The sequence below is a fragment of the Manacus vitellinus genome, unplaced genomic scaffold (genome assembly GCF_001715985.3).
Source record: "Manacus vitellinus isolate BGI_N305 unplaced genomic scaffold, ASM171598v3 scaffold_5_pilon, whole genome shotgun sequence".
Taxonomy (NCBI): Eukaryota; Metazoa; Chordata; class Aves; order Passeriformes; family Pipridae; genus Manacus; species Manacus vitellinus.
In genome coordinates, this window is record NW_021940682.1 from 32,321,122 (window position 1) to 32,452,588 (window position 131,467).

Sequence of the window (131,467 nt, forward strand, 5' to 3'; positions counted from 1 at the left end):
AACAAAATGTTTTTCTAGCAGCTGCTCATGAGCTCTTTCTTACCCCCCTCCCACAGGCACTCAGTTCAGGTGTGTCTACTCTTGAGCATGTTAACTACAGCTGCTTCAAAACCATCTGGAGCTAGAACAATCCCACATCAGAAGACAGCAGCCCTTCTGCCTTTGTTTAGTTGCCGTACTTATTCCTTCATCCACCTGGGAGACGCTGGTAGTCTGCCCAAATCTGATTCCTATTTAGTAGCAGCTCAGTCAGCCACAAGCACAATTAAACAAAACAATAGCCTTCTGAAGGGAGGCCAACTAGCAAGAACATAAACCAATTATTTTGAATTTCTGCTTATTATCTAAAACAGAATGAAGTTTAGGTGTTTTTCCCCTCCTCTAGTTTTCTGTTTAGTCCTCACTTTTAAAGAAGCTTATGGAATGATTCTGAAGAACTGAAAGGGAAAATTCTCAGGAAAATACTTCTAACTCTCAAACAGGTTTTGTCAGGCATATCACTGAATGAAAAAGCATGCTTTTCTTGTTAGGCAGGGGTGAAATATGTCATTAGATTGTGACCATCTCCTGCTTTACTAAACTGTAGCTGTGAAAGTTAAATAATCCAGTGATATCTCCTTCCCTAGTACTTGATTGCATGTAACTAGATCAGAGAAAGACTCAGTATAACCATGCTCATCTGCCTTATTTAGCCAGACTACGATGATGCCAGTTCAGTTTAGAATTGTTCTTTTAATCCAGTGCTCATTTGTCATACAAATGTGCCGTTCAGTCCAGCACAAAACACATTTCTGTTTAAGGGAGTGGCCCAGAAGGGTGTGTGGGGTGTGCACAGGCTAACAGGACTCATGTGAAAGACTGAGGTATCTTTCAGTCTAAAACTGAAATGTATTCAGGGACAACCTAAATCTAGGAGAAGCTGAGAGCAAACATAGCATGCAGTTCAAATCCAGTCTGTTTGGGGTGCCATGTATGGACAGAACTGCAGCTGATGATGAGGTCAGGCCTGAGGAACTATTCAAGTCAGGCTGCAGTCTGGGTTAAAGCAAGGGAAGACAAAAAATTATTTTAACTGTCTGGCTGTTACTTGAACTGTTTGTTTCTAACAACAAAACCCAGAAGGGCATTTTATTGCACAAACAGCTTCTTAATTCAGTCCCATTCTGTGTACCTGATCATGTATCTCCCAGAATTGTCCCACCCTTGCTAGCCCATTTGCCCACATCTCCCCCACGTTTCCATAGTTGCTTTCTAGCTGCCTGTTATACAAGGAATATATGCTTTAGTTTGGATCACGAAGTCTCTACAACATCCTCCTTTGCACACCTTCTTGTTGCCTGCTCCACAATGTAAAGTTTGGTTGATGCAGCCTTAGTGACTGGTGTATGATTTTACTTGACACAGAATGAACCATCCATTCCTCAGAAAAGCCTCAGCACTCTCCTTTTGCTAATACAATTGATTTTACTGACTAATTATAAGTCACCTTTCTGCTGGCTCTTTTCTGTTTGAGAGCATAGCTTTGTCAGTAAAACTTTTAGCATACAACTTTAGCAGAACATGCAGTTAGACAACAATGCTAGTAGCTAGACAAATAGTTTGGAACATTTACATTACTAGTGTCTGGGGTGGCCTGGACTTGAAACCATCAAGGTTGATTTGAGTAGTTTCCCTCCAAGAGTTCACTGCCATCACAAACAGGGCTAAGTTATCAAACTTGGGTGTATATTCTGAAGCCCACTTGGGAAGTGGGTTTGCTGAGAAGGGTCTCCTTGAGATTAAATCTCTCCCTAAAATCAGGCATGGATCCATATACTTCCTGAAATAAACTGATATACCTTGCTAAGTCATCCTGCTGAAGACCCTCACTGTCTTTTTTCCTTTATCCATATACCCTCCCTTGATTCAGATGGACCTTGATCATATGTCACCTCAGCACCCAACGGCTGACATGCAACTACTTGTTGCCAAGCAAGAGAAGTTTCTTACAGTGCCCAGTTGCCTGCCTGTAAATTAGTGCTTGTTTAAACACAAACATGAAACGTCATGTAAGTAAGGAACACATTAGAGACACTAAAACAGAAACAGTTCTCTCTGTGGAGTGAGCGAATATTAACATCAGCACAATGTACAAGAGGGATGTTGGCGTAGAACTGGGTATTCTTGGGAGGAGTTTTGTGACCCACAGAGATACAGCATGCAGTTCTGCTGCAACAGAAGTGATGGTTAGTCTGCTTGTGCCAAGCTGGGTGCTAAGACCCTGGAACATGACAGGCACAGAAACCAAGGGAAAACGTCATGTTTTCCCCCGAGTCAAGGAAAAAGCTCTCACACGTTTTCCGTTCTCACACCTGCAATAAGAAACACTAAGAAAGTGGAATTTTAGCATCCTGCAGTTCAGGTGCCAGACACTGGTTGGGATGACCAGCATTGTCTTGAGCTTCTTTTTTATATTCACCTCTGAATTTCTCCCCTTTGCTCCCTACAATGTTTTTTTCGCAGTACTTGCATATTCCTTGTTTTCTTCTCTCTTCCATGTCATTTCTGCTTTTCAGATGTTAATATTTCCACAGTATATTTTAATATATGTATATATATATATATACACACTCTCTAGACATAAAAAAGTAGTTTTATACAAAGAGCCTGCAAACTATTCTGAAAATACTCTTCTGTGTCCTGATTTTTGGTAATTACATGTGAAAATGTTTGTAGAATTAGATCAATAAAGAAGTATATAGCACTTTTTTAAAGTGTTCTAATATTCATAAATTTCCCACTTTGCTTTTCTTTTTTAATTGTAGAGTTTTAGTTCTTCATAGTTTTCACCTGAAAGCGAGCTGTTAGTGTTTCTCCAGTATGTGGCATGTTTTAGCCTGAGGACTCTGATGGAGCCAGCTGAATTGGAGAGACTTGAACAAGTAACAGGTAGTTGTTGTCCAAGTCCACGGCTTGGTTTTGTTACCAGAATAACTTTTTTTTTTTTTTAACTAAATATGAAACGGGAACATTAAGGGAAATCCCCCACCCCAGCTGCTCTACAAATTGAAACCTCTTTCTAAGTACTGGCAGGCAATACAGATCAGGACAACATTCACAGTCTTTATCAGGAAGGCAATATTTGAAAAGAGGGAGAGGAAGTATTAAGCCAAATGCTCTAGGAATTTTTGAAGGCTGTCTGTGCCACTAAGCTTGTTTTTCTGCCACCTGCCCTGATTCCATTAGCTGATCTGACAGACATCACTGCAGTTTCCGAGCCTTGGGACTCAGACCCTGCTGGCCTCGGCAGGAGGTTTGTCAGGGGAGGTTCGCTGGTGGTTGCGCCATCTGGTGCAGAAAAGGGGGGTTTACATCTACAACACACAAAGAAAGGCGTTTGGAATTAATGCATAAAACTTGCACAAACCCATCGATGACACTGGAAAAGCAAGACACAAACTAAGCTCTGACTGCCGATGACAAACCCATGCAAAATACTGTTCTGTGCTTTGTTTGGTTCCATTGCGGTATTAATAGCTCAATCATCTCTTGCCTCCAGAAAAAGCATGTACCTGGACTTTTTGGTATTCCTTGATTCAGCTGGGTTTGCAGGATCCATCTTAGCATCTTAGCTTAGATCACCCCGGTTGTTTCAAAAGAATTTTTTAGCTGTGGTAGCTTTGAGTCTGTGCATTTCTCTTGGAAATTTCTTCTGCATTTGTTTGTGTACCTGGAGAGATATGCAGGCACTGGGCTTTGACTTCTGACCCACCTTATTTATCTTAACAACATGTTGTTCAGGTATGAGCCAAGGCCAGAGGGAACACAGCATGGTAGAACACCTTGAGAGAAACACACCATGCAGTGCTACTCACAAGGGAAAAATCCCAAATCCACTGTTGTGGGACTGTAAGATATTGCTGCATTATGACTTGGCTGTCAGGAGACAGGCTGCAGTTTCCTCACATAAGCAAAATAAGCCTCACACAAACATACCCAGATATGCACTGCAGTGAGACATTTGAGAGTACAGATCTTCTGTCTTTACATGCCAAAATACAGTTTCAAGAAGATTCTCAAAACCACTTGTTTTCCCCCATATTTACTGAAGAGGGTCTGGTAGAATACAGACCATCGTTTTTGGCAGACAATTGCCAATCCTGATCTTTAACTCGTTCAATGCAGGGGATCCACTGCATTGAATGAGTTAATTTCCTCTTTCTTACCAGATGGGATATAGGTAGAGTTGGGATATAGGTAGGACTTGGGCCTGTCTTACCCTCTCCCTGATCCTTAATCAGCCACATTACCTGCACTGCTCTAAGAAGCCTACCAGCTGTGGGGCTTACACAGCTGTACAGCCCCACTAAAATGGTTGTGTTTAATGGCAAGATAATGAAGACTCAGCATGCATTTCTTTGGTTGTTGGCATGTTACTTCAGAGAGATCCCATCCACCTCTTCAATCCTCTTGCTGCCTGTTCTGATACACTGGCACAGACAATTGTGCATCTATGGTAAAAAGTGGATAAAGTGATCTGGCACACCTGAGAAATAAGGCATTTTTTTTTTGCAGATCAGTTCCCTGAGGTAGTCTTGAGTAGCTACATAGCAGCTGGCCCAGGACATCACCAGAATGGCAGCAGACAGGTAGGCAGGGGAAATGTGTGGGATCTGCTTCAGCATTACTGAAGGTGAAGCTTGTATTTGGTTGATTTCAGAGCACATCACTGCAAGAGAGGTATTCAATTCTCCTCCTTGTCTCCTCACTGATGGCTGCAAGCTGATGGTGAGATAGACCTTTTTTGGAAGAACTGTGGTGCTGGATTGCCTCAGCCACCTTGCATGGTTTGGTGATGCAGCTGAGCTCATCAAATATCTCATGTAAAGAATGTACTGAGCCCATCTAATGCCCTATTCAAACAATGGCCTTGACAGGAGCTGTGCATTCCCAACCAAGTATTTCTTTGAACTGGCTTTGGCTCCTTTGACCACAGATTTAGCTGATTCAAGAGCAGGATATTTACTTGTATTTGCTGCTAGTATGTCACCTTGCTTTATCATGAACATGTGAGATGTAACAAAAAAGCAGCAGGAACACACAGCTGGAAGCAGAGAATTGGAGATGGCAATGGGGAAATAACTCCTGAAGGCAGAGAGCCATTCAGTGATCTTTTCCTTATCATCTAACCACACCTTGAATGTTACCTCTGGTATCAGTCACCTGGGTTGATAAGCCCCTGCAGTATCTCCTGTGATAAAACTGGGTCCAAATTCCCAGAAGTATCCCTCAGGTGTTACTTAGGGAGAAGTAAAGAGTGCATGTTAGCACTGATAATTAGTTTAGCTGGCCCAACCCAGCTTTTCCTGTGTTGCAAAGGAGCTGAAAGGTTTGCCAGAGGAGTTGTGTTGATTGTACCTATGAAGACACTCCTCATGGTAATTTGCAGGCCGCTGTGTTTTTATTGCACTGTACTTCAAGCTGAACACATTCTCTTCTGTGAAAGCTGATTTGGAAATGTACGTCTTGAAATCTGTAGAAAGCATGTGTCATCTGTGTATTGTGCATTCCACTTGTGCAGATATCAAGCACCTCTATCTAGCAAGCTGCTCCAGCTCAAAACATCACTCCCTTCTGCTGTTGATAGGACTTTCTTAGCAAAAGTTACTGCCTTTGCAACACAAGTTGGAGGGATCACAAAAAAAAAAAATCAACCCACATCTCAGTTCTCAGTCTGTCATGTTAAACTGTTACTCCAAGGATTGTATCCAAGGGACACCACAGCATGGGCGTGCAATCCTCTGTGGTGACACAGACAGGAAAGGACAACTGTCTCTGGAAAAGCAGAAGCCTCAAATAGCTGGGGAGCAGTACTGTCATACATACTGGAAACGTGCACACAGACCAAGAGTCTTTCAGGTCCATGCAGCCATACAATTATTTTATGCAAGACCAAAATGATGACTGCAGTGAACTAAGGAAACTTTATAGTTTTATCTGTGTTTTATGTATGCATATCAATTTTCCATTTTTACTAGGTTTTGGTTCCAGTTTTCAATGCTAGCAATGCATCTCTAGAGCTCCGTGTCTCAGGCTTCTACTAAAATCCCATCCTGCCAAGCCATTTTTGCAGCAAAGCCTTTGCAGAGGTTTGATTCATTTCAATCATTCCTAGCCTGCAAATGTGAAATCCCATTAGACAATAAGGACATCACATCACAAAATAATTTCCTTAGACATCTTTGCATGCACTGATTTACATCCATTTTTAAAAGGAAACTGCAAACACGGGGGACTTGCATATCTTACTTTTACACTCAATAAAAACACTGAGAATACTCAACTACAAGATATTTAAATCCTGGCTTGCTTAGGAACAACTAAGTGATTAGAAAATTAACCAGCCTTTAAAAATAATATCCCAATGATATGACACCCAGTGAATTACTATAGGCTATCAAACGAGTAAAGCTTCTTCATAGAAGCAAAACCACCTGATGTAGCACAGACTGGTTCAGCTAAATACAGCACACTGAAAAATAGGACAAACACACAATATACTTTCCAAAGATCTTCCCTTAATACAGGGGACAAGGGAAATAGAGTTGCTAGTCCACAGGAGGCTGCAGAGGCAGGAAACAAGCTGCTGCAGCTCAGAGCAAGCCAGTCTCCCAGAGAATTCAAGACCACTTATAGGCACATAAATATGTTGTGGAGTGCTTGAGAAACTCCTTGAAGGCTTATGTCTGAGATGCTTTCTCACCATTTCGTTTGTGTGAAACCTTCTTCTTCAAAACCTGCCTTCTGACGCTGGGTGTGTGGACGTCACATGGGGACTATTGAAAGAGGCGCCTCCCGCCCTGCTCTGCTTCCCTCAGTCCCGTTCCGTGCGGTGTCACTATTCTCCGTTGTCCCAGCACGAAAACTTGCCTGTTTTCGTCAACAGGAAGGCATCGACTTGCTCTATAGCCAGTTGTGGCTATTCTGTCCAGCAGAGGGTCATATGACTCTCACAGTTCAGACAGATCAGAGGCAGGAATGTGACATTCCACTGACACTGTCATCTCATATAATATGTGCTAAGAGCATGTCTTTCACTAAATCTGCTAGTTTCCCAAAGTTTCTGAATTTTAATTTCTGTCTTTGGCATCCAAGATGAGGTTTGAATGACACCCAAGTACAGCTGGTTCTGTAACATTGCATGTAGTTCTAGAAAACCAGCTTGGTGGGGGTGCTCAGTAATCCCAGCTCAGTGCCAGCCTCCCATGTGTCCATTCCCACTGCTGTCAGCTGGACCTCATGAGATTGTAGGTTTAGGGGTACAGAATAAAGGTTTACATGTGTCGTCCCCCCCCCGATAGAGACATAGCTATCCATGAATTCAAACAGCCTTTTTGGGAAACCTTTGCTTGGGCTTTGTTTGGGAAACAAACCTACTACATCTCTATCCCTCTGTTTTTTCTACCTATACAACAAAGTCTGATGCAAACTGCACTGGTTATTGTCAGTCCTGATCAGAAGAACCACTTCACCACTCAGAAAAGTGAGATCATGTGTTTTCAGAAAGGTATCATAATTGCCTGAAGGGTGTATGACCACCACTATCAGTTTCTTCTCTCAACTGGATTAACAAGTAGGAATACAGTTTCTGACTAACCAGCACAAGAAATGCACTTAATAAGTAAACCATTTTTGATCCCAGAAGACCCTAACATTGCTTTCAACTCCTTGGAGAAAAGCACTCAATTTCACAACAGTTAATATAATAGGAGCTGGAGAGGCTTTTTCCACTCAGCTCGAAGACAGAAACCTGAATGGAATCAACATGCACACATGTAGATAAATTACATGATCTTAATCAAAGTATTTAATATGCAACTTTGGTGTATTGTAAAACAAAACCCCTTCAGTCACTCATTAGTTCTGTAACAGAAAATAAAAGCGTGCAAATGTTTTCTTTTCCCCCAGAAAGTAAGGAGAATCAAAAACATTCTGGGCAGAGTAAGGAAGCAGAACAAGGACTGTTTCTTTGTTGAATAGCATACCAAATTTAGTTGAAGAAAAAAAAAAAGTCAAACTTGTCAACTATGCAGCTTCATTTCTGGAAATGCTGAGCCAATGCCATTCTCTATTAAGTACTAATGAAAGGGAAGAAGTTCACACTGACAAATCTGGCCCTGCTATATTCAGCTGCCTTATCGTGCAGTTAAGCATCTAAACTTATACATCTAGGGAAGTTTTAAAATATAAGGTCTGTGTGCTGTATACTCTTCTCAGTTGTTTCTTAACTCATTGTCTCACTTTTTTCTTTAATCACAACCACCTCTATTCTATGGTCCCAATATCCATGATTACTCCATGTGCTTCACCCAATCACAACACATCTCCTTTAAACAAGTTTGCTTTTCAGCCTCTGCTTTGTAAGAAAGTAAAAAAATGCAACAGTTTTCTGTGCCAAGGTCATTAAAAATTACATTCTTATGCTGTGTTTCAACCAGAGATCTCCTCCCTGCACTTCCTGGATGAGACACAGCCGCCTGTGGTTCTAAAAATAATCCTGCTCTTTTCTGACACACTACTAGCCTGCATATGCATCCTGTATGTGCTAGTTACCCACACAGCCGTGCTAGACTTCTTGGAGCTCCTTAAATATAATCATGTGTCTTCAAATGTATGGTTTGTATTAATGTTCCAGTGAAGCCACAAACAGATTAGAAAATTATCTTTGCAATGTCAATCCTTAAGCAACCTTTGGATCGTTCCCAGTACTTGCTTCTAAATACATAATTTACTTCCATTATATTATGTTTAATCTACCCATGTCTGTTCCTGCCTTTCCATTATAAAGGCAGCATATTGTGCCTGCTAGGTACTGAGCTAGTGCAGCTGCGAAGGCAAATGCAACTCCTGATCTGGCAAATTACCTCTTAATCCACGTTAACCTGATTCCTGTATTTTAAGCAATTAATTTTTTCTGGAGTGGAAGGTAGGCAAGGCTCCCTAGGTAAAAACCAGCAACACTGGTTAGGTCAACATATTTATATAAGCACTAATACAATTTCTGTCTCAATTCTAGAATTCCCTAATTATAAAGGGCAGACTGAAACAGGAAAGGGAGATTTCTTATGCACTAACTAAAGGAAATGACAAAAACTAAAATGGGAAAGTATTAGAAACTGCCTTGCAACTAAAACAAAAAAAAGGGATCACATTTCCCCTTTCTTTAGTCCTTGTTGTGCTGCAGGTTGTAACTATGCCCCTTTGGGCTGGACTGGATCCCTCACACCAGGGCTGACTGCTACATGAGGCGATGGAGTACATTGTACTCCCCAGGGTCATAGAATAGAATCATTAGGTCCATTGGAACTCTCAGGTCTTCTTGCTCAAGGAAGACAGGAGAACGATCTAAGTCAGTCAGATGAAAGCAGGAACATTAACTTTAGCCAGACAAGCTCCATAGGGAGAGATGATATGTTTTCATTGGACCAACTGATACAGCTGAAGAAAAGCAAACCAGCTTTCAGAAACACAAGCCCTCCTTTACTAAGCCCAGCATCACTGGGCCAGGGGAGGTGGAACAATAGCTCCCTTCTCTCAGGAAGGTTAACCATAGCTGTGGGACAAGCCTGGCAAAGACTGTCTGAATCCAACTTTTTTTTTTTTGCATGGCATTTATATTTTCAATTTTTATATTATTAAAATCTATTTTATACTAAATGTGTCAACTACTACAGCACAACAAGAATTCAAACAACTCAGCTTTGCATTCTTTTGCAATACCTGCCTGGACACAAACACACACCCGTCCCCAGTGCTTAACACAGATTTATTTGGTTTATCTTGTTTATCCAAGATTATATCAGCTCCTGCTGATAGATTTTTTTCCTTCATGTTCTTAACCCTATGCAGCTGACATCCCAATCACCTTTGCAGCAACTGCGCTGTCAAATGGAAATCCGAGACTGCGATCAGAGAGAGAGCACACACAGAAATAGAGGGAATTTGTATGGAGCAGAAAGATGGTGCTTCTTTGCATCTGCCTGATTGTAATAGTAGAAAAACAAAGAGCTGCATCTTTAAAGTTAGAAGAATGAAATTCTTTTGCAAAACAAAACATATCTTCACTCTATATAGTTGCCTTTAATTTATTAAAAATTATTTTTTTTCTTATTAAATGGGGAAGTTGGGTTTTGAAGGCTAAAATAAAATTTTAAGAGGAAAAAACCGCAATAACACAAGCAAACACCTACAAGTCTTTAATCCAAACTCTTCTTCTTTTAAAAACTAGTTAAGACACAACTGGGAGCAAAACAGACATCTTGGGAGAAAAATCTTAATATGAAAGGTGAATTGAGGGACACTAAGATCTGCTCTCCAAATTCCCTTAACCTGCAGTCTGTTATTAAAAGCAGGAACATAAAATCCAGGAAGACAGAAAGCTCTCTCACCTATCAGAGTGAGCCTTCTTATTACTTTCTGAAGTAGGTTGGTGAATTTCAGGTCAGCTTTTAAGTCACTGCTAAATACCTTAGCAGTGTGCCAGTGTTCAGTAGCACAATATTGCTCAAGAGCAGGCCCTCCTAAGCAGCCCAACTATATAAATATATACAGCCAATTACAAAAGCCATCATGATCTTTTGACAGATTTTGCAGAAGATGTGACAAACTAGACATGGGTTAGCTGTACTCCAAAATGTTATAGAACACTCTTCGGAAACTCTTATATAATAAAACATTATAAAAAGGAGACTTTTACCTTACTATTTGACCAGCATTCACTACGACTAACATTTTAAAAAGAGTTTAATAAAAAACTCTGCATAGTCCAAACAAGGCTTTAATGTTGCTTTAGCCCTAGGCCATCGCTGGGCATTCATTTCATGAAATGAGACAGAGAGAGGATACAGTCCTGCTGAATTGCAGTTCTGTCTCGAAGGTAGACTTCCTGCAAGACAAACCTTTTCATACGTGTAACAGCAGCAAACCACTTTACTTCAGACTCAAGCCTGAGAGAGTGACTGTTCACGCATCGACAGGAAAACTTCCCTGGCACAGTGCCCTGCACGGACACAGAACCTGCAAGAACTTAGCAAGTCATACAGAAACAGATGAAAAATCTGTCAAACACGTGCTGAGTTACCAAAGTTAAAGGTAACACAAAGCTTTGAACTGAGTATCTTTTAAGTGAAGGCATACTTCCTATTCCTTTGAGAAAAATGGGAAAACCTTGTGTATGTTGTTTTAAAGAGTTTTTGGGGACAAGGCTAGCAAAGATAACTTACCACCAGCTGCTCAGATTTTAAACAGAATCATCTACATACGCTCTCAGTTTTAAATGCCACCTTGGTATCTACACCAGCATTTCCACTGGAACATCATCAGTGGTAGCTTTTTAAAATAAAGAATGATAATATAAACAACAAAGCACTGGATGGCAAAGGAGCAAGGCCCATCCTGCTACCACAGTTTAGTGACATAGAGTATGAAAAATGAAAATCAGAAAGCAAACAAGAGGGTTTGTATGGTATGGCTCCAATTATAACAGCATACACAGGGTGATGACTACATATTGCTAAAGATTACAAGCCTCTGATTTCTCTTTCAGGAAAGTCAAAACTGATTGAAATACATATAATTAACAGGAAAACACATTCAATTGATGTAGTAAAAACTAGAAAAAGCAAGTTTCCCACCGTGTAAGTATCAGTGATTTTTATAAGATTCCAGTTTTTACCTCAGGATTTAAAATTTCCCTCATTTGTGCCACGAACTTCATGAAATATTCACACAGATGGAAATCCATGTGGCACCATTTTGTCTTAGACACCTAGACCTCCAAAGTGTATGCAATTTGAAGATGAAAAAAGACAAGAACAACTTCTTTCTCCTGCAATAAGCAGGTATCAGTAAACTGATCAAAATTTATTCCCACCCCACATATATCCAAAGAAACAATACATACAAAGATCCATTTATCTCACAATTACACAAGCCTCCTGGATTTAATATTTCGAACCATATGACAAAGTTCAAGATACTTTATTTATTAGATACAACAGGGAAATCTCAAAGGAGAGATCTTGAAGGTATGAAAAAAATCACGTCACTTAAGCCCCACCCCCCCCACATTCCAACATCAGATTCTATTTATAATGTACTTTTTTAATGATACTGTTAATTTTCTCTTGCAGATCTGCTCCTCTTCTTAAGGAGTCTTTTGTATTTCCAGGCATGGCTGTTTTGTTCATTCTACCATTTTACATCAGTCTGATCTCAAATATTTGTCAAACAGGCATCTAATTCAGTTGTTTTCTAACTGTGTTTTGGCAGTCTATCTACATCTCAGAAGAACTTGTGCACAGCACAAATTAATGCAAATAGCTTTCTCAGTGTACATACTGAAGGATATGCATCCAGAGCTTGACTGCCTGAATGCATCTTTCAGTAGTCCAGGCTGTATTTTTAAACTAATTATACAAATTTATAAAAATGTATAAAAAAATTATCCTTGGACCAGTACAATGTCCAAGAAACAGTTGGTAAAGATGTAAAATTATTCAGGTATTTCTAACTCTGAAATGATATAGAGTATTATGGTGTAAACTTAGGTTATACAGAGAAATAGCTTTTTCTTAAATCAAGAACAGAATAAATAATTTACAAGCTTGAGAAAAGCTGAATTATTTCCTACATAAAGACTTCTGATCTCTATTGTATAAAACTTAGAGGAACTAAATATTATTTCTGCTGGTGGCTGCAAAACTTAAATACTTGGTTTTGTTCACATAATTCCCCTCTTTAAATCTCCTAGAGGTAGATGAAGATAAAACAAACTCCAACAAGTAAGGATTAAGATACTGCAATTACATTCTAACCCTGCAAATCTAGCAAACATATGTTCTCACCAGATTTACTGAAAGCAGTTATTTTTTCTTTCCTTTTTTTAACTAGAACAGCGCTCCGGTTCTTCCGTCCACATTGTCAAAATCAGTGCCTGATACTGTCAGAAAATAATTTTCAAAGCATTTCTGAATTAGAGAAGTAGGTCCCACCTCGCGCTCTTCAGTCACTGTGATAGGTTTCCCAGGACTGTCTGTTGAGGAAACGCTGCCTTAACCAGCTCTGCCCAGACAGCCCTCCTGTGCCTCTCCCCTAAAACAGTGGCAGCAGACAAACCTGCAGATCCTACCCAAGGTAACTCTTGGGGAAAGATGTGGGAGTGAAGGAGGTGGGGCTGAAGGCAGGACAGAGAAATGGGCAATCTTCACGCCCATTAAAGACAATGACCTTTCTGAAGATTTCTCCAAAGTATTTTTTAGCATGGGTGTCTGTGTGCAAGGGCTGCAAAATAATTGGTTATTACCACAAAACCAGAGATTTTATTAGGATCACAATTATTTACAAGATCTCATGTAAAGTCTTGGTTTTGGCACAGAGAAAATTATAATGCAGTAACAAAATTTTCCAAAACATTAATTACTTCATGAATGTCCTGATAGACTAAAAGAAAAAATTAAGATGAACTGTTTAGATCTGATTTCCTATTTTTCTATAGCTTGGCCTATGGCTTCAAGTTTTCCACTCTCACCTCTAGTCTCCTTCCACCTGTAATTTTATCTACTTTTTTCAGCCAAAAAATCTATCCCTGTGTTGAAGCCAAACATAGATAAGAAAGCACACAAGAAATAGGAATGACTCTGGTGGCCTTTTTTAAAACAACTGGACAAAGTATGTTTTCCTCCTCATTGTTTACCAGACAAAAAGGAGAAAGCATTACTACATACCAGAACATCTGCATAAAAGTGCCTCCAAGTTTTTCTTCATGACAGCAATAATGGCATGATCACAGAGACAGGATTCCTTTTCTTTCTCTCTTTCTGTATTATAACAGTAGCCATCATGATCTCATTTGGTATGCAAAAAATATAATTACTTCAGAACAATTTCCACAGCAATTTGAAGTATGCCTTTTTCTCTTTTAAGTTACTGTTTTAATTTAATGAAAATGATAGGATGGACTGAGATGGCAAACCCCCAGCATTCTACATAATTCAGTTCTTTTGGTTTAGTTACAGAATAACAATCCTGGTAATTAAACTAAAACCATAGATCTAAATAATTGAGGCAATTTCGTGCATTCTAGAATCAATGCATATTTAAATCCTTGTTTTCCTTCACAACAGTATTCAGAAACTCTTGCTTTATGGACGCTGGACCAATTTACTCTTACTGCTTTCCTGCTCACTAAGCTTGAAATGTGTGTAGGCTAAAATGCCGAACAATGTGCACAGAATCCCAAGGCCTTGGTTAACAGATAGTGGATCCTTAAATAAGAGGCACCCTCCCAGAAGGGTGATGCAGAACTTGAAGTGTCCAAACATGTTATACCTAGACATCCATTAAGGATAACAGCAAATACCAGTATTATTTTTTGTAAAAAGAAACACTTGGAAATTTCATTAGTTACACCCAAAGCACACAATGGTATGGCCACGCTGACTCCAACTCATGCAATTTTCTTGCATCTCTGCAGCCTGTGAGTATTAACCTCCACCTAAAGCCTTTCACCCATCGTACACTTCAAACTGATTTGCATGCCAACACTTCCTCAAAGTAGCCAAAGTGTGGATTAATATTCTTTGCAGGTATGAAGGTCAGCAAGAGAACCACCATTACCTATACAAATCCCGAACAAAGAAACAAAATACACTAAAACATGAGCATGCTTTTCCAGCTTCATCATTTAAGATAAAGCAGGCAGGTTACAAACAATTTTGCCACAATAAATCAGCCCAAATGAATTCCAACACAATTCATCTGGAAACAGGAGAAATGACTAATGTTACAAAGGATACGTGACTGGTGACGTATTTCCAATGATCCAGTAAATGGACAAGTTTACCATAAAGGCTATTATTCCAGACAGCAGTACCATTATCTGTGGATTAATGGACACAGTCAGTAATCTGACCCGCTTTTGTAGATATATCCCAGGTTATTTATTTAGTTTCATTTACTTTCAAATGCAAAGTATCAGGCAAGAAAAACATACGAAGAACAAAAATAGAAACGGCTTCAAATCAGTACATACACTGGTGATCTGTATAAGCAGCTCAGGGTATGATCTCCATAAATATACACTGAGAGACCTACAAGTCCTTTTCTCCTTTACCCTTGGTGAACATTTAAGAGTGATTTGGAAAATCTAGCTGCTCATGCACACTGAGGCTGCGTTCTTTACCTTTGAGACAAAGTCTTATTTATGGTGACAATGAAAACTATTTAAGGAAAATGTCTGGTTTTATTATTGTGAATACTTGCTAACCCATTCATAAGCTGCAATGCTACAAGAAATGACCCACCACTGAGAAGCATGATCAGCATTGGTAAGAATATGCCACTGCCTCTTTTTTGGACAGGATACAGAGAGAAATTATAGTCTTCTTGGTGAAAATAAACTATTAATTCTAGCGAACAACCAATATTGACATCCTTCCGCAGAAGAAGAGTTGAGAATGTCAAAAGCGAGCACGCTTATCTCTTTCTCTGAGTGGACAGTAAGAGCTGGAACTAGAGCACTTACATTATTTTTAATTTAATACATTAGGGGAAGCTTGTGGATTTTCACAGATTTTCCTGTTGTTCAGATGCCCTCTAAACAGAAACAAGAATTAAGGACATAAATAAATTGACAGACTCGCTCCTCTCAGAGGAAGTGGGGCAGACTCAACAAAGGGCTTTTCTCCTGCACATGCCCCTCTCATCTCACCATAGCCAATGGCTGTACAAAAATCTGTTTCACACAGAAATATATCTTACTATCAAGTTTTACTACATCAGTGATAATTATTTAAATGAAGTCAATAAAAGCCTTACCACAGCAGAAAGCGTCCAGGGCCCAAATATTCCCCCTTCTCCGAAGACTGGTTCAAAGAAGGGTATGATGAACAACAACATAGCTGAGGACATTGGTGCCTGATAGTACAGCAACTGCATAGAGTTTACCTGCAACTCGTGCTGCTTAGCACCTACCCACTAAAACCAAAAGAGAAAACTGTTAAACATGAGAAAAAAACCCCACAAACTGAAAACCTGAGCAAAAGGAAACTGGCTACTAACACAGAGGGAATCTCACGTGGACAATATTACATAAACAGATTGTTGAGCACTACCTTCACCTAACTGGGGGCCCTGTGTGTTTGTCTCTTGCAAGCACAAAAGAGGAGAAAATAGTATGCAGGGACAGTGAAAAAGTCCTGAGTGCCTAAACCTCCCTTTTCCCATTGCCTGGGGGTAAAGTATTGCACCTGAGGAAGAACAAAAAAGTAGCAGAACTAGAAAGAAAATGCCAGCTCCCTTTTATGTTCAACACAAATTCCAGATCCTGTCTGTGATGGAGCTGAGTACCTTTGCCAAGGCAGAGATCTGCTTGTGCATCTTTCTGCTTATTTTCTTCCACATACAAGCTAACAAAATCAGTAAACATTCGTCTTTCTTTTGCCAGTTTATTCCAAATTTAATGGATTTCATTTCAATATTGATTATAATTGACTCTAACTTGTAACTTCAATTTTCAAGGTAGCATGCTTTAAGAAGTATTATTTATCTATGGCTATGAAGATAGATGTTACAGCCAAAAAGATGCGACTTTATATCATGCTTAAGAATGATGTTTAATACTTCATAAATCACATTAACTGGTAACATGAATTCCAGCATATGAATTTGCTAAGGTTTTTTTTTTAACATTACAGAATAATTTCACCCAAGTACTATCATTTCTCCAGTACACACACCATCACTTAAAATTATTATATAGCATGTCTCTCCTCCTCCTGCCCCAAAACAGGACAAGAGACCAGACCATTATTTATCATCTTACACACTACAGATCAAAGAGCCTCGCTTCTTTAGGAGGTACAGTATACCTGTTGCAAAGAAATTCACACTTAAATGGATGACTATCACATCAACGTAACAGAGGATGCTCATTTGGGAGACTTTTACAGTCGTGGCCAGTAATGAGCTGGTTGAGATATTAGTAAATGTTAAAGCAGAAAGGGCTAAGACAGTCCTTGGACATATCTATTTTTTCAACCATAATCATCCAGAAAGGTTGTATTGTGTGTATATCGTGCATATGTATTAATTCACCCTCTACAAAAACACCTGAGATTATGTATAGTCGAAATTGAAAAAGGATGCTGACAAAATGTAAATAGCTCAAGTAAACCACGGGATTAACTGAAGGACTGGAAAACGTCCTTTCTAGGGAAAGGCTCAAATGCAAGACACTTACTTCAGCAAGAACATCAGTTCTCTAGAAAAAAAGGAGTTTTACCGCTTTTCACCCCTTGAAAATACACTCACGTTAAAGATGACCCCAATTTTTAGCAGCAAGGATGATCAATTCGTCAATTTATCAGGGGTTATGATGGACTATCAAAATTTGGTGGGTTTTTTAAAAACAAAACACGGAGCACGGAGGGTTTCTTGGAAGGCTGGATGCTACTGAATGGCGATCAAAACAAGGGGCCGTGTCGTGAAGACCAACCACCACAACGCTCCCCACCCCCGCCAATACCCACCACTTGGTAGAGGGAGGTCACCAGGACGCCCAAGGTGGCGAATGCTATCCCCAGGACATTGAACTTCACGTCGTAGTAGGAGTTGAGGAAGACGCCCAGCGTGATGGGGACCTGCGGAGGTGGAGAGGGGGGCTTTAGGCGGGGTTGTTGCCCTCGGCGTCGCCCCTCCCCGCTCCCCTCAGCCCCGCTGCCTCCTCACCAGGGTCAGCTTGATCCGCAGGGGGAAGGTCTTGCCGTAAGCCACGCTCTGGATGACCACGATGACCGGCGTGGTCATGGCCTTGGCCAGCTGGTAGGTGCCGATGGTGTTGCTCTGCAGGGAGAGGTTGGTGAAGACGACGAAGCCGCAGAAGCTGAGGGCCAGCGGCATCACCTGCGCGGGCTGGAGGCTCTTGGGGAGAAGGCGCCGAGCGCCTGGCACAGGTAGAGGCCGAGCCAGGTAATGGCGAAGTGGACCAGGGTGAGGCTGAGGTTGGGGAAGCCCAGCCGCACGTACAGCCACTTGTTCAGGAAGACGATGCAGATGGAGGCGGCAGGTTCACCAGCAGCCCCGCGCCAGCCGCCCTGCGCCGGCAGCCAACCCCATGGCTGAGGGTGCCCGGCGGCCGCCAGCGGAACCGGCCGGGCCGCCGCCCCCGCCCGCGGACACGTGGGCTCGCCCTTCCGGTGGCCCGCCCTCCCGCGCGGCTCCGCCGCCCTGCGCGGGGCCAGCGCCGGCACCGCGCCCCCGGAACGCAGCGGGGACGGTGTGGGTGTGGTGGGTGGTGTCCGTCCGTCTGTGCGGCTGTGTCCGTCTGTTCGGCTGTGGGTACGGCCACTCCCTCCCCCAGTACACCACCCAGCTCTGCCCAGCAGCCCAGCGATGGGCAGAAACGCTCCGCCCCTCCAAGGTACCTCTCCACAACCGGACTGGGTATTTCCGGCAATACACACACGAAAATGCAGGTAGACAGGTACAGCACAAACGAAGTTCTTTGTCAGGTGTCAGAAGACACCGACTGGGTGAAGGAGCCAGAGCCCTTGCCTAACTCCACTACAGTCGTGTCCTCTGCACTCTCGCGTTAAGGGAAAGGCAGCTATATCATATGAGTTTCAACATATGATCATCCTTGCTTTGGTTCAGCAGCATTTTAGCAATTCCACGATGTACGGTAGAACAGCACAAGCTCTGAAGCAAGGCTGCCTTCTCTTCTGAAGGGCTGGATGTAGCCCCTCACTTTTGCTTTTTGGTGTTCCCTTCCTCCAGCCCCAGGTGTTTGCTTTCTTCTCCCCTACTTTCCATGTACATGTTCCTGCAGTCTCACTTTTCTCCTCACTGTACCCATGCACATTCTTTTCCTGCCGAGTAATGTTTCCGGTCTATGGGCGGCTCTTTTTGGCACATAGCAAAGAGGTTCATACAATCACCATATTTATATAATGACATTTTAGATTAGAACAAACAAACATTTTCTCTTTTTGAAGCACTTTTATTAGGAAAAAAAATTATGAAAAAGGTTGTTTAACAAATAACATCTCTGAAGTTGGTCAGAATTTTTCAAGTTTACATTGAAATCTGAGAGCTGGAGGTTCCCCCCCCAAAAATCAGAACAATTTGTCCAAGTAATGGTTTTGTTGGTTTGTTTTTTTAATGTAACCAGAATGTCCATGCTCAGAAGTTTTTGTAGGTATCTACACGAAAACCTATGACTGAATTTCATATCCCAAAGGATCAAGATCCTGGTCCAGAAGTATCAGAGAAGATTCCCTCAGCTTCTGCAGAAGCTTTCTGAGTTCTTCTTTTGAAAATACCTAAGAATAAATAATAAAACCCCAAACATAATACAGTTATATTTATTTGCCATGAATATAACTGATATTAAAGCAATGGTGGTTAATTAAGTTACTATTTTTTTCCCTTTTATTTCTTTCTATTCAAGATAGTGTGAGCATCAGGCACTTCCGAATGACCTTTAGTAAGGCACAGGAAGCTAGTAGCAGCGTCCAAAACCTGAAGGTAGGCTCAAGATAGCTCTGTCTCATTTTGAGGTTTTTTCCAGGCTTTAGGAGGGAAAGAAGGTTAGGGGCAAACAAGTGCAAACCTGCTTATACATTTCTGAAATGAAATGTAATTGCAAAATCAATTACAATTCCGCAGCTCAACTCAGAATCATAGATTTGTTTAGGTTGGTAAAGACCTTTAAGATCACGGAGTCCAACCTTTAAACTCCCATCCAAAAATTAGTAACTGCAGTATTCAGAAGAACTGCTTGTCAAAACACTGGCCATCATCCTCAGTGTTCCTTAAGTCAGAATACAAGGAAACCCTTTACTACTTGCCGTTGATAGGAAGCAATAAAGAAACTTATGATGTTAAGGAACATATGGCATCTTCCTCTCTATATAGAAGCTTCTTACACAGCCAACCCACGGAGCCTTTAAATGAAAGCTGAGCTGCCTGCCGCCCTCACTAACTCACCGTGTAAAGCTTGTGCCGCTCAGAAGCGACCATGTCCGCCAGGCGCAGGCACTCCTGGTACTGCCCTGTGCTGTGCAGCACTGTGTGCAGTAAGAAGCACATCATCGGCAGGCACAGCTTACGCAGCAAAATCATCTGCTGAGTTCGTTCGGGGTCGTCCTCGGCATCCTTACCAGAGTAATACAGCATATTAGTATTATGAAAACCTACTTTTAAAAGGCAACTCAGCATAACCACATAATCAGTAGTATCAGAGGCAGAAAACTGGACTAACCAGCCTAGACTGGACTGTCAGATATGATTTGTATGGTAACTGAAGGGGAAGCAAGCTGTAACTGGTCACAGCAGGGCCAGAGCAAATTAAACAGGAACACATCAAACTAAAGGTGACAAGGGTACAACTGGGTACAATCTGTGCTTTGTGGTCTGTGTTGTGATATAAAAATTTATTTTACCTCTCTAACATCAACCATCCATCCTCCATCAACAAACAGCAACACATTATACATTTTCTCCTTAACATCAGCTGTAAGAGCATCCAAGAGGCCTTTCCAAATGCCATAATCCATCTGGCAAAGAAACAAAAAATAAACTGCTGCAGAACAGGATGATTTCCAAGGCTATTTTAAAACAGACTCTTCACCAGCATGCAACAGTCAGCGCAGCTCCAATTCAAATTAGAATCTTCAGCCAGTGGCTAAAACTTAAAACCTGCTGCTAACAGCTATTTCCATCCTTGTTTAGTTCCCTGTCCAGAGAGTCAGACAAGTTGTTCAGAAGTAAAGCCTCTCGAGGCACATAATTTTAAACAACTTATTCTGCCATGCTTATAAAACAAACATTTGTATTAACTGAAAACAGTACATTCATACTGGTCAGGCATGCAAAAGAACTTTTGGCAAAACAAAACTGCTGCATCTTTTAGAAAACAAAAGGTGATAAATACAAGAATAAAGAGTTAATAGCAAAATCAAGTGCTCAGATTTATTAATAACACTGACAAACAACAGATTATAATGAATATTTACTACTACATTACAGTATCTTATGTAAAGCTAAGTCATATTAAAAAAGCAGAATTTATTGTGCAGTGCCATTATTATTCTATTGTCTTATACTACTCCCTTCAACCTAAAAATAGAATCATTTATAATAGAGTTCTTAAGCAATATGACATAGCAGTCTTCTACTCTGTTTCACTGAACTAAGACTAAACCATAAAAGTTTGCAGTAAATAACTTGGACTTCTACTTACCTCATACTTCTTTTCTTTATGTTCATGGGCCACTTTTTCAGTGAAACTTGCTTGTGGTAACAAAGATGGCTTCTGTGGAGCTGAGTTCATGTGTTTAAACCATTCGTTAAAGGTTTCATGGGCTTCCTGGATTGCATTGGAAACAGTGTTTGGACATTTTTGTCTCATATAATAACCAGAATGTCATTACATGCACAGCTATAATGCATCCAAAAATCAGAAGTTAAGTTAAATGGACAAAGCTAGTCTTTAACCACCAAGGTAAACCCACAGTTATTTCTAAGTAATAACTTGGAATACTGTATATTTGAAACTCACCAAATAGGCACGAATACATAAATGTTCCCGTATAGCATTGTCATCTTCAGCTGGAAGTGGAGTATCCATTCCCTGTTCTTCCCATTGGTTATATATTTCTGCTATAGAATCTTGGGGAATCTTCACAAACACATCTTTTGCAGCTTCATGTTTCTTGGATGCTATGAGAATGTGAACTGGGTATCAACAGCTTTGCAATTTCCATGCCTTATTTTCAGAAGCTGGCAAAGCCATGCTTTTAATAGACTACATTCAAAATTACGTCAAATGTAGTGCCAAGAGCCAAAGAGAACAAAACCAACATTTAAAAAGTCTACAATATTTGTGAAGCTTAGTACCCAAGAACTTCCTCATGATTGCATTGCTTTGCTTAAGTGCTTCTGCCCTCTGTGCAGGATCAAATACGAGCCAGTCAATCACATCTATTTTCAGCTGATCTGCCTGTAAAAACCAACATAGAGATTCACTACCATCTCAAAAATACAGCTGATGTTACACACATTAAATCTGGTCAATGAAATACACAAGTTTGGAAAGCATTACAACATGGTAAGAAGGATCGCTCTATTCAAAAGCTTAGAAAACAATATCTGCAATATGGAATAATAAAAAAATTAATTTCTAAGTGTTCCCAAGATACTGAGCATCATCTCTCAAATTTTTTTATGGATTACAATGCATTTTCATCAAACTTTAATATGAATACACTGTACAAATATGGTTTATGGAGCCCTTGCTATAATCTTCAGAGGTGCCATCAGCTTGCACCTCCTGTGTTAGATAAACTACCTTTTTGTCTTAGACAGCTTAAACTTTGTACTGAACAGCAAAAAAATTGCCAAAAATTTGCAAACAATCCGTGGCTTTCTAAGCAGCACTTTGAATACAGGCTATTAACAGTACCTCCCTGTCCCTAAAGTACTGAGTTGGATCCAGCCAACGCTCAATAGCGGTGAAAGGAAACTGTCAGTAAAGGCAGCATCTGCTGTATCTAGAAATATCACTTGAGCATGTTAAAAGGTACATCTGAGATCCACAGTATTAATCCTTGTAATTCATAGAAGCTACAGGAGCATCCTACTCTCAGCTATGAGGTAGTTTGCTGCAGTCATTTCATGGGCTTTATCTTCACTTGATGTCTGCATACAGACACGGCTGCTGACCGACACACACACAAGGATCAAGGAGAAGCAGAAACAGAAGTTACGGATTTGTGCAATATCCTCACTCGGTCACATGGAAAGTACATTTCCCCAACAGGCTTTTTCAAGGCAGTTTTCACCATTGTTGAAAGACAGATATGGATCATACATCGTCGAAGACTCCACAGTTGATTGCAAACTGGAATATCTGCTCTGCGAAGTGTACTCACCTCTGTTGTGCCTGTATCTAGCATTTGGTCATGGTGGCTGAATTCACCAGCATCCTTCTTGCGGATGTTTTCAACAACAGTTTTTGTTATGGTTGCAACATCCAGACCTGGGTTAAGAAAGAACTGTGTAAGAACTACCATGAACTCAAACTTGACAAAAAATGAATTTCAGACTCCAACTGCTGATCTTATTCCTTACTACTGGTAATTCTTATCAGTCTGTTCACACACATATTGTCAGAAAAAATTTTAAGCCTTTCAGCTGTGTAATTTATTGCAGATATTTTACAAGAATGATATTTGATATGAGAGAATATAAAATATGAGAAAAATAACAAGACAACTAACAAGTTTTTCAGTCTGTGCTGAGGACCAGCATATAGATATATTTGCTAAGACCACTGATTCCTACAGTTCTGAAGCAAGACCGTGATTTGACAGGAATGTACCAGAAAAAGCTCAGAATAGCTCTTTTACAGATGCTTAAGCAGGATGTTTTATTTTTGTAAGCCTTAGCCCAGTTTAAAGGAAAATGACTGAAAAATGATTGAAGAGATGTTACGACACTGAAATCTCCAGTAAATCTATTTCTTTGTGAATTTTGAGTGGCACAGAGGAATTGTCAAGCAATGGACAGTATGCTGCTTTGTTGTAGTCCCTTTTGGTTTGATGTATAGGCCTGGTAGGAAGATCACCATTAATGCAAGCAACCCACCACGGCTAAGAAAATGCACTATAAATAGAACAGAAGAATTAAGATACTCATAACCTTCCTAAATCCACAAACAGGTATATATTTTTAAAAATAGTTCTCTGAAATAATATGATCACATCAACCTTCAGGACCTGTATTTGAAACAGGCAGCTGGCATTTAATTCTTGCTGTGTTTGGACATAATCCAGCAGCCATTGATATTTAGCTTAATTCAGAAAATAACTTCAATTCCAACTTAGTTAAAACACATTATATACCTACTTGAAGAAGTGATCAGTAAATTAATTTTATTTAATTGAAAAACAGAGAGACACAGAAAGGAAAAAGTATCATTATTCGTAGCTAGGTCTTAGAGCAAAAACACAAAAGAACCTAGGATATAAAATGATAATAGGAATTTCAGGATCTTTCACCTGCATCTTTTGCCAACTCAAGGCAGTGGTGGCGTTGATCGCTTTCAGTAACATCTTCAAGGAATAAAGCATACTGAGCAACGGCGAGCTCTGGGGGCAGGTGGCTCACATAAAATGCTATTAAGTCTGTGTGCTTCTCAGATACCATCCGCTGCAGAATAAAAAGCAAATATACAGAACAAGAAGCAAATATACATGAAGCAAATATATAGAAGATATCCATTACTATATAAATGTATATATAATATATAAACATACTATATTCCTCTGTGTAAATGCGTGTGTTTACACTCAAGTAAAAACATGTATTAGGTAAAAACGTAAGTGTATAACAAACTTCTGATTATTTTATCCTGATATAGGAAAATTCCACTCAGCTTCTAAACAAGGATCAATAAAACGGTCTCTTATCTAAGAACTGCTGACAGAAACTCTGTGAATTAGGCAAGCTTCCATGTATCTCTCCAGAAGAGAGCATTAGCTGCATCATATCTCTTTTCATCCTGTAACCTTAAGTTTCCTTTTCTTCCTCGTTTATGTCTAAATTACATTAGAGAAAGCAAACTGTATTTCTGAAAGCTTACCTCAATGTAGGTCTTTAGGACTTCAACAGAAACTTCCTCCTTATTGCAAACAAATATAAATTCAATTTTAAATCAGATAATGTGGAAAATAAAGTAAAAGATACTTTACAGGCTAACACTATTAAAACAGACACAAGGTTATTTCCTTATTCCTGCTTCAGTCATCTATACAAACAGGTTCAACTGGAAGAACTATTTCTCTTGGAGTGTAATTAAAAAGAAATAGATCTTCTAATTCAAAGATTTAGTCAAGGATTTTCTTTTTCAGCAACTGGATAATACAGTCTTTAGTCTAATTGGGACGTTACTTTTTAAATATTTTTTATTTCTTTCCATTTTACTGTATTTTTAAAATTAATAAGCAAAATGTCAGGCATACAGATTACTATTGCAGTGTACTACAGGCACTGTTTTATTATAGAAAATTATAATGTAATAGGGTATAAATATCACCTTGCTCATCTGTAATAGCCTATACTAAACAACCAAAGTATAGTCTGAGCACCTGGAACAGCTTTAGCCAAGACTCAAGTGTTTGCTGCTGTCAAGAATTATCATTTTATTTTTATATATGTAAATTAAAGACCTTCATCTAAACATATACTGATATGAATTGTATACAAACAACAAATAATGAACACTGTAAAAGTCTGCACATCTGCCTCTTCTCCCTGAAGTCTACTGAGGGTTGATCGAGTTGTCCAGTAAATTCACCTACTCAAAATTCTGGAGGCAGAATCAACAGTTATTCACAATCTCACAAGGAAATTGCCCCTTTTTTGTCCCCTCTGTTAAACACATGCTAATGGCTAGTTGTACTACACTTTAGCCTAAAGACCTGCTCTATCAAATTTTAAGTCTGGCTAAAAAATTAGTACGTATACATACATACATACATGCACATTCCTCTTATTTAGCTAAATGTTAACTGATTTCAAAATAAATTTCAACATGGGAATAAAACAATGATTGGAGGCATGAATAAACATAATAACTCAGAGCTGTGTTTAAATTGTCTAATGAAAAGACACATTTGCCATTTGTCAAAAGACGTTACATTCAGAAACTTATTTGTTACATAAGGGCTTCTAAATTTTAAAATAGTAGAAAAGGAGAGCTTGTAATTACTTGTGATTTCCTCAGAAAAGAGTAATTACAGATATGTGATCCATCTGCATATTTAGCATAAATAGGCTAGGTAGCTAGTAAGCTATACTTAGTTCATATTTTGAGATAATATGAAAGTTTCAGCTAGTACTAACTACCTCAAACAAAAACATATATAAGCTTACAGCAGCAATACATACAGTTCCAACAACTGTCTACAAGAACAGGCTATATTCAAAACATCTTGGCTGCTATGAATAAGCCTAACATTGAAGTCTGAGTCAGGACCTTCTCAATAAAGGGCTTATGAGTAAAATCCACCATCCTCAAAAAACAATTTTTAAGCTGAACTGGAGGAGAGGAGGATGCTCTTTTCTCATTTTGGCTGTTGTATTTGGGAGCCAAGATCAACAAATACACTATTTAAGCATATAGCTCCTCATCAGCCTGGAAGTAATTTACCATCCCTCTATGTTGTTTTGTCATTTGCACACAAGCACTTCTACTTCAAAGACTAGCTATTGCTATGACAAAAATCAAATACAAGAGAACTGACCTTAGTCTGCATACCCAGAGTGCGGAAAAACAGAATAAGATGCGTCATGAAACGAAGGAGGTGTCCTGGGAGCACACTTCTGTCTTTGGAAAGCCACCTGCTGAATTCTTCCATCAAACCTATAGACACCAAGGAAATGTCTGTATTAGCCCTATCATGGGGAAAAAAACCAACCTTTAAAAATATTTCAAAATTACGCATTTATTCAATGCAATTTAGCCTCAAATGCAATTTAGCCTCAAAATTGCAATTTAGCAAAATGCAATTTAGCCTCAAAAGTCCAACAAAACAGAACAGCAGTAATTTTGGAAAGACCTGGCTTAAATATCTACTGTATGTATTTTATCATTTCTCAGGAAAAGGCTTGCTATATCCTAACACATTTACATGGTTTCACAACTTCTTTGAAAACTACCTTATATGTCAAACTGCAGAAAGTCAAACTACACAAAGTCCCTACTGTTTTAGAGCTCAGCTTTAAGGCAGAGTTTGCCTACTGCATGCTTCTAATCCATTCACATTAAAGTTTCTGGAAAGGTCACTCAAAATAATGTAGTCAGTTGACAATTAAAAATCACTTAGAGAAAAGCTCACCATCCACATCTCCCAATATAATGAATTTCTGAATCACATGATAGTGTTCTTGATTCTCCTCTATAACCCTCTGGAGATAGAAAAAGAAATTTCAAACTTTGAATAAAATCTTATAGCCTAATGTATGAAGAAAACAAACTTATAAATAAAGCAAAAGTTCCTTGGGGGAAAAAAAAGCTATCCTATTTCAAAGGGTATTCTTCATAAAGACCAAGAGAAAAGGCACTTGCTATCTCCATGTCAAATTACAAGAATATCGACAAACTGAAAGAAAGAACCTGAATATAGATCTGTACAGTTAATACTTTCATGGAAGACATCCAAGACTAAGGGCTTTTTGCTCTGAAGAGGAGAATAAACAATGACATTACAGATAATAGATTCTACAAAGTCACATAAGAAGCAACAATGTGAATAAATCCCTAAGGAAAGGCCTGTGAAAGCTACTTGAGGAAGAAGATATTTTTTTCCCCCGCTATAGAGGAATTAATGCAAGAAATGAGATCCAAACACACCTGTAAATTTGCTATATGGTGAGGACTGCACTGTGTTGCAATGGCAAATGCGGCTGGGTGTATCTGTAGCTGACTGCATGTCTTTGTCTTAGCAATATGTGTCCATGCCATCAAATAAAAGTAAGTGTAGTTTCAATTTAATCATTGCAAAAGCAAACATGCTTTTGAATTTTGAGAGGTCTGTTCTGAAATATGCACACAAACCTCCTATAAAGAAAACGCAATGTAATCAATCTTCGAACATTCTGTCAGAGTTAAATAGTTGATTTACTCTTGTCTGCTTTGTATGTCCAAAACCACTTGACAGTCAGCTGTTTCTTTAGCACAAGCAGCTGGTTTGGCAGATACAGGGCAAGACAAAATCTGTATAATTTTCATCATTAAAAGGTGGCAATATACTTGAATTGAGAAATAACACATTATAGAGGTAGAAAATATAAAACGACTCATTGTGCATATTTGAGCATTTCATCAAATAGTACAGTAAAAACAGAACCCCGTGATTAGTTAAAAATGGTAAACAGGGAGGAGAAACACTACAATTATTACATACCTTTTTGTCTGTTGCCTGAAGTTCTTCAAAAACCTTTTCAGAAGTCCAGCTTCAAAGTAGGAGAGAAAAGACAAAAAACATTACCTTGAATATTCCAAACAGATCATACAGGATGCTTTGTTGAGTGTAGGAGCATAATTTTACTTGAAACTTACTTTGTTTCTAAATAGTCTCTAGGGAGTTCTTCCATCTCCTCTGCAGTTACCACGGAGGTTCGTATTTCCTGTTCAACTAGGGTGTCCACCATGACCCTGAAATATGCCCAAACAGTATCTTCCCAGGTATCACAAACTGGAAGAAGCTACAGATTAAAAAAACAGAGCAAAAATTATCAAGAGAGGGAGAACTATCTCCCAAACATAGCAACTATAATTTAGGATCAGATTTTTGGGCACCAAAGCAGACTAGTAACCATCACGAACAGCAGCCTTTCCTTCATCAAAGCAGGATGACTGAAAAGTCGGCAGGAATAATACTAAGAAAAGACTATCATATATTTAGTTAAGACACAGTCCTGCAAGGAGCAGCACTGTTCGCCATTGTCCTGTTTACTACATCTTTAAAAGTACAATAACCAGTAATTGCAATATTTCTGATGAAATCTGATGATATCACTGTCATATATGAAAAAGAAAATGCACAAGTACCAAACAATCTAGGAGGCTTGACATACCTGTTTGAGGTTTCCACTCAGGGCTGCATAGATTGCTCTTTCATACCTATTAAACTGCTCCTGAAATAAACAGTAAAAATACCCAAACTTTTAATTACAAAGCATTTAAGTTTTCTAGTCATTTTACATTAGATTAATCCATTGGAAAATGTTCCATTTAACAGATAGAAAACCACAGGGGACACAAGGAGCCAAAACAAGAATAGCAAGTGACTTTCCCTTCACTAGCATCCCCTTGTAACTTATCTGAAAAATTTATATTGACCTGGAAAGAAAGTAATGTTTTTCCTTTCCCATTTAATTAAGTGTGGTGGTTGACCTTGGCCCCCCTTGCTGCTGCTAGGGAACTCATTTCCTGAAAAACTGCTGCTGATTATGTAGATTTCTCACTACAGTACAAAAATATGTTATTTCAGAAGTCCTCTTAGAAGCGTTAATTGTAAATCCTATAAGCAGCAAACACAGGGGGGGCAGGTTTACTTAAAATCATGTTTCAGAGTTCAGGAAAGTTCAAATGTATGTGTTAATATTAAGCAAATCAGCATTATCTTACCTCTTCAGCCATACGCCAACAACAAATTTTCCAAATGCACCTGTATGGATTGCCTTGAACAGGCTCCAGCTCTTTTCCTACATGCAAAGAATAATTAAAAAAAAAAGGGAGAGGGTGCGAAGAACAAAAGAAAAAAATGCTATTAAAAAAAGAGAACCCAGTAACAGGTAAAGCCTATTTTCTGTTATTAACCCAATTTCAATCGCTTTGAAACTCTTCCCAAAGCATTTTGATGCTTTTGACTGGGCCACAAGGTGGCCGTTCTGGGAAGTTTGGTAAATTTGTATCTATAAGTTACAGTATTTTTAAAGCTTAGCTGCTATCTAGCTTTGAAGAAAATTATTGTTTTGGCTATAGTGTATCTACAATGTCAACATTTGGAAAAACAACAAAGTTAAGGAAAAAAAAGGAATTTTTATATCTTAAGGAATCAAAACTTTTAAAAAATGTCACTGTTTCAGTGCTGCTATTTTGCATGCACCTGCATGAGGGCATTCAAACCCATATAACAGCAAGTTAGGTAGGTAGATTCAAAACAAGCCCAGGACACTGGTGTAGTATGCAGATAACAGTGACAGGCTATTGGAATTTGAAAAGTAGGAAAGCATTATGCCTTCCACTCCCACCTATAACCAACACTTAGACTTGTTCTTAAATTCCTTGCTAAATCCTGCAATGTCCTGAGCATAGAGAGAAGCAAGGCACTGTGTTATAAATGGGACCGTGTGCAAGGAACCTTAGTACCAAGGGAAAAGGTAGTTTAATAATTTTCAAGTATTTTAAAAGCCTCTCTATTTCCTGCACTTGCATTTGCTGAACTCTAGCCCTACTACACCTTTCTGAAGATATAGAGTCCAATTTGAGTTTGTAAGCAAAAAATGTGTACTAGATAGCACAAGTCAGATGTTAAGAAAATACAGACTGAAGTATTATATGGAGGTGGAGAAGATCTGTCTGGAACTCTGAGACGTCTGTTTCCTAGTGATTATGCCTGATTTTAAAAAAGAAAGTGACTTTAACATATTTAGATGAATTCAGTGAACTCATACTTTCAACTAAAGTGATTTCATATTAGTTTTTACACGTTAACAGACATGGGAAAATATTTTAGATACAAAAAGGCTCTCAAGAAACAGCTATTTCTCTTTGCCATCTGTCTCAAATGCACTTTGGAGCAGATACCTCCATTTATGTTTGGATCATGATACAATTTCCAGCCTTCCAAAGTTGCAGCTCTCCAGGCCTGACCACATCGTTTGCATAAGCGCTGTGCCTGAAAAATAATGGATTTTCTCAGCAACACACTTTAAGGTAGGAAAATCTCTAGCTTCTTTAAAAATGTGAACATTATTAAAATAGTTAATTTGTGTAGACTCTACTATGTGAGAAATAAGCACAGAGGATCTTAAACTCAAAACAACGGAAAGATTTCAAAGTAAATGTCATTCTTTTTTTTTTTACCAAACTTTTTAGTTTTTCAGTCAGTATTTATAGCAATGCGAGAAATGTGCTACAGCTTCATCTTTGTTAGCTTAAACAGCTACTACACATCCTTCTGATAAGTTTAAAGTGTTGTCCTCTTGCTTATATGTATAATCCATCTCTTCAGGCAGTCATCTACTTTTCCATTTGACTTAGAACCCCAAGTGAAGCTGTGAATTTATATTCATGTTCGTAATGCCCTGCAGCAATATGCTCACATTCCCATAACATCAGACAATGAATAGATGTGCGCCGTATTGGAACAGAATATGAGCAAATAACCATATTCCTAAGACTAAGGTCTTTGCAACAAGATTCTCAAGTCCTCTTTCTCTCCCTTTACTCAACTGCCATTATATACACATGCATGGTAATCCGCTGATGATTATAAACACAGTTAGGAAGTTCTTTGAAACATTCTATGTGTTTTCTGGCAGTATTTAGTATCAAGCCACAAGAGTGAAAAAATATTGTCAAACAACCAAAAAACCCCAAAGTACATTTTTTCCGTAACATCTACTCTATTCCCAAAATTACTTAACTAAAAGCAAGATTTCATTAAAATGCTAATTTAGCACTCAATATTGACAACAAATTGAAAATCATCACAAGCCAAACTTAAACAGACATTTTAGTATACAGCTTTTCATTGGCTTTAACAGTAAGATATTTTAAATCTTACTTAATTAAAAGTTATGCTACCTCATCTGTCATTCCTGCTCTGATGAGAGTGAAGAGATACTTCAATAACCTTGCATCATCTTCTCGGTCCAAATCATCAAGTGGCAGTTTCTGTCGTATAGGAGCATCTGGATCCTGGGAGAAAAGAAGTCACCACTCATCCACACAATGTCTATATGTCTCTTCCATTAAATTCCTGCCCTGTTTTATAATTTGGAGTCATTTTTTCATGTTAGCACAACAATCTGTACAATGCATGTAATATCGAGCATGATATTTTTCAGTTTTTCCCCTCTCATTTCTTTTATTCCTCTTCTGTCACTGTTCCTATTGAAAGAAGCCAATGCAATTTATCTATTCCACTGCTTTTTTATTTGCCCTATACTTCTCATCTTCCAGGTCTCTTCTCACCTTCAAACATCCCCTTCCGTCTATCCATCTACCACTGTTTCTCCTCCTCCACCTTCTATCTGAGAAGGCTTTTTACAACAGCGGCACTCGATTCTATTGAATCCAAACAGATTTTCTTAAGCCACTCAATACCTCAGATCACTCCCCAATTTAATCAATCTTCTACGACTGCTTTGCTGTCACTGGGGCAGTTCATTACCTTGTTCTGCTGGACAGTACTTTCTTTTCTTGCCTTCTCTCCTATTAGCTCTTACTATAGTAGCTCTCAAAGAATTGCTTCAGGACTTGGTTTCATTGTACTAGTCACTACATAAAGACAGAATTCCCTTATTTGTAATGGCTCCAATGGCTCCCAAACATTTTTCTAAGCTTTTCTGGTTAGGAACATGAGTATCTTTCAGACATAAAAAGTCATAATAAAGCCCTTTACTTCACCAAATAGGCCACAAGTACTTGTGATGGGGGGTGGGGATATGGAAGTGACTCCTGAAAGAAAACAGAAAACCACAGTGATCCCAAAAAGAGCTTTTGAGGTGCCCTGCCTCACAATTTCTGTACTGATTTTTAGATAGCACAACTATCTAAGAATTGATGGAAAGCTGTGAAAATAGCTCTAACATATTTTGAAATCAAGCCTTATTTTTATCTAATACTTACCAACTCTGTCACCAGAGCTCGAGAACTTCCAATGTATGTACTTGACTGTCGCTGCTTCAGGGTATGCAGTGTGTTATCCCTGAAAGCAGTGGAATGTTTTACAGAATAATGTTTTTTTAGCAAGCATCTTTTAATAAGACACAAATATTGAAAGATATTTTTTCTTACATGGAATATGTTTACAGAACAGACACTTGGTTTGGTTGACTTACTATGGACTGTGCTACTGTTGTGAAAATGCAACATTTCACAAGAGGTACAACATTGGAATCAATACACATTTCTCTGATTCCTTTCAAAAGCATTGGAATCAATACACATATCTCTACTTCCTTTCAAAAGCATCCATTATTTCAATCATTCATGTATTTAACTATTAATTGATTTCTGCATAAGAAAAATTTCCCATTAGCATTCACTATAAATTCAGTCAAGGACAGAAATTCAGCTCAGGATAAACATGATTCCAAAAGCCTACATTCACTGGCCATTAAAAGCAGGTTTATAAAGGAAGTCTTTGGTCTTTTCCGCCAAATCCATCAGTGATAATAAAGATGACAATAATGGCTTCTAGTGAAGGGTCATAAAGGGACAACAAGTACTTAAACAAGCAAAAATTAAAGCCAGACAAAGAAGTGACCACCTGAGAAAGACATAAAAGTAATCCTCATCTATGTTAAGATTAATTTAAATTGGTTTGATGGTTTTTCCTTCCATCCTTGCCTCCCAAAATGCAGTAACTGACTTCTGAGAAGATATACTTCAGCAGACAGGTAAGAAATCTCAATTTTTACATCTCTGACTTTGAAGAAAAGAAGTGAATGCAATGAACAACTTAAAAAATCCACTTCTTTCCAAGAGTAATTCTGTGAATGTGAATCTTACACTTGATGGGAGCATGTATATAATTAAAGAAAGTCTGAACTCACCAATATACTGTTTTTGCATAAAACTCAATATTATCGGAGAAGTCCCCAATTTCATCCTTAGCAATGCTCTCTAGCCAATCTACCACCAGCTGGAATAAAATTAAATTGCATTTTTAAAGCAAATATGTAACAAATAATACTTTTATTGTCTTCCTCTCATTTCCGTATCTATTTGTTATCTACTCGGCAATCAAAAGGCATACAAATCCAGAAGACTATTTCACTTGCATTTTAAGTATCCCGTATGAAGTTTGTTGGCACTTAATCTCTATTTCTCATTGGATGCTGCAGTTTACTACAGTGCTATTGAACCGTTTATTAATCACAATCAACAGTAACAGATGCTGCAACTGGGAACAGCTCTCAGCCTTTCATTGTCCCCAAGCCAGACTGAAAAAACATCCTGACCATTAGAAACTAGAGAGCATTATTTTCATGCATACAAGGAATACTACACTTGAGTGAATATGAAAAAAAAGTATTAGAAACAACTTCAAAAAGTGCATAGAACATTAGTGTTATAAACATTTAATCTATTTTCATTCTCATATTAAAAACTTTCCATCATACCTGACTTTGTCGAACAAGTGAATCTTTCTGAAACAAGTTGTCTACGTTTGTTTTTTCACTAGCAGTTAAAACCTGTTTAAGAAAAAGCTGATTATTACTTCATGGAAAAGAAAACTACTGCGAAAAAGGAATATCAAACTGAACACATAGTAATTCATAAACTTTCTACAAGTTCAGTATGCTATCTCTCCCCTCCCCCTTTTTAAAAAATGGATGACACTATCACTTGTTTTATTTGGATGATTTTTTACATCCAGTTACACTAAAAACTGTAATAATGAGATTCAGCATATAATTCACAAATTTATGACCACAGAAAGATTCTACACAGTAGATCCATGGATTCCACTGGCTGCACTCATATCATCCTGAATCCCATTTGTTACTATACATTAAAAGATGAGATTTTCCAAGATCATGTGCACATTTAACATAAACAAGTGTGAAAAAAACAAAAAAATAAAACCAGAGCCCTGATCCTTCTATCTGATCTCCTGCACTAATTTAGCTTCCATTAGACTTGCAATAAAAAGAGAATAGGAGATGCATTTTTCTAAATTACACAGATAAGAGGAGACTGGGTTTTTTTGGCACATCAGTGTTTAACAGTGACAACTTAGCACTGGGAATTCTAGAGTAAGCTATTTTATTTTCAAGAAGAAAGCAACTGTGATCACAAATTTTACAAAGGCAGAGTCTTTTTACTTATTGTTTTGTCTTCCTAAGCAATTCTGGCAGCAAAGACTGGAAGCACTGTATTGACATAGACAAGACGACTACAGCTGAAACAAGAATGCTAAAAAACCTGAATTTCTCTTGAAATAAATTGTAGTCAGAATTGCAAAGGCTAGACAGTTTGAGACCATATGTCCTTCTTTTAACCAAAGCAAAATTATCTCTGACCTATGGGAACATTACAGCTACTGATGCAGCTTTTAAAAATAAATAAATAGTTATTTCTAGTGAATTTAGGTTTGTCTTGTGCAGAGCCAGGGGTTGGATTCAATGATCCTCGTGGGTCCCTTCCAACTCATGATATTTTATGATTTTCCAAGTGTATGTGGAATATTTAGGGAAATAAAACAAACAATAGTTTAGAATATTTTTTTCACTAGCATTCTCTCTTTAGAGCTGAATATTTAGATTTACTCTTCACAATATACGAAATAATTTAATATTTGTCTTGAAAAAAAATCAGTCTCATTTTTCACCTTTGAATTTTGAGATTCTAAAAGTACAATAAAAGCATTTAGCCTGTATTTTGTTTACTTAGCTTCTTATGACACTTAAAAAAAAAAACAAAAAAAGTCCACACTCACTGTGATATCAAATGCAGTTTCATCTTCCAGTGCAGACTGTATTCTGTCTCTAGAAATAAAAGTGCAAAACGTTAATGATTAAAATAAAGCTGAGAAAATTTAACAGAATGCATGAGTAAAAATACTTAAAAAAATTTACAAAAATGTTTAAAAAAATACTAGAAGTTGCAAAGGTAATAAGAACAGTCCTCTTTAAAACTTTCATTTCTGAAAATAGATAATCAATAGACACATATATCAGAACCTAGTTCCATAAACAGCTTGCTAATAGGCACTTAATTGCTTCACTCCCTATGTATAAACTCATACAAAACATATCCAAGAAAGTCATCTCTGTACAAAAACATAACACGCTTTTCAAAGGAATTACCTATAAAGTGAGGACAAGAGTCTCCAAGTTACCATCTCCTGCTTAAGAAGCCACAAGACACTGGCAGTTTTGGAAAACTTTTGCTGTCCAGGAGTTGCCCGATAAACTATTTTCCCCAGTATATTCACCTGAGGTAGATAAATTTATACAGAGTTAACATTGCCCATCAGTGTATTTTTTTTCTAAATGCTTACAACAACTGAGTTTCATTACCATCTCTTCAAAATAGGTAGACAATACATTGTAAATTCTCTTAATTAGTAATAAAAAAACCCCATTAACACAGACTAGAGGATATAAACCAAGAGAGTGGTTGCAGCCACCAAAATCCCCAGCTTTTTTCCCATATACGTCAATATCAAACATTAAGTTAGCCCTAATGGTATTTGTGAGAACATTTATGCATTTATCCATGCCTGAAAGACACTTTTTCCTTTCTAGCTCTGCTAAATGAGGGAACCCAATCTGCTGGTTACCACATAATTTATAGTATCACCACAAAAAAATTCTACTATTTTTTCCTTTATTTACTATGAAGAAAACTACACAATGAAGTCTTTTCCATTGGTAGCTAGTTCCAGAGCTCCTACTACTTCCAAGAAGAGTCCCAGTCTCTTATATTTTAAGGGTATCCAATTCCTTGGGCATCAATATAGTCATTGGTTTTCAAGTGGGAGGTGAACAACAGATTTGGAGAAAAGGAATATGTGTACCAGTAAGATGCAAGAGGGGAGCACAGTCTTCTGTTCTCTTATTACCACCCTCCCTGAAAATATGAAGAGCTTATGGCTGCTGGGAACCACTGGGCTAATCTGAGGGTACAGCTGAGAAGCAGCACGATAGCTTAGGGCTGTCCCTCCACTCCCATGCCAAGCCCCACCAGCAACATCCAAGCTACACCTTAGAGCAGCATCTTTCACTGTACCCTTGTACATCCTTGGCAACATACAGTCAACTCCCCTCAGTTCCACATGGCTTAAAACACCCACTCTATTATTCCCTGACCTTGTAGATGTTATCCATATTCTCCAACAGGAGTTCCACTATCTCACAAAATAATCAAGTTCACATTTATTTTCCTCTTGTCTGCTTCCTACCTGAGCACCTGTACAATTGTGGTACATGCCTCATTAAAGACCTCAGCATTCTCTATCTCAGCCCCAGTAATAAATTTGCACAAAAGATGGCTAGCAACCCTCCATTAAGAACAAATTTTCTTAACACAGACATAGGTATGAAGTCTCCTAAAAAAGCTTAATCTGCACACCTCTCTTGTGATCAACACTTACTGACAGAAGCATCATAATTTCTTCCTTTCAGATTGTCAATCCCTGCTGATTCTGAACTGACAATCAAAGGACCAGTCAAATGAAGAACTGTGTCTAAAATCAGAGACACCTTAGAGCCAGTGCTGAGTCCTCTATGGCCAGCTTGTTAGTAACGTAGTAGAAAACTTAAAGCATCATAATACAATGATTTTATTTATTTATACCTGAGAAAAATAAGTACATTTTAATCCATCTTATTGACATTAAGAAAAACATCTATACATCTGCTACCGTGAGTTGCCACTTGACACTTGCAGTGGAGTGGCAGCCAGATGACATTTTTTAGTATTCAGCAAGCTACACCACGGGTATTTCTGTGCCAAAGTAGTGTATGAAGAAAGAGTGATGTTCATCATTGAGTGATACTCAATGCTAGCATGACTCGTAACACTGCAACCAGCTGGAAGATTTAAAGTATGTTAAGCACTGTGACTTCTCAGCAAAACTGCTTTGAGAAGGGCAAGTAAACTACTTACCTGACTGTTACAAATATTTTCATACTCATCCACAAGATCAAAAATGGTAGTTGATGTATGCTTCAGGAAGGAATGCAGAAAATCTGAGTACATGCTCATAGTAGCTAGGACAGATTTAATAAGAAAGCCATATTAGTCAGATGCAACTTCATAAAAAAACCCCAACAGACTACAGAAAAATCCTTCTGATGACAAGGCATCTCATCTTTCACAAATTTAAATGAGAACAATGATGATATCAACTATTTAGATCCGATAAAGTCATAAGAACTTATCAGCTAAGACAGCAAGACAGACAGAAGCTATGAACTAAGTAAAATAATTATAAAACTTTTGTTGTGGATATGTCATCTGCAAAAGTTTTAAAAGCAAACTCATTTGAGTATCTTCCCAGTCCACTAATCCAGTTGTGTCTGACAATACCAGAGCATCCCATTTTTTCCATCAGGTTCCCCAGAAGACACAAATTCGCAAAACTCCAATAAACTGGAACAGTTTAATTTTCTGAACTTTTTCAACTAGACTGTTTTTGACTAAGAAATAGCAGCAAAATAATAGAGAAAAAACCCCAAACATATAAATTTATATCCCACAAATAAGATTATTATGAAAACTCCAGATTGTCTCACCAGCTTCCCCAGGATCATCCTCACGCAACAGTACAGCACTCATAGTGACATCTTCTGTCATATTGGACAGGTCTGGATTTACAAACATTCCTGTCTGCTGAGGCGAGAGTGCCATTGTCCAGCTACTTTCATCCAACTGAAACCACAAGAACACAAAGAAAATAAATCCCAATCTCAGATATTACAAGCCTAGCTCCACGTTTTTTCTTCTATATGAACGGTATATAAACAGAGAATCCTAAAAAACTAATGTGAAATAACTGCATTTAGATAAGGTGCAACTATGCCTTTAACAAACAGCTCTGAAAAGATAAATTTTAATCTGGAAAAAGAAAAATCCCTTTTTTCCCCTGAAAATAACTAAAATGGAAAAGTTAATCTAGTAAACCTACCTACTTTAGAACATCAGGTATCACTTTTCATCATAAAACAAATAAATCACTCTAAACTTTCATATTCTATTATGCTAAATGCTTAGCTAGTCTTTCAAAGTAAAAAGAACACAATATTGATCAGGTTCTAAAGCAGCTGTGAAAAGTTAAGCAAAATAGCTAAAATTTGAATCAATCATTAACCTGTCTTTCAACCTTCTTGGTGAATTGCTCAAAACCATTTGATCAATCGCAGCAATATGTTTAAAATAATAGCAAGTATCAGAATATTAAAGGAGGAAATAAAGACATACCTATACTTTGTGGGGAGTATTTCAGGTGAGGTATTTCATAACATATCTGACACCAGAGCAGCAAAATGACCAAAACAGAAGACTGACTGTACATACACTGCACTGACAGGACAGCTTCCTAGAGGTGTTTCCATGCCAGCAATTGCCTTCTCAGCAGCAATTAATACTATACAAAGACTTAGAGATGTGCTGCTGGCTGATTCTTTTTCTGGACTCTTATTTCTACCCACAGTATTCCTCTTGCCTGATCTCTCTCTGCCATTAATCCCCTCTAGCCAACCAGAACAGAATGCTATAGTCCTCCCTCCACAGAGTAAAAATAACAAACACAGTTCCAGCAAGATCATATCAGGTCTCTGTGGGAAATACAAAAAGGGCTGATGAGTGTTCTTATCTACCAGCAAGTAAATTTCCACAAGTAAAAGTCCTTTTTCCTGTCACCCTCCTCTGAAATTTCCCCTACTAATCTAAACTAGATTCAAGTCAGAGCACTAAATATTAACCTAAAAACGCATTCCACTCACCAAACATTAGCTAAAAGAGGCTCTGAATCAGAGGAAAAGTACCAGTACTAAGAGCTGTATACATGTTGATCAACTAGGCCCTAGAAGGTGACAACTTATAAAGAAACAACTAAAAGGGAGAATTAATTAAAATGCATATACAGAAAGACATCTAAACTTCTTTTAAGTTAATTTAAAAATAAACAGATAAAATACTTCAGACATCCCTACTGATAACTTTTCCAATCAATGTTTTTCCAAAAACATTGAAGTAGAAGATAATCAATGTCCTCTAAAAAGTCATCAGAAGAGCTTGTTCTTTGAAGTCCAAACTTTAACACCTAAATGAAGCCTAATACTGGAGAGTGCTAAAATAAGAAAAATTCTCAAGTTTTAACTTGCTGACACAGAACAATTATCTTTGAAGAATTTGTAAACAAGCAATATCGGGATTTTTGTAGTCACAAGCTGATGTTATAAGGACCAGTTTAACACACATGGTGCGTTGGGAAAGTCCTTAAAACCTCCTATTATTCCTCACTGCATCTTCTCAAAGAACAATGCAGTAATAAATAACACCAGCAGCAAGCAGCAACAGTAGTACTAGGAAGCTTATACCACCCACAGTTTGTCCTTGGTGCAAACAACACAAACGCTGTAAACTTGTAGTTTCTCATGTTTCACAGGAACGAACGAGAAAAAGATGCTCTAACCATCTTACCATGGACAGATTGCCGAAAAGCCCAGAAGTTGGTAGAATCAGAGGAGATTTCCCTCCTGTTCCCAGGATGGCAGACATATCTGATGGCTTCATGGAGCTCCGATGTAGTGCAGTACCTGAAAGAGAGAGGCTTATATGTGACACACCTTCAGTTACTAGAGTTCATTGGTAAACACATATGAACACAAAGAGTAGTGCATCTCCAGTCACTCTTTCTTGGAAATTAGTTTCCAAATCCTTAAAGCAAAAGGCAACCACAAATCTGCTCTACCAAGCATTACATCTGCTCCAGATACTTCTGCACATCAATCCAGTGCCTAGTGTTCCCAGGAATATCTAACTCATGTAAACACTGCTTTGCAAGATAATAAATACCACATCCTATGACAACAGGGATATCCAACACAACAGACCCTTCTACAAACCAAACATCACAGAATTTCCATCAAGACAACAGCTACTTTGGTCCCCTTATCAATCACAAACAGCTTCGAAAGCCATCTAAAAATACTGATTGCATCAAGACAGTGACAGACAGGAGCTGTGTCAATAGTGGCAGAGGGAATGACATTTTGGTAGCCAATTTGGGGAGAGGAGTGCTTGTACAACTTTCAGCAGCAGTTCCTGGTAATAAGACAGCTTCAGTCAGCATTGAGATCACTAATATTTCCTTTTGGCCTCCTGAAATCCAAGGCATCGAAAAATGCCCACAACAGCACATACAACCCCAAAATAAAGGGCATGTCCTGGGTCTCCATCAGACTCCATCCAGTTTAGATGCAAAAGATCAAATGTCTATGGCACTTTTCTTGGTTTTTTCCTCCAGTGCCTAAGGTAAACAGAACAGCAGAAGGTGCAGCCATCCTCTTGGAGCTTGATGGAAAACATACTGGCTAGATGATGACAAAAAAGAGGAATTCCCAATATGAATGCCTGAATGATAACAAAATAAAGAGACTGTGACAGGGAAAGGGGAGGTAAGCCCTGGTGATGACATGGAAATGTAAGGAAGGGGCATGTTTCTTTATTTCAGCCACAACTAGTGAGGGAGGCTCTAAGAAGATTACAGACCTTTTCACAGTATGTTTAGCATCAAGTCAACACTAAGAACAACAATGCTGACACATAAGTAGCTTCTGCTCAAGAAGAAGGCTGATGCTAACAGCATTTATCTTTGCTGCTGGCTGCCAAAATAGAAGCCAATCGATGTTACAGTAAACAAGAACAAGCAGGGGCTACACAGAACTTTGCAGGAACCTTGTGAAATGAAGAATCAGTCTCTCTGGAGCTTCATATCTTTGCACAAGTGCCAGTTACGGAAGAATCCCCAAACATGCTCTTAATATGGGTCCACTGATGCAGGACTTGGGATGAGACTGGGAGGTTTCAGGGCAACCTGACCCTAGCCACCATGTGTGGTTCCACAGCCTTTCTGTAAGGTGTGCTAATTTCTTCTTTTGCTAGTGGAGAGGGAATAATTAACTGATCCAACCAATAAATAAATATGCAGAAAGTCAGCAACAAAATTAACCTGTCAGAAAAAGAACGATGGAAAAATATCTGAAGACACACTACAAAACAGACAATCTCGAAGAATCAGAAGCTACTGCAAAATCAAAAGAAGGTTGCAAAAAGAAGGAAACAACAAACTGCTCACTAAAGCAGACACTGAAATGATACCAGACACATTCTTGTGCCAAACAATGAAAATGAAGCTCAAACCCACTCTAAAAACTAAAGGGCAAAAATTCATTGTTAATCAGGAATAGCATAAGCGAATAACTTATGAACATAAATGCTGCCTGCTACTAGGTGTTTTTGTCCAATTTCAGAAATTTTGTCCATTTTTGTCCATTTGCAGTTTTGTTTAACTGTAAAATCACAGAATCCCCTTGTAGCTGAGTGTATTAGGTTTGCAAAGCTAGGTTTTGGTAGTGAGGGTGACTTCTGTCAGAAGCTGCCAGAAGCTTCCCCCATGTCCAGCAGAGCCAATGCCAGCCAGCCCCAAGATGGACCCGCCGCTGGCTAAGGCTGAGCACCTCAGCAGTAGTGGTAGCACCTCTGGGATAACAGATTTAAGAGGGGAAAAAACTGCTGAGGGAACAGCAGCAGCAGAAGGAGGAGTGAGAAAATGTGAGAGCAACAACTCTGTAGAAACCAGGTGAGCGCAGAAGGAGGGACAAGAGGTGCTTCAGGTGCTGGAGCAGAGATTCCCCTGCAGCCCGTGGTGCAGCCCATGGTGAAACAGCTGCTGTCCCCCTGCAGCCTGTGGAGGTCAGCAGTGGAGGAGAGATTCACCTGCAGCCCGTGGAGGAAGGACTCCACACCAAAGCAGGTGGATGCCCAAAGGAGGCTGTGACCCCGTGGAAAACCTATGCTGAAACAGGGTCCTGTCAGGACCTGTAGCCCTGGGGAGAAAGGAGCCCATGCGGGACCAGGTTTGCTGGCAGGACTTGTGACCCTGCAGGGGACCCATGCTGGAGTGGAAGGGACCCACACTGCAGTACTTTGTAAAGAACTACAGCCCATGAGAAGGACTCACATTGGAGAAGTTCATGGAGGACTGTCTCCCGTGGGAGAAATCCCACAATGGAGCAGGAGAAGAGTGTGAGGAGTCCTCCTCCAGAGGAAGAAGGAGCAGCAGAGAGGATTTGTGATGAACCGATCACAACTCCCTTTCCCCAATCCTCCGCACCACGGGCAGGGGAGGAGGTATAAAACATGTGAGTAAAATTAGGCCTCAGAAGAGGGAAGGTGTTTTTAAGTTTGGGGTTTATTTCTCATTATTCTACTCTGATATGTTTGTTAATCAACTAATTTCCCCAAGTGGAGTCTGTTTTGCCTGTGACAGTAATGGGTGAATGATCTCTCCCTGTCCTTATCTCTACCTGTGACTCTTTAATTACATTTTCTCCCCACCTTGTCCTGCCTGACATGGGGAATCATAGAGCAGTTTGGTGAGCAGCTGGCATCCAGCCAGGATCGACCCACTACACTGAGTTTGGAAGGGACCTCTGGAGATCATCTGCTCCAAGTCCCCTGTCCAAGGGTGTGTCAACTAGAAAAGGTTGCTCAGGACCTTGTCCAGTCAGCTTGGGTTATCTCCAAGGACAGAGACTCCACAGACCATCTGGGTAACCAGTTCTAGCATTCAACACCCATTACAGAAAAAAGGTTTTCTTATGTTTAAACAGAATTCCCTGTATATGCTCTTGTACCTATTGCCTCTTGTTTTTTCACTGGGCACAACCAAGAAGAGCCTGGCTCTCTTTTTACTCCCTGCCATCATTTATATACATTGACAAGATCCCCCAATCTCTTTCCCATAAACAATCCCAGCTCTTCTCAGTCTCTCCTGATATGTCAGATACTTCAATCCACTAATCAACTTTGTGGGCCTTCACTGGACCCATTACAGCATGTCCATGTCCTTCTTCTTATGAATTGCTATTAATTATGAAGTACGAGTGCGTAAGTACTTCAACTAAACAGTAAGAGAGCAAGCAGTCTTACCTGGCTGGTGAAGCAATGAATTAGGAGTTCGGGAAAGAAACTGGCTTCTGGGTGTCATGTTTCCAATAGTGTCATCCAGGGATGTGAGAACTGATTAACAAACAAGTTAAGAAACACTCTCCTAAACATGCTTTTGGCTCTATTCTAAATGATTGTGACTACTTGGAAAGGAAAAATGTTACGGAAATTACACCTCTTTCGGAGTAAATCAGAAAGTCCCATTCATAAACCTGAGCTAGGTCACAAAATGTTTCACCAGAACCTTAAGGCTGGAGGGCTAAAAGGGACACCACAAAGCAAAGTTCAGAAATATGAACAGAACAGGTCTGAGACTCCTCATAGCTGCTCAGAATAAAGAGAATCCTTATGCCCCATAAAGAGCTGCCTTATGCTACATCAACCACAACACGAAAATCTGAGTTTAAATGAATTGTTTAAAAAAGTTCTCTCTTAGGTCAGGGTGCTCTGTTGCACTACTTTTCTTCTTCCTGTCAGCAACTAGGTTCAGTGCTCTAGGTATGATTTACTAAGAAGTAGTTGTACAAATGTTTCAGCAGCCTACATTATTAGTGTCCAGGAACATCTGGATTCCTAGGCACAATGTAATCAGGGCGAATATCTCACTAGCTTTATTTTACATGCAAAAACTAGAAAAAGCAGCAAATGTACTAGATTCTTTTGCTATTATAACCATAAAAATACCCTTATCTTAGTTGTCCAATTACAGGGGGGGGGTTTCCTTATTGTAAAAAAGTATGGGGGAAAATTCTGTGGAAATTTAAATCTGTCTGTGCACTACTCTTGCTACAATGGATGGAAAGTTAAGATACGCTGAATCATCACTGGTAACACAATATCTGCAAAAGAGCATAGAGCCATAAAATTAAGCTATAAGGAAGAAAACTCCTTTTTCTTTTCCAAAAGCTCAGACATGGAATCAGCTATGGCTCACATAGTTCTCTGGGTGGACATCAACCTGAGTTCATATGCCCAAGAAAAACTATAAAACACCACACTATATAAACATTATGGCACAAGTTTAGCAGACAGGCAATGCAATATCCGTGCAATCACATTTAACCACGATCAAAATAATCCGTCTACATATAGGCAAGAACAATCTCTTACTTTCCCCAAAATCTTTTGAATAATCTGTTCTGAGCCATCACTACAACAGTTTTGACATGGTTTGAGACTACAATGTAAGAAAGAGAAGAGAGAGAGAAAATTCCATTCAGAGGAAATACTTTTGAGAAAAGGCAAAGAATTACATCTTTTGGCTTACTTCTAAGTTCTTCTGTAAAGGACAAGTAATGTACTATGTTGCTGAAAATGCAGTACTTTTCTAAATGAAACTCATCTAGATTTCCTAAGTCACAGTCATTAACATCCCTCCCTGCTAGTTTTTACATAATTGCAATTACAGTTTTGTTTTTTAACTTTTCTCCTTCTTAATGCATGAAAATACCACACAGAAAACTGACTAGAGTAGGGGAAAATATGAGATAGCTCAATAGCAGAATTTTGGCTGCAGAATACCTCAAAAGTCAGGTAACAATTTCACATTACATTCTTCATTTTAAAGAGTTTACAGTAAGAGTTACTTACTGTATATTCGAAAACTATTTTCAACATGCTTAAAATCATAGCAGTAGTAAAAATATATACATCTGGTGAACACAACAAGCAGCAGTTAAAGAGAAGACAAAAATTCTTTACAGAAAAAGGATACTAGAAACTCTTTTCTGAGAGCCTTGCTTACGTCCTGGTCTGACCATCTCCACCTCGAGTGGTGATAACATGTCTTCAAAACCATTTCTAGAAAACAGCAACATAGACAGAAAGCAAGCAAGTGAATTCAAGCAGAAAATACAAGACGTTTTTGTTGCATCAAATTAACTCCACAACTAGGAAACTTAAAGTGTTAAGTTATCTCCAACTCTACTACTGATGTCCAGTTTCGTCTGCAGAACATCTAGCACTGCTTATCAGGTCAGGGAAACTACCTTTCCTGAAAACCCACACTTTGTTCCTTCTACACGACAACAAACCTTTTTTATCACTATTAAAAAGGAAAAAAAAGAAGAAAAAGGCTAGTAAGAGATACAAGGTATGAAATTCAATTTGGAACTGAAAAATTAATTTGAAAGAACAGCATGATTTCACTGTTTGATTTTTTCTTCGGATACACGCAATCACTACAGATTGGAAATATTCACGTGTCTTGCAGAAGAGAAGGAATCCGCTCCCAGTTACTCAGACGCGGAGGAGCCACTCCCGGTGCGCTGTGAAGGCACCGCGGTGATGCCTCAGCAGGCCTGGCAAAGGCCTGGCCCTCCGATCCCCGAGCAATTCACGGCTCCTGGTTAATCCGTAGATATACTCAAGAAGCAGCAACCACGCTCCAAGCTCCCGGGTGACACAAAAGCCCCCCGTCCCCTCAGCAGCTGCTCCCACCCCGCTGCGTCTCGCAGCCCGCGCTGTGCGCTCCCGCTCCGCTGGGCCCGTGTCACACACGGCACAGCCCCGGGACGGGGCACCGCCCGCCCCGCGCCCCTCACCCCTCACCTCTCCATGGAGCGGCAGCGGCCCCGGCCCCGGCTGAGCCCCGGCCCGGCTCAGCCCCGGCCGGCTCCAGCCCGGCCCGGCTCAGCCGCCGCTCCAGCCTCCGGGGCTCCAGACTTCCCGCCTTCCGCCAGCGCGGCCCGCGCCCCGGAAGGACACGGCGCCTTTCCGCCGCGCTGCCCGCGAGATCCGCCGGCGTTCGGGTGACCGGGCACTGCCGACACCAGCACCGCCGGCCCGGAGCCAGACAGGCCGTGGCGGGGGTGAGCAGTAGCGGCGAGACCTGCCCGCCCACCACTGCCCGGCCTAAGGCTGCTCTCCTCTGTCAGTCCCCGGCATCCCGTGTTAAGGGACAGAGCGTAAGAAAAACCCCGTATTTTAAGTGTCTGGTGCTATTTGCACCAGGGAAGGGCTCATCAGACGGGCAGAGTGTTTCATACATACGGCTAAAGCAGTCTGCGTCCCAGCCTTTGCAAAGACGAGTTTGTTTTCACCTACTTACAAACCCGTGTCCGTTTCTCTGCCGTTTCTCCCAGTGTAACTCAGACTGCTGGCACCAACTTTAAGGGGTGAAGTAACTACCACGCAGGACCACTCACACCCCACCTGCACGGACAAACTTACGAAACAAAGTTATGAAACTACCTCTCCCCTTCCTTCCCAAAATGAAGTTTGCCTACTTTTTAACTAGAGAAAAGCACTTGTTACTACTCTATCTGTACAAACGACCGTGCTACTGACTGCAGTTCAGGAAAACCATCCAAACACACTTGGAAGTGCTTGGGTAAATTTAGGGCTACAGCTACAGTGGGGTACTTTAAGCAAATTATATGTTAACATTCCTCAGAAGGATACATCTGACAATGGCTGCAAAAGACAGCAGAACTGCAAGACGTGAAGTCCCACATCTTGCTTAAGATGCTGATAAAATGCCGTGGCACCCAAGCCTGGGGTCTCACTGAAGCTGGCAGAGAGCCTAACTTCAGGCAGTTTCACAAGAAGAAAGCTGATGAAGATATGCAGAAACACAAGCAAGCAGAAAACCTATAGAGTGGATTAGTCACTCAGGAAATGTGATTTTGGATTTAAAGAAAATAAATATATGAAGATGCCCTTCTATCTTGTAGACTACCATGAGAGCACAACCGAAGGCAACAACCTTCATTATAACAGAAAACTAAGAGCATTAAAAGAACTATTCTAGCCTAATTCAGTACTACATATTTAATAGAATTTATCTCTCAACACATCCTCCTGAAACAGTGTAGCCTTATTGTCTCTGTAGTGCAGTGGCTAATTCAGAGTAATGCACAAATTACTATCTGGTTCAATTGTTTGCCAACAACTCACACTCTCAGGGTAGCCCTGCCTCAGGGCAGAGAAGCATAAACAAATGAGAAATGTAACCATGAAAGAGAAGATGCTTCCTTTGTGTGCTCTCTCAGGCTTACCCAAAGCAATGAGAGAATAAAGCAAAATATATATGGGTGAAGGGAAATTAAGAGGGCAGCATGCATGCTTTTAAAAAAACCCAAACCAAACAAACCTGTTAAAAGTATATAAAAGATTGGGGGCCTTGAGAGAACTTCTCTTAGTATGTACAGCCTCTCTAAGTACAGAATAGGGAAGCATCTTAGAGGCTCCAGTAAGGGGGCAATGGGGGGGGGAACACACCTGAAGGTGTGTTTTCAGGCAGTACTTTTTGACTGCCATCCTACTTCATATTTATCTACTGAAAGGGAAAGGAAAAAGGAGAAAAAAAAATAACTGACAGTTTCATGTAAGCATCTTATGCTTCCAAGAAGCAGAAGGGAATGCAAAATTTTCGGTCAGTGATATAAAGGACTCTGAATTCAAATTTATAATTAAAAATTACATCTCCATCTTAAGTTTCACATATTTGCATCAACGCTGATCTTAACTGCAGTTTTGTTACCAGAATATCAGGGGAGGTAGCAATGTTCCCTGCTTAGAGGCAGGACAACCAAAGCAAGCCCAGCAGCTAGCATCACTAACACAGGCACCTCGCACGTGTATCGTCAATCCCTAAGGTTCCTCTGCTCTCTACCAGTTTTCTATGAAGTTAACAGAGTCTACAGGATGTACTAGGTTAATTTTGACATAATATATCCTGAACTTTAAACAAGTAAAGTCAAAACTCCAGTTAACTTTCAACAAGATATGTTTTAAGACAGCTCATGAATCAAATAAATTGCTCCAATATATATGACATCTGCATGTATAAAATTGTAATCTTAACTCAGAACTACCAAAAGCAAGAGCTCAAAGTTCATGTGCAATGTGGGACAGCAGCACAACTGCATTCAGTACAAAGAAAACTATGGAACCTATGCAATACCCTGCCTTTTTGTAAGAGAAGGAAAAGAGTTCATGGTTTAGCCCATCTTTCCTTAGTTGAAACATGTTCCTGGAAGTGTGTAATTCTTCACTGTTTTTATTTAAAAGCAAGGAAGCCTTTTTTAAAACCAATCTCAAGCATTTAACTAAAGTGTTCATGTAATTGCTTAGTATTTAAATACCTGTGTTGAGACTCAAAATGTTCTCTCAGGGTCTTACCTAAACAAATTGATTCCCATGCCTGCTTCTATTGAGGCAGTTCAGCCAAACCCCCTTTTTATTGAAAAGGAAAGAGACAAATTTTTAACTTTCATTTTATTTGTGCCTGAAAATCATGACAGTACTGCCAAGGGTCTTTGTTGCTACTGGGTGTGTTACAAGCAGTAAACCCAGTTTATGAGAGCTGGGACTTCACATGTAGATTTTGTACTTCGTATGGGAGTGAAGCTACTGACTTCACCCTGCTAGATTTGGAAGTACTAGGTAAAAATGCCACATAGTATAAAAAGGTAAAGTATACTGATGAAAGAAGGAACTAACTTCCACTATAGTTTCACTCACTAACCAAGACTGCAGAAATGTCCCATCGCTTCCAGTTTATGGTAGTCAAAAGACATTTTGTGAATTAATTAGAAATGACAGTGTCTTTCAAAAGAAGTAGTTCACCCCAGCCACAACCTCAAAGAAAAAAAGCCCTGGTAGTAGTGACCTTTCTTAAAACAATGAAGCTGTTGAGCTTGTTGTACAGCAGAATTAGTATCTCTTGAGACTGAAGTGAGGCCAGTGCAATTACAAAGACATTCTCCATTTGAAAATCTCTCCCTAAAGAGCAAATCTCTCCCTAAAGAACAACTCCTTGAAAACAGGAAGCCACGCTCTCCTTGATGATTCAAACTTCTGAAAATAAAAGGCTTTGGAAGGTATTTAAAAAAAAGCAAACAAACAACCCCCCAAAAAACACAAACACATAAAAAAAGCAGCAAAATCCACATTCATCTGTTGTTTGAAGCCCAGATATTGCAACACTGAGAACAAAATCAAGACTACAAAACAACTTTGTTTACGGTTCCACACTAAGAATGTAAAGTTTTCCACAAATATAAGCATCTTTCCAGAGTTTACTTCATAGAACAGAGAATGTAAATTAGGTTTTAGGAATCCTCAACTTGTTCATAAACTTTTCAAAGAAAAGCATAAGGTGCTTGAGATTCAAAGAAAGAACCTAATTTGATTAAGAGCTCTGCTACTCTAATGCTACCTTAGCAAACAGCTTACAACTGCATTTTGTTACATATTTGATCAACTTGTTATTTGCTTTCATTCTCCTTCCCATACACAGGCAAAATAAAAGCTATAAATTGAAGTATAGCCTGATGCCATTGGGACAGCAGCTTCAAATCGAACAAAAAGCTTTCTGTCTACACTGATGCTTGGCTGCATCATCAGATTACAATTCAAAAAGTGCTGCAGATGGCGGTACATTGACTATTTTTGACCATTCACATTTCTATTGTTTATATGTCTAAACTGAAGTCTACCTAGAACTAGTACAGTACTGTGGCCAAATCTCTCCCCCTTTAAGTTATTTCCAAAACTGGCAAAGATAAGAAAACTTAGGAAAAAACCCAAGCAGTTTGATTCCAAACTCCTCCCATCTCTCATTTCTGGCATCACAGTATCAGTACATCTTATGAACAAATGTAATATTTAACTCTACAATACTTCCCCAGAAGTTAAGTTCTCTTATGCAGGAGAGCAGTAGTAGTTTGAGCTTACAGGTAGTTCATTTGGACATGTGAAAGCATCTTCCAATGTCTCAAAATAGTCTTCTATTAGGCAAGTAACATTCACTTCACAGAATAATTTGAGAATGAAAAAGGGCACTAGGAACAAGGTGAGGTATAAGAGGAAATTTATACTGCAAGGAAAGAGTCCTAACATGAAGAGTGCAATTCCATTAATTCTTTTGTATTTCAAGACGTAAACATTACTTTTTCCATAAAAGGGTCAGACTTTAAATATTGACATATACCAGTTTCAGATTAGGGAGGAAATAAAGCAGTCACAACCTTTGTGTGCACTGTAAGTATAAGCTAACTTTACAAGCAGTAACACGTGTATTAACACCGAATTTTTTAAAAAATTACTGCGTTAGTTCTCTAAATGTGAATTATGCATATTTTCATCCAAAGCTTTATGAGAAGTGTTCTGTTTCTGTACAGGTAGTTCAAGCGTGAGCTTCTTAAGCATTGGTACACAAAACAATTAGCTTGAAGACATGTTAAAGTTCATTCAAGAATTTCAGCAGACAGGATTCTTTTCTAGAATTGGTAACTGCTTACATAGTTCCAATTCCTGTGGGGAACTGGATGTTCACTTCCTCAGTGGGAACAGCTTCTTATGCCGCACTTATTTAGATATGAAGAGAATTTCCATGTTTTACTTTACGCTTCATGTCCATCATTTCCTTAGCATCATTCTGTCATGCATCTTCCCTTTAACAACCAGGACACTGCTCCCTTGAAGCTTGCCTATGTTTTCAAGGAGAAAAATACTGGGGTTTAGGTATTACCTGTGTTATGATGTCCCAGCTTTCTAAATCTGACCTAAGTTCTAAATACAGGGGTTGTGAAGTAAGGGGGGGGAACACATTTCACTTTTTTGAGCACAATCTTTAGATGTTAAAGCCCAGAGATTCTGAAAATTTTACTTCCTCAGGATTTGATCCAACTGAATACCTCTAATGCTGAGGAACAGAACAGCCAAGAATGTTTTGGTAAGAGCCTTTCAGGACAAAGCCTGATGTTCCCTGTAAATGGTGCTCTTTGGTCAGACACTTGAGACCAGACCAGGGCTCCCTCTCGGATATTCTCAAAGAATTTTCTCTCACTCCCGCTCAGTGCCATCTGTACAGCTTACTGGAAAAGAAACACATTAAAAAGACTGATAAAAAGACAACTGAGACATAAAAATGTTACAAGACACGAATAAACAGAGGATGAAAATGAAGGGAGGAGAAACATTGATTAGCTCATCAAGGAAGAAGGTAGGTACCTAGTGAAAAAAGAACTAGAGCATCCAGTGCTCCGGTCTCATCTACTCTGGGGACCATGCAGGATGCCGAGTGCAACAGCGATATTTATGGGGATCATCACATCTTCTGGTTTCTAATGATAAGTGAAAAGGAATTTCAGTCTTAACTCTGGTTCTGCACAGGTGGAAGTGTGTTACCTCCATTAAACAATGGTGATAGACTGATGAAACTACTAGCCAAAAGGATCAGCTGGGCTCCTTAATTCACTTTAGGCAACGTAAACTATCTCAAAGCTTATTGGTATTAGCTAACCTAATCTGATTGAATTTGCAGGAATGGATTAGAACAAGCTCTGATAATTCTGTGCCAGAGTAACAGGAGGCACCAAGTATTTGGGTGTGACATAAATTTTCAGCAGCACAGTCAAAAATCAGGAAATCATCTACAGTCCCCACATTCCAGTTCTCAGTCCAACAATGTCAACAGATATTTCCAGTCTGCAAAATTCTACACTCAATACTGCAAGAACGCTCTTCTGCAGATTTCCTTGAAACCAAACAAATATGGTTTAATCATGCAGAAAAATCATATTGTCTCCCAAGATAATTTTTTTTTTGAGCTACACTAAGTAAGTTTTAACAATTCTGACAATTCTTCCTGGAAAGGAGAAAAATAGCAGGCAACATATTTTTAAGTTTCCAAAATAGCCACTGGTAGTCTAACCTCTAAAGACACGTATTTTTCTTTGTTACACCTTGGAATATTCCAAGTCAAGAACTAAGTAGGATTTAATTCAGTCAGAAATTCATCCACCCTGACATATGGGATACAAGAAATATCTATGGCAAGTATTTGTCAGAAGACAAAGTCATAAGGGTTCCTTTTCATTCTAAGATGTATGACTCTGCACTGTGTAAGAGATTTAAAAATCAGTATTTACTAGTTCTACTAAACCACAAAACATTCAAGTAGTATAACTGTAATGCAAGCCCTTGCATGGCAATCCAAATTTATTGAACTACTGATGCTAAGTCATACAAAATTGCACCACTTTTAATTAAGGCTTTTAGTTTACATTTGGCCACCTCAAAGCAGTTGTAACATTAGGTTGGTCAATTTAAATACTGTGGCTCCCTGTTGGATATACACACAATCTTTACACCCAAACGTTAATGCATACAAAGCAACAAGGCATTGTTAAATAAATCAGCAAAAGTTAATTACTGCAACTTAGGCCCTGTGACCAATTACACATGATTAAAATTACTTCCCACATTCACATCCACAGTACTCTTCCACCATTTAACATCTCAACCAAAACGTTACACATGTAAAACAATCACTAACAGGCAAAAGTACTAAACCTGTATATTTGGTATTGCAAATACACTTATGCATGAGCAAGCAAGGGAATCACAGTGAGAATCTACAGCTGCAGAAGCCCAAAAATGATTTACAAAAAATTGTTAAATCATTAAAAAATTGTTTTAAAATATACACTTCTTGTTGTAGACCCCCACTGTACACACAACTATAAACATTGTTCCCTATGTAAACAAGGAAAAGGAAACATACAATAAAAGGTTGAAAAGTCTGGACATTTCCTTCCCAACAGATATTAAAGGCCATGTCTTTAGTCAGACGCTATACTGAAAGGACTCTTAAAGACTAGGTCACTGTCTCCACAGGTTTTTCCTAAAATTAAAAAACTATATAGCTGTTGTGTTAATCAAAGCGCTTTTGTACAATACGATGATGATGATGATCCTGTATTTCTTTAAAAAAGTTACAATAAGCTACAAATACCGATGAAGCAAAGTTATCTGGAGTAGTCTATATAGGAGCTCTTTGGACTTTCTTTTATTATGCTAAAATAGTGGTGCTTTTAGGATTTACATTATTGTACTCTCCAATAGAAAGTGGGGATTGTTGAAGTATACAGTACACAGTTTTCATACATGTACAACATTGGTGGATGAACAATGTCTCTTATCAGTAATACTGGATGTAGGCTCTGGTTTTACCAGTTGCATACATAGAATATTTAGAAGTAAAAATCTCTCATGACACTGGAAAGTGATTAGAATGTGCAAACTGATGTAGCTTTCATCCATTTCTTAAAGGGTACCACCACAGGAAAGTCCATTTAAGATGTTGGTAGGTTTAATAAAGTTGGAATGCTGGCACTGTTGAATTGGGCAACAGTTCTTCAGACCTGTAACAACAAAACAAGGGGTTAGTATTAAGAACAACTATCCATCCTTGCTCCTTACAACCACAGCAGGAACTAGCAAAGTTCATAGCAAACACAGAAAACAACCTTATCACTTCTCCTCAACTAATGTAATTTCTACTGTACATATACAAATAACATACTATCTCAATTATTATCCTAACTGGATTAGGATACATGTAGTAATCCAAGCTGAATTGTGGAAGTAATATTTGACTGGGGACCCTAGTGTTGCTTCCTGTATGACAGTTCCCGTGGCTTTATAAACAGAAACACAACTGAAGGATCAAAGCCCCTGAATCAAAAGTCCTGTTACGTAAATGAAGCAACCATTTCTGCCACTCTCAGCTAATGTTTGGAACCCTCTCAGTTTTACATTGATCAAAGCTGTTCAAATTAAGGAATTTTTAATTTATCAAAAGGAATTAAACACAGCACTACCTGATAAGTAATAAAAGCCTGCAATTTCTGGCAGTCAGATGTCCTACCAGGGTCCTCCAGTATCTCAAATAGTTCTATCAGATAACAAAATAATAGATCATAGTACTGAAGCAACTGAACCACCACATGTTCAATAAAACTGAAGGGAAGGGAGATAACAGGCAACTTGTACAATGTCAGGTCAATCAAGACAGACCATCAATCTGCCCATACTAAGGCTTGGAGATGAAAAGAGGAAAACAACCTGCCCAAGAACAAGTTGCAGAAAAAAATTCATGCCTGTTGACTAACTTCTGAAAAGGCTTGCTTAAAGAACAGGCTGGAGCTTCCTTGATCCTTCAGCAGCCTTCTTTGAGTACAGATTAAGTCATGTAGAACTTTAGCTAACTGAAAATGAGTACAAAGTTGATCTAGTAACCAATAGCTCCAGGTCAAATATTTGGAGTGTTACAATGCTCACTTCACCTCTCTCTTCCAAATGTACTAATTACAATGCACCCTCCAAAATACCCATACAGTCTCAAGAAAGGAAGCTAAATTCCTATGACACCACAGAAGCATATGCATGCAGGACTTAAAAGCAGGAAGTGACACTTAAGCGTGCAAACTGCAATACTGAACCATGTGCATTCCTGATAATTGAGCTCTTGCAGCATATTCTACCAGGTTTCAAAAAATAAAACTGTTTCCAAAAGCTAAAACTTGAAAGTATCAAAACACTGTTAATTTGAGCTCTCCCAACACCTTAAAGTTTGAAAAAAATCTTGATACTAATGTGAACAGTGTATCTTGCACATATTTGTAGTTCTGACTTTGAAATGGCAAAATAAAGACCATAAACATTTCTATGATAATGTAAATCAATAATTTTCAATGCTGTTCTGCATCAGCAGCTACCACAGCTGTTTAGGGTTTTTTGTTTGTTGCTTTGTTTTTAATAGCCAACAGAAAATTTAAAATGTTTACCTGGCTCAGAGCTACAGTACAGTTATGTATTAAAGTAGCTGACATGATGACTTTTTGCGTGCTTTTCCAGGCACTGGAGTTTTTCTGTTAATTTGTCGCACAAGGTCATAAAAGATCTGAAAAGATAAAAATCAGTTTGGTTATTAAAATTAAAGAGGTTTCTCTTACAACCTTAAGCCTTGAATCTTCACACATAATGTACTCACATGCTCAAGAACCCCTCTAAATATTTAGTTATCACAAAGCTAGAAAGTTAAATTGTATACTTAATTAATAACTCTTTGGGGTTTTTTCTTGTTTAAGATAATTGTCTGCCAAGGGTTTTCCACTTTCAGTGAAGCAAATTGGAAAGGCATCTATAATCTGCAGCCATTTAATCTCTGGGTCACATTAATCTGAATTCACATGAAAAATGCCACAGTGATCAACTACTATATGGCATTATTTTGCAGTTCAGCACTAAGGTCAAGAAACAGATCACAGCTCTCTCCTAACTCAAATCACTCTAAGGATATTATTCCAGATACTTTAAAATACTGGTATCTAAGGAATCAATTCAGCATCCCTAGAACTACAGCATGACATAAAGCATAACATTTCTCAGAAAAGTAACTCATGTATGGGACTCTCACACTTGGAGTTTCCTAGAATTCTAATGAGAACATCATTTTTTTGAAACATTATTTTAAGAAAAGTCAACATACTACAATTCAACAGCATCTGTTTCATCCATACTTGACGTTGTTCCAATTATTTCCATATTTCCTAAACTAAGAAAGTCCTTTTACTAATGCCATCCTAGTAGTTTCTTAAGCACTGCTGTAAAGCAGCAAAACGTTCCAACAAGGGCTTATAGTATTTGATGGAAGTTCTAGTTTATTAAACATATGACTTTTATACGGTTAGGGTGATTAATTTATATTTAAGAAAAAGTGAATAGTTTCCAGAAGTTCCCAACTAATTAAACACACATTACTTATTTTAAAAATGAGCTGCACTGAAAACCGCCATACTCTTTTGATTACTTGCAAGTCTTGCACAGAGGCCCTTTCAACTCGACTGATGCTGCCAACGTTTTCCACACGACCTAATGAACTGTGGGGTGTATCATAAAATTCAAGCTATTCCAGAAATGTAAATACTAACACAGAAGTTTTAGAAAAAGAAGCTGTATCCCATTCTTTATGCTGGCACTTCCCCCAGATAAAAAGGCATGCGTTATGGCAAGTCCCCAAAATGCATGCATTTGATCAATCATCTAGCTCCTCTTAACAAGTAGGTACATTGTAGAGAGGCTTTTGCCTCCCTTTTTCTATACAGAGCAGCTAATTTTAACAAAACCTTTAAGAGTTTTTGTTCTTGCCATCTCAAATAATTTAACACCAAATAACTTAAATCAAACTACTTTTAATGACTTAACTGTCTTAAAGGTCTTTAAAAAAATAGTTTAGCAATACAGTCTCAGTTGATAAAAATTATATCAACTAGGGAATAGATCATGAAAAAATTATTTATTCTAAATTCATATGAATATAATTTAAGAACTAATTATACCCAAATTAATATATTTGAAAAAATCCCAAGTCAAATCGTAACATAAATATATCCCTTAACATAAACATCTCACAATAGCAGGGTACAGTTTTTCCATTATAGTGGATGTTATTCATGGTTTTTTTACTTTTTCCTTGACAATGTAAATGTTTGGTTACCACAGTGTCCCATCCTTGCCTCCCTGCTACCCCTGTCTGACATAGGTAATGTGCCTTACCTCATTAACATTTATCTTTGATTTTGCAGAAGACTCTAAGAACGCACAGTTATTCCATTGCCTTGCTAGGTTCTGACCTTGTTCCTTTCCCACAACTCTTTCATCTTCCAAGTCACACTTATTGCCAACCAGAATCATAGGCACCTAAAAAACAATTTAATGCCAGCAAAGAAATAATTAAAATTTTAGGAAGGCATCATGTAAATGCACACCTAAACCCCTATCTCAATCCGTAGAGGATCCTGACTTTCAGAATAATCAAGCTCTGGTCTAACTGCAACTTAAGTTTACAGTTGTGTGACACTTTAATCCTCAAATGACTGTACTTTTTGCCTGCTTTTGACAGGGCAGTGGAGGGGAATGATTTGAGGATTCAGAACACAGCCAACTGAGCAAATTTCACGTTTTCTAGATGACTTATTGAGATTTCATTTCTAGATGTTTAAGGCATCAAGAAGTCTACTGAAGAATTTGCTACAAAATTCTTACACGTTTAGAAATTCTGGAAACAGTGTACTGGAAAAGCGCTACTGTACTGGCAGCATGATGATGGATGCTAAAGCTCCTTTCACCATTCCTCTACTTTCAGCATATCAGCACACCTTTCGGAGCAGTTTGTACACACAGTTCTTATTAGCAAGGTAATGCATACAGAGAAGAAAAAACATGCTACCTTATCAAAATCACCAACTACAGAAAACACTGATTTGACCTTTGTGGCAAGAAAAGGCAATCATCCAAATTTTTTTTTCTTTTACTATTTTAAGGACATAGCTAAGTTCCTCACAGATTCAAGTGTCAAAAAAAGGTTTATAAAATTACAACTATTTTTTTTTAATTTTCCCCCACCAAGAAAGCAAGTCATGCCTAAGCTTTGGCACCCCAAAAAACTTTTTCTGTGAATTTTGATGAAAACTGAAGTTGCAACTTGAAGCTCATTATCCTTCTGCTTATACTAAGGAATGCCTTTTGAGACTGAGGGAGTGTTCTGAAATGAAATACAATTCCAAGGAAATACTACCAAAATACTACCAAAGAAAGCTATTATGCTAATCAGCATAAATATACTACGTAAAGTAAGATTTTAAATACAATCCCATTTATCTTGATTTTAGTGTACAAAACTAATTTCATGCTAAACAAGGCTATAACTTGGTAGGCTGTGGATGGGAAAGGCACATGCAACTTAAATACTAGCCTTTTGAGATACATTTGTGATAATGGGTAATAAGTGACTTCTAGAAGAAATCTGCTGAACATAGACAAGACCTGCAAACACTTATTGTCAAGAAAGTGCAGGGTTGTTTGTATTGCAGAAGTCATAATTCACTTCCCTGAAGCTGAAATGTTTAATACATTCTGTGTCTGCTGTCAGCAGACACATATGCAGATACATGCAGTAAGGAAAGCATCAAAGTTTGCATAAACAGTTTAAATGAGATGAGCACACTTAAAAACTGTTCATTGCTTAAATTCTTCTTCAAGAAGGAAGTTATTCTGCCTGAAAGCTATTAGCTACAAGGTGTTTCTGTTACGAATGCATTCTTACTGCTGTTTCACATTTGAAATACCTCTTTATTAGGGGACTGAGTATTCACTTCCTTCAACTGTTGTAAGGGATTTTTAATAATTTATAAAATGTAAGGTTTTAGCCTCACTTTATAGCTTTAATAATGCTAAGAGATGCATATAGAAATTGCATGGAAATAGGATGACCAAACAACTGCAAGCAGACAAAACATAAAAGCTGCATAACCTGTAAATTTAAAGCTTACAATACTGTCTTCTGTGAGAACTTAAAATTTTGTGCTTTTAGAATACCATAAACAGTAGGGATATTGAAGAGAAAAACTCTAGGTGTTTTTAAACCTTCATTGATAGGAATTAAGAGAACAATAGAGTTGCTTTAGAAATGCTTGCTGCAGTACTGGTGAATAAGGTTATATACAGTTTCAAATAAAGTATTTTAAAGGATGAGATGAAGCAATTCTCTATATAACACATAACACATGATGAATTACAGTTTCTCTGGTTTACCTTACAAGTTGCATTTCTGCACTACACATCTATGGGTTGATCTTAATTTAAAGCTTGGAAGCCATCTGACCACAGTGTGTATACACTGCAACATCTATAATGAAAACTCTAAGTATTAAGAATTTTTAGAGATGCTTACATCATCAGTGTCTTTGACTCGAAGAATCTGTTCTCTTAGATCCTGTAAATCATTAAATGTGGACTGTGCTGTGATGGAATATACTAATGCAAAACCTTGTCCATTTTTCATGTATAGATCTCTCATTGCTGTAAACTGTTCCTGTAATTAAAAAAGATACAGATGTTGCATTCAATTTGTACTTTCCTTGCACAGACTGCTACAAACTTAATGTCACAAATGGATCACAAGTACAATGCATTTGTGCCCCTTCCCTTCCCTGTTAAACTGATCAATGTTTCACTGTTTGACTATAAAGCACTATAGTAAACAGAACTGCTTTTAAAGAAATCTGAAGTTTGGAACACTATCTGGGGTGGCTGAGCAACATCTGTATATTGCCAACAACCATAACCTGGGAAGAAAAATCACAGAAACTAGAGTAATTTCATGGGAGAAAAGTACAGTAGAAGGTACAGTGTAATCTGTAGATTACAGATGTTACATTCCTCCCAAATATCTCCTTACATACCAAATTTTTCTCCATCTCCCAATAGTTCCTTAAAATGGATCTTAAAGTATATGCATCCCTTTTCAGTCTCCATTTTTTAGTCTAGGCACTTTTCTATTTTAAATTGCACTGTAATTTCCAAGGAGATGGACTAGAGGATGGAGACACTCAACAGAATTGTCACATTTTCTTAACTTCAGTGACAACTATGATTTTGCATATAAAGACTCACTGGTGCACTGCAGAGGAGCACCAGGACTTCTCCCTGTTTGAAAACTCTTACCAGTATGACTGTGGAATAGCATTTGCCTTTCTTGCTTTTGTGACTTGGCTATCTGGTGCCTGATCAGTCACTCTCTGTCCCTCCCTGTATGTCAGATAAAAAGTGTGATTTATTTCTAGAAAACAGCCACTCCATCCATCTGTATTTTTGCAGAGTATTCATCTAATATGGAATTTAAATAAGCCATTATTCAACCAGATTACTATTACAGTTCAGAGAACATATGTTAAACTCCAAGGGTTTTGAGCTTAAGCTCACTGGAATCAATGAAGGAAACAACTGGTTTCAAAAGTTCTGGAACTAGTCAGAGAAAAACCTGAGCAGTATGCAAAGGGTCAGCATAAACCTGGTGCTTTGAGCTCCTATAAGCTGACTAAAGCAATACTATTTTTATCTCAATGTCACAGTACATCTCACACACAAAACAAAAAGGAGATGAGAAAGACTGTATTCTCTACAGCAACAGAAATCAAACCTGAGTAGCCAGTGGGCCTAAATTTTCTCTGGGCAATATAAACTTAAAACAGGAGCAAAATCTCTTTCAAAATACTCAATCTCATGTTTCCCCTATTACAGAACATAAGTTCAAAGGAAATGCAATTTATTTTCTGCTACAATACTCAAGTATTTTTAAAATACTAATATGTTAAAGGACACCTTCTAATCCAGTGAATGCACTGACCACAGTTACTCTTTAGAAAATGGGGAAAGAAACTCATCACCATTTATATCCCTATAGTTTTTGATAGTTTTAACGCTGTACGTCAGTATTTAGGAAAGTTCCTTTTTACATACCGTTCCTGCAGTATCTAAGATTTCAAGCATACACTGTTGTGCATCTACTTCAACTTGCTGTTGAGAGAAAAAGATCAGTTGGTTAGAATTTTTCCTCTTGCAACTCTCCTCTCCAAAGACATCAGAAATTGCGTGATTTTTATAAGCAAATTCATAATGCATAAAGCAACATAATGGCTTAAGAAGTTTGAAAACAGCAGGAAGAAGCCTTTCAAAGAACCCCAGTGACATTTTCAAATGCAGCATCAGCAGCCAAGTGCCACTTTGCAAAGTGATTAGGGATTTTTGATTATTTAAAAGGAGGCTGCTAAATTTGTAATGATGGTTATCAGCAACCAGCACAACTAATTTCCACTTGTTTCTGCGATCATCACAGATTGAAAGAGAAGTACAACTGAAAGCTAGAAAGTTGAATTGTCATCTAATGCTCCAATAGTAATTTACATCAACAAGAGTACAAGTAGTTCATGGCAAACAGTTAAACAAGAACCACTAAGAGTGGTGTCACCAAAACAAGCCTTCAGGAACACTAATTAGAAAATTGACCCATCTTAGAAAAGTTTGCAATAAATAGGTTTAAGAAGGTGGATCAGTTTCTATACCAATTCCAGAGTTTCTTTATCTAGCTTTTACATCAAAGAAATGGCTGTGAGGCTAGCAAGGGACATGAAAGTGTCCTCAAGCTGTTTCAAGCAGGCTACCCACTTTTTTTTCTTCAAGCTGTTGGTACACTTTCCTTGTTTCCATTTACATGTCAAATTCCCGGTTGACAGATCAGCACTCAAAAGAACTTTGTGTCACCTATTCTCCATATATGCATTGTAACTTTTCTTCTGTAAATAGATTTGAGTTTAGGGGGTGGAAAAAAGGAGTATTTCCACTCCTCTTACACCTCCCAAATGTCCCCTATGGATGGCGATTCCTTAAAAATAACCACGATTTTAACATGTATTGCTGACACAGTTATCCAGCTAATTAAGAAGCATTTATTCACTTTATGAAGAAATATTTGGGGAGTAAACCAAAGCATCAAGTTTCAAGACTTCATGCTCAATTATTTAGTTCCAGACAAACAAGTCACATCCTCTCAACTTCAAATACTATAAAATTAGATTTAACATTAATAGCATAGAATTGCAGCTGCCGAATCAACACATTCAATTTTGAATTTACTCAAGTGAGAAGCAAGTTAGAATTGTAACTAACAGTGAGGGGGTAAAAATGACTGCATAAAGTGTTGTCCAGACTTCAACAATCTGGTTGACTTGAAATGAGCACCCAGAGGTATTACTAGTCATTTTAGGAACAAACCTGAAAAGAACATAATAAGATATTTACTAGCAACAGCAACAAAAAATGTAGTTAGCAAAAGGCAAAATTTCTTAAGATGGTTTTATTTTCCTAGGCTCTGTGGAAATAGTCTTTGGAAAAATTAACCCAGCAAACATCATGAATCTAGTAGGACCTGAAGGATGTAAATATATAAAAAAGGAAATATTTTGCTTTAGATCAGCCTGTGAATATTTTTTGAGTCATTTACTAGGCCTGACCCAGCAAAGGCCTGCACCAACCATTGGGATAGGATCCAAAATTCCTGCTTCTCTAATACAGAAAAACTGTCTGTATAGAATTTGGTTTTGCTGTTATCTCTTTAATAAGAGTTCTAGCTTTGGCTGGAAGCCCACATACTTAAGATAGACTAGGATTTTTCCAACATACAGTTTACATGAAGCCAAAGAAAAGAGGTGTGAATTCATCATTTTGCTCTCACTAGTTCCTCTTCTGTTCAGAAGAGATTCTGGTGACTATATGCTGCAACAGTTGTTAATACATCGTTTTTATTTCAATATAAATGTAGTCCAGTGCTGAAAGAGGAGGTCTTGCAATTTTTGCCCATTCCTATCTAGGGTTTGTGGATCTTGCCTCCCTTGTATAGACACTGGCATTTTTGTGGCCACATGATGAGCTACATCAGAATATCAATGCAACTGAAAAGTAACTCAGCTAGGAAAAAAACCAGACAGATAGATTAACCAACACAGCCAAAAACTTATCTACCAAATGGTTAATGGTAGCAGTTCAGATACAAACTATCTTAGTCTGGAATCTTAATCATGGTCTCAGGTGATACTGAACAGTGAGCAATATGGAGATTCAAGATGATGCAAGCAGAATCAAACCTTTCAGCCTGTCATGCTTGAAGATGGGAAGACAGAAACTAACAGGTCACTTGCTGTAAATGCTTGTTCATTTATGATAGGTTTGTGTTAACTTATTAATAAAACAACAACCCATCTAATGGAAGCATATTTATCTACCATTTAAATCATTATGAATACAGTATGATAGATGCCTCCAGTGTTCTAAAGGTTAGTGTGAAGTTGCTTGTAGCAATTTTCTTAATAACAAAGCAGCTTAGCACCTCCGAGTCCAAATCTACCTGCAGATACCAACACACAAACAAACTAATAATAAATATGATAAAACCAGGAAATGGGAGTGTATTTTGCTTTTTTTTAACTGATGTTCCCAATTCTGACAATGAAATTACCATTTCTTATTGACTATCAGCAAGATATTATACTTAAACATCAAAAAGCCAGTCTTGAATTATTCCTCTTAAACAGACTTTAAGAGCACCTTTATATTTCAAACTTGCTAAGTTACCTGGTATTACCAGGCATACCCTTTTTCAAGCAATGACTCATATTTGACAATAGGTACTGCAGCTTTAAGTTTCTGTAACACTAGAGAGATCTTTTGCATATACCTTTCTGTAGGAGTCTTCTATCGTAGGATCGTATTTTTCAACAAATATTCCTTGAACAAATTGTACAGTCTGCAACACAAAAGTTCTTGTAAGATTCTCTTGCATAGTGACATTTTGTAAACATCGTACACAAATTACTGTTCTAGGTGTATATTCAGTTATCCATTAAATTTTTAAGGCAAATTAAGTGATTGACATAACTATAAAATTATAAGAAACAACAGAAAGTTAGATGTGTATGCCTATTTAACTATTTAACTGTTAGATGAAGCAAGCTATGTTTTCTGTTTTCTTTATCCATCGTCACTTGGAGTGTAAGAATTAAAGCATGCATTTATTTAATGTTTGCCTAACTCTTAGAATCAGCACTAGTTTCTAGTTGACCAGGATACTATACAGCTGCATAGCTTTTACATTTGCATTGAGAACTACTGCATCTTCTGTCACTTATTGGTCAGCACAGGAATTAGTCAAAAAAGAACTGACAGCTTTTACTAGTCTTAACTAGACTCAGTAGGTTGTTCCTGTGTACCTAGCATGAAGGACGTTTTTAGCACAAGTCAGATGGAACTTTAAGACTCAATGGTCAAGTCAGAGCAGACAGATTCAAATTCAGAAATGCTGCAGTAAGATAAAGAACTCAGAGGTGAAGGAAGATGTTCTTTCACAATCTAGCATGATTTGTCATATAAGTTTTTCTTTAGGAACTGCTTTGTAAGAGAATATTTCTTACCCAAGAGTGGACCTCTGGACCTTATATTATGATAAGGTGCCCAATTAAACTGAAAGATTTTAAGTTTTTAGGTGGACTGCGAACATCATATTTTGTGAACTTTTTCAGTTCTAGTCTAGGTCAGACTAAACTGTTCTGTAATCATGTAATTAAAATGCACGAGCTCTTGGATTTACAATCTGCCACAGCTATACACCTACTTGCATGGAAAGATGTAGAAAACATGCTAAACTTCCTACAAATATGCAAATATGTATTTCTATTTGCATTAAAAAATATTAGTGCTTTAGAGACAGCTATCAAACATTAAGCACCCTGATGACCTGTCCAGAGACAGGACTCACAAAGGCCAGACACAGGCAAGATATTTCATTGTGTGAGATTCACAAAGCACCTTGATCTCCCACAGACTGGTGGCTGGGCTACCTACTGAAGCCAGAGAATCTCACAATGCTGTGGCTCTGCACCTCACTGTCTCAGACTGATCAACCACCATCAACCAACCACATATAAAAACAGAAGCATGTGAGAATGCACCAATGGATGGAGATGCACTAAAGGATCTACCTATTCTAGCCATGAAGCCTCAGCAGTCATTACTAACATTTATATTTATTTGTCCACAATTAGAGAAATACACTTTAGTAGAGAGTATATTAGAGAAAAACTAGAATAAGTTTTTCTCGAAAAAAACCCCATACTTAAACTGCCTCATAGAGTACTTACCAGAGCAGACTTTCCAACACCTCCAGAACCAAGAACCACTAGCTTGTATTCACGCATGATGCAAGAGATAAATCACCCTCAATACCTAAAACACAAAAAGCCACCAGTCTGATTAAAGTTTGATCTATAACAGAGTACAAACATGACACCACAATCCAGTTCATTAAGCAGGGTTCAATAAAAACTCCTTTTAACTTTTTTTTAATACAACAGATGTTTTCAAACTAACAACTCAATGCAGCTACAATAAAATGCTGCAAACCATCAGATATAGTATTTCCTCTACCTCATTACTGTTCTCCCATAAAGAATGTCAAATAAACTCTACTATACTGAAGCTAACAGTTACTATTAATAAGAAACAATTATCCAAGAGGAGAGAGCATGCATTTTTTCACTTTGAAACACTTAAATGCTAAACGAAGAATCACACAGAGAGAGATTTGTATAAGAAAATTAAAATCTCCTCTTCCCAGCAAACAAGCATTTCTTAAAAAGAACAGCAGGATCCCAGAAATAATTTAAAAAAAAAAAACAAACAATCCTTCCTAAGACTGGAAGTTGATTAATGTTTTGCTAGATATCTAACTGCAGTTATAATGACTGATGTTTCATGAGTAAGTGGAGGCAACTAAAATATTCTTTTGAGACTATTCCCCTTCTACAAGCTAGATCTGTTCCCCTGTTCCACACTAGCTAGTGTGGCTGCCTACAGCAATCTGACAGATCTGCTTGCTCATCTTTGTTGAAAACTGACCCAGCAAAACCAAAACAAGGTCACAGATTTTGGGACATGTCTTTGGGTCATACTGCTCAAAAACCCACACCTGTTACAGTTCCACTACCAACTGAGCTACTAACAGGATTCTTACTGCTGCCCTGAGAGGAAGGTCTCATTTCTTTTCCTGTGGGGAGTCTAGCACTTACCAGATTGAATTACCCGTTTCTCCCCTCTCCACCCCTGCAGAAAGATGAAACCCTCCCCAACTAATGAATAATCTGGGGGCTGGGGAAAAGTGGAAGTGCAGGGATCCAACACAGGTGCTTGTAAAAGGTAAGCAGCAAGGAAAGTAAAGTAAGAAAGACCTTTCTCATCAGCAGTAATCTCACAGCATCTCTGAAATCACACCATCTGTTAGGTGCTTAGCACAAAATGCTAAGATGACTTACACAGAAATTAAACCACCCCCACGATAGCGTCCTGTCTTTGCCATCACTGATCAACTCCACATCGTCAGAAGACTGAGAAATTGAGAGGCTGGGTCCTATTTCTTCTTGGAAACGCATAATCTTTCAACTTATCCAAACTGTTCCTCACAAAAGAAATGCAAAGAGAAAGCCTTAAGGAAATAATTGACCTGATGTCCAGCAAAGCAGGTGTCTCCACAGGCTTCTGTTACCAATAAATTTTGAGACTCTTCAGTGATTTTCACATCTAATAGGACATCATTTCACTCCTGACTTTAAAAACTGTTTCCTTCCCTACACAATTCTTTGCAAATGAAGACCATGAGAATCATTCACACCACAGGTTTTTATCTGTTTGGATCCACAAATCTGTAAATTGTTCAGCCTTTCTAGAAACAGCATTGTCTCTAACTGTAAAGAAAAGCACCTTTCAAACTCATGACAAGTTAAGCCTTTAACTACATTACCCTTCACTTGTTTAAAACAAACATGCAGTTACTCCTTTATTTTTAGAAAGGTGTCCCTAGAATGATATAAATGTAGCGAGTGTAGGGGAAATCCCAGTACAGTAATCTTGGTGAACTGCAGCAATTTCAGTGTCTTTTAAAGGACAGTTTAAACTGAATTTTTCAGTCTTCAGTCTGAAGTTAGCAACTAAGTAAGGAGAGGTCAATAATGAAAGCTTACACTAGTTTAAAAGTAACAGAACTTAAACAGCAGCTACAATATATCTGTTTTAAGTAATTTGTGACTTTTCTTTTACCTAATGATCTACAATTCCATGGAAAATTCCAAATCCTGAAATAAACTAACAACTTTATTTTAGTGAGAGACTGGCAATTTCATTTTTGGCTCTCAAATAGCAATTCAGGAATTTAACACAAACCAAAGCCTCTTTCAGCATCCAGATTTGGAAGTTCAACCCTAAATATCCAACTGCTGTACAACGCTCTGGAGTCGATTTTCCTACTTTAAGTGGTGGTACATAATTAAAGCATATTTATACAGCTTGGTTAGCCAATCTTCTTAATCACTGAACACCTAAGCAAAAAGCTTTTTAAGATCTTGAAGACATGACAAAGCCAGACTGCAGCACACTCTAAGCATTTCTCTGACCTTCCCTCCAAGCTCGGGAAATGACCAATGTAATTAGTACTAACTTCTTCCTCCATGACAATGCTTTTGTCATTTGTACAGTTAGTCTTTAACTCAGGAGAGCACACAGTAATCCTTTATATATGCACACACCCACACAGCACAGAGGTAGCTTGGCATCTCTGCACTGGTGTACTGTCAGGTAATCTGGCCATCATTATCTTGGAATGACACACAACCCAATGTATTCTCTAAAACTCTTTAAGAAAGCTAACTTGGACATCTGTAACACAGCATGCCACAAAAGCACCATCTATAGTCCACTGCCACTTAGATCTACCACCTCACTGGCTTTGGGCAACAGTACTGATGTCACTTCACCGCTCACTGTTTTCTAAATGAAAAGAAAAACCTCAATTCCTAGCTAAAAGAACTTTCCTAATAAAATTTTCCTGTTTACAGGTCTTTGCCTCCTTCTCAACTAAGAAGCCACTGGCTCATGAAGCTAGGAATTTCTTTAGGACACTACAGTCTGCCACACTAGTTGATGCAATTAAAACCTAGCACACACTTTTTCACTGACCCATATGCCTGATGGCTGCAAGCATGCCCCAGCTTGAGCTAGGGCTCTGATCCTGCCTGAACTTTTCAGCAATTCTCAGGTACCCTGACCCAGCTCTGCTCCAGCTCGAACCCATTTTTCCATATCAGATGTTATACAAACCGCTTGCATCCGAAATCTTGATCATGCTCTTATTTTATTTTTCAGCTGACACAATGCTTGACTCTGGAACTAGAATTGTATTTAGATTCATCCAATGCCAAAACTATTTCCTTTTGACTCATTAATGACAAATGAGCGGGGGCGAAAGAGGAAGACAACAAAGTATAAAAGAGGAGGTTTAAGCCATAAAGCACCACATCTAGCCAGCATTTCTAGAATAAGATATGGTTCAGTCCAACAACAATATCTGTCTGTAGTCCCCAGATCACCTCTGGGATGTAAAATGAACGTACTCAAAGAGGCACAACAGAAATGAAGAGACTAAGATATGTAAGCAACAGATAAACAAACGCCCCAGACTTATAAGACATTTGAGAAGTATTCACCTTATCGCCCAACAGTCAGATACAAATAAGTTTAAACTTATTCTTAGCAAAAAACCAAGTAACCTGTTTGAATCCCCCTCCTCATTTAGGGGAGTCTATTTTAAGAGAAAGGCTTTAAGAGAATTGCTTTAAAGGCTGTCTACCTTTAAGATGACTGACCTGCAAGGAGTGAGAGCAATGCCAACTTCCTTTGCTTTTTCATTTTCCCGTTCCTCCATCTTTAGGCAGGAAAATACTGTCAACTACGGTCTTTATGCAGGCTCTAAAGAGCAAGAAGATAGGAAGCATGCAAAAAGTAAGACCTTTTTTTTCTCTTAACTGGAGCAGGTACTGGCTTTGAATAGCTGAGTCAAGTATTTATATGCACAAGTATTTGACATAACTGAACAGTAGAGATGTCTAATGCAAGATTTAGCTAGAAAAAACAAGGGAAGCTACTCTTTAAGAAACAGCATTATCACATAAACTGGATTCTAATGCTGTCTCAAGTATAGAATCTCTCAAAAGTACAGATTCAGACTGCCTCCATTTTAACTGCCAGTGATGATTCAGTAACTGCCTTGCACGCTTCCCGAGACACAACCGTTCATAAAACCACCATGTCTGTGCAGCCTCCCTCACTAGTCTGTCCATATTACTTTTTGTCATTAATGTATTAGTGTGGCGTATTATTTTAACTGCTTGATTCTACTTCTTCACGGCACACTTAAAAATTAAAGTACTTGATAAACTAGAAGAGCAAGTGAGCACACTTTATAAGCACACAGACACTTTCCCAGTAAGGATTCTCTTTGAAGGATGAGCAGATTTTTGAATAAACCCATTTGAACAGAAGGAAGAAAGGTTAACCAGGACAAGTCACTGAAAACAAAGCATTTTAAAAGCTTCACATCTGACAAGGACTGTGAACATGGGACTTGCTTTCTGACTCTGTTCTTATCAGATAAACCACCGAAAATGTGCCTCCTGGACGTTTTCTTGAATAGTTTGTTGAAGCAGTCTGGAGCAAAACACAAACCAAAGTGATGATGGTAAGGAAGTTGAGGAATAAGTTATACCTTAGTTTAGAGGTGAATGAAAAAATTGTACACTTACTGCTTGTAAAGCTTTCCTAAAAAGCAACCACACAATGAAGAATTCAAGGAAGTTCAAATACCATTGGTAATTGGCCTTAATGTGATAGTTATGAAAGTGGAGGGGGGGGGGGTTGGTGGGTTTTTTGGTGGTTTTGTTTTGTTTTATATTTAGTTTTCTTTCAACTCCTTCAGCTTCAAATTTTGGGTTCTGATTGAACTTTGTTATCTGTCTGAGAAATGGGAAAGCTAATAATCCAATACTTTCAAGTGATATTAAACCATATGAAGCTGTAACTGGAGCTCAGCCCCAGGCCAAAGACATGAACTAATACAGTCACTTACTTGAAGATATCCCCAAGGCTTGCTTATATGAACTAGTTGTTCAAGTACGAAATTAAACAAATTGTCCCTCCCAGAAGCCTTATCATTTTCAGAAGGGAAAATTATTCAGCACTTCACAGACACCACAATTCTTGTTCAGACACTGACATTCTGGTTGCATTGGGAAGTTGCAGTGTACTCAGTAAAATTTTCATAACACTTCTGCCCCAGCACATTTACTTCTCTGGAAAAGAGGCTTTGTTAGAACCACCTCGGGAATAGCACTCCTAAATTAATCTCAACTATTTGCATGAGAAAAAAAAACTTTCAAATACGAGATTGAGAGATGAAACAAATTAACTGACTGGTTCACCTGTTTACAAGCAGCAATGGAGGGGAGAAAAAGCCAAGGGAAAAACCCCATCCCTGCTCTCAGAAAGGGGATACCAGCCCTGAGATGGAACAAGATGATAATGGTCAGACAACATTTGGAAAAATAGCACTAGTTCAGTCACGGGACCAACCCAGGTCAGAGGATTATGCCTTTGCAGAAAAGGTTTTTCCCATTTCTGATACTGGAGCAGTCTCAGATGGGCAAACCTAAATCTTTCTCATTGTCTGTACCATCCAGATTCCACTAAGTTTTGAATCTCTTGGTTAAGAATCTCTTCTTCAGGTAAATGATTAATTAAGAGAGATGTGTACTGTTCTTAATATTGCCAAAATACTTGCATGTGGGGAAGTCTTAAATTCTTATCTCTCAACTCCAAGGAGGGTTTTTTCCAGAATAATTTCAGTGCATAAGCAGAACCTTGAAAACATAACCAGAAGTGGAAGTCTGTTCATTTTCACCAGCTTTTAGATGCTTTAGGAATAAATGCAATTGAGATAACCCTTTCTCAAGAGGGTAAGTGTACCTCTTATAAAAGAGAAATTAAAATACTCCAGAGCTGACTTTCATACATTTATAGAAAACATTACTCAGAAATCAATTCTGAAGACTAGATAGACCCGATCAGTTTTTCAGTGTAACTAAAGACTTTTACATTCAAGATTCCTGGAAGTAAAGTTATTTCATTACTAGTGCAGACTCTTTGGAGGAGAATCAACTGTTCAGTAAACAAAGCTAGCAGCAACTTTTATTTCTAATTTTCACCTGGTTTTGACAGCTTCTGGGTTGGACATATATGTACTTTGTCAGTTGAACAGCTAGTTCTTCTGGGCACTAATACAGTAATTTTTCTTGCACAAAAATATTTTTTCAATTATGTTCAAATATTTTAACTGATGTCAGAGAATCTACAGAGGATTTTTAAATAGCTGGGTGGTTAAGCTTATTCAGTGACATGAAGTCATACTAACCATCTGAGAAACAGCCAGAGAGATCTGAGAACAAGCTACTGCAGCACAAACATGGCACCAAGGTTTAAGCTGCTCCTTGAACTGCCCACAGGCACATTTACACAACAACAGCTTAACCAAGTTTTCCTCCTTTCACTGAAAGGAGTTACCTTGATTAATACTGCACACAGGGACCATTTCCGCAAAGCACGTAACAGAAGCTGACCTTGTGAGACTAGTTCCACTGTCTATAATTAGTATAGCTGAATAAAATTGGTTTTAGTTTTTTTTCTTAAGTCAAAGTTAACTCTCAGTTAGATCTGCAATCTGAACACAAATCTGATGCATGTTGCCTGCTTGAAGCCACTGATATCTCAAGATGAAAGCTTCCTGATGTGAGAGACTAACAACCATGTGCAACTTGTAGTAGATTCATACAAAGTATAAAAAGGCTTCTCAAAGCAAGTGATGTAATGAACATTCTTATGCTACTAAGAATATGCTATCCTTCAACACTTACTGAGTTCAAGTTTCAACTTTGTACAAAAATTCCAATATGTCAATTCAAATTTGGAGTATGTTATAAAACCTATACTATAGAATCTACTTAAGCTTCAAATGGAATTTGCAACATTTATCAGATATATTCTTATTTTTGGTGACTATTTGCCATGGTTTTGCATTTTCTCCCTATTTCTGTAAAATAGTCACGATCCTCCAGAAAAGTTGTTTGTGAAGGTTCTACCAGTCAGTCTTACAATGAAAATTATGACCTTGGAATTCCTGGAGAAGCTGAATTGCAAAGAAAATCCAGGCAGGCAATAAACAGAAATAAACTCAAATTTTTAAAAATACTACAAGTATATTAAATTCCGATAATGCATAATTACCGCTTGCTATGCATGAGCTAAGTATTCAACCATACAGCAAGTTCTGAGAACTGGGCCAGCAATTCACTGCCATGAATTTGGTTATCATTGCAGAGAAGGATCAGTATTTATTTAGCTGTAAAACTTGTACAAGTCAATGGATTGCCCCTTCATAGTATACACAACATGCTTTCCCTGATATGCATACTTCTGATTAAAGGCAGATATAAGCATTTGTTTGTCCCCATAATTGTTACAGTAAATTTTATCTTTCAAGCTACAAAAAGAGGTCAAATCAGCAGGACTACAACTAAGACATGCAAGTTTTCAGAGTCAAGATACTTTTCCTGTAAAAAGGACTCGTGTAATTTGGAAGTTAGTTTGAGAACAAGCTTGCCAGTTGGCTTAAGATACTCTTCTTTGGAAAAAGGGATCTTAATTTCTCTTGCAGAAGCAAGACCTGGACTCAAATTCCATGTGGTATCTGCTTAACATCTGGCAATCCTAGCTCTACCTTGATTGTGACACTGGCTGCTGAACCAGTAAAGCCTTGTATCGGGTTTCCTCCTACAGACATAAGCCAATGCTCAGATCAACTAAAATTCCAGGATTACCTGAATTTTTGTGACTCCTGTTTATTTTTCTCCATAACCTACACAGCATATACACCCCTGGCAATGCCAGATCTTGCACGTCTTCACTATAAAAGGTTTGGTTTCAATTCAGGTTTGTTTAGATTACTAAGGTGGATATATATATGATCTTTTGTTACTGGCCATTTAAAACCAGCTAGTGTAGGCCCTTTACATACCAACCATCCTCCCACAGTACAATTTAGAGTATTCTATTACAAATCAGGTTGGTAGCCTGAGAGCAGTCTTACAAATTCCCATATGTCATTTTAATTAAGATTAGGAGTTTTATCTGTTGAAAAGACACTGATTCTATGCAAATTGAGAATACTCGCTACTAGCATTCATTAACAGGAATAAAATTAGCTCTTCCATGATAAATGAACCATACCAGCAATGTCCCAAGTAATTTTAACTCATGTCTTTTTTGACCTCTCAATCAATACTTCCCTAATAGAAACATGGTATTTGAACATGAGCAGCAAACGTCACTCAAAGTCACCCAAAGTATATCTAACTTCACAAACAGCTCTTTTGTTAGAGCCTCAGACATCTGTCCCGAGGGTAAGCTGAAAAAGGCACACACCAATACCCAGCAACAACCATCATCTTCTGCCACACAGTTTTGCAAACTCTGCAGTAGAGAAGGTGCAACCTTAACTGCCTCTTTTCACAGTTACCTTCGTTAGCTGAATCCACTGATGGACAAGAGTTTGTAAAAGGTCTGAAGTGCCTAACTGAAGTGGGTGAAACTTGGGCAGAACATCCTGTTGTTTCTGGCAGTGAGGCAGTAGCATCTTGTACCTAGGGATGTTTGCTCCTCAGACAATGTCCAATTCACAAGCATACCTTAACTAGGAGATGACAACTGCAGTTGACCTTCACACCTCTGCCCACATGGAGATGCACAGACAACTTGGTTGTTCCTGAGGCAATTGCTAAATTGTCACAAGTTTCAGAAGAGCATATTTTAAAAAAAACCAAACCAAACCAAACACAAACCAACCAACCAAAAAACCTAAACCCCACAAAAACCCCATCCACTAAAAGTATCCCCCACCCCGGAGCCCCTGCCCCCCCACCAAAAAAAACCCAACCCAAAACCCAAACTAACAATCCACACTAAAACAAATGCCTGCTAATCTTAGTATGCAAAGCTGTGAACTGCCATAGCTCCACATCTGCTTTGTGAGCAGCTGATGCATCTTAGCCCTCCAGAAGCCTCATTTAATGGGTCAGGAATTTCCAAGAGAGGGGAAAAATCTGACAGTTAGGAGCATAAACTCAAAGGTAAAAAATTCACACTTGCAAGCCTGAGCTCATAGACATGAGGACACCTACACAAAAAAATGAATAATTTTAACCAAATGAATTTGAATCACAGTCATCCCCACACCCCTTTCTACTACATGGACTAGATCTTTAGTAGAGAGTTACTAAATTAATGAGAGTTAAACTTGTTTAATCAGGTCTCCACAAGATTCTATTTGAATCTTCTTAAGATCACTCTATTTCATGTTTAGACCATACTTTTTGATTCCTCTGCATCTTCAAAGCTTGCCATTTTCTGAAGAAACCTGTCATACCTTAAGACTCACTTTGCTTTAAGTCAAAGTGTATTGGGCTTGCATGGCAAGGTTTGGGTAGCAGCATTGCTACATGGGTGGCTTCTGTGAGAAGCTACCAGAAGCATTCCCCATGTCTGACAGCCAATGCCAGATGTCTCCAAGATGCACCTACTGCAGGTCCACAGTAAGGTCCCAGTGGTAGCACCTCTGGGATAACAGATTTAAGAGGGGAAAAAAACTGCTGGGGGAAGAGCAACAGCAGAGAGAGGAGCAAGAATATGCAAGAGCATATGTCTGCACTCTGCGGACACCAAGGTCAGTGAAGAAGGAGCAGGAGGAGGTGCTCCAGGTGCCAGAGCAGATTCCCCTGAAGCCCATGATGCAGACCATGGTGAGACACCTGTCTCCCTGCAGCCCATGGAGGTCCACGGTGAAGCAGAGATCCACCTGCAGCCAGGAGCGCTCCAGGCCAGAGTAGGCAGATACTCAAAGGAGGCTGTGACCTTATGGAAATCAGGTGCTAGAGCACTCCGTTCCAGAAAGACTGCACCTCCAGAAGGGACTCACGTTGAAGAAGTTTGTGAAGGTCTGTCTCCCAGGGGAGGGACCCCATGCTGGAGCAGGGCAAGAGTGTGAGGAGTCCTCCCTCTGAAGAAGCAGCAGCAGCAGAGACAACAAGTGATGAACTGACCGTAGCCCTGATTCACCATCCCCCTGCACCACTGGGGGAGAGATGGTAGAAAATGTAGGAGTGAAGTTAAGCCTCAGAAGAGGGAGGAGTGAGTGGAAGGTGTTTTTAAGATTTGGTCTTATTTCTCATTATCCTACTCTGATATGATTTGCAATAAATTAAATTGATTTCCCAAAGCTAAATCTGTTTTATCCTTTGACAATAACTGGCAAGTGATCCCTCCCTGTCCTTAACTTGATGCACCGGTCTTGCACTATATTAGAAAGCATCCAAAGGAGGGCAACAAGGATGGTTTCCCCTCGAGGGCCTTGAGAGGAAGCTGTGTGAGGAGCAGCTGAGGTCACCTGGTCTGTTCAGCCTGGAGGAGACTGAGGGGAGACCTCATTGCTGTCTACAACTTCATTGTGAGGGGAAGAGGAGGGGCAGACACTGCTCTCTTCACTGTGGTGAACAATGACAGGACCTGAGGGAATGGCCTGAAGTTGCGTCAGGGGAAGTTCAGGTTGGATATCAGAAAAAGGTTCTTCACCCAGAGGGTGGCTGGGTGCTGGAACAGGCTCCCCAAGGAAGTGGTCAGAGCACCAAGCCTGGCAGAGTTCAAGAAGCATTTGGATGATACTCTTGGGCAAATGGTGTGACTCCTGGGAATGGTCCTGTGCAGGGCTAAGAGCTGGATTCTAAGATCCTTGAGGGTCCCTTCCAACTCAGCATATTCTGTGATATTTTTTTCTCCCTTGTCTAGTTGAGGAGGGGAGCGATAGAGCAGCTTTGGTGGGCACCTGGTGTCCAGTCAGGGTCAACCCACAACACAAATCAAACACACTGATAAGGTAACAGAAGATGTCCAAAGTATACTGAAATTTAAAATTGGCTCTAGAGGTTTGGATGGGAAGAACTTTCTAAATACAAATCAGCATGTCCGGTCTTTAAGAATCACCAACTATTCAGGCTATGACAATCACCACAGCCTTTGAAAAAGCATTACCACTATATCCTTCAGCAAGTTAAATACATACATCTCAAAACAATCTATATTTTGGGCAAAGCCCAAGTAGAGGAATGACCTTTTAGTCTACATTGACTGTTCCAGTGAAGCAAGTTTATCCTTCAGGAAACCAGTCTTTTATTTTCACATTGCTTAGGGTGCTTGCAGTTTACCCAATGCACACTCTGTTTAGGTTCTTGTGATCTGTGACTTCAGTCTTCTGTTGGCAAGTCTGTGAACATTCCTTATTTTCACTTTTACTGTCACAGCAGATTCAGCATTCAGCTTGGAAAAGAGGCTATAAGTTTCCTCTGTGAAACTTATAGCACCAAATTTCATTTAAAAAGTAGCCTCACAATAAGATTAAGTAATGGAAGAATTGCATTACTTGTAAATACAAATATTTTCAAGCTGACATATTTGCCTTTGAAAAACATTTTTGGAAACTGCATCTTAAGATTGTGCCTCTGGTTAGAACCAGGACTAGTTAGCAAGATTGCATATTGTTCAAAATATTGGTTACTGCAGTTAAACTAAGTTCAGACTAACATGCACTTAATGTTGCTTCCTCACTGTTTTCCTGGCTAAACAGGATTCAGATTTCTAGTAGAAAAGGAAGAGGTAGCATCAGTACTCTTTGTTCTTCAGGAATAAAACTGTACAACCTATTTGATCTTTTCATTCCAGGCTTCATGTGAAATATTCTTATTTCTCACTCTAATTCCTACTCACATTGATACAACACTTTTCTTCTGAGATTACTCTTCAGAGTCTGATGAAAAGCAACACACAGATCAAAAGGATGCCAAACACAAGCACACACAGTGGCCTAAAGCACTTAATCGTAAAACCTCCTTTTCAGCTACTCCGTCTTTGCAGAACTTCAGCTACCACACTTAAGTTTTCTATGCAAGATCTCTGGCTGAACCTCAACTTAGCTTTGGGCATTTCCTGAAATAAATGGTTTAGGGAGATCAGAAAAAAACAAAACAAAACAAAAGAGGATCATTAAAAATATAAGCCATGGACTTGCTTAAATATAAAGAAAGGTGAAAAGGTAACAATAAAATAAGAACATACAATGAGCACAGGTATAACACAGCTATAATTCAGAAATGCTTGTTTCCCTTTCTAGTATTCAGATATAAAAAGTAAGTAGAAAATTGTACACTAAAAGTAAGAATGTTTCAAGACCAAGCATCCAGTTAAAAAATTAGTTATGAATGCCTGTTTATTATAGTATCACAGACTTCTCTAATGGCCTCCAAACTTACTCAATGCCCATGATGATTAAGTGCCAGTGTGTCTCGTCTCTCGTGAGATCTCATCTAATCTGCTACTAAGTGAAAAAAGATATATCAGAAAAATGGAAAAGTGACATCCTCCAGCATGATGGTCAGCTATTCTTGCCTCTTCCAGTGTTCCATCTTGATGCCAAAGGACTACTACAGTCTCTTAGATTCCCCCAAGTCCTAAGATGACAATTTGGCACTTTCTAGAAGCATGGCAAATTCTCAGATAACTAATGTCAGTTGAGGTTGGATTTTTGAACACAACATTTCACAGCCCACAAAGAACACAAGTCCAAGGCATCTCAAACTATATATTTGTTAATATAAAACTACCTTAGAAATTCATCTCTGGATTGGTATTATATTTGTGAGAATTCTGAAGGTGAGTTCACACTTGCTATGAACTCATTTCTGATGCTGTTCACCATAAAACCCATGAAAGGACATTGCATTTTCTGTACGCTTCTAACAACAAAAACAACAGACAGCAAACAACAAAAGGACCATTCCCTGAATGGCAGTAAAATCACCACACTGAAAGAATGTCTACTGCCCACCAAATCTCCATTTTAAACAAGTCAGAAGGGTCACAGAAAGACAGTATGATACATATTTATATAGTCAGTATGAATAAGGATAACTCTAGAATTTAGAGTTAAGTGTAAGAGTCAGATTTTGCATGACATATTAATTTATACACTCGCCCTACCCAAAGAAAATCCTTCAGCAATATTAGATGCAAAAGTAAATCACATGAAGCCAAGTAGGCTATGTTTATGGGTCATCTTGTACATCAAGTTTTCAGAATGTTACCTTGTAAGTAGCTTCAGAGTGAAAGACCACAGGAGGGTTACTGACTGCATCTTACAACCTCTAACAATCTAACAAATTGCAAGATTAATAAAAGAGGTTCGTGCACACTATGCTGTTGGGCTGCCCCCAGGCAAGCCTGGACACACAGCCATACACACAGAAAGGCTTGGATTGGAAGGGACCTAAAAGATGATGTAGTTCCACTGGCCATGGGAAGGGCTACCACCCACTAGATCAGGTTGCTCAGGGCCCCATCTAGCCTGGCATTCACAACTCAGTCTCAACTGTAAATGTCACCTTATAAATAAATAAATAATTCTAGTCCTAAATACTGTATTGCAGAAAGTAAGATTTTTAGGTAACTTCCATTTAAGATATTACTTCCTTTCCACATTCCAGTTTACCCTTCTCCACATTCAGAAAAAATAAAATACTTTGCAACTTTCCTCTAGTCTTCTAACAAATCAATTTTTGGGGAAGTATTAGACCAGGTGTTCTAGAAGTTTGATTAACTGCAAGCACGGACTGTACAATTGCACAACTTACCTATCACTATCGTCTAGGTTCTGATGTAGTCCAGCTACTGTTCAGCTTCCTAGATTCATCTCAAAAAATACTGACCATACATGAAACCTCTAGAAAAATCCAAGTAGCTGGTCTGCAACTACCAAAACCACTTGTTTTTCAGTAGTGCTGAAGTGTCACTTATAGTAACACACAGATCCTCCTTCTGTCTCCTGTACCTCTCCCCTCTGGAACTCCACACAGGTAACTCAGAAATATCTGAAGTTCACTTTTAACACAGATGTGGTCATACTTTTTTTTTTCTTCTTCCTGATATACAAAGCATGTTTTTAAGAAACTTTACTTCAGACTCCACTGCAAACATAGAAAAAAAGTGAAGCACAACTGGTTAGGTTGCAGAAACAGAGACTGCGAGTGGAAAAAAATAGGAGAAGACCTCAAAAGCTAAGACAACTAATGCAGAGAAACAAAAACAGTTGCAGGGACTATCTGTGTTCACAAATTATTTCAGATTAACTGAAGACGAGGCTAGACAACATACATTATTTGGGCAATAGATAGCAAATTCATTTGAGAAAAAGTTTTCACCATCTAATGTCTCAAAAAGTTATGGAGTAAGCCACACTAATGGAAATATTGTTGAAATGCATCTTTTCCTTTAATCTGGATTACCTACCAAAATCAGGTACTAACTGATTTAATAATAAGTGCTATAATTAAAGCAAGTAAGAGTAACATTCACTTTGATGTCAACAAATCTTGATGCAAAGAGCACATTCTCTTTCTATGAAAAAGAATTTTAACTATGGATCCCTGCTTAAAGTTTGTCCTCAGTTATGAAAATAAACTGTTCTCCCGTTCCAGTTCAATGCTGTCTGAAAATTTAATGACATAAAGTTTCTCACAGCTCTACAATTAGAGTTACATTGAAAATTATTTCATGAGTGAGTAACAGTGGCATACAATATCCTTTTTACAGAAGACCCGATCAAGTCATTCAGATTTAGCACACCTTCCTGTGTTGCAACAGCTGCAGGAATCATACCAAGTGATCTAAGAAAGTACAGATTTCCTGAAGAGAATCTCAAACTGGAGAGAAACACGAGATGCTGCTTGTCTGCCACAGGATGCAAACACCGATCCATTAGAAGGGCTAGGCTGTCCTACTCCTGCACTATGGTCTGGCCTTCCTCCCTTGGCCAGGAATGAACTAACCATGTGGGTTGAATTGGCAGTCTCTTTTTGTAGCTGCATAGCAGGGATTTACTTCAAATAACGTCAGTTCCTTAGATTAATAACTGGGGAGCTGACTGGGACAGTGTACGAGATATTGCCAAATGTCTCTTCTTCTTCCTGGTTCACCTCTACAAAGTTCCTTTAACTCTGCAACACATGGTCCTCTAGGGTCTTGTAGTGACTTTCACTCTACTGCTTCAGTAGTAAAAATCACTGTTAAAACACTATTCTTGAAAAAAGAGCATCCTGAATAGCTAGAGGGCCCCCAAATCATTTTATATTTCAAAAGTTGCTTCACAGGCAGATTTCTAACCTGGTGTTTACAGTCTTCCTCCCTTTCCTTGCTGCTAGAAGAGAGAACATGCAGTTGTCAGGAGCTCACAACAGCATGCATAGGCAGACACATAAAAATAAAAAAACCTTTATCACTTTTAGTTGTCCAGTGTTTCTTTAGGCATTCTAAAGTTTCACAGATGAGTTTCAAGAAAGAACCTACTGCTGCTTTTGAAGGTAACCTCATTCGACTGCTCCATGAAGAAACAGTTTGTACCAGCTGACAAGTCTTTGACTTTCTCCATATAGTGTTTGCCTACTACAAGCAAACTGCCATAGCTTCATCAAAGTATGGCTTCTACTACGCCTGTCTCACTCAGTTGACAGGCCCTAAGGAGAAAGCCATACATTAGATGCTCTGAGATACTAAAGCTCTACTACAGTCACCTGTTAAACAACTTTGAAAACTCAAGTCAACTTGAAAACAAATCTCCTATTAATGGCATTCGAGTACAAAAATACTTTTTTTCCCTGGTCTATGCAAGAAGAATGGAAACAGACCGTCTTAATGATATCTGAGCAGGAAAACAAAGTTTGCCTTCAAATATAAAGTTGTAGTTACTGCAGATACTGCTTTAATCTCTCTGAACAAGAAGGCTGTCTAAAATATCCCTCTACCTGACCTAGATGCTACAGAACACAGCAGAAGCCTGCCCCAACTCAGCAGGGATTCAGCACACTGACACCACACAGTGCACTTCGGTCTGCTTTTGGATTTGTTCTGAGGTAAAGGAATGGCAGCATTTGCAACCACAAGCTAAACATGAACTTCTGTTGCACAAGGTATGCTTAGTGATCTGTTTACTAAGAGAGCAATTTTGATTAAAACTCACAACAACTTGAGCCTAACCAGAAGAACACACAAATGTCAGTAAAGTATCTGAAAGTCATCTAAGCATTACTTAGACCAACCAATTCATAAAGGATCCACCTACCCTCTTAGCACACACCCAAGGTCAAGAGAGTGCCTGTTTTTATCTCTAAGATATTCTTATCCTTAAAAGCACCTCTCTATACCTAACCCCGAGCAGCCAGCAGAGCTCTGCAGATGACAGGATTGGCACTACAGCAGTAAGCATCAAGTACTCAAGTACTTCTGTGACTCTTGCACTTCCCACATCCCAGATGATAGGTGGACAACTGTTTATTTTAGTTCCCTGTCACATTTACTAACTGTTAGATCACAAGCTACAGTGGAGTCTTCAGCACACTTCATTCCTCACCATACGAGCAATTTCTTTCTCCTTTTGTAGGCCCTCACCTAGATTCCCATCTGTTTGCCTCTGCTCCAGAAAGGCTCTCAATTAAAAAGACAGTCAGTTTTACTGTGCAAAACTGGCACAGCACAAAAAGAACTGTCATGGCTCACTTCAGATTTATTTTTGATGAACTGTCCTACAGCAGAGCTTTGGAACAAAATAGCACAATTTTAATTCCACTCAGAAAGCTTATCTGGTGCAAGCATATAGTAATAGAAGCATGACGCACAGGTACAGAGAGTTAAAAAAAAAAAGACTACCGGGGTTTCTTGTCCCCCTATATACAAGTTCTGGTTTTACACTTATAGTCTTTCAACTCTGTTTTGCAGATTATTTCACCCCCAGGCAGACAGGTGCTCCAAGTATGATCATCTTTGCTGCAGAAAAGATACATGGCACTTACACTGCACAGTGCAACTCAAAACTGAGTTACATGGGTACAGATAGTAACAGAATTTTGCACTACAGTTCTAAGTTAAAACTGAAGCAGTTCACACCGCTACAAGAAGCATGCCTGAAAACATAAAGGTACCAAGGAAATAAAACACTGCATCTAATTAGTTAGAAAGTTTATTTTTGCAAAGCCTTCATTGTGAACAGACAAGGTAACCCCCACTACTCACTTAGCTCATTTTTATCTGGAATGAAGTCTACAGGATAGACTTTCAGTGAGAGTAAAAAAAGGTGCAATGAATAAAGAAAGTGAAAATACTCGACTGCAGCAAGTTTGGTTGGTTTTTTCCTCACAAAAGCTTGTAACTTTAATACAGAGGAAAGTCATCCAAAAGGTAATAATTTGACTAATGTTTAAAGTTTTCCATAGAGGTGAAAAGAAACTCTTTCCAAAGGGAAATACATTTATTTTTGAATGGCTGCTCTTTAAGGCAATGCAATTGCTTTTTTCCTTTTAATTATAATTAATGAAAAAGAAGAGTGTTTCTTGTCTCCTTTTTTATAACAGTAATTTCAATGTACACTTTACGGTCAAACACTGTCTACACATCTCACACTTGGGTAAGATGTAGCTGTTATGTGCTGAAAATTACAAATTACACTAATCAAAACATGTAAATGCAAAAACACACACGCGACCTGTGTGTTTTTCAAGCTGGGCATCTCTGACACACCCTCTCTCTTGGAACTGTTTCACCGTACTACCATACCCCGAAACAGTACAGAAAAAGACTTTCTTTTTTTTGTTTCCTTTACCCTGAGCAGCACAACCCATCCCTTTAAGATGGAAATGGGAGTAAGAGCACACTGTTGTTTTTTCGCAGAAAACCTTGGTTTCTTATCCTCTTTTGTAATCTGGGGCCAGTGCGAAAACAGTTGGATTTGATTTTATTTTCCTCTCCGCAAACTTTGGTTTCCTTCCACCGCTCCTTCACAAACGCGAACAGAAGGGTACAAGGATCTCAGGTCCATCTGACGGGTTTGGCGCAGGAAGTGTCAGTCAAATTCTTCCATTTGCTTTGACACGAGTGGTGGTGGGGTGCTTAGACGAGACAAACATCCCTGTCATCCCCTTTTCATTTTGTGATAAGCCAGAGGGAAGCTCGCTGGCCAGGGCGCTGCCCGCTTGTCCCGCTCCATGGCCACCCCCGGCACAATCCCTGCGGGCTGCCCGCCCGGCCCGACCCCCCCGCCCCGCCCGCACACACCGGCCGGAAAGAGCGAGCGGCTTCTCCCGGCGGCCGGACTAGGTGGGGCTCGCTCGGACTTCCCGCTGACAACGCCGGCGGCCGCCGGGGACCGTCCCCTTCCCCGCCCGCGCAGGGCCGAGCCGGGCGTCACCCGCCCTTCCCCGCGGCCGCCGGGCCCCACGTCGCGGCCCGACCCGCGGGGTTACAACTTTCGCTTCCGCTCCAACTTCTGCTCTGGGGACCGGCGGGGGGGGCGGCGGCGAACGGCAGGCCGGGCCCCGGGCCGGGCCGCGGCAGCTGCCCCTCGCCGCCCCGCAACCCCACCCCGCCGGGTCCCCCGTGCCCGAGGCCGGACGCAGCGGCGGCTCCGGTTCCTCCTCCGCCATGTTCCAGGCTGGTGCCCCTTCCCTCATAGCGCCGCTCCCCGCCGCCCCCTCCCAGCGCCACCGCCGCCGCCCCACCCCATCGAAACCCTCCCTTCCTCCCCTCCCTCCCCGCCACCTGTACCAGAGCGCGGCGCGCTCCCCCGCCACGGCGGCCCGGCCCGGCCCACCGCGCTGCCTCCGCGACCCACCGGACAGCGCTCCGCTCCCGCCGCCTCGCCGGCCGATGCCGCTGCGCCGCGCCCGCCGCGCCGCGCTGCGCTGAGCTCCGCTCGCCGCCTGTGCCGGGGCGGCTCGGGGCCGTCGCCGTGACGCGCACGCCAGCCTCGCTCTGGCGCGGCGGGGGCGGAGGGAGGGGCGGGCGGAGGGAGCGAGGGAGGGGTGACCCCGCCGCAACCGCCCTGCGCAGGCCGGCGGCCCGCCCGCCCCCTGTGGCGGCGCAGGAGGGGGCGAGGGGCGAGGCCCCGGGGCGTGAGGGGGGCGAGTGGAGTTGTGGTGACATCGCCCGTGTCCCCGCGTTCTTCGTCCTGGAGCTGTGGGTTAGTTACAGCTCAGAGGTGCGTCTAAAGCACGTTATGGTTGCTCTACGTTAATTAAGAACATAAAGAGCTGCGAGCGCAAATGCCGGTGCAGTTTTTCTCGCGTTTGTAAAAGGGTGCTGAGATCCACTGGTGAAGGGTGTTTCCGAAATGCCACATACTGCTGGATTTATGTGGATCATTACGCCTCTGGATGTGAACAGCCTATCATTAGCCTTGCTGATACAAAGCAGGATGCCCATTGCCTGCAAATAATTATGGTATTTCCTAGCCTTTCTCTTATTTCAGTCCTAAATAATGCAAGTCGCTCTTTTTTTCCCCCCGGAGTGTCACTAATATTTTCCAGTTACATAGAGTTAAGCCGATAAAGGTTAAAAATAAAAGACCGCTTAAGTTTCTAGGAAACAGTAAGCAAATAGTTAACGTGGTACGTTCAGATAAAACTTGTGCTCAGAGGAAGTCCGCGGCAGAGTGTGTAAAACTGACAGGAAGTTGCAGTGAGGCTTCTGGCAAGGAGAGTGGGTGTAGAGGAAGCACACGCTCTCTGTAGGGCAGAGATAGGAAAGAGAGACCATGCAGCTTCCAGTGACTGTGTGGGAGACGCTGGAGCTCAGAGCACAGTCAAAGAATGACCGAAATGAGCTGAAACGCTGAAATGAGCTGCCCTTGGTAGGGGTAGCTTCATCCAGATTCAAGGCATCCAGAAAGTGACGCATTTAAAAAATATTTTTCTTTTACAGTGTTGCTCCCAAATCTCGAACGTCATAAAATCTCTTCCAAAGTCCAGACAAATCTCTTGGTGTTTTACGGCTTAAACCCTTGTGCAGTACTTCGATAATGAATCCCTGTAAATGACGGATAATGCAAGAGCGCTCTGGTTGTGAGAAATAAAGTCCATAGAAACCAGTCCTTTCTCAGCGGAGGATCCTATGCAGGGCAAAAATCATTAATGAGAGATGTCAAAATAGATAAAATACAGCTTCTCAAGTAAAAATTGTAAAATCGTCTCATGCTATTATTAGCTGGGTAGCATGTTTACTCACCAGATAAAAAAACCTTTGTGTCCTTAGTCTTTTCTGTCAGTAGATATTATTATCAGCACCCAGAAATATTCAGGGGAAAAGAACAAAGAAAGATATATCCTCTGCTCTCACAACTTTCTTCAGTGAACTAGGTTAGTCACAAATAACTAGCAGTGTTCCGGGAACAGATGTATGTCGTTGACGTAATAATATTTTACAGTGTGCCTTTAATTGTTCTGTTTTATAGGCACTGGGGCAAATCCTCTTCTTTGCTATACAGTGAGAAAACAGGAAGGGGCCTTTGGGAGTCTGAGTAAATCTCCCGTGAGCAGATCTTGGCATTCTGAGTTTCATACAGGGGTATCTGGAATGTAGTATTTTCAATGAAGTGTGTATCCATGTGTATACACATATGTTTTGCTTAATATAGACATGCTTGGAGATTGCTTACTGTAACTAGAAGAAATAGGCAATTAGGATCCATTCTAAGCAAGAGGCCGAGTGTTGCCTTTTCCCAACTCTCTCAGCCACATACGTTGAATGTAAATTGGGCCCTTAATTTTGGATTTTCCTGTGAATCATCTAGCTAATCCTCAGCACAATTCTTAAACCAGCTTTACTCATATCAGTGTGACTGGCAAATAGCAATTGGTGTGCTTGTTAAGCATACTCATCCAGTACTTTACAGGGCTTGTTCTGCTCAGCTTGCTAAGAGTTTCTTATGTGCCTAATCAGTGACGGTCACTCGAGCAGCTGAGCAAGTGTGGAGGTGCCTCTATGACAGAGCAACTCTGCAGAGAACCAGGGATACGGGTGAAATGGGGGAGATACGGCCACGGTGCTGTTGTGTTGAGTAGCAACAACACAGATGCACCAGCCTGTCTTAGTGGGCCTGCCTGTGCCCAGCATTGAGCTGGAATTTTTAAAAGAAGGACATCAAATACTCAACCACCTGCTTACTGAACAAAAACCAGAAAAGACCTTCTTATGCCCATAAACTTTTACATCAGAGACTTTCAAAGCACTGTAGCCCTTGTCCTTTGCGCTGTAACTTCTGTCTCCCAATTTACCAGTTGTCCGCCTGTACTTTAAAAACCTCTTATTTCAATGACCAGTGTTTAGCTGGAGGTAATTCAGCCTGCTCATCATTAACACAGTGAGTTGTCTGATAATATCGTGGCTCTTGTGAGGAACAAGGGAACAGAGAAGATTCCCTCTGATGGAAGATGAGGAGGAAAATACTGACAAAACTTGTTAAAAAGTTCTGTGGAATTAGTGGGGGAGTAAGGTGGGGGTTGATAGATTATTTGGGGAAAACAAAGTAATATTTTTTTTAAATGATTCTTTAGTAAAAACTTGGCAGGGCCGCTTTTGGTCACCTTCATGTAATTTTTCTAACTTTACCTGCATTGTTTTCACTGGGGCTGCATGGGTGTCAGAGTGAATAATGTGGCACTATATGTATTGCAGTTTCATTACTGCTGAAATACAGCCACCTCTGGGACAGAATGCAGAGCTGGCTTGTGCCAGAAGACTCTGAAGTTAAATGGGTATGAGGTGCCAGGGAATATTGTGCTGACTGCATGCCAACTAGCTGTGAATTTTTCTAGAAATTTGTCCCAAAGGGAGCCACATGTCATTTGGTCAACCTGGGAGGATGATTTGGTTTCAGAGAAGCAGCAAAGTTCTTGTCTTTTAAGGTGAATGGGTTGAAAGGGGTTGATTTTTAGCTCGGAGACTTGGTTGTTCCAGCAAGAGAATGCTTACTAGATCAGAATGTGCTTTGGATCATGAAGCACAAAAGAAAACTTCAACACTAAAGAAAAACATCTGTTATTTTTGAGACATAGGTGTGTGAGATATTTTTATCATTCTTTGTGCTTCAACATGATTTTTATTTGGTATTTCTCCATACTCAGAAGAATTAGTCACACAGAGTGGGAATACCTGTCTATCTGAATAGTACCTTGAGATATTTCAGAGATGTGAAACTACAAACTCGATGCAATTTCTCTGTGTCTTCATATCTGTTGATACAGCTTCAGCCTGAGGTTTTTCAACAGATAATTATCAGTTCTACTAGTTCATCATCTTCGCTTCTAACATAGCTTCCATTATGCAGTTCTGTTTTTTAACCTCTCTTCATTGCATCTTCTTGATGTAGTGCCATTTGCTAATCAAAATTGTTTAAACAGTGAGTTAATCACAAGCTTGACTGAAACTTAACTTCAAGACTTTTTTCCCAACTCTTTCACTTTCCATTGTTGAGGAAAATTCTCAGTCACTCTGCTGTCTTCTTCCTCCAAACTATCTTGAATTAATTCTTTTTCTTATCTCTTGGGGATGTTCTATGACTCTTGAAATTCATCTGCCAAAATCTCTTACTGAGCTAACCCTTTTCCTTATCCTTGGCCAAAATCCCATTATTTGTTCATATAATATAGTCCTCCCTTTATATTGTGATTTGTCTCTCTCCCTACCCTGTGATAACTACTTTGAGGAGCAAAATTTGCCTTTGTTTTTCTAAGCTGGGGAAGAACAGGCAATGGACACTACTGCAATTTAAATTGTAAATGTCAGCATTTATTTACAGGGGTCTCATTTTTTAATCTATTTTCTTCTGTCTTTAAGAGATTATTATATTACTGCAGTTGCTTCAGATAAAGCAAGGAATAGCTGTTTCACAACATAGCTTTTGTGAAAGCACAGTACTCTGAATTGCTTATCAGATTAAGGAACAAGATTGTCACAGCAACATAAGTGTTTTAAAAGTGTAAATGAAGAATAGTGTATCCTCTTGGAACTAGTGAAGCAATGTAATTACCTGGAGAAGAATCTGTCTTGGGATATGGGTGAACACTTCTCTCAAAAAACCCCGAAAGTCACACACACACGTGTTTTCATGGTTTCAAAGCTTCAGAAGTTTTACTTCCCTGCTTTTCCAGGAGAACACTTTTAGCACCACATGATGCAGAAAGATTACTACTTTCTGAATCACCAGCTCCTGCGATACCTGGATAGTTCTTCAGACTCTTCCTTAAAAGGACTGGGTGAAATGGCAGTTAACTGATGATGATGACTGATACATTCACAATTTATGTAATGTCAGTATAAAGTTGTAAACAAATAGTTTCTTCATTTATAATTCCGCACTATTCCTGAGAATGTCCTTCTTTACCCCACTGCCAGATATTTTAGAATAATGCATTGAGCAGAACAGAACAGCCTGAGCAAAGACAGCACTGAGTCCATAGTAGTAATGCCTACCAAGTACAGAGAAAGTGGGTACTTTTGACTCTGCTTTACAAGAACATGAAAGTACAGAATTTTTTTGGTAAAAGAGTGTTTTTACTTGGTAAAAGAGTGTTTATAATTATAATTGAATGTCAGTACCAACATTTTAACCGTTGTACCTTTCTTTTGTTATTTGATTTTTTTTCCTTTTTCATTGTTATTTTTTTTTAGAATACTCATTTATATTCAGATTCTGACTCTCTGCTGGAGAAGAAAGGTTCCTGTTGGTTTTAATGAGCTTTATACCAGGACTTAAATTCAGCCCTTGAGGGATGTGCAACATTTAGCAATACTTGCATTTAAAATATATATTCACTTCTGGTTCATGTCAATATTAAGACAGGAGCAAGTATATTTAACGATGATACGTCTAAAAATACTCAGTGTTTTTGTCCTGCTTCCCCTAGCAGCAGATTTATATCCCAACTAACATAGCAATTTACACTGACATAGTAGATGTGACTTTTCCTTTTTGTTTCTGTCCACTTCAGAATCAAGCCTTAATTAACACAATGGGCCAAAAGCATTCACAGGGGAAAAATTGTTTACATTAGCAGTTCATTAGTTTTGGTACTCAGTTTGGTTAGCACAAAATGTACAGCACAGAAAAGAGAATTTATTTCGTAACTTTGTGAGATCATTTTCTTCTTAGCTTTCTTTGTAGATGTGGCCTTGTTCTGCTGTGTCTTTCCTCTGGTGATGGATGCTGTTGCTGAAGCTACAATCAAGAGAGAGGTCTTAATGAGGATGGTTAAAATCTACATCAAGGAATAAACATAGTCCTTGCCTTTTTAAGCTAGCCAAAAAGCAGGTTATTTTTTTTTTCCATTAATCTTTTTTTTCCCCAAAGGAATGCATTATGGGATTTTTTAGCTGATAAAAATTTCTTTGTTTTACTTCTTTCTTAAGAAGTCCATAAATGGCAAACCCCTCAAACAGTCATTTCATTACAGTGTTCACCACTAATCCAACTGTACCTATTATAGTTAGAAGGTAATATTTTAGTGAAATTTTGTATCCTCTAAATAACCAATGTAAAACCAAAAAAATGTTGACAAGCAGGCTGATTTTGGATAAGTGCATATCTTCCAACCATCTCCCAGTGAGTTGTTACATCTGCCACAGGCTATGGCTCACAATCTGATCTGAAAAGGTTTTGATGTTTCTTCATGTCCAATGGGTGCAATGATAATCAGTGGCATTGGACCTGTGCAGAGACCAAGGCTGCCTCCTCTTGCTCCCTCTCATCACACTCTGCAGCTTTTTTGCCTCACTTTAGTCCATCTTTCAGGGTGCTTTATGAGCTAGTGGGCCTGCAACCTATTTACCCCTTTCTGCTGTCACCTTCAGAAGGACTCGGGTCAATTCCCTTCTTGCTCCTTAACTGTCCTGAGGGTCTGAATAGATTATTTGGGCAACAGATTTATTTTATGAATATTTCCATTCTACTACGCTGTACTATCCAGTTCTGAACTTCAAATTGAAGATTTCATAATATCCTATTCCCATGAGAGATCTGTGTTGTTATATTCAACTTTTGTCAATAAAAATACACATTTGAAATGAAAATGCTGTCCTTTCCAAACCTTTCCTAGAAACGTTTCAAGGTCCCAGGTCTTTTAACTGCCTCTGCACTACACAGAATCTTCTGTTAAAACCTCGAGCGGCATAAAATTTATTATAATTCGAACTTTAGACAGGATTTTAACATTCAGAGGAGGCTGGGTGAAGAGAAGCTCTGTGAATCACTACCAAAGACAGGGACAGAATGGAAGCTGTTGCCCTAGTATTGCATTTCCTTCCGTGAAGATGATACTCCTGTTGCCCTGGTGTTGTGTTTCACATGCTAAGGTGATACTTCACGGACTATGCTGTTTGTTCAGCCTGTTTGTGTGCACCCTGTGGCATTTCCAAATTCGAGTCAAATGAGAGAAGACATGGGGCCATGATTTTAATGATGTAACATAAAAACTCTGATTTATTTTAATGGTGTTGCTACTTGTTTTCCTTTATGCTTTTCCTAAATTTTAGGGTTTTTTCTACATTTTTCCTTTTCATTCCATTCTTCCTTAAAAAGTCATCAGATCATGTGAGTTTCAGACTCCAGTGAGGACACAGTGAATTGAAGTAATGGATTTCATGCTGTCTTTCTCTAACTCCTATAATTTTGTCCAGGATTTATTATATATAATCCCATTATTTTATAAAATAGCAACTTTCCCCTTTCCCCCTTCTCTTTATCTTTTATCTTCTCTCCCACTTTGCTTTAACAGGGTAGTTTAAAGATTGCAAGTTAGTTCTAGGGTGGAGTTGTGTGATATAATCAACTTCAAAATAGTATTTAAATTTCCTCTCATCCACTACTATGCTGAAATTTATGCTGAGAGATCAGCATTTACTTTTTATTTTATTTCTTTATGCTTCTGCAATGTTATAAAAAGAGAGGACTGTAGCTTTTTTCCCTCAAAACACTCCTAGATTAGCACTGTGTTATTTAACAATTCTGGTACATAACCATGGATTCAGAGAAAAAGCAGTGCCTTGGAGATAAGAGTCATTTTATAGCCAGTTCTTTTGAATAGCTTTTTATCATTTAAGTGATTTTTTTGTCTGTGTTTTGGCATTAAGTAATGGAGGAAAAGTCCTCAGGGGGTAATCCTTCCTTTTATAGAAGTTCTGAGGCACTTCAGGCTTTCCCAGGTTAGCCCATTTCCTGCTCTCCCTGTATCTGCCCTGTTCTAGGCATAATATTTTATTTTAGTTCCCAGAAACATTCTGTGCACAGTTCAGGCTTTTTGTGAAGGCTGGAAGTGCAGCACTTGAGCATATGGACTCCAGAAAGTGAACAGAACTGCCCACAGTATTTAATGTATGTAGAACACTGAGAGTCAACAAGTCACTGGGCCAGTAATTCGCAGCATTTTCCATACACAGAATTTCTGTACATCCAGCCAGAATGTGATTAGATGGCTCACTCAGATTAGAATGTAGGGAGGACAGTCAGTCATGACTCCTTTCCACATACATGACACCCGTGCTGAAAAGGTGAGCACGTACTTGTCCAAATTACACTGTGGAGATATATTTTTTAAATGGTCCGTAATGAGCTACCTATGCACAACAGAGTCATGAACCATTCTGTCATATAGATGCCTCTTAGCTTGTTACAGCTCATATCAGGATTGTTAGAATATGTCTGAGGCAGCTTGGTCCATAATTAGGACCCCTAAGTGCCACTAATAAATCTCAGCCCTATTTTCTTTCAGAGTATATCAGTGGCAAAAAGCTTGCCAGCTGAACCTCTTATGGAAACTGTAATTTCTCTAAAAGACAACTAAAACCATATATCCAGTGTCCTGTGATTTGGTACCGGTATCACATAAAACAGGTTCCATGTAGTTACGTGGAATTTGTAAGAAGGACAGATGGACCTTAGTTCTGCCCTTCTATATAAGCAATCGCATAATATATAAACAAACTACAAAATCAGTCAAAGAATATTGTTAAATACATCTCCAAAGTGAAATTGATTTGGTTATTTTCTTACCCACACACTGCATAAACATTTACATGTAGGCAAAAAACCAAATAGGCATTTTTGATACACCAGTTTCCTAATAATTTGTCCACAGTCTCATAGATTATAAGTGACAGCATTAATATTTGGAAAAATGCACTATACCTATATACAGGTAAACACACAGTTAGAATTACTCTGGCAATCCTATATTTGAATTTCTACACTTCTTTGCAATGAAATGTTTGACCTTCATGATGTTTTTTTAATTTAATATACTGATGAAATTGGGGCAGAGAATACAGATGACTGCCTCTGAGCCCTCAGGCTCCTGATTATCTCAGGATAACTGTGCCTTCCTGGAGTTGCTCAACTGCTGCATTAACAGTCTTTACTGTGAAGAAAGCAGCATTAGATAAACATCATTCAGAAGGGTATCTCTGATTGTTTGAACCTATAGAAATAATTTGCCCCAAGCATCAGCAGTAGATAGGTGTGGTTTTCAGATCATCAAGAAATATCTCTGGCTGGTATCAGTGCTGTGTCATCCTCTTGTTTTAAATGACACTGAGTGTATCACTAATGTATTTACAAATTTGATTAAGTCACAATAGTCAAATCTTAGTATATTCATAACAGCTTGATAGACTAGGGAGTTACCTGCCCTTTTTTTTGTGTTTGAACACCTCATGCAGAGCCAGTAAAAGACATTTATTCCTGAGTATTGGCTAGTGCCAGCAACAGCTGCCAGCAGCTGAGGGTGGCACTGTGAAGATGCAACACTCAACAGAGGCATCCCAGCAGATATCTTCACTCCGCAGTTAAGCAGCTTTTCAAAACAGGCCACCATCCTTGTGGTTGCAGTCATTACAGCCAACAGCTCCAGGGACTGAGGAGCTTCTAAGCCATACAGGGCCACCATGTGGATTCAAACTGGATGATAACTCCACTGGAGCAGGAGACCTCGTGGTTGTTGTCTCTGGGTGTTGTTGACAAGGAGTGTTTTGAAGACGACCTCCTTTACCTTTCAGCTTCACATCTTCAGTATGTGTTTGTTCCTGTTAGCACATCCACCAATTTTGTCCTTCTGCATATTTCATCCCAATCTTCATATAAATGTCCTGCAATTCCCCCTGCTCAAGTGCAGAGGCTGTGCACTCTTGTGTTGCTACACCTGAAGTTCATAGCTCATGTAACTGCCAGCACAGAAAATGATATAGATATACCCTATAGGAAGTTTGGTGCAGTAGAAGTGTTGGCACGCTTGGAAACTCCAACTGGAAGGTCTGTCCCACATAAATGAGGCCACTATTCCAGCAAATTACGTCTATTTCTGCTGTGTAAAACTAGGGAAAGTTTGGTTTCCTGGGACCTTGCTATCCTTCCAGATTAATTGCATCCAAATTAAATAGAAGGAACTGATATTATACTGGCAGTATCAGATGTTCCTGATTAATTTATTGATATACAAGTTCTGTTATATTTCCCCATGAATGACAAGGGGCCTGATGGTAGTTCCTGGATATGTTTGGATCTATTTGAATACAGTAAAAATCAAAGTCATTTTAAGGAGGAAAGAAAAGAAGGAAAGAAAAGAAAATATAGCTAGATTGTTGATTACTTTGGGGGGGGCAGTTTTACGTTAATCTGTTCTCAAATATAGTTTATTACTAACAATTTGGATATTGATAGAATATCTATGGCACTGGCTTGCCATCAGAATCTATGTTGAGGCTACTTTTTATACACTACTTTTGTTTAAAACTTCTCTCGTCTCCAGGGAATTTAGTTTGAACTACCACAGCTCCTTTTTTTATTTCTTAAATTTTTATTCATATGTGCCTCAAATTATTATACTCTATGTTAAAGTATCCATCACTGCCTTGGGCATATATGTATCAAATCACATAGATATACACTAATATTTGCCATTTTTTCATACAACACACATTGTTGTAACAACATCATACATACACTTACACATACCTATAACATATGCAATTATATAGAGATATGTTATAATAATAATTACAGTCATGTATAAATGTATGTGGCGAGAAAGATCATAAGAGGATTGTAACAACATGCTTGCTATTACTAGTGGTACTTATTTGCGAGGAGAAAATTAACCAAAATAACTTTAGTGGATTACGTGTGCCTGAAACAGTAGGTGCCCTGGAATTGGCATTGTAATTAAAATTCATACCTTACTTTAATCCAGAAAAATGTTATGAGGTACAGAAACCTCCTCTTTATTACTAAAAAGTTCCCTACAAGTTGCAAGATGCATGTTGTGAGCATGTATCTGCAGGCAGAAGTTACTGTACTTTTTACAAAGACAGAGCAGTGCCACAGAAAGGTGTTAACACTTCTGCTTTCTAAGACTGTGGTTTGTGAACACTGATGGCTTCTGAAGCCTCTCCTCTTTCCAGAGCAAACTCTCACAAATCTGCCACAGGAAGAGATAAATGGCTAGACTTCAATCCCAGCCTGCTTCCACTCCTGTGAACGGCTTATTCAGAAGCACTCGGCTTTACAGACATTTTATCCTGAGGCTTTTATCGCTGAAAGGAAGGGGGCACATGATTTCCTTGTTCCCACTGCCGGCTCCCCAGGTTGTGCATAGATCTCTTGCCACAATAGGCTGTAGTTTCAGCAGCAAGCACCAAACAGGCCATGGCTACAACCTCAGCTGTTCTCAAACTGAGATAGATTCATGAAGTGCCACTGATATTTTGGTTGCAAGATGATATGAAAACTTCTTTGAATGATACAAAGTAATCCCTTATAATTATACTGATTAAAATGGAGGGGATGGCAGACCATGCACTTTTGCATCAAAGATACTGGCTGTGAAGTTTTAAGGTCTGAAAATCATTTGTTCTGTCTTAAAGAAAATGTTTCTGTCAGTGCAAAGTTTGCCAGTTTAATGATACCTGCATTCTGTGCAACACATAGTCCTCTGTTTAATCAATTCGAGAGTCTGATCACATATTTACAACTAAGCTATAACTTTCAGAGCTTAAAGTGCACAATTAGATTTTGGGAGGCTCAAATGTACAGCTCACAGCTGCCTTGAGTATCCCTTAACAACATATATTCCTAAGACTTCCTCCCAGCTCAGGTGGAGAGGAAAAGATATTAATTAATTGTGCTATGCGACTTCATACCAGCCAGAGATCCAACCCAATAGTTATAGTCCACAATAGAAAGAAGAATCTTGATGGTGTTCTCCAGGATACATATCCTAATTATCCTGAAGATAATTACTAGGTGCAATGGTAGGAGATGATGAGTACTCTTTACTCACACTGGAACCTGCGGGCCAAATGTAAAATGGTGCCAGCTCTGTTCCTACTGTTGATAAAGTATGAACATGAGTCTCACAGATACCCAGCAATGCTAAGGAAAAAGCCCTATATGAAAATTGCATATATTAACCAGCAGCTATTTTGAGCAGAGCAGGAATTTTCATCTTTATATTGATAGCCAAAAGGGGTGCAAGAAACTGGCTGCTGGATTTTAAGTAATGAAAACTTTATCCCTTTCTTCTGCCCTGTCATAGTAATCTAGTAGCTATTTCTGTGTTTCTCCAGTCCATGTGTTCTATATTGTTCCCACAAGGTTTTTCCATGCAGTCAGTCTGAGATGTCGATCTGCTGAAAGGATTTCTGTGGACTGGAAGACAACTTGGCAATATGGCCCATTGTGGTCATCCTGCAAATCTTTTGCCTAAGTGTGACAGAAGCCCTCAGTACATTTTAGCATTAGTGCTACATGTTCATCATGCCTTGCTTGTAGAAAAGTAGTGCTCACTGGGAGATCAGGCTGTTGGGAGCCTTGCCCCTGCTGTTCTGATAGAGATCTGTCCCGGGTTGCACAAAAATTCTGGTATCCACCTTTTCTTTTCTCTTTTCTCCAAATATGCCTTTTGGCTGACTCTCCAACCATTCCTGACAGCTTTTCCAGGAGTGGGGAAGGTGAACCACGTGGAAGGGTGGCCATCTTGTCTCTGTGGCCATGTGTGTGTTTTTAACAGGTGGCAGAGGCTGGCCACCATCGGGTCTGGTGGGTGGGGCTTGGGAAGTTTCTCCTCATCGATTGGTTTAACCTAGTTTTATTAGTATTGTTTTTAGCATTTCTTCTTGGAAAAGAGTTATTTTTTCACTTATATCTGGGTGTATTTGGTCTCTCTCTCTCTCTGTATTGGAGAAACCAGGGATATTGAATCCAAGGGAGGAGACTTCTGTCCGAGGTCTCTGCCCCTCCAAATTGTCTCAAACTGAGACAAGATCATACCAGGACCTCTTCAGGGAGGACCAGGGCAATGTGTGAGCTATGTGTCCAAAGACATTGCTGTGAGGTCCATCTGATTGCCTTCCTCAGTGCCCAGGGAAGCAAAAAGCATAGCGGAGAGTTTCCCAGGCTGGGACCCCAAAGCCAGACAAAAGGGTGCGAGCCAGCTCAGGTAGCCCAACTGGATCAGAGCCAGAAGCTACACTGTGCTGTGCCTGGCCTTCTGGTTGTGCTGCTCTGCTGCTGGGATATAGTCAGTAGTTTTAAAATTGCTTTAAAGCTCACTGTTAATGATCAGGAGAAGGGGGGGCACAGAGTTCTAACTTCAGTCCCCATCAGGTTTGCCGCTTAAGTAGAGTCTGGCCATATCTACGGGTTAATAGTCCTTCATAATGAATGTTCATGTAAATCAGAACCTTAATGTATTAACTGAGCTGCAGAAAACATATCTCCTTCTCTATCAAGCACATTTAAAGAGTTCTGGCAACAAATTAAATATCACCTCCAAAATAATTTCCATTCCACAGGGATCATACAGCACCTCCGAAGTCTGTCTTACTGTCATTCTCCCAGTCTGCTGTTGGACGGAGTTCATACCTAGGAACAGTTCTTCCAGAGTGCTACGTGTCACCTATAGGTCCTCCTGTTGTTCTGTTTGTCTTGAACTTAGTCCTCCAGGAACCTAAGCAGATTTGCCATAAAGAAGTAAAGAGTATAAGGTAGTATCAGTACAACTGGAGAAAAATTTTAAAATAAATAAATCTGCATTGTAAGAGAAATGAAGCTCTTAATTATTTAGAATTCATCACCTGCTTGGAACAGTAGACCTTTGTGGTTTATTAAAAGCTTAATTTTTATTTTGAAATTTGTTTCCAACTTTTACAGTTATATCAAGCTTCTCTATAGGCCTTTCAGCCCCAGAGTCTTCAAGCAGCTCTGCCCTGCAGATGCAGTTTAGGGAAAGCCACAATCCTAGCTTATAAATAAGTTAGATGTTATTGAAAGATAAGGCTATAACTTGGGCAGTATTCTTCCCTAGCTTTGCTATGTGGAAAAAAATATGCAAATGGTCTCAACTTTTCAGTATTTCCTCCATGGCAGAGGGAAGTTAGACCTGAGTCCCTGTTTCCTTCCTAGTGAGGGAGCAGACCTTCATGCAGTAAAAAGAAATACTCCTTGTACAAGACCTTCCTTTAATTTTTTACTAGGGTATCATGGGAAGGTCAGATGAGATCTGGCCCTACAGCATTTAATCTGCCTTTTTTTTTTTAATGGTTTCTTTCATGTAAACAGTGCAGTAAAGCACTTTTCAGAACAAAGGAGTATTTGAGAGACCTGCCTAAAGATGTTGAGTTCATTAGATTCACATAGGGCCAAATTCTGTCCATCAGGACACACCTTTTATTAGGAGCTAGATCATGCATCTGGGGAATGGAAATTATCCTTTAATGCAGTTATATCAAAGAGACTTCATTTGACAGTTTTCTCATTTCTTTCCACAATTAGAAATGCTAGCAAAAGCCCTAGAACAAGTTCATTTTTCCTTTGATTTATTCCATGTCTCAAGCTTGTTGCTTAATTTTTTAAAAATTCTGTATGACCATAGGAGAACCCTGTTTCTGTTGGCAAATTGCAAATGGCTAATTTTCCTCCCCTGCCTTTGCTCTTCCACATAAACCAGTGCTTCAGTTTCAAACTATTTCTTGGAAGAAGAAACATTGCAGAATGAGAAGAGAGATATTGTTTCAGGAAGGGACCCATAAGCTGGTGTTCACGGCCCAAGGTCAGTCTCTGAGCCAGCTGGGCCTTCCTTGCAAAGACACGGATGGAAAGTGGGAAGGCTTTATTGTGTCACACAGGTGATATGGGAGGTTGGGAAGGTGGATGGTATCAGCAGGACAAAAAGAGATGAGGCAAATTTGCAGATAAAATGTCAGTAAATGTGCTAACAGAACTAGGCAGCAACGTACCACAACAACAGTTCTGCTCACTGGGAGATGTAGAAGAATGGAATGCAGAAAATGTCTAGAGTCCCATGCTCTCCATGAACAACATCTTCCACTGAAGACATCTTCCACTGGAGACAGAATACTGAATGGGATGGATCGTTAATTTGATTTAGTGGGACATTTCTGCTGCTTTCAATTAGGACCTGATATTTGAAATTACTATTGTTTTTCAGTGAAATTTTCATAACACTTGGATTGTAATAACAATCAGGAATCAAATTAAATAACCAAAAGTCATGTTTGTCCTAGTTTTTATTGCCAGAGGATTTATTTCTGTCTTAGGTGTTCTTCTTTATTGTTCATTTGCAGCATGTCTTTTAACTATAGGAGCCCCAGTCTGTATTTCTGGGGGGAGGGTGCCTTTAAAAGCCACTGCCTGAAGGAGGAGGAGAAGGGAGAGTGAGAGAGCTGGAAACACATAACGTACCAGATGTGGTGTTTTTGTAAAATCCAAAATTTCTTTTCCAATTTCTAAAAAAATCTATGGTTTTTTCCAGGTAGAAGATGATTGAGTCTGATACAGTGTTTTTTCAGACTCATATTCTGTTATCAATTTGATTTACCTCACTTAATCCCTTTGGAAACTGTATCTGACCTAATTTTTTCAGCAATGACTTTTACAGCAAGAAGAAATAATAGGGGTGACCCTGTGCATTCCTGCCATATCTCTTTCTCTGTAATGTGGATCATTCTAGTTTCAATTCACATTCATCTGTGAAAAGACAAAGTCAAAGATCAGTTCAAAACAGCTGATACATTCCTGCAAATTCACATTTGGCAGTACTATAAGGGGGTAAATATTGCCAACATGTATTGATTGCTTTTCTGCTTCAGCCAACAGACCCAAAGTTATCTGCCAAATATATTTTTTTATGTAAATAACACCTCATATTGCTTGATGTTACGTGAGCTGTATCAATTTAATGTGAACCTCACCTGCTCTGAGAGTGTTATTGGCTCCGTGGGGTATTCTGGTCTTTTCAACAACAGATTTTGCGATTTCCCCTTTAATCCAGACTTAGCAGAGAAACAGACCACTAATGGTGAGACTTCCAGTTTTGTCTGTTTGCCACATTATAGGGAGCTGTCTGTCTCTGAATTTGCTGAGACACTGCAGGGTGGCAACATTATAAATTGCTTTTATCTCTCTTGGGCCACCAGTATTTCTCTGTGTGCGTGTGTGTGTACTTGTGTGTGTGTTTGTGCGAGTACTTGTGTGTGAGTGTGTAACCTGATAAGATGCCTTAAAGTCTATTCTGTTAATAGGCCTTCTGTGTTGCTCCTGCAGCCAGCAGCCAAGCTGCCCTCACTGCCTCTGGTGGGTGATGGAGAATGCTCAGAATTCAACAAGCTGGCTCAGCTGCTTTTTTTATCCCCTACAAAGGCAGTCCTGCAGTGGGGAGGAAAGTGTTCTGTGCTCCAAGCAGCAATATTCTAGGCTGTGGTTGGTGTTGAGGGAGAGGTTCTTTCTGATTCAATGACAGATGGAAAAAAAAAAGAAATGTTCTTCCAAAGTTCTTTCCCTTTGCCAGAAACAGATCTGTTTTATTAAAGAACTGTGGAGCTGGATGCTGTTGCATCATCTAGATATGGAAACTGAGACAAGAAAATATTTTTATATAGTTATATTGTATTTATAAGGATTATAAAATAATTGCTCCTTCTACTATGATGAGGTCTAATAGGTCCAATATCAAAGTCTTAGACATTACAGAAACATGGCAGAGACATACCCTGCTTTAAGAAGGACACAGGCTATTTCAAGAAGATGTGGAAATCCATTATTGCTGCTTTTGACATGACATTAGTGGTTATTGTGAAGATCTGTATGAATAAACAAAGTCACTAATGCAGCATGAATGCCTCCCTTTAGCAGCAACTGCTGTATGAAGTAGTTTGTTTCAGAAACCTTTGCCAGACTGGAAGGTATACAGTGACTTATAAATGCTTTCACTACTGTTCTTTTTCTGCCATGATCATTAATCACCTCAAACTCTCATTTAGCTTACTGTTATGAGGCAAATCATGCCTCTTATATTGCAGAGCTGCAATATGATGGGGAAACTTCAGACCCTTCTGCTTCTAACCAAACTCTTCCTCAGTGCCTCTGTGTAGTGGCAGCAAAGGAAATGAGCTTAAAAGCTCCTGGCCTAGAGAGTATTACCTCCATTAGTTGTTGGTACTGAGAATTGCCCATCTGGGATAGCAGCTGGAAAAGGCCTGAACACCATCCCTTCACCTCGTCTCACACTTTTTCTGTTCCCCATTCCCAAAATGTGTTGTTGAACTAGGAGCAATTGCACTCCATAATGACATTTCTATTGATTGGATCAGTCCCTCAAATACAAGCAGTATCATCTTAAATTTTGAAATATTTGTGGTGCTAAAACCCTGTTTTTAAATTTTTATTTTATTTTTAAATGAAGGGAAACTGAGACAGAAAGGAACAGTAGCGTGAGGGACAGAAGTTCAAGGCTTCAATAGAGTGGTCTTCCTCCCTTTTTATGCAGGGGGATATGGAGGTCCTCATATAGGGTCCTTGTCATAGGATGGATGGTGCAAGCTGCTGATTGACTGTTTTGAGCAGTCTTACAGCTCTGCAGTTGGAGGACTAATGGGTAAGGAATTATTACCTGCTCTTGGATCTCAATTATGCAATCTTTGGTCATCTGTGAAGCAAGAAAATTGAAGCAGAAATGAAATTTATTAGCTACATTATGAATGTGGTAAATGCTGATGTCTTAGTGCAAATGAGGTATTTGCTAAATAGAAATGCTTTTAAAACAGTATAATCCTTCACTGTCCCTTCAGGACAAACAACTGGAGAGCAGTGATTGCAGAAATCATTTAGGTCATGCAAATCAAGCTCTAGCAGCATTGTTTCATGCAGTGAGAAAGGAAAGCTAGACTGTCCTATTAAGAAGCCTTGTAATGATAAAATACGATTAAAATGACTTAGAAGAAATTACCAAGTGGGGGTCAAGAAGGGCTAAGAAGGGCAAGCTCATCATCGAAATGTGTTTTAAGATGGACTAATGACAAGGAAGTATGTTTATCATAGTCACACATAAATGGCTGAACAATAATCACATCAAAAAGATGCAAAAATCATAGCCCTTATAAGGTCTGAGGGTAGTTTAGTAGCTTTTTATATACAGAGCTGATTTACATCAAGTGACATAGGGGCCTAAAAGTCTCACGTAATGTTTTCACAAAAGATGACAATCGGCTTTCTTCTGGACTTAAATTTAAATGTCACTTGGAGGAATATCAAGTGACCCAATATTGTACAGTGCAAGCAGAATGTAACGAAAGGTACTGCAGCTAATGCTGCTGCAGTAGGCTGAATTGTGCAGGGGAGCCAGCTCTGTCATTTGCAGATCCTGCAGATGAATGTCCCTTACAGTGGTGCTGGCCTGCCAGTGCAGCTGAGTGAAGACCAGTGTAACTGTTTTCTTTAATGGGTCTAAATAACCTGGGATATTTTTTATGTGCGGCAGTACCTGGAGGAAATGTATCATCAACCAGACACACTGTTTGGTTTCAATAGGCTGTGCACAGATTCTTCGCAACTTGGAGAGCACTGACTCCTTGGTGTCACTGCACAACAGAGCTGAGAAGTACTTCTTTATAAGCTAATGGTTATAAACCAGGTTGAACAGCAAGATATCTCTTGGCAAACACTGAGGAGCATGTCTGTTCCTCCTCCTGCCTCCTTCCCAGCCGCCCCTTATTTCACTTCTCAGAATTATTTCTACTTCTATCTTTCAGAGGTTTTGGTGCTGAGGGCCCAAGGGCAGTTCTGGCACATGCAGCTCCCCAAAATCAGAGACACCACCCTGAAATCACATGCTCACACAAGTGGTGAAGCTTGGCTTCGGACTTTCCAGCTCCAAAATGAGTTTTGAGCAATGCAAATTCTTGATGAGCTACCGAAGCAGGAAGCCAGCTGGCTCTGAGGCTGCATCAGCTGCTTTCCAACCCTCCTCACCAAAGACGTGGATGATAAGGGAGAAGGGTTCAGGAGGACAGTAGTGACTGCTACCACGAAGGAGAAGGGACAACCAAGATTTTGTCTTTGGCCTGGCCATGGAGTTGTAGCAAGGAAACTGAGAGGCTAATTAGATCTCTACCCGACAGAATGATGAGAAGCATAGGAGCTAATTTCGTATGAGGTGTTACTGTGACAGCCCACAAGGCAGCAGCGCACTGAAAACAAAGTACGGAAATGTAAAGCTGAAACCAGAGGAGGGAAAAAAGAGAAGATAAAAAACATGAAAGTAAGGGGAAAACAAATACAACAGAAGCAAGAGCAAATGAAAAGGTCAAAATACAATTTAAAAGGATGGGGACAAAAAAAATGTAGGTAGTGAGGGGACACCAAGAGAGATGCACGATCAGAAATGCAGTGTTTGATAGCCTGGTTAGCAAACAAGATACCAGGATGTGGTGTCTTCACACCAAAGACCCAGAGATGTTTTGGGTTGGGTTTTTTAGTCTGATTTTAACTGCTCAAAGTTAGATGTTCAGCCTGAGGAGGTTTCCTAGGCTCTGTCAGTAGTTGGCAGAGAGAAACAAGTACCAGGGGAGGTTCAGTCGTTCTGCAGTCAGTGTGGACATGGTGGCTCCACAGATGTTTCCTTTGCTGTCAGCTATGGCTTTAATTAAATTGCAGCTCCTTTTGTCTCCTTGCCTTCTCACTCCTTTGCACTGTTGTATGACTCGTGCTGGTGAAATTGTTGTTGAGAGATGCAGTGAATTGTGCTGGGAAATCAAAGAGAACTGTTCTTAGTCTATGTTGCTTGTTCAATCTGGTGGTTACAGAGAGGCCACACAGAGTTTCTCTGAACTGCTGAGAGAGTCTTGTGGAGCCACAAATGAGTGGTTAGCAGAAATTGTCATACCTGGTTAAGCCCTCACTGCCAGTGGAAAAGCTGCCCACTTGCTATAGCAGTGATGGTGAGTGATTGTTCATTGGAGGTGTCTCAGTAGGGAGAGCTCTGATGGCTAGCCTGGCCTGGCATTCTCACTCCTCCATGGCCTAGCTCTTTGCAACTAGCACTTCAGGTCAATTACTCATTGCAATAATGGAATATCTAGGCCGCTATATACATGGAGCAGAGTTAGCTTCATGGCAGAGGGGTCCAGGAGAGTGTGTAGGAGCTGATCCCAAGGAGTGTTGGTTTGTGGTGGACCATGGCTTTACGCGCCTGGGGGGTGTTGCACGCTGCATGATTGCCGTGTGGCTCTGAGGCTCTTTGCTACCTTGAATTGCATTTCACATTGCAGGAGTTCACTTCTGTGAGTCTTCCGTAGTCTTCATTTTCCTGCTGGGCTAATCACTTTGGCAGCACCAGTGCGAACAGCACCAGTGCCAGCTACCTTTCATATTTAAAAACTGCTCATATATACAATGCAGTAACTAATTACACAAAGGAAACTCTGGTGCAGCAGCTGTCAGAGGGCAATGAAAATTAATGGAAACCAGTTCAATAAAAGCCTTCATTTGGAACAGCTAAAATGCATGGTTGATTTAAGTATCTGACCAGGCTGGATTAAGTAATCTACGCTGGGCACAGACCTTCAGCAGTCACTGCACTGCTAATGAGTGAAACAATTCTCTTATTATAAAATCATTATCAGTCAATAAAATGAGCTCAAACCACAAAATGGGAGCAAAGTTTAGGGATCTGAGAATTCATAGTTTAGCCCCATCACTGAAAATGTCAGGAAATTAAAAGAAGCTCTATGTACGTCACCACACAGTGGAACCCAACACAAAAACAATCCCCAAGTGCCATGGCAACATTTATGGATTCTTGTGAAACAAACTGCTGTTTCTAAGGTGAAAGAATGGGACCTTAATCTTTGCTCCCAGTTCTCCATGCCCACCTTCATCCCATCAGTATGGTTCATGCAGCTGCTAACTATCTAGCAAAATGCAGGCAGGAAAGACAGAGGTGAACACTTGGCTTGAAAGAAAAAAAAAAGAGCAGTACGGTTAAGTATCTAAATTATTGTTTAAAGACATAACATAAGAAAAAACTCTGAGCTAATATTATGCCTACATGTGGGCACAGTTCTCCCTGAAGGTCCCACGCTGCCTCTAGCCCTAACCTGGGCTTGCACAGAGCTGCCTTAGGAGTTATCAAGAGCAGGATAGATAATGATAATTAGTGATGGCCAACTGACTCTTGCTGAAGATGACAGTGAAAGTAACTTTTTCTCAACAAAGATTTTTCTCAACAGAGGTTATATCAGAGGAAGAGTTTATTACATATACCTCTCATTTAGTTAGGATCTGCTCCTCAGGACTTGGTTTGACTGATGTTTATTCAGCACATTCTTTCCCTTCAATTTTTTCAAAGGAAAGATGTCACTTTTGGGCAGCTTCAGCAGCTCTACACTCAGACTGGGCTAGTCCCAGCTTGCCAGCTAGTCCTTGGGCTGCCTGGTTCTTCCTCCTGCACACATGGCTGAGGAGCTGCAGACAGGATCTCTGACGTGCTACTTCCTTTCATGGGGATTGAAGGAGGAGTTGCTTTGTCCAATTAATTTACTCCTAGAGGGTCGATAACAGGACAGATTCAGAGAGGTCATGGCAGGGCAGAAAAAGAGAAGATGGAGAGAAGATGCTGGAGAAGGTGAAATATTTTATGTAAAAAGGCAGTGCATGTTTTTTCTTAAACAGATTTTATACCCTAGCCACTGAATCAGGGCATATGTGTGGTCACCTGGAATATGAACAGGCAGTTCATTGTGCTAAATTCAGACTATTTGCAGCCTCAGGAAGACATTACTGCACCAGTTGCTGATGCTGTCAAGTTTCAAGGTTACCTTTCTGACCATACAGGCGAGGAGCAGATATCAGGGCAATTCATGTTCTAAACCAGAGTCTCAAGAATGTGAATCCTTGCAAATTCTGGAGCATGATATAAGAAAATATTGAAAATACTTTCAAAAAGCACAAACCCTGTAAAAACTACTAAGAAAAAGATAAAACAAAATCTATGAATTATAGAATATATGTATATTGATTTAAGATACACCGGTACAGTGACTTAGGACAATAATACTTAGCTTTGTTTTACAACTTTTTTATTTATAGATCTTAAAATTCTTTATAGAAATGAAGGAAATATACTTTTGTTTTGCATATTGCAGCTATCAATGGGATTGAATCACAAAGGAGCCTAATGACTAACTCATGGAGAAACACTGGGTCTTTGTCTGTCTGGGTCTAGACCTTTTTGTATGCCCAAATTTATCTTAATCTGCAGGTTTTGTTGGAAACTGATGCATATCAGTCTCGTATAAGAAACCTTTGGGTCTCTGCTACATTGCCAAGGCTATAGTTTCAGACATACCATATTTAGGATACCTTATGAGTGGGCTAACCTTGTAATAGATACTTCCAAACTCTGTAACTAGGCAACTAAAAAAGAAAAAAAAACCTCTAAGGTGGTTATCAAATTTGTTTTAGGAAACCCTTGTCCTGCTGTGCAACTTAAACCAAGAGATGATGTTGCAACATAATTACATTTTATCTTAAATTATATTGTCTCATAATTCATGCAACTGTATTATCCGTGTTTTACTCAAAACCATCAATCTGCATCATATCTACCACATCAGAGAGGCAAAATGCTAATTTTTATAGGATTTTACCTCTTGTTATTAAATAACTCTGTTATCTAAGTAGTAAAGCATTCTAGTCTAAGTACACACATTTTATTTCATTGCACCTGACTTCTCTATTGTTAATGAATAAAAACTAAAAGAGGAAGTATAGCTCTGGGCTTTTTCTGTTTCTCTTTATGTATTGCAGTTTGTAGATCCCAGGAGTCATTTGGATTTAGTGTTTTGAATATCCATGGAAATACACAGATCACTTGTAGTGACTGCAGTCCTTGTCAGAAAGGTTCTGCAGATGAATCTTCGCTTGTCTCCACCTGCCAAGCTAACCCCTAGTTATTACTTGCTATGCTGAGTCCCAGTGAACTTCAAGAAGTTCACATGAAGCAGATGTTGTGATGCAATGCAGTGGATGAGCTCTCACAGAAAATTCAAGAAATCCGAAGCCAGATTTCTTACAGATCTTTGTAAACAAGCCCCAGCAAGACGCAAAGTATTAAGGTATCCCAATTAACACTATATATCCCAATATTAAGAAAGAATAACTATGTTGCTATCAGAATGATGACTTTGAAGACTGTACAAAAAAGTTATATCCAAAGTATAATTAAATACTCTGAACTGAGTTGAAGGTGATAAAGGCCATAAATACCACAGTTATCTGACACAGTAGATTATCAATTTTGATGATACCTATAAAGCTTTAAAAAAGAAGAGAATTCTTAATATAGGGTAAAAAACCCCTTCCCAAATATTGTAAAGAAATGCAGTAGCATTTACATAGACTCATCTGTTTCTGCAGAGGGTTGAATTGCCTCCTTGGGGAACAGCAATTCCTAGGCAGAAGTGCCAGTGTGAAACCCTCTGTCCGACTGGAGCCAGGAAGAAAAATCGGGCGTTTCATTCTGGATGTATATGAAGTAATCCATGAACAGTTCAGGAATCTATAGGTCTTTTCAGAAGGAGATTAATGATGGCCTGTTTTCCAATCATTTGTTTGTAGCAGCCAGGCTGTGTGGAACAACTCTTGTGACTTGCATCCTGAAAAGTTTGCTATTTGCAAAACATTTTGCCATTTTCCACTTCAGAAGCATCTAAATTTAGTAATAGTGCATAGCTCTGTCTCCCTGGGGGCCTCCAGTTCAAAAGTCCAGCTCTGTTTTGAATGTAAGTTTAGAGCAAACAGCACAGCATGACATAGTAGTGGCTAAGGAACAACCTGTGTCTGTTCCTCAGTGCAAAATCTTTGTCCATGCAATCTGAGGGTGCAGGAGCCCAGGTGGGATACTTGGGGGTGAGGTAATTCAAGGTATTTTCTCTCCTTCTTTCAGTGTGGACTTCAGAGAGACATGGGTTGTTCTAGTTCTTCTCTGGATGTCTGTGAACCCGTGTCTGCTTGCACCTCCCACCTCATGTTGTCTTGCTGAGAAGCAGTCAGTCATCTGAACGACAGCCCTATGGTCTAGTCGGCCACTCTTCCTCTGCCAAATCCTGCTTGCTGGGTCACAGTAATGTATGGAGCCATTCTGTCTCCCTCCTGCTTATACCCATGCTGTTCACCGTGCCACTGCTTCTGGGGCCTTGGTGTTCCCAGAAGGAAACAGAAAGCAGATCTGAGCTCCCTTGAACTGCAAAATCAGAATCTATTAATCACTGCAGCAAACAGCAGTACACTGGAAAGATGGACTTTTGTAGAGGGGAAGATATTTGCACATATTAGTGCAAAGTCAAAAGTATGAGTCTTTGACCCTTTCATTTATTTTGGTTCTTGACCCAGATCTTCAGAGAAGCCATTTTGGAGTTTAAAAAGGATTTTGAATTGCTTCAAACCACTTTCTGTTCCTAGTTAATCCCATTCTGGGTCATGTCCTACTGAATGTCTCCCATAATACTAATTTCTCGTTCTACTCCTCCCAGCTCCTCTTCTAACATTTTTTTGTTGAAGATCTTCGTTTCCCTCTTCCAGGTTTCTTTACAGATTCTATGGGAAAATTCTTCCCGGTCTTCCCTCCTTTCTGTCCACCTTTGACCCAACATAATCTCATCTACCTACACAAAAGCAGGTGACATCCCTGTGGATATCTTGGACTTCCACCTCTCTGCCAGAGCTTTCTGTCTAAATCTCAGCACCTCACTCTGTAGGAATTCCCAGATGATGTCAGGTCAAACTGGATACACCAGCAGAGTGCAGTGGCTATTGTTGGCTAGGCTGTCCAAAGTCATCTCAGTGCTTTAGGCTCTCTGTGTTAATATACTACAGGACCCTAAATACTTTAGTAAAACATTTTTTCTTTTCGTCTTCTCAGTAGCATTAGTAACAACAGTAGAAAAATTTCCCTAGGAACAGATTCTTAAGTTATGAACTCTAGATTTAAACAAGGAGCATTTATATTGAGTGGAAAAGAGAAGGCCTTTGTTTGAACACAACAATCAGGCATGAAGAAAACACAGAAGTATGCTTGGCCAAATTTTTCAGCTTCATTTTCTGTCAAAAAGCTTGTGGTAACAGAATTTTTCTTGCTGAGCTTAAAGCTTGTGCTGTATTATTTTAGATATGCTCCATTACCTTATGGCACAAAGGATTTGTTTTTCTCAGTATACAATAGAATTCATGTTTCTGTTGTGAAATCATTTGAACATTATGAGAAATTGCACAGGGAACTATGTCCTTTGGCAAGAAGGAATGGTGGAAAGCAGAAGGTGCTGCTTATGAAACTCCATGGGAGTGAGTCTGTCTAGCCACACGGCAGCATAAATTCAGCTCAGTATTTATCGAAAAAGAATTAATCTGCACAGTCCCCCTATGCAGCCAAGTTCAGATTACTTCTTGATAACTTTTCTAATGGATTCAACTGTGCATGACGAAAAACTTGCACCTGAAATCAGACACAAGTACTTTCACTGTTTAAAAACACGTGCTACTGTTGTGCTTCGTTGTGGGTTTTTTTGTTAGAGGTACATTTGTCTCATCTTCTGAAGGGGAATCACACCTGTCTGCATCTCAATGTCAGAGATCAACCTTCACTTGTCAATTCTTGAAATATTTCCTGAAATATCTTTTTCATATATTAAAGCTAGGAACCTTAAGAAAGAACACGGAGGAGAGAATGTTGAAGATGTTACCCCCCTCACCGCAAAATGCTGTAAATGAGTAAAATTAGTGTGGGTTCCAGAGTGACTAGACAACTTAATGAAAGATGAATCTGTTGGGGGCTATTAAATGCAAAATCACTGTGTCTGGTTCAGGAATCCTCTGAACCAAAAATTGCTGTGTGCTGGATAGATATTCTGGGAACAACATGATGCACTTGCTCTGTTCCTAATTCTTTTCTAGGCATTTACTGCTACCCACTGTTAGAGACTGGGCTGTGCTGATGTTCCTTGACTTGTGTCCCTGTTTCTATGTTTTGAAAGATTTCTGTGGATTATTTCACATTTCTTCATAGGAAAGGTGGGAAGAAGAGAGGAATCAAATGATAACGAAGAGAGGAAGGTGAATAGAGGTCACTGAGAGGGAAATTGAAAGAGAAGAAAGTTGTAAATATTGTCATATTTTCCCACTGTCCTATCATTACAAATTTATGATGTGGAGAGAGACTAAGCCCCCTTTGGATACATTATGTGTAACTTGATGAATTCTAGAAGAATGAAAAGCTTGGTGCAAGTTCTGATCTTCTTCCAGTCCAAACAGTCTGCCTCAGAGTCAAAAGAAAACAATGTGGTCAGTCTCTCTTGCTCTCTTCACATTCCCTACTGCTGCTAAATGGGTAATTTAAAAAGGCACATGTAATTCTAGCCTGCCATGCCTTACCTAATCAATTTAGGAATAGAGTACCTGTCCTCTGCTTTCCAACTTTCAAATAGCTTTCTTTTCTTGATCATTTTTGTGTTATGCCTGTGTGGTCATGAAAGCTGAATATTTTAGTCCCTGTTAACTCAGACCTGTTCTTTCTCCTCTTCGTCTGCTGAACAATAATTTTTGCAGTTTCTATTTCACAAGTTAAGAGTTCCTCACTCTGCTGTTCCTTGCAGTTGGGGAAAATAAGGACAGAAGCTCTAGCCTTGTTTTCACGTAGTAGCCTGGACTAAGACCTAAAGTTTGGGAAACAGTTGAGCTATTTGGCAGCTGTTGACTACTTATTGACATGCAATGAGACTTTGATGTCTTATCTTTTTCTGTGTCTCAGATCTGTCTTTAAGGCAGCCCATTCTCAGTGATCTGTGGTTTCAGGCTAAATCATCAGATTACAGAGGCAGTTTGGATCTGGCCAGGCTCAGTAGTTCAGACAGTGTTACATAGATAGCTATAGCATATCTAAAGTAAGTTTGTCATTGAAGAAGCTCAGCCAATTTTGTACATTCTGTAGACTGAACTGCTTAATCCCACCAGACTGAAGCTTGCTCTGAACAGGGCCAACTTAGGTGTCCAAACACCCCATGGCTCAAGGTGGCTTCACACAAAGCCGCTTCAGTTTAGCAAGTCTGGCTAACTCCTGCAGAGCCCTGGCTAACAACTGCACTGTGCTCCTCAGCCAGCTCTGGAGGTTCCTGCCATGTGGAGCATGAACAAAAGGCCCCAGCTGTGTGGTCCTGAAGGAATCATCATGCTCCAGAAGGGCGTATTAGCACTAATGTGGCACCAGCCATCCTGGCTGACTTCACAGCAAACCGTTCAAATGCCTTGGCACCAAGTTGCTCTGAACCATATTGCCTGCAATTTTCATTAGCTAGGTTATTTCAGACTTTTATTCCTGTTCTTCTCTCCCGTAGCTCTGGATAATGGCAAGTTGGCCACAGCATGAAAGCAATGATTTTGCCATAACTGTGTGTATTATAAGACCCTGTAACATTTATGGCTATTTAATGCAGTCTTTCAATTTTTGTCCACCCTTTTTTGGCTTGGCAGCCTGCATTTTGGGATCCTAGCCACAGAGCACAAAGAAATTACTGGTTAACTCATCCCTGTAATAAGCTGTACTTATGAGTCCTGTCTGTGGGATGGGCCAGAGAGCTGGAAATAGGTCTTCATTGCATACAAAGAACCACAACAACTAGCACAATGTTGCTGCTTAGACAGTTAAATTCTGTAGCATGCACAAAAAATAAAAAACAGAAGTCACCTGTCTTGATAAAGCTGGTTCCCACCAAAATATGCAGTGATTATCCATGTGGGTTTTTTTCAAAAAGGAATACTGAGACCGAACATGTTCTTCAGATAAAAAAGGTAATTGTAAAGTATTACATTAAAAATAAAATCAGTGAAATGAGTAAAGAGGACTTTAAAAATTTGTCTTCCTTTGTCTACTCTCAATCAGATTTGAAAACTTTCTGGCACTATGTTCCTCCTTTTAGATGGTGCAGTACCTTGGCAGAATTTCCTGAAGGCTTTTCATGACCTCCTACTGTAATTGCTTTGAAACCTACAGCAATCTCTATAGAGTCTTCTTAAAAGAATATTACAAAAGTTAGTAATACAACTATTTTTCCGTAGACTTAAAAATAGAAGGATCGCATTTTCTGGTGTTTATAAGTGTCAGATATCTGCTTTGTAGATTTACCATAATTTTCCTCTTCTCTTTTTCTTTTTTTAAATTCTTTCTTAAAAATATAATTGCACCAAATTGCACAACTATATCAATATTTCAAAAGCTACCAAATCTTACACATGCAAAAAGGAAGCTTAACAATCTTTGCTAATCTCTAATGCAAGATGCATCCATTATTTATGAATATGGCAGACAAAGGGGAACTGCTCTTGAATGGAATCTTAAATACTACACAAGGGAAGCCCTGGGCAGCTACACAACACAAGATCCCTTGCTATAAAGCTACTGACCAGTGTCTCTGGAGATTAACTCTGAAAGTTAGTCTTCAGAAAACTTATACTAATTGTGTGTGAACTGGATTGATATTTATAAAAGATGGAAAGAATGGAGATAGGATCCTGCTATCCAAGCATCATTTTGTACCAACACTGATTGAGTTACAGCAGGTCAGCACTTTCTCCCTCTCATCTCAGATTTTCTGTGTCTCTTTTTTTCGTGTGTGAGGAAGGCAAATGACTTTTAGTAGTGGAACACTGGAGTGGAGGCCCTTACCTGGCAGTTGGGGGAACATGTCTGGATCCAACAGCACCTATAACTTTTCTTCCCTCTATATGGGGGTCACTTATACTAGTGTATGTGGTACTAGCCTTAGTGCCTATTAATGCTTGAAAATGACACAGAGAGGCCAAATTGCAATTTCCTGAAAGCTGAGCTTAATAGACCTTTAAATACTGTTTATTTCTGCTGTGGCTGATGAAGATTTTCCATATTGCTATTCCATACTGAGTTGAAGAGGAAGGGTCTGATAAGGGTGGGATCTTCTCATCCATACAGAATCCATTTTTGGATATCCCACTTCAGAAAAGGAGAAACTAATGGCAGAGTTTCATGAGTCAAGCATGATCAGAGCTCAAGGAATAATCATGAGGGCACAGACTCTGAGGAAAGGCAGGAGGAACTGAGGTTATTTTCTGTGGAGAAATGAAGAGATAGGAGTGACATGATGTCAGCTCTCAAAAGTGTTTTATCAGACACATCGAGGCCTGCCAGGGAGAGGGCAGGAAATTGTCTGACCTCTGTGTTCATGTCGGATAAGACCAGAAAAAAAGTGCTAAGGGCGCAATGCAAGTGCAGCACAGAGTTTGGACATTAGTGAAGATTTTTAATGGTAAGGATAGTAAAGTACTGGAGTATATGTCCTGGTGAAGCATCTGTGAGAAGTGGCATAGGTATGGTCCATACTACTGTGGGTAATGGCATGAATCAGAGGACCTCCCAGGCTCCCTTCCTGCCTGCTATTTGTGAATCTATTGCTATATACAAACACTTGCAGGATATTTCAGATGGAAATGTATTAAAAAAAATTTGGGACATAACCGAAACTACTCTTCTTAGCTCTTGTTTGTGCTGAATCTTCTTCCATAATCCACACACCAGGTACAAAACACCTACAAAGCCCTGAAACACCTGAATGAGGGCCCAGTGTGAGGGCAGTATGAGGTATTGTGCCATACCACTGAAAATGGTGGGAAATCTTTCAAAACATTGTGAGAGGAGACTGGTGTCAGCCAACTCAAAAGCTCATTTATGGATCTGAATTAGCTCTTCCATTCCTTCCTGCGGTGCTACGTTCTGTAAAAACAATAAAAATTCAAAAATAACAAGAAGAAAAGCACAAATGTAATAGAAAATGCTTTCATCTCCCTAAGATTTCAAAATGTTCATATTTTTTAAGAACTGGGGAATAGTTTTCCTCAGGGACACTGTTTTTACCATTTCCCCCTTGTCTCATTTACTAAAAAAACCCAGTGCTTTGAACTTAAAAGGAATCACACAGAAATGACGGATTTATGAACATGACAAGGAGAACGGTGTCCGACATATTTTCTCTTTTAGAAGTATGTTCAGGTTTTCTCTTTGTGAATTTAGGCATGCTGAATTTTCCATTCTTTGTTTTAACCACATACAAAAACACCGCCTTTATAGTTTACATCAACATTAAGTATAAGCCTGTTCCTTGTAATCTGAGTGGAATGATTCTGTGTGTCAGTCTTACAAGGAGTTTGACTTCAGGGGAACAAGGTCTTAAAGGAGAACTATAAAGCACAGAGTGCTTTTGTGCCATGTAGTGAACTAAAGGGGGAAAGGTGGGATGTACTCTATATTCTGGGGGACACCTAAGAAGTCATGGGATAAATCTGTAAGACTTTGTTTCTTCCTTCCACATCCTCTACTCTTTTCTTCTCTTCCCCTCTATGCTTTTTCCTCATTTTGTGACACCCTGTGAAGAGTGTAACACTTGCTCTGTACAAGTGCTCTATAGTTGGGCTGAGATTCACCTTCAAACAATTCTTGAAAGTGAGTTTCAAATGGCCTTGAGCATTTTGGCTTGAAATTTAGAATGTATTTTGAAAAAATATGAGTATATTAGCTTTACTGCTAAACCCAATTATGTTTGCAAATACACTGGACTTTCCTTCAGGGTTATTTTTGTTGTTGTTTGTAATTTGCATATCTTTATCCTTACCTTTAGATTAGAAGACCAAAAATGCCACAGAGAGTTGTAACCATAAAGCAACTGAAGATGTTGGTTCGTATCTTTCCTTTTTTCTTTTCACCTTAAATTGACAGTACTACATTGACTTCATGTCTTACTTATTATTGTGTGAAAAATTCAAATTAAAGAAACCAGACACTTGTAAATTGCTGGCATATGTAGTAGTAAATTAAAGAGCAGTCATCAACAGAAATAAAAGCTTGAAATGAATTGGAGTTCTGAGGATGCACTGAGAAACTGAAGAAAGACATCAAAGCCAGCAGAAAAAAAAATTAACAACTTAGCAAGGAAAACTGGCTTTTAAGAAAAGACCTTGGATTCAGCAAAGTGATACTTGCCCATAGAGTATAAAAATAATGAAGAAGAACAACAGGGACTGCAATAAAAATGGTTGGAAATGAATACACCCTGGAAAGTAGTTGGTACAGTTTTTGCCAACAAAACTCATAGCAATTAAGCAATTATAAATGCTCAGGAAGTGTCTGAGGGTGAGATGATTTGCTATTTAATGTTGTTGTAATGTTGCTTACATGTCAGGGAACAACTGGCCTTTTAAGTTAGTCAGATCAGAAGATTCATGAACCAGCTTTAGAGCTAAATCACAAGGAATCCCCCAGTAGTTTTTAGTAGTTATATGGCAGCCTAGAGGGTCAGAAAAAAGAGTGTAAGGCATTAGTAAAATTATGTCTTGGATTATCTTGTAACCGTTTACTTATGCTTTTAGTCTCATTACCATTATGGGTTGCAAGTATCAAGTGTGTGTTTGAGAGATCCTCGTACATTCTGTGCTAGGGCAAAACCTGTTTCCCAGGCTGTAGATAATTTTGCTGTATACACTTCCATGTGGATTTGGGCTTCTGTTCAATTCTGAGAATTGTTGTTGTCACCATGATGGTGATGAGTTAGATGAGAGTTAACTCCAGAATACATGTATCACCAGCAGCACCTGTAACACCCTTGCACAAGTTTGCGAGCCCAATTCTGATCCCACTTAGCCTAGTTTTATGCCAGGGAACTTCAGCAAAGTGACTACTGCTTTGCTGCCATATAAGGGAGATCGAACCCAATATGACTCAGCTTGTCACTTGCCAGTCTATTCTAAGTAGAACTATAATAAGAACTTCCACAAAGGAAGCTAATATGCAAAAAAAAATAAAAAAGAGTAGCAAAGTTGTGCCTTTATAGACATTCGTTCTACTTTTTTTGGGCTTTTGAACTGGATATGTCTACACAGACTATAAATATTTGCTCAAGGCAGATCTGGCATACTTATGAGCTACCTGTGTTAATTTTAATATACTTCCTGCAGTGGTAAAGATATGACAGCACAGGCTGGCAACTGGAGTACAAGCAGCCTGAGCACACATAATAGTCGCTTGCCCATGCCACCACTTTTTGTTACACTTGCTAACTAGCTTAGCACTAGTCTGGATGTCATAAAATCATTTTGCCTGAAGAGTAATATGGCACATAGAAACACTCCTGAAGAGAATGTCTAGTAGGAGGGATGCAATTGTCTGGTGCTTTGAGTCACTGAAAGCCAGTTGTTTCCTAATGGACCCCTAATCAGGAGAAAAAACGACTTTGTGCTTGAGGAAAGCACTACCAATGCATGATTAACCTCACATTATGCCTCAGAGAAACATTATTTTGTTACTCCAAATTTTATAGCAAAGACATAGTGTTTGTAGTATTTTATTCATGGAAAAGCTTAATAGTTCCATTGGAAAGACAGGTTATAAAACAACTTCCACGGTGGCTGCAGCTATGGGGCTCTATCCAGCAAATGCCTTAGGCATGCAGCTTTACCCACACGGGACAGGTTTGCTCATGTGACTGCTGATACTGCTTGCATTTCACAGCAGTACACCCTGTTACCTCTGCAAGGTCATGCTATTTGCATTGCATGCTGCTTTTAACACAAAAACACTTTTAATGTTAGAGGTGCTCAGCTATTCACGTAAGAAGTCATTCTGAAAGCAAGAGATTATCCTGTAGAATATAGATCTAGTTATATGTATGTATAGTTTCCTCATCTGAGAAGATTATTGCAGCTATTGCTGTAAGGAGTCACTAAGGCCACTGTTCCCTTTGCTCAAATTCCTCATTGAAATAAATGTATGTCTTTTAGGAGGCCAGTAAGAAGCCAGACTATGCATAATAGGCAAGTAAAAGAGATTTGGGGAATGCGTAGAGGACCAGCCATCAACATAAATCATAAGCTTATACTTTTCTTCCTCTATCGCTTCCCTTTTTGAGCTATGGGACTATGAGTAAAACATTGGCTTCCCTGAATAAAGAATTAAAAACAATTTTAAAACGATCTGGACAGTTTTAACTGGATCTTTGTGGTCAGCCATAGGAAAAATGGCAAATGCACCATGATAATTAGTTAAAACTTGGAGAAGAATGCCATGCACTTCTAGCCCCAGGCTGCCTAAACTCTAAGCCTTGGGTCAGACAAAGCGATGTGATGGATGGGAGGTCTTCTGGAGAGCTGCTAAAGTGTGAGGAGTTCGTGAGGAAAGAGGAGTGACCCTGGAGGTTGGCAGTGAGTCTTTACTTGAAATCACCTCCCCCAGCTGATGGTGAAGCTCTTGGTGACCTTGAATGTGATATATGACATGATTAGCCAAGTTTATTGTCTAGCCATGTCTGGAAAGTGGTAATTGATATTTCACCAGTAGACCGGACAGAGGGATGCAGCAGGGTTGGACAAGGCCTCTCTGGGTCTGGCACTATTCAGTGTGTCGTTATCCACTGAGATAATGAAAGGGCTTAGACTTAAAAATAATTTTGAGATATTGGAGATACAGGAGAGGAATAAAAAATCCTTGTAAGAGTGTAAGTGTAAAGTATGTCAGTTTTACAAGAATAAATGGGCTTTGCAGCAAGAAGGATTTTTTTTTTAGCTATTTGAAAACATTCCTAATGGTGACACCCCTTCACATATGGCATAAAGAAGTTTTGCGGGCCAAAGGCCTAAAGAAACAGAGAGGAAGATTTGAGGAGCAGCATTGAAGCTACTGGCTTAGCCCTTTCATTTCTCAGGCCCTTCCTCTTTCCTCTGCACTCTTTTTGAGGATGCAGCCAGTGTCACAGCTGGTGTTAGTCACCAGCACCCCAGAGAGCCCTGCCCTGAGCCACATAGCCTTACTACATCCTAGAGAAAGGCTCAAAGAGGGAGAGAAACTCTCCTCTGTAATTACTGGTTTGAATTTGCCAAGCACAAAGGGTTTGACATCTAAGCAAATTCTAGGGACTATGCTTTAGGATTTTGTCCCTTCTTCCTGTCCTTGAGTTTAGCGGGTTTGGGAGTGACTGAGCTGTAGCTGACTATGCTCTACACAAACACCCCTGTAAGGAAGGTTTTGTAGATTTTGGGCTGTCTCCAAGGCCAGATGACAGTTTCTTTTCCCTCAAGCTTTCCCATTATAAGATGGATTGCCGTGTATTATACTTACCAAGTGTGCTGTTTGAATAGTGTAAGCAAGTAGCTCTACATCTTGATTTGGGGGCTTATGTGCCAAGGTGTGGGGATGATATCTTACATGATGAGGCTGAAAAGTTTTAGGGTCTAATGCTCTTGGCACGGTGGCTAAAAAAAGGAAATAATTCTTTATATATCCAGGTCTGAGTGAAGACAGAAAAATAGAAACAATGTTTTTGGACTCTTCATGGCTACTACGAGTCATTTAATGACGCAGTAAAATCTTGCTCCCAGGTTCCTCTTCTGGGACATTACCACACATGTATACACACACACACATGCACACAGAGTGCACAGTGCAAGAAAGGTCTCTCTCATCCTGTCTGGCTTTTGCCATGTCCTTGGATGGCCTGATCCTGTTGTTCCTGGTTTAGCCTTAGGCACACACAGGATGGGAAGATGGAGGGGAGTCTAAAGGCCTTGCCAAAGTGCGCTGGCCCCTGGTAGACTGTAGGGAGGAGAAGCATTGCATTTATCTCCAGCTATTCCCAAACTAAATAAAAATAGCATTTGTGCCATCTAACACCCTGGTATTTATATTTCAGGAGACAGAGCTTAATTTCTTAATTAACCTGAGTAAATAATTAAAATTGTCCCAAACACTTCAAGGGAAAAAGCATTAAAAAATTATCTTAGCGTATGGGAATAAGATAATGCTAAAAAAAGAGGAAGCTACTCATGTACATTGCCATTTGTCTCTGTTGCTGCCTTGTCTGTCCCTTTGTAAGTGAAAGGAACATTTTCTGTTCTTCTATCTCATTTTATGTTTATTATATCTTGTCACCTTGTGGCACATCCAGCTAGATTTGCTAGAATTGGATGTTGATATTAATAATTACTTGTCTGAACTAAATGAAAGTGCTAATGAAGTCAAGGCCCCTCTGGGGTTAAGGTCTGGGCTTCCATTTCTACGAAGGTATAGCTGGATTTTTGTGAAGAAAGCTAACATTATTTCCCCAAAAACACTTCTCTTGAGTGATAATACACCCTATCATCTCCCTTAGCAAATAGTAACAAGTGCTACACAGCAGCAAGCAATTTGTGAAATGTTGAGGAGGAAAAATAAAATTGCTGCAAACTACCCAAAGGCTACAGAGCTTAACTCAGCATGTGGCTGAACTGAAGACAGAGCTATTTTAAATAATTGATAGTGTTGTAAATGTACATGATGTGGTACGGGAAGAGGTCAGTGCCTAACACGTAATAAGCCCTTGCCCTGAAGGGTTTATGACCTGACAGTGCAAGTGGAGGAAAGCCTCATCAGAGGAAGGGGCTGCAGATGGTTGCATGGCCTTTGGAACATAGATGTCTGAAGGAGCCTGGGGTGCAAATTCAGAGTTGAGGCCAGTAGCTAGAAATGAGCAAGGGGGACCAGCAGAAAGCCAGATGCAGCTTGGAGGAGGCAACCAGACAATTCAGAGCTGTGCCATTTTAAGCAGGCTGATTAAAACACATTGGTGATTCAGGAGCAATGCTGGTGTGCCAGCAGAGCTTTGGGAGCTTGTGTGAAACAAGATCACATACTCTGAACTCAAGGTCTGGTGTGATTGGTGCAAATAGGTGCAAAATTGGTGCAAAAATCCTGTGACTAAGACCTCCTCAGCTCAGATGTAGGGTGGTTAAGGCAGTGGGTGGAGGCCTCTGAAGACGACACTAGTTATCTGAAGTATTAGAATGTAGGGAGGATTACACCACAGTGTCAAAAAATTGGTTGATATTTCCTACCACATTACCCCTGGATGCAGTACAGTTTAGCCTGTGTGACTTAGTTCAGAGGGAAATGGCCATGCCCAGAAAGCTTCTATAAAATAGTCTTGTGCTTCTATAGCTATGTAGATGTGCTCCCCCACCCTCCCTGATCTCTCTTCTGTTGGCTCACACAGTGTGGGACACCTACTGACTGTATCGAAGCCTCAGGGGGCAGGGAGAGCAGTGCCGGTGAGACAGCCGGTTGCCAGAACATTATTTACTCCTTACCCTGGAACATAAAAATAATAATGAAATGAATGTTACTTGAAACAGGGAGAAAACAGCAAGCAAACAAGATTTTTTTAGATCTGACAGGTTCAGCTCTAACACATTTGCATCTTAAACATCTGTCTATGTGTAAAGAATTTTCATGCATTTGGATGCACAGAATCAAATCCACTTTGGTGCCACAGTCAACAGCTGCCATAAGCATTTTCTGATACAACCAACTCAGTAGTATGTTAAGTAATTTACCAATATTTTAAGAAGAGGTACTTTTGATAAAAAAAACCTAAAACAACACCTTCTCCTTTTCCTCATTTAGCAGGGATTTTTTGAGGACAGCTTTTAACACCAGTTTTTAAACAGAATTCCCCGTTCCTCTCCATAGAATCCCAGTTCTGAAAAGTGTTGTGGTACTACCATATGTCCGCTTCTCAAAAATGGTGTATTTAACCAAGCAATGAAAAGCCAATTTTGTGACACAGAACAAATATAGAGACATATGGTGAGTAGACCTGCTGGGGGAACACCAAACTTTCTGGTTTACTGAACAAAAATGTCTCAGTATTTTTACTGTCTATTGCCTAGTCTGCTTGCAAGAGAGCCCGTAAAATCAAGACATTTGGGGCAGAATACATCTCACTTAACTTGAGTCATCTACAATTCAAACATCTGCATCAGAACTAGGCACCTTAGGCTATCTTTACTGTTATCAGATAGACAGGTACTTTAAAAAGTGCTTGATGTATCTCTATTTGAGATATCTGGTTTGGGATAAAATTAACCATTTTATTTTTAGAAGGGTTTTTTTCTCCCATTGGGATCGACTCTGCAGAAAGCTTAGGTCACTAATCCAGATGAAAACATCCCCAATGTCAACATGAATGTTCAGAAGAATCGCATCTATAGGTGAGATTTTTGGACCTAGAGGATGCTGAAAATGTCCAAAAGTGCAAATGAATGGTATGATTTTTCACAGAAGTTGGAAGATTTATTCTTGTGGGAAAAAAATGCCCAGCTCATCCAAAATATTTTCTGAAAAACTAATTTTGATTGAATCTTTGTTTTATCACACTTTTCTCTCTCTCTTAAAAAAACCACAAACAACCAACAACCAAGAACTAGGTGAAGTTGATGCATCTTTGCAGTGCTTGGTAGAATTTGGTCCTCTGATTGAATATAGGCCTCTGCATGTTTCTCTAACACACTGTGCTTTGCAATGTGAGGCCTCACTGCTTCAGAAACATTCATATTACTTCTCGAACTTTGCAAGATATCCTAATGACAATATGAAATATGTGGAGCACAAGCTGTCTTTGGGAAAGCTTGGAAAATGTATTTGCAAAGTATGTCTTTGCCAGTATAAAATTTTATGGCAGTTGCTACATTAGAAACCCTCTTTATTCTGTTAAAATGTCATAACAATTTCTATCCTTGAGCTTCATTCTTTGGAGCACACCCAGACATGCACATTGTTTTGCTGCTGTTCTTCTTATGATTGTGACCGAAGTCTAGCATTCTTGGTAAAGAGGAATGAAGGACTTGTCTGGAGCCAAAAATAACTAATGAGGAAGCAAGGGGGAGACTGATAATATCTTCCCCCTGTGGGGAACCCATACAGGCACTACAGTGGCTTAAGCTGGTGTCTTTTGCTTTATAAAACTGCTTAGCTCTACCAGCTCCCCTTGGCCTCTCTTCTTTAGGTCCACCAACATAGATTTTAGTTTTTTCAGACAGTGAGGGAACATTAGGTACTCTGTGCCTCCCTCCCCATGAGTGACCATGTGCTCTGCATTTCTGAAATTGTATTTCAGCAGATCAGGGAGGAAGAGGCCACAATATTGATTTGGAAAACTGCATTACATTAATGGCAGCTCCTCTCTTTTCGGTTTAATTATAAAAAGCAGCCATGAATACAGATCTGTTCTTGTGTCTGTGGAAAACTGAAACTTCACTGAAAGCAAAATTAAAGCCCTAATTGCTTAGGTGGTCAATGGAATATCCATTTACAACTACATTTCTTGTAGCAAGAGCAAGGAATTCTATAAAATAAATGCAAATACAAAACATTACACTTTCAAATACGGTATGTATCAACAAATATTAATAGTCGAATGCAAAAGTTTCAAGGAAGGCAAAAGCATCTGCAGCTGGGAAAACAGAGCTGATGTGCTAAAGGCACAAAGATAAGGCCAACACCTGCCAGACTTCTTTGCACAGGAGTTTCCTGATGCCTCAGCAGGGTTTCAGCATGAGAACTGTGGGTGAGATGTCTAGACTGTGTGTGTTCCCTGGACTGCACTTTGTTGTAGGTAACTATATAAATGGATTATGCAGTTTAGTTTTCTGCTTTTGTGGGATCCCTGTGAGCATTGAGAAACTCACAACATCAAGAGTGTGTTGTATAATCATCTTACTTGGAGTCAGAAGTGTGAAATATCAGTAGAGTAGCCTATTTACAGTAACTTTAATATTCCCTTTTAAATTCTAGGTGAAACTTCAGAGTTTTGAAGTCAGGAAAAGAAGCCACAATCTATCTATGCATTGCATATACTACCACATAAACTAAACAAACATAAGGAAATGACAAAGGAGCAGCTCTTCAACGTATGGGCAGAATGATTAGTGAAGAGGTTATTTTTAAGTATAAACCCCCTTTATCTGTCCTTAAAGTTACCACTTGTTTAGAGGAACATTTTCTGATGCTGCTAACTTCCTTCTAAAGCTGTCTGTGCACTCTTCTGGATGATCCGTGTAACATTCAGAAATGTATACTCATGACTAATTAAGTTGCCTGCAAACTACTTCTGACACACACAATTGTTCAACATAATGAATTCAGCAATAAAAATATAGCAAAGCAAGTAAAAATCGCACAATGAACTCTTTAGCCCCAAATATGCATCTTTCAGATTTAGTTGGGAAAAGAGCGTGTTTGTTTCCCATGGGACCAACCACAAGTAAAGCACAAATGTAAATAGTTGTCTGAAAAATGCTACCTCTGCTAGCAGCTAGGTCAAGGCACTGCCAAATGCAGGACAGATTTTTATCTCAATTTGCAACAAGACTATTGCTGAAGTCAGAAGGAGTACTGCAGGGGGGAAAAAGGCCTTTCATTCTATTAAACAAATATTGTGTGTAAGGCTGCATCCCACTGAAGCTGGAGGGTGCAAAAGAGAACTTAAAAAATAGGAGCTTAGGCAAATTAAAAAAAATGTGAGGAGATCATCACCTACAAGAGAGGCCTAGATAAAGTCAGTGAGAGCCTACAGGATAACACTTTTGGGAGTGAAATATATTTTACAATTGGAAGTAATGATAACCCTCTCCAGACTGCCAACAGAGGGAAACTAGAAAACAACTGAAAGGACAATACTTGAACAAACCCTGAGAATTAAACAGACACTTAAAGACAGAACCAGGTGTTTTTACGAAAACACTGGATGTGGCACTCAGTGCCATGGCCTAATTGACAAGGTGGTGTTAGGTCATAGGTTGGACTCGGTGATCTCAGAGGTCTTTTCCAACCTAGCTAATACTATGCTTCTGTGATTCTGTGACATAACCCAGCCTTCCTGACTCCCAGTCCCCTGTTGATATCAGCTGGATCATTTTCTTCCTTATCCTTCAAAAACAGATTATTCAGCTGTACATCAAAATTGTATAGCAGTGTTTTCCAAAATTTGCAGGTAAAATTCTGTGCTGGATCCCCAGGAGATGTGATACACAGGCCTGGGGGTACTCACCTTTTTGTACACCTTCAGTGGCATGTACAGGACTTTTCAAAGGTAATGCAACTTACAACCAAACCCCACCCTTGCTTTTAATTTCCTCCTGAGTCCTCTTCTAGCATTCCTTTAGGGCAGTATTGGCACAAGTGTCCAGGTTTTACTACTATCTTCAGCAGTACTTTAACCAAAGGAGTATTTGCTGCTCCCAGTTTTGTGGATTTCTCTTGTTATGCTGTCAGTACTGCATAAAGGGACTGAAATGTGCTGAAGGATCTTGCCATCGCTTACTTTTGACTTTTTTTTCTCCTTTCACAAATTTGTAGTTTATACATAAAGTATAGTTAATAGGTAAAAAAACTTGAAGTGACCAAGCTATTTTTAAATACTACCCTTTGAAATGTTCTTTCTCCTGTAGTTAAAACAATGTTAGCTAAATATAAGTACCTAGACATAGAATGATGAGAGTGGGCTTCTTTTTTAGCCCTTTTATGTACACTTCCCAGAGAGTTCATACAACCCACTAATGGTGAACTAATGGGATAGAGCTTGTAGCTTGTAGCAAGCTAACCTCTTGACCTACTACACTGCCCTGCCTTCTGATGGCCACGTCACCACAATTATAGAACAGGAAATTATAGAATAGAAAAAAGGAACTGTGGTACTTTAATCTACATAATACAGTTTTTAGTAGAGGACAAATACACTGTTGATGTAGGTGACTTATTACAAATACTCACACTGCATGTGGTTGACCGAAATGGCACAGATTCAGATTCTGACTGAAATGTATTAAGCTGCATGTTTCTGGCCCATCATTATAGTTTACAATTGCTAAAAATATCCATGCACTGCACAGATTGTAGAGATCATTTAGTCCAAAAGAGTCGCAAAGAAACAGGTTTTAATGATAATTTGGGATTTCTTTGCCTGTATAGTCTTTAAGGCGATTATAACAAAGAGAAGAATTAAGAGAAAAAAGGGCTGGCAGTCTTTGTGTGGAAGGTAATGCTGTAGTCAGGACAGGTGTCAATTTTTTTTAGGTCCATCTGTGCCTGAACTTCAAGAGAACTCTTTTCTTGACAGCATCGTGATTGAATCTCAGCCCTACACAGCACCACCTCAGAGTGAACAGACTTTGGCCGTGTCATGTAGAAGATTGCTTCTGTTTCTGGGAGAGAGGTGAAAATACTTATTGAGCGTGGTGTCCCTAGTATGACAAGGTAAGGTTGTCTCTTCCTTGCAACTCTAGTTCCTTCCTACTTGCACTTTCAGTGGCCTGGGCTGTGCTTTAACCTGGACATCTGGCAAAGACATAGATAACCAGGCTAGCAGGGTCAAATCCAGGTATCTACCTGGCCTGACTTTAGGGTTGTTTCTGGAGCTGGAAGAATTTGGAATAGTGATGACTATCCGAATAGGGCACAAGTTTTCCCCCATAAAGGACAATAGAGATAATAATCAGAACAATTATGCAAAACTCACCAAAACTTCCAGGAATTTACAAGTAGGTACTGATAAATATTCAAGTAGCAATTGGTGGGATTGCAAGTGCAAGTCCTTCTTTTCTAATCCAAACAAAGCAGAGAACAAACACCAAGAGACCATGAGAAAAGTAGCTACAGTGATATAAAAAAGTGCAACTGAAGTAAGAAGTGGTTGCTAAACGTTAGCAAATACAGTGTGGTAAGGAAAATCTATAAAAATAAGTACAAACAAACCAAAAGACAAGAGAGGGAACATAATTCTTAAATTGTAGATAACTCTACAAACATCAGAAGGTACCTCCGTTATCATCTTATTGAACTGTAAGCAGAGAAACAGTTGCTTGAAAAACATTGAAAGACACTATGTTTATACTGCTTTTATGAAATCCTTTTCCTCAGCACTTATCTGTCCATATGTTTCCATTTCAACTTTGAAAGTTACTTTTGACTCATGGCAGGTAAAAAAGAACAGGAGCTTTTTGGTTGTTGACACTGTTTATAATGCTTTGAGAGAGTGTCTCTGTGGGTACCTTCCCTCTGTGCCTGACTGGGGGTGGAGAGAGAAGCATGGCTTGTGCTCTTCCTACCTACCACCTCCTTCAGAGCTGAGAAGCCAATTTCTGTCTTTGACCAGCCCACTGTATCCAATGCCCATGGCCTCCTGCTAGCTTTTCAAACACATGCCTCCATGCTCTCATGCCACCCCAAACACTCAAGAGAATCTCTCCCAGAAACATCTGCATAGCTGCCTTGTAATTCCTCTTCAGTTCTCCCTTAAAACTCTGCTTTTGCCATATTGTCTTTGTGAGTTTGCATGAGACCTACTAGATTGACGAATATTTGTTTCATCACTTCCTTAGGCTTGTTCCCTTGTCTGCTTTTCTGTCTATCTGCTGCATCTTTTCCTAGCTTTAAACTGTAGGTTTTTGGGGGCCCAAACTGCCTTCTCATGTGCTACTTAAACCACGTCCTGTACAAAGACTGTCATTCCTGGCACAAACACCTCTTGTCTCTCTAGCACACCACAGATCAGCCGTGGTAGTTGTCAATATATTAAATTAATTTTTCTTCTGGATTTAGGTTTCTCCCTAGAAACATCCTTACAATCAATACCAAAGTCTTCAAAAGGGCTGCTGAGGCCTGAGAGAAGAGATGAACCATGGTTTGATGTGCTTGTAACAGACTGGATGATGCAGGAGGCATATCTGTCCTGCACAGAATCCTGCCCTTCACCTTCAAACCCAGTTTCAGGATTAATGAATTTACTGGCAAACCCATGCCATATGTCCCTGTGGGCAGGCCATCATCTGAGAAGTGTCTAAGGACTAGACCCTAAAGGGCATTTAGGCTCCTATTTAAGTGACCAATACACGCCAATTCCAATAGGAAGGGAGGTTTCCAAATATGAGTTATTTTTTAAAAACTGGTACTCCTTCATCACTCAGACATCATACAGTCAGATGGTAACTTGAGAACTTGTATAACTTTGATTTTCCTAAAAGACCAAGAAACTTCCTAGTTACATTACAGCCCTTGTGCTGAAAGGGCACACTTCCCTTTCTTCTCAGGGGTGCATTAAAAGATATCTGTGGAGGAAACCAAAATGATGACACTGTCATTGTCTTATCAGTTCTTCTGCAACCCAGTTTTGCATTCAGAAATAGATTTGAGTCAGAGAAAATCAATTGTTACAGAAACTGTGGTGCCTTGTGGGAAGGAGACAACACCGAAACAGAACTGTGGGTGAGGGTGGGTGGTAGATAGAAGCAGGATATGATCAGTGGAGAATGGACTCTCTGGGTCCTTACTAAGCACTGTGCAGGTTTTGGTGGATGGACCAGGTTACTTTCAACACCACAGACCCTAATCTTATTGTCCACCCTGTTTATCAGATGCTGCGCACTAATACAGTATAACTGTCCTTAGATCAGACACAGATGAGCAGCTTTGCTAAAAAAAGAAAGGTCCAGCTGGAGCAGTTTCTTTCTGAGTTATGGCATAGTGGTGGTGAACAGCTTCAAACACTTTTAATAGGAAAAGTTGTGAATCTCTACCCTAGCAATCCATCTACGAACAAGGATATAATGGGTCCGTGAAACTACCCAATTAAAATACATCAGCTATATTTATTGATCTGCCTGATCAGGTCACTGGGATTTGCTTGAAAGGCACTGCACACACTGCTGCAGCTGTCAGCAGCACCTGCCACCCAGCCCTGCGGAGTATGAACCTGGGGATCAGATTTCCCAGGTAAAAACAAAGACATTCTGGATTACCAAACCCCCTGCAAAGCTGATATACTTTCTTTTTACGTGCACAAATTCACTGCTGAAACCTGATCCTTGAAATGTTATTATTTATTAGAACCTGAAGGGCTTGGTGCTAAGCAATGCAACTAAGACATATGTACCCAAGACTGCCTGGTCCCTGTTAATATTTTTCTGGATTGGGTTAAACTTTCTGAGCATATCAGCTGCTTTTCCTTCATGATAAACATAAAAAAAGCCACCAGATCATCTGGAAAGGGAGGGACTTCCACCCCTACTGAAGTCACAGTGGAGCTGGAGTGGGAATGCCCAAGGGGATGCTGATGCAAGAGGACAGTTCAGGAGATAACCTTGGTTGTGCCTGTGTGCCTACGAGGAAAGCAATGCAGAGCACATGGCTCTGGTTTCACCAAGGTTCTGTGTGTGCGTGTGGAAAAGCATGCAAGAGGTACCTGTTTTGATGGGAGTCCTTATTCTTTGTCTCAAAATGTTCTGCCTTTGTACAGGCTCTCCCCTCAAAGGGATTTTCTCTTTTGCAATCTAATCCTTAGCTAGCAGCTTGGCATTGAAACCTCTCCAACCACACAACACAGGACTGCCGGGTGCAATGAATCTTTGTTATCAGTCTGTCCTTGCTGGAGAAGTAGAGACCCCCATCTCTTCAGCCTAATATGGCTTATCGTTGATTAACAGCTCCTGTTAATGAAGTATGGTCTTACATAGTATGAAACACAAATAGAGACCAATCTTGAGGCTGATCCCTCGCTGTCTCCCTTTCACAATTTGGTTAAATTAGCAAGAAGTCCTACCTCCTTTTCTTCACATTTTTTCTTTTTGAAGTTCATGGCACTTTGCAAAATGTTGGTAATTTTTTGTGTTATTTTGTAGAAAAAGGTAAGTTGTTTGTTTGTTTGTTTGTTTACAAATTGTCTCCTCTTTTTCTTTTTTTTTCCCCAGTTGGAAGGGACCTTTAAATTTTCATTACAAACTCCCACAGAGTCTTCACAGAGGGATTTCTTCGTGCTGGTAGTTACTGGTGCAAATTGCATTGGTTTCTTGATGTCTTCCCCTTACTACTTCATGTTTACTAAATGAACTTTTTAAAAATCATGTTATGGGTGTTTTAAAAAGCTGCTTAGAGCCAGGAAAAAAGAGTGGGTCAGCACTAAGGAGAAGTGGTGGAAATGACAATGCTTGTCCGTTGTATTGCCAGGCAATTCTCAGATACAACTGAGAGGATGTTAACAGCTGTTCCCAGGACACTTGGAGCCAAAGAAATTGAGAGGTGGAGGGACAGAGAGGTAGATGGTGAAAGAGATGCTTAGAGCTGTTCAGTCAATCCATAATAGAAGAGCAAAAGGAGGATGTTACCACTTCATTGCTGGTGTCTACAGCATTTCATATCCCCTAACATGGTGAATATAAGCACGAGGGAGCCTGCTGGACTCTGAGCTGCTGCTGAGCAGTTCATGAAAATTCTTTGGTGCACAATGTGTTGCCCTTAGCTGAATTAAGGCATTTAGACAAAGATCAGCATGGTGCAATTTTTGTCAGGGCAAATGGCCATAATTCTAAGTGAGAATTTTGTTTACTGCCTTAGGCTGGGCTTTGAAAGGTATTTAGGTGCTGAAAGATAGAGTTAGACTTCTGCTAAGACTTTCGGAAATATTGTCTGCTTCATAAAATCTTACTTACGTCTGATTTGTTTGCACTTAAATATCTCAGAAATCTGGCTCTGTGTGGCTAATAAATACAGAAAAATAATGGGAGTTCAGATTAAAAAATAGCAATGTTTTTTACAATATCAGGATTGGCATGCTGTTAAACTGTTAATACAACAGAGTAAGGATCTCTCACAAGCTGCATGGAACTAAAAAGTAAAAATAAAAAATGGCCACCCAAAAAAAAAGAGAATGAAGAGAGTGAAGAAAATGCAAAAAGTCTACTTTATAAACACCCTGCCATGCCGATTCAGATTATTTACTTTTGGCTTTTTTTTTTTTTTAACACTTTCTCTAGGGAATCATTAGATGAATGTAGAATTGTAAATTGAGTATATAGATCTTTCTACACATTTGCAGAAAGAGAGATCTGAAATACCATAACCAACATTCTTAAAACTGGTAAGGACAGTTACTTGTTCAAGAAAGTTAAATATGTATTCTGTGATTCTGTAATATCCTGCAACACTGAGCTAATCAAACTGAGGTGTTCTAATCATGAGTATGAGCCTCCAGTTTGTTTTTTTTTTCTTTTTTTCTTTCTAAGGGTGAGAAATAGAATGGTTCTTGAATATGTAGATCAGTATAATTTAATTAGCTTTTATGACCAGCACTCCTCAGAGATAACCATAAAAGTCAATTAGACTGTATTAAAATGCAGCCATTTCCCTGAAGCTTCTGTGAAACAGCCCTTACTTATGTAGGAAAATGGTAAAAGTCTAGATATCTTATTATAATAAAGATATGCTATTTCTATGTCTATAGCCACATAGAAAGACATGACTGTTGTTGTTTTCAATATAACTGATTTCTTTCTTCACTTTCCCAGTGCCTGAAATGCATTGTAAGGTACAGGTTGGACCTTGAATTTATGCATTTACATGCTGTCCTGGTCAGGCAGTGTTACAGCATGATCTTGCAGTCTGTTTAAAACTGGATTTGAAGAAGATGGTTAGCAAAGTGTAGTGCCTCAGGGCAAAAGCTGATTATCTGCAGGAATCAGGAAAAGACTGTGTCCCAGCTGTACTCCCCCTCCCAATTCCAGATGTTACACACACACAGCTGGCTGAGCACACAGGAAGATGTGCAAATACCTAACCACACAGTCAGATGATCACATCTTAATTGATGCCTTCTTTCCTCACCCTTGCCCCTCTGCAATGTAATCAGATCTTCATCTACGCTATGTTTAAAAGCAGCTCTGAGGTAGCACTTGGTGACCACCCAGCATTTACCTGCTTGGTCTGTCTCCACCTACCCTACCACACGGCCACAGTTAGTCTGTGCATAATGGCTCTCTGCCTTGAGATAAGGTTGCCCCCAATGGTCTTGGTCTTCAGCACACCTTGAACTTCAGGTTCCTGCTGAAGTGGACAGTTTTGAAAGCAGGAATCACAAATACATTTTTGGTATCTCTAATGAGCATTACAGACATATATGACTACATTACAGAATATTCAAGATTTAATTTTTAGGTTTGCTCATTTTCCTTGAAACAACATATTCTGGCCATTACAAAGAGCGTGATCCTACTTTTAATTGTCTTGATCAAGTACACACTCTCTTAAATATTAGTAAGCCTATTAGTGCTGGGAATGGATCATATTATTCCTTCAGGTATGGATTACCCAGAGCAGAGGTGGGGAGGGGGGGTCTATAGTATCTTGCCCACCAGCAGTTTGGTCTTGAGAGAAGGAGTGGCAAAGCAGCTCAGCAGCTTCCCCATCACCACCACATGCATCTGGCCCTGAATTCCAGCACAGCCTTATTTATTTCAATTAGCTCATTAGACCTTTCAAGCCTCCATGCTTATCTCAAAAATAAATATTTGCTGTACAGCACGTCACACTACCCGGTATTATGTTCTCTGCGTAAAGAAAGTCCTTGCAAAACATACCACAAGGAGCTTGTAAATCTATTGTGAGAATCTTCACTCTGGCTTTGCCTGATTTTATAGGATTAAAGTCTCAGAGTTGATGCTGCATTAGTGTGGTGTTTCTGTGGAAATTATTGTATTTCATAATAAAGTGTGAAGCAAACAGAACTCATATCAAACTTGCAGCAGATAAGAACAAGCATTGTCTCAGAATCTCAAGTTTTTCTCCTCTTTTTTTAAGGCATAAGGAGAAATATTTGAGAGTTAGCAACCATGACACTAAGGTGACATCCCTTGCATCGATGTAGTTAATCTGTCAGCAATTCCATCAGCAAACCTATTTTTCAGACCTGTTAACTGTGGTCTGAAAATCAATTTCAGACTTAATCATGGACAAAGGGGTGCATTCTGCTGTTCTGCATGCCAGTGATACATATATATCACTTGGAGAATAGACTCCAAAGGTCTCAGACCATGAGAAATTTAATGCTTACAATATTTATGACAGAATATCACCATCATGCTAAAGACTGCAGAAAACTGGACAGAATAGTTGATTCAAATGCAAAATAGCTTGAGCCTCTGTTGAAAATTCCTTGGCCTTTGGCCTTATTGTACAATCCAAGGCATGTAAAAATTGTGCTGGAATTTGCCTCTTGTCATATCTCATTGCTTAATTATTAAACATGTTTGGTATGGTACGGTTGCTCTATAATAAAAGTATGTCATTACCTGAGCAAACAAAATTCCTTGTGCTATTGTCCTCCTAGATAGTCAATACCTGATAAGGGCCAGGGCTGCAGCTCCTGGCTGAAGCAGGGCCACACAGCTCTCCACTGTGAAACGGTATCATCTTGGTGCAATGCTGGCACTCAGAGAGCAACCAGGCACTGCATTTTCAACTATTTGTTGTTTTCTTTGTGAAGGAACAAATCCTGCACTCTTCTGTCCAGCTGGACAGACCAAGGGGAGAAGACATGATGGTGATCCTTTTGGAACTGGCAAATGCCAAAGCCTTTGGAGCAAGGGGCTGGAGATAAAACTGGCAGTGATATCACGTTAGGGCACCAAAATTACAAAGGTTGCTGCACTTCTCAGTACACAGAGGAGAGAGAGATGGGAGGCAGCATCTCTGTTTAGCACCTAAAAACTGAGACATGATACATCCAAGTTAATGGCTTTTCACTTCATTGGTTTTATGATTTCCTGTGCAAGTGCAAAACAGCCCCTTGAATTAGAAAGGGAGCGAAAGAGGTGTGAGGCTCAAATCATGGCTGGGCTTCACGAACGAAGATTTGAGAAGG

General features: G+C 39.5%; 3 protein-coding genes across 4 annotated transcripts; all 3 read right to left on the reverse strand.

The window, feature by feature from the left end:
* Positions 1-12,001: 12,001 nt before the first annotated feature.
* Positions 12,002-18,966, reverse strand: SLC35E3 (solute carrier family 35 member E3). Its single transcript, XM_029963512.1, is given in 7 exon segments — positions 12,002-14,367; positions 14,835-14,917; positions 15,856-16,014; positions 17,568-17,678; positions 17,767-17,966; positions 17,969-18,476; positions 18,889-18,966. Coding segments are annotated over 7 exon segments (1,326 nt in total). The 3' UTR covers positions 12,002-14,180.
* A 54-nt stretch (positions 18,967-19,020) lies between these two features.
* NUP107 (nucleoporin 107) lies at positions 19,021-45,746 on the reverse strand. The gene is made up of 28 exons (XM_018080781.2): positions 45,727-45,746; positions 45,240-45,325; positions 43,508-43,597; positions 39,995-40,110; positions 38,086-38,221; positions 37,457-37,560; positions 35,653-35,780; positions 35,283-35,331; positions 33,964-34,035; positions 33,394-33,482; positions 32,465-32,543; positions 31,418-31,531; positions 30,416-30,506; positions 29,234-29,310; positions 28,681-28,740; positions 28,163-28,308; positions 28,008-28,056; positions 26,940-27,009; positions 26,346-26,464; positions 24,683-24,721; positions 24,099-24,249; positions 22,971-23,077; positions 21,937-22,039; positions 21,599-21,759; positions 21,281-21,406; positions 20,481-20,594; positions 20,026-20,193; positions 19,021-19,358 (listed from the first exon to the last, which is right to left on the reverse strand). The coding sequence occupies exons 2-28, from the start codon at positions 45,307-45,309 to the stop codon at positions 19,251-19,253; spliced, it is 2,736 nt and encodes a 911-aa protein (XP_017936270.2). The 5' UTR covers positions 45,310-45,325; positions 45,727-45,746; the 3' UTR covers positions 19,021-19,250.
* Positions 45,747-52,442: 6,696 nt separating this feature from the next.
* On the reverse strand, positions 52,443-68,755 carry RAP1B (RAP1B, member of RAS oncogene family). Of its 2 annotated transcripts, XM_008926517.2 has the most exons (8): positions 68,401-68,755; positions 64,849-64,933; positions 63,390-63,458; positions 60,620-60,676; positions 59,052-59,192; positions 56,876-57,019; positions 55,105-55,220; positions 52,443-53,679 (listed from the first exon to the last, which is right to left on the reverse strand). In XM_008926517.2, the coding sequence occupies exons 2-7, from the start codon at positions 64,903-64,905 to the stop codon at positions 55,134-55,136; spliced, it is 555 nt and encodes a 184-aa protein (XP_008924765.1). In that variant the 5' UTR covers positions 64,906-64,933; positions 68,401-68,755; the 3' UTR covers positions 52,443-53,679; positions 55,105-55,133. The 2 variants fall into 2 exon arrangements, with proteins under 2 accessions (XP_008924765.1, XP_017936017.1); XM_018080528.1 differs by lacking the exons at positions 64,849-64,933; positions 68,401-68,755 and adding an exon at positions 59,825-59,908 and having other exon boundaries at positions 63,390-63,426.
* Between the last annotated feature and the right edge of the window lie 62,712 nt (positions 68,756-131,467).

Excerpts from the sequence above, each read along its gene's own strand:
- NUP107 (XM_018080781.2), bottom strand. The coding sequence starts at position 45,309 with ATGTTATCACCACTCGAGGTGGAGATGGTCAGACCAGGACGTAAGCAA. Across the intron at positions 28,741-29,233 it reads GTTGGCGTATGGCTGAAGAG|GAGCAGTTTAATAGGTATGA; the intron begins GTAAGATAATGC and ends TGTTTATTTCAG. Across the intron at positions 20,194-20,480 it reads GGATGGTTGATGTTAGAGAG|GATGCCGAGGACGACCCCGA; the intron begins GTAAAATAAATT and ends TACTCTGGTAAG.
- RAP1B (XM_008926517.2), bottom strand. The coding sequence starts at position 64,905 with ATGCGTGAATACAAGCTAGTGGTTCTTGGTTCTGGAGGTGTTGGAAAG. Across the intron at positions 59,193-60,619 it reads TCTTAGATACTGCAGGAACG|GAACAGTTTACAGCAATGAG; the intron begins GTATGTAAAAAG and ends TTTTAATTACAG. Across the intron at positions 55,221-56,875 it reads CAAAGATAAATGTTAATGAG|ATCTTTTATGACCTTGTGCG; the intron begins GTAAGGCACATT and ends TTATCTTTTCAG.